The following is a 144179-nucleotide window of genomic DNA, read 5'->3' as shown; positions in this document are numbered from 1 at the left end:
ACTTTCGTCTGATCGAATGGGGCGCAGTCATGGATCATGCCATATTTTTAAACCGCTTAAGCAAGGTTGGGCTTGATGTGTCAACCGGCACTCTGAGCCCAACAATAGTCCCTACTCCAACTGGCTTCCCAAACAACCTGTCCTTCTAGATTGGCATAAGGACTCGACATTTCATTTTCTTTTAAATAAGTCCTTCCAGTTTCAGGAACAAGGACTAGAGCACAATTGGATTTGCCACATGATAAATGACAGTGAGCTTAGCCCATGAAAGGAGGTTGGCTTGTAGATGACAGATATTGGAAATTTTAGTGTGGTGGATGGAACTAATGGAGAATAAATGCGAACCTCATAGGAAAGTATAGGCTAGGTCTATGTGGGATTTTGAAAATGCAACGTTCTGCCATGCCAATCCAATCTGTAATTACACATTTTTCGTTTTATAAAGATGTCCTTACATGCTTCGAGTACCCAAGTTATCAACAGAGCCTTCCTAGTTCCCAACATGTGCCACTGAGTGGCTTTGACTCGAATTTCCCCGCTGATTTTGCAAGTTCTCATGGGCTCATCGAAGGCTCACTTGATTTGCAAGGTAATAATGAATTTAGGATGTGTAGACTCATCAGTGGGTTAATGAGGGAAGCAAAAAGCTGAAGCTAGTGAATGAGGGCAATCAGAAGAGGGTTATAAAAGGTGAAAATGAGACTTGAAAGACCAAAATCAATTGACTGAAAAGGACTGAAATTCAAAATAGCAAGAAGATAAACTTTGCATAAAACAATAACAAACATGATGAAAATATAACTAAGCTAACAGCAAAAAATAAAATGAATCCTAACCTACTCAGGAGGTAACCACCATGTGGTGGCTACTGGAAGTACCTCTTAAGATGTTGGCCATTAACAGGGAGTTTTTCGGTTTCTCCCTGTAAATTTTTCAATCTGTAGGTTCCCTGACCAATTTTTTCCTCAACTTGGAACGGGCCCAACCATAAGTGTTGGAATTTTGTGTGCTTACCTTTTGGCTCACTCAACTTGTCCCATTTCAGGACAAGCTCTCCGACTTGGTAATCTTTATCTCCTGCCAGATGGCGATCAAACCATCTCTTCATGATCATTTGGTGATTCCTGATCTTTTTTTTGGCATTATCTCTCAATTCCTCCAACTTCACCAGTTGGTTGATCCTTTTTTGAAGTAAGGTTGAAGGGGTCCCTCTCGAGGCTTGGGAGAGCTGTAGCGAGGGAAGGGTAACGTTGGGAGGCAAGATGGCTTCCTATCCATAGACGAGGAAGTATGGGGAGTTTCCTAATGCTATTTTTGGGGTAACCTTATCAGCCCAAAGGGCATTTGTTAGGGCGTTGTACCAGTTCCTCTGGTTGTCGGCGACAAATTTACGGATTATGCGGATGAGGTTTTTATTTGAGGACTCTGCAACTCCATTTCCCTGGGGGTAATAGCTTGATGCATACCTTATGCAAATTTATTTATTGATAGCAAATTTAGTCAATTTCAGTGATGAAAAGTAAGAAGCATTATCAAATATGAGAGCGTCGGGGATGCCAAACCTATTGATAGTAAATTTCTCAATAAAAGATATTATCTCGTCTTCGTTAACCTTCCGAAGCAGGATGGCTTCGGTCCATCTGGTGAAGTAGTCAGTTGCCATGAGTATATACTTATGCTGCTGTGAAGAGTTCGAAGTGATCTCACCTATGATATCTAGGCCCCATTGTTGTAACGGGCGATAGATCATAACGAGCCTGAGGGGAACGGCTGGCTTTCTTTCTCACCCTGCGGCAGTTTGACACACCCTGCATTTCGAAGTGTAGGCATGCAAGTCTCTGAACATTGTGGGCCAATAATACCCAACTATTAATATTTTGTGAGTAGTGGTCTCTATGCCATAGTGACCACCTGCTAGGCCATCGCGCATTTCTTTTAAAACATGATTAGCGTCATCCTTTTCCAAACACCTTAGCCAAACTCCATCATAATTTTTTCTATATAATATGTCATTGGCCAAATGATACTGATTAGATTTTAATTTGACCACTCTCCTTCGTGATGCATCCATGTGCTCAAGACATGATCCTCGTGTTAGATAAAAGTGTATGTCGTAATACCACGACTCAGGGACCAAAGGGACTTCCAACGTTTCACACTCACACATCAGCATTTCGTTAGTCCATCCGGGCTCCTCCCTAAATTCTACTTGCGCGTCCCGTGTGCTCTGCGCTTCTAGTTCTTCTAACACCCCTTCTTTATCTGCCAAGGCCTTTGCCACGAGCTTACACAATCCCTACCCTCGAACTATATTTGCCGACTTAATCTCGAGGTTATATTCTTGAAGAGCGGTTATCCAATTCCCTCCTTTTTTGCCCATCTCCCTCTGCACAAAGAGGGATCTTACAGTAGGGTGGGGGACGATTACTTTAGTCCTGGCCTTTAATAAATAAGGGTGGAAATGTTTCACAACTTTAAAAACTGCAAAACCTTGTTTCTCCACATCTGGGTAGTTCAGTTCTACTCCCTGAAGATTAGAGCTCATATAATAAATAGGGACTTCATCGCCATTGTCATTTTTTTGGGTGAGGATTGCGGCATATGAAACATCTGAGCTGAAAGTGTACAGGATGAATTCCTTGTCAAAATTGGGGCTAACCAACACGAGAGCTTCTGCGATGGCCTCCTTAATTCGCTGAAATGATCTCTTAGCTTCATCACTCCACCTATACATAGTGTCTTTCTTCATCATTAGCTTAATGGGACGCACTATTTCTGTGAAACTTGAAACAAATTTCCTAACAAAATTAATTTTCCCGAAAAAAGATTGCATTGCCCTTTTACTTGTGGGGGGTTGTATTCTCATGATGGTCTCTATTCTTTCAGGATCAATAATAACCCCTTTGTTAGAGAGGATATGACCCAGTATTTTCCCTTCTGTAACTGCGAAAACGCTCTTCTTGGGATTCAACGATATTCCGTACCTTCAACATCTTTCGAAAATCTATTTTAGGTGATAAATATGATCCCTTTTGTGATATGAATACACAGTAATGTCATCCATGTAAACCACTACTGATCTATTAATCAATCCTCGGAAAGCTATGTCCATAGCTCTCTGAAATGTGGCGCCCGCATTAATAAGTCCAAACGGCATTTTGTGATATGCGTAAGTGCCCCATTTAGTGTTGAAGGTTGTCTTAAGATGATCTCCATTTGCCACCAACACTTGATTATATCCCAAAAACCCATCAAATAGGGACAACATTTCAAACCCAAAAACGCATTGAAGAATGTGTTCCATAGAAGGGACAGGATAGTTATCTTTCTGCGATGCTTTGTTCAGGTTTCTGAAATCAATACATAACCTGATGTCTCCATTTTTCTTTCTTACTGGCACAAGATTGGCTACCCAGCGGGTGTGCTTGACAGGAAAAATGATTTTGGCATCCAGCATTTTGTTTAATTCTTTCTTCACCAACGGTTCCAGGCTTGGATGCATCTTGCGAAGCTTTTGTTGGTAGGGCTTGACATCCTTTTCCAAAGGAATTACATGCTGCATAATGCCGGTATCGAAGGTTTTTAAGTCGCCATATGTCCATGCAAAGATATCCTTGTACTCCTTAAACAGCTTAAAAAATGCAGCCTTTTCTTGTGGAGAGCATCCCAAGCCCAAATTAACATTTTTTGGGTCTTCTTCAGTTCCAAGGTTGACCGACTCATACTTCATGGATGAGCTATGTGTTTTGCAGTTAGTCGGCTTCTTAAATTTATCATGCAGGTCATAAAAGTGCTCCATCTTGACAACTGACTTGGGAATTATATTGGGTTGATCCTTTTCCTCATCTTCACTCCCGTTCATAAGTTTGTCATGCTCTTTTTCATCAATGACTGCATTTTTGAATGTTTTTTCACAATGCAAGAACTCAAGGATTTGCTCATCACCTTCGAACACCTGCCAATTCGAGATGTTATCAGGCACGGATGGTCTGAAAATCAATTCAACATAATATTTATTCTTGTTTAATCTAAGATCAGGCAAAAGTTTCGCAGCCATACCAGCCATCAGATCGGCATCTCGGTTTTGCCCTCGAGGTATGTATGTGATATTGAAAGAATCAAAACTGTCAATTAAGCTCCATACCTCATGTTGGTATCTTACCAGGTGTGGCGAATTGCAATGTATCCTTTTCCTTACCTGGTCCACAATTATCTGTGAGTCACCAAAAACTTTAAGATTTTTTACCTTCATATCAATGGCTTTTTTCAAGCCCTGCAGCAAGCCTTCGTATTCTACCGTGTTGTTGGTGCACGCCAACTCCAACCGAATGGCCATCAAATGTTGGTTCCAATGACAATGCTCCCAGCACCTGCACCTTCAAGGCAATTAGAGCCATTAAAGTAGAGTGTCCAAAATATAGAATCTAATGTTACATCAAATGACCTGCTCCCTACGAAATTAGTTCTGTCATCATCTACTATATTACAGGGTAGCTCATTAGTTGGATTATGGGGGAGAGCTTCCAACTGTATGTTTATTGCAGTTTCTTCAATTGTCTCTGCACGGAATTCTCCAAAACAGGTTTCCGTTGCACAAACATCGAAACTATAATTCCCAAGGATAGAGTTGGTAAACATTACAGGTTCATTGGGGTCATTTAGTTCCATCACTACATACTTCATGTATCTTTATCGATCAACTCTCAGCATATCACATTTTCCCTTCTGAGGCAATAAGAGATGGGACCAATCAGTTGAGAAATATCCATTCAAATTTGTTGACCAGTCCCTACTAAGAAGCATTCCATATGCCTCGGGTATGTTGACTACCACTATGTCAATGACTTGTGTGTACTGTGGTTTAGCAGCCATCCGAATCAGCACATCTTTCAATTCTCCAATTACTTTTACATTCGTTCTATCCAGTTGCATAATTTGAGTTCTAGTTTTCTCAGGTATTGCATGAAGTCTTTTAGCAACAACGTAAGGCATGACAGTGGATGAGGCACTGGAATCTACCAAGCAATTGTATACCTTCATGTTGAAGATTTCAAATATGATAAGGAAAGGTAGAGTCATGGATTTTGATTTCCTTCCTATCATGGTTGCACTGATATCTTGGGGGATTCGATTCATTTTTGATAGAGTGGCTTCCATGGCCGATGGCATTTGGGCTGTACTAGGGGTACTAACAGGTCTGGATGCCGACTTTTTGATTTGGCTACTTGGATTAGTGGGAGATTTGCAATTTCGTTCATTCATAGCTTTCAAAAGCAGATTTCTTTGCTGCGTTAACTTTAACAAATCGAAGTATGTGATATTAGCTCGAGATTTCTTAAGATCATCCACAATGTTGTAATCAATGTTATAAACAGGGTAGGGCAGAGTAAACATACCTGTTTTTCCATTCTTAGGTGGGAGTTTACCATTTTGAGTTGCCTTCGTTGCATTTGGAGATGTATTATCTTTCCTTGGATAGTTCATGGCTGGAATACTCTTGGAATCACCACTTCCTGTGTGGATTTCATTAGTGTGTATTTCTATTGTACTATCTTCTTCGTCATCATCGTTCCCATTTGTATAGAAATCCCATAGTACATTGACTTGAGATGCCTCGTCCAAGGGCTCTTCTACTTGGTACTCTTCCTCATCTTCTTGTTCTGGCTCCAGCTCTTCTATAGGTTCTTCTTTGGTAAGAAGCGATCCAATAAGAGCCAGCTCTTCCATATTTAAATTCCCTTGATTGGGTGGAGTAGGCAACGCAAGTTGACCATGACCACCTTCTATCTTCTTACAATAGAAAGGTTTGAAGGGTTTTCTGTTGTTATAATCTCCTCCATTCCTAGTTGTAATCTCTCCAGAATTCCTTTTCATATCGATGACTTTGTTAGTCAATTTCTTAATGATCCGATGCAAACCTTCCACATATGTGGTGTCCTTTTCTTTGATCTCAGCCACTTTGTTGTCACCCCCATTATTCTTCTTGGATGATTGAGAGGCTTTCTTTCCTTCGGTTGTATGATGACATGATGTGATACTGATCATTTCATTCTCGACTTTTACTGCTTCATCGATAGCACCTTGTAAGGTTTGTGTATTACTCCTCTTGACCCACATCGCAGTAGAGACAAGGAGAGCAGTGATGTAGATTCCATGAGCACCTCATCAGTAGGTTTAGCATTAGCTGGGATTCTATTGAATAAAGTGTTGAACCGGATGTTAAAATCCTTGACCTTTTCTTTGGCTTCCATTTTTAAATGGGATAGTTCTAAAACTAAGGTCGCAAGCGTCTTATCATCACTAAACTTGTCTAAGAAGGCCTGTTGAAAGGCGGCCCATGAGGTGATCGATCCTATTCTCAAGCTAAAGTACCAAGTGGAGGCTGCACCAATTAGAGTAAAAGGGAATAAGCGACATACTACATCTTCATCGACTACCCCCAACATGCGCACGGCTAGGAAGAAAGAGTGAATATGGTTATCAGCAGTGTCTCCCCGCTCAGGGTCGAATTTAGGCAATATTGTTTCTGCGTTCTTGGGTAAGGCATGCTACTGCCCACATACCGCTACGACATCCTGTGCAAGCCAAGGAGGAAGTGCTCCTGGAGGAGGTGGGGGTTGATTCCCACCTGGAGGGGGCAGTGGAGGCGGATTCTCACCTGGAGGGGGAACGTTAGCGATATTATGGATAGGGAGGTTCTGGTTGAAGGTTTCTTTGAGGCATTCTTTGTTAGGATTTTCCAAATCAGGCCAGGGATTACTTTTAGAGGGGGATCCTCAGGAATTTCCTCCCAAGGAGTGTCGATACTTTGCAAAGACTCTAGCACAATATCTTCAAGAGAAGGGGTTGCATATGTCTCTTTGCTTATGGGAATACCCTTAGCTTTCTTTTAGTTGTTAGATGGAAAGAGTAAAAGATCAGGAGCCGAGAGAGGGAACGAGTGTAAGCTCGAGTAAGTACTCTGACTGGTTGTTCCTGAGTGACAAGATACTTCCACAGTCTCTCTTCTTTGGGTGACCCAAACATGGGACTTAGAGGGATCTCTGTTTCTTCGAAATGAGGCTCTTCCAAATGGGTGGAATGATCCTTTTGACCTTTACGATCCATGCATTAATCTTGTTGAATCCATACGCGACATTTATAGATGAAATCATGAAAATATGTGGACAGCAATTCAGGCCCTCCTTCTAGCACCAATTTGTTGTCACATCGAATGTTCGTTGTGCCAACAAAGGGAGCCAACCTGATCACAGACCCCAATTAGATCTGCTTTTGTTTGGAGTGGCTAGTTCTAATGGGTTTTAAAGGATCCCGTAAACTGTTATAGGTGTCGAAAGATTGCTTCTTGGAGGAAGATTTCAATTAAATCAACAAAAGAAACAGCTAACCTATATGCACTAAGCTCTACCTATACTAATTCTACCTACTTGTGTTAATCTTAACTATTCTAACCTATCCTACAAGAGCATAATCAAAAGAGATTAAACATCATATATAGATTCCAAGTCTAAATGAATCAATTACTGAGTTCACCGATGAACAAGGTTGTATTTAAGCTTAATTGCAATCTAATTTCTGTATTCAAGCTTTTGTGATCCATAATGAATTAAACAAAGTCTTTCGGTAGAAATCACATGAGATAATTTTTGGCCAACGCGTTTCGAACCAACAAGTGTGGTTCATCTGGTCCTAATGATGAACCACACTTGTTGGTTCGAAATGTGTCGGCCAAAAAATTCTCTCATGCAATCTAATTATTCATACAAGAATACACATTCCTGTTTCTACAAATAAAACTTGCAACTGATGTTTAATATAGCTTCGAATTGTAGATCGCTCATGAGTTAACCATGATAACGAATTATATTCAAATAACCAAGACTAGTCATAAGCTGTCTGTTATCATTGTGCACAAAAACAAAACATATATATCCTCATGCCAGTCACAACACCCTAATTCCAAACATGAAATAAAAAGGAAAATGAATCTAAAAAAGGCTTCTTCTTGACCGCAACAGTCTTCTTTATTAGCATAATAAAATTGACCCCTCTTCTGCCCCAAAAAAAAAAAGTCCTCCTCCCATCTCTGGAGGTAACATTTATGCAGAAAAAGATTGACCCTCCATCTTCCCCCCGACATTCCACCTTCCTTCCCTTTTCAATATACAAATCAAAATATACATACATAGAACGGTAGGGGAAATCGCTGACACATCAAGATCACACTTGTTGGAGCGTTCTATTTCCTGGGGGGATTGAATGGATGTCAATGGAAAGGGGAATGACTGTGTGTCATCTCCTCATGATGAAACCTGGGACAACATCATTTTCGGAATACACTAGTAACGCTTGGAAACCCGACTGTGAACGCCTAAGGCCAGATCTTAAATAGAGTACACCTGCATATATATATTCTTTGGATCCACTTATGCATCTTTTACCTGGAGCCATTCTTGATGCTTACGCTTCCGCTCTTCGACCTCACTTGCCTTCTCTTGGTCCTCGCCTACAGAAATAATAAACATCAGCTATGCTTATTAAATATGATAGAAATGCTTAAAAACACAAAGCTTTCCCTCAATAAAACTTTTATAAAATCAAAAGGAACAAGTGTGAAAGAATCGGCCCCCGATTCAGCCAAGGTTGCGATGCGATCAAGTCGCAATTGCACATTACAGCGGATAGTCACATGCAACATCACCCCTGGTCCCGCAGATTGCGATTTCCGATTGGCTGGACCCGAAAACATATGTGTTGCACTTAATAATCTCGACGGGTCCGCCATATCACATCGTGCTTTATGTATAGATGTTGGGTTTCACTGATTGCGATTTGCGATTGGGGAGCGGACATGAAATCATATGTGTTGCGCTTAATAATCCTAGCAGGTCCGCCATATTGTGAAACACCTTATGTATGGGCCTTGGGTTCTGCCAATTGCGATTTGCAATGGAGGAGCTAACAAGCGATTGTGATAAGCGATGTAACGGCGAACTCGAAAGGATATGGACGTGGTTAATTGCATTTGGAGTTCGGGAGTTCTTCGTTTATCGGATGCATAAGAGGAAGGCACAATGTAACCGTGGAAATTGAGAGATTGTGATAGCGATAAAGGCAAGCATCGAGAAATGTATAAAGATCGAAAAAGCGCGGAAAAAGATGAGTTAAATATGCTTGCAAAGTGTTTCTATTACAAAAGTGTTATAATAGAAATAAAGGCGCGATAGAAGGTTTTGTGGGTTGAGTCCACATACGACCATAGTAAAGAGTGGGGGTTGGTTATATGTGTAGGCATAGAGCACCATGAAGGTTTATGAGGATTGAAAAAGTCTCGATGAAAGATATGAATGAAGGGCTAGACTGGGTTATAAATGAATCATGCTGCAGAGATTTATTCAGGGGGGGTCTTAACCATTAAGAGTTGAAGATTTGACTCGGCAGAGAGTTAAAATCCCTGGGATAAAAACAAATCATTCGAAGAAATGAAAGATCAAACTTCTAGGGGACCCATTCAACTTTGCCACCAAAGCAGGTTTTAATATGGTGGTGGTTGTGGCCACAACACCGACCTTGGTGAAAACTTATCGAGTCCCTCACTCATTCTTTCAGCGAAACAAACCTCTAGGATGGGAAGTGTTTCTTTGGTTTCTTGTCAATTTTTTACCCTGACCCTGATATTTTAAACCCAGTGTAAAAGGTCTTGTGTGTTAATTTTACTTCTCTACAACGTTATACGTTGAAGGTTATTATGCAGGCAATGTGTATTGTCCCGCACTTATGACCTCCATCGGCTTAGTATTGGAGGACAGGACGGAAATAAGGTGTTGGCATCCCATCTTGGGCTTTGTAGCTCGGGTCATGGTGGCTCGCAGATGTTAGCAACTCAAATACTAATGTTAACATTTGATAACACAAAAATATTTGTGTGCAAACCCTAAATATTTGTGTACAAGCCTGTTGAAGGCACAAAATGTCTGCCTCAACACTGGGGAAAACCACTCGGTCGAGACCTTAAAGCATACCATTTTCCATTTGGGATGGTGGATCCAACTGGGTTTTATGGGACCAGTTTCCCTTAATATAAAATAAGAAAATGAATGAAGTATATAGATGTGAGACTTATGATGTGATTAAAACTGAGAATAAAAAGTATTTAAATTAACTATTTATCTATATATCTATATATCCTAGGAAATCTTATCTATATATATTATTTAAGAAAATATCACATACAACATGACAATATAGATCATCAAGTTAATATGAGGTTAAAGAAATTTATGATAACTAATTTAATTAATAGTTAATTAAATTAGTTGATGAAAACATTACACATATACGATATTGTTGTTCATGCATATAACATATGATTTCATTCACACATATCAATAGTGAAAGATATATCACTGCTTACAACATATATATGATAAACATAATCAAACATCCATTTAGCTCTTAAGTAAAGGAAAAATAGACAGATAATAGTATCTGATATATTGTAACTCTACTCGTGAGGAAAACAGTATTGTTTCAGCTTTCTATTAAGATAACTTGAGTTACAGTGATGCAAACAAAATATTTCTCTCCAAAATTCAGAACCCCTTCTTCAGTCAAATGAAGGGGATTTATGGTTTTCAAATAAAATATAAATATAGCAAAGAAGCATAAAATTTTGAAGTGGTTTTAACAAACAACACTTAAAATAAAACTATAAGACAATTTTAGATTTTTTACAACAACCCAACTAAGACTATGAAGAAGACTTCCCTCCCATACGCTATTGCAGTTTGTAGATATCTTTCATAGGCTTCAATTCGGGTGGATACCATGGTTGAATGCGCATTTTACTAGTAAATATAGTGTCCTTGAGCATTCGCAACATACGAGTGGTTGTGTTAGATAAACATTTTAGAAGTAGCCATTGGCTATGAGGTTTGACTAAGAAATTCTAATTCTATCTTAGAGAGATTTTCAATCTTCTCAGCCCTTCTCTTTGACAAATCCTGCCATATATTAGTTAACAATTTCATATCGGGAAGATTCTCCTCGGGGAAATCTGAAATAAGATTTGCCTAAAAAAAATTATCAGTGATAGCTTCAATAAGGTCATTGGAGATGTCCCTTACATGAATATTGTTGCATCTATCTGTTTCGGGCGAATTTCCCATTCTCTTAAGACTGTATCTTTATGTGATTCTTCAATCCTTGGGAGGTCGGTTGATATTTAGCACTATCTTTCCATGTTATATATGTCCATCTACACCAATATTTTTACCAAAGATGAAACTCAAACGAGACTTTGGAAAATAACCTAAATAAGCTTCAAATGGAGATACTTGCATAGATGAATGGTTGGCGTGATTGTAGGCATGCTAGATCTAATGAAAATGCTAATCACAAAGTTTAGGATGCTTACCACAATATCCACAAAGGAGATGCACTATTGTTTCGTTTACCACTTTTGTCTGGCCATCAGTTTGTGGATGAAATATTGTGCTCTTCTTCAACTTGGTGTTCATGAGTTCCCATAAGCTTGACCAAAAGTTATGGAAAAATCGAGAATCTTGATTAGAAATAATAGAAGTGGGAAACCCAAAGTGAACCCATACATTTTGGATGAACATCTTTGCGATCTTTTCAGATGTAACTTGTTTCTTACAAGGCATCAACACACACATTTTGTTGAAATGGTCCATGTTGACACCTAATCCGAAACGGATGAGGTGAAGCCGGACAGTCATCTAGAAGATGAACTGATCCGTTTTGTATTTGTATAAATAAAGTGCTAGCTAATGAATAAAGATCAATCAGTGTTTTCTCTCGCTCAATGAGGAGTTACCCTGGCCTGACATGGTATCAGAGCACAGGTCCCAAATTGGTTGTAACTCCTGGTCTGTTCTGTCCTGAACGCCTCTGGCCTGACACTGCCCTCTCATGAGACTGCGCCCTCTGCTGAGGGATTCCTGACACTGCTGAGACTGCGCCCTCTGCTGAGGGATTCCTGACACTGCTGAGACTGCTGAGACATGGAGACTGCGCCCTCTGTCCGTGGTATACGTTGATGCGTTTTCGATGCTGGTAAAAAAAATCTATCTCCTTCCATTCAAACGAAACTGATGGTGCCTTCATGACTGCGTTAATGGTGTGTTTTGTGACTTCTGCACATCTGGAAAGCAACGTTTAATGTATTGAAGCCAGCGTTTAACGTATTGAAGCTGAGTTTAATGTATTGAAGCCTGCGTTTAATGTATTTGATGCTGCGTTTAATATATTGAAGTCTGCGCTGTGTTTTTTGTAAAGAACTGTGGTATCGGTTTTTTAATGGTGCGGAGTCCTTCATCCGCTAAGAAAAAAACACTGCTTATAGTATCAAAGCCTTTGTGCGTAGGCCCACGACCTGGAATGCTGTGATCTGAGAATACACCACTGACAACTGTTCGTATGTGAAGTTCCAAGCCGACTGCGTTTTTTTTGTGACTGCTTTTTTATTTGAAGCTGTGGGTATATACATGCTGTGGTCTGCGTATTTTTAGCTGTGGATATACATTTAAATGCTGTGGACTGCCTATTTTATTTGAAGCTGTGGGTATATACATTTAAATGCTGTGGACTACGTTTCCCACTTCAGTACTATAGACTGCGTTTTTTATTTGAAGTCTGACTATAGAAGCGCATGGTATAGACTGCGTTTCCCACTTCAGAACCCAAACTTTGGCCATGAGATTTGGCCTGACATGGCAGCAGAGTTTATAGTATACTTGGAGCAGAGTTTTTGTTAAACAAATACAAATGCCTGGACCATCTCAGAGTTTTATTACGCTGTCCTCTTGAACAAGTTTTTGCATTAATATATATATTGAAGTGATATATATTTGAGCGCCCTCTTTTTTCAAAACAGTGATATATGTTGAGCAGCAGTATATGTTAAACAATGATATATGTTGAGCAGTGATATATATTTGAGCGCCCTCATTTTTTTTTAAAACATAATATTATGGAAGTGATGGTGATATAAGAAATGCTCATGATATGCTGATGAAATGTTAGAAGAAGAATAAAATGCATAAGGCTATGATATAAGGATTTTTTTACAGAAGTTTGGCAGAGATATTTTTTTCAGAAGGATTTTGTTTACAGAAGTTTTTGGCAGAGATATTTTTTTTTTTACACAGAATGCATTCAATCATTTCTATGGTCGGAATAGTTCTCACTGGCAAGGAGAACTATTCTGAATGGTCCCGGATGGTAAAACATACCCTTATCTACAATGAACTGTAGAAAGGAGTGTGTGTCGGAGAAGAAGACAAAGACCCTGTGCAGCCCACATCAGACAAAGAACTCGCCATTTGGGAAAACAAGAACAGCAAAGCCTTTGCATTGATCGCAGCATCTGTAAATGAGGAAGTAAGTCGTCATATTTCATGCTATTCCACTGCCTTTGAAGCTTTACAAAAGCTTAAAGAACTCTATGATACACATTCTACACTTGAAGTTGTTCAGCTCATGATTAAACTCTTCACTCTTGAACTGAAAAATAATGATCCTCTTGCTCTTGCATCTGAAATAAAGTCTATAATGCATGATATAAAATCCACTAACGTTGAGCTGGATATCTCTCTTATTGCCTTTCTCAAAGCACTCTATCCTACCTACTCTAATTATCTTGAGTCTTTACAAGCAAATGGAAACCTTAAAGATATAACCTTTGACTCTCTTGTGAAAAAGTTTGCTGAAAGAGAGAAAGCCTTTGGAAAGAAAACAGTCCTTGAATCTTCTGAAGAGACTGTTTGCCTTGCTCACAAGGAAAAGCATCCTGCTCAAGATTCTGCAAGAGGAAGAGGTGGACGAAGGGGAAGAGGAAGATACTTCAGAGGCAGGGGGGGCAGACCTTCTCAAGCAGAAAAGTCAGATCTGCATTGCATTCGCTGCAAACGAAATGGATCACATGATGCTTCTACATGCAAGCTACCATGGGACAAGGTTGAGCAGAGAAGAAACCAGCAGAAAGGTAAAACTGATGACACAGACAAAGGTAAAGCACCTGAATCCGCTCACTATATTGAGGCACAATGTAACATTGGAGTAAATGAAGACTTGTTTAATGCTTCACTTGCTTCTTCGAAAAATGACTGGTTGCTTGATTCAGGAGCAACCTGTCATATGACTTATAGGAAAGAATTTTTTGAAGATTTCACTGACAATGTTGATGGAGCAGTATACTTTGCAGATCAGTCAAAAATCAAGCCATCAGGGCTTGGCACAATCAGGCTTAAACTGCCTGGTCTTCCAGACTTTCTTCTGGATCATGTTCTATATCTCCCACAGCTGAAGAGAAACTTGTTGTCCCTGGTCCACATCCGCCAGCAAGGTCACTCCATTCACATGTTTGATGGCAAGCTTGAGGTAAGAAAGGCATCTGACCACTCACTTGTCATGAGGGGTATAGAAGAAGAAAGACTCCTTAAACTGCAAGGAACCTCTGCTCATGCACAACATTTTTCATATGTTTCTCATCATGATGAAAGTACACTTCCATCAAGTTTATTATGGCATGCCAGATTTGGACATTTAAACTATGATAGTCTCCGCTTGTTGAAGAAAAATGGTGTTGCTGGTTTGCTTACAATTCCTAGAAAACATAAACAATGTGATGCTTACATTCTAGGAAAGCATAGCAAACAGTCTTTTCATGATTCACATTCAAGAGCACATAGGAAGCTTGAACTTATTCATTCAGATTTATGTGGTCCAATGCCTGTTCCTTCTGCAAATGGAAATAAATATATCATGACATTTATTGATGATTACACCAGAATGTGTTGGGTTTACTTATTGAAGAACAAATCTGATGCTTTTCAAACATTCAAGAATTTTCATAAATGGATTGAAAATGATGCACAATCTCATATTGGGTCTATTCGCACTGATAATGGAAAAGAATATACATCAAATGAATTTGAACACTATCTTCGCCAACATGGGATTAAACATCAAACAACTGTGCCTTATAATCCTCAACAGAATGGTGTAGCTGAAAGAATGAACAGAACAATTCTGAATATGGTACGATCCATGCTTTTCTTCAAAAATGTAAAGACAATGTTTTGGGCTGATGCTGTTCTATGTGCTGCATATATAAAGAATAGATGTCCATCTAGTGCTATAAGAAACAAGACTCCTTATGAATTGTGGTATGGACATGTTCCCTCGGTAAAACATCTCAGGATATTTGGTTCCACCTGTTATGCTTTAATACCAAAGGTACATAGAAACAAACTTGGTGCGAGAAGTCGTAAGTGTATCTTCCTGGGGTATTCAAACACATCTAAAGCATACCGCCTTTATGATGAAGTAAATAAAAAGTTTGTTTTATCTAGAGATGTCATTTTTCTTGAATCATCCAAATCTGACAGTGTTGTTGAGCGGCAACTTGATCGCTTGGATAGATTCACAAAACCGAAATCATTTCAAGAGTTTGATAATCAGATTCCACATCTTGAAGGGGGGATTCCTATACTAGATCAACATGTGGAATCTTCTTCTGAAGAACAATCTCCCCTGCATGACACTCCAACAACGGATGATGCTTTAAGTGATGTAATTGATAGAATTGGGAGACTCAATCTTGATTCAGACCCAACTCAATCAACAGAACAGCCTGGACCATCTCAGAAAGGTCCCCCAAAGTGGCTGACAAAGACACTTGAAAGTGTTCATCCTGATGAAATTGGAAAAACAGGAACCAGAAATTCAAACCGACAAGATGGAGGTGATGTAGATAATTCTAATTCACCAGTTGATATGGATGTTACTTATGATTGTGAATTGAACTTGTCTACAGATTTTGAACCAACTTTCTTCAAAGAAGCTGCTTCTCATGATGAATGGAAAGAAGCGATGCAGAAGGAGTATGATGCCCTCATAAAGAATGGCACTTGGAAGCTGGTTGATCCTCCATTTGGAACCAAACCAATTGGCTGCAAGTGGGTCTACAAGAACAAGTACAAAGCTGATGGCTCACTTGACAAGCACAAAGCTAGGCTTGTGGCAAAAGGTTTTGCACAGAAGGAAGGGGTCGATTATGAGGAAACTTTTGCTCCCACAGCAAAATGGGCCACCATCCGGACACTCTTTGCACTAGCTGCTCAGAACGGTTGGAAAGTCCATCAAATGGATGTAAAAACTGCATTCTTGAATGGAGATCTAAAAGAGAATGTTTTTATGTCCCAACCTGAAGGATTTGTTGTGAAAGGACATGAACACAAAGTATGCAAACTTGTGAAGTCCTTGTATGGCCTCAAACAAGCACCACGAGCCTGGTATGAAAAACTAACTGAGCATCTTCTGAAACTCAACTTCAAACATTTTGATCTTGATGATGCAACTTTATTTGTCAAGAAAGTTGGCAAAACAGTTGTATATCTTGTGGTATATGTAGATGATCTTTTAATGACAGGGAACAATGAAAACTATATTGCATCCATAAAGAAAGAATTAGGAAAAAAATTTGAAATGACTGATTTGGGCTATGTTCATTACTATCTTGGCATTGAAGTAACCCAACATCCAAAGTCCATATTTCTTTCTCAAAAGAAATACATTGGAGATTTGTTAAACAGATTTGGCATGACAGAGTGCAATCCCCTTTCTACTCCAATGGAACAAAACTTGAAGCTCACATCTATTGAAGGAAAAGAATTTGAGGATGCAACAAAGTATAGACAGCTTGTAGGAAGTCTCATCTACCTCACTACTACCAGACCAGACATTTCATTTGCTGTTGGAATCCTCTCCAGGTTTATGCAAAAGCCTTGTGAGGGACATTGGTCTGCTGCAAAAAGAGTTCTAAGGTACTTGAAGGGAACTCAAGACCTTGGAATCAAGTATACACAGGTGGACGACTTCAACTTGATTGGATACTCTGATTCAGACTTCGATGGAGACAAAGAAACAGGGGTATCTACTTCAGGATATACTATGAGTCTTGGATCAGGAGCTGTCTCCTGGAGATCACGCAAACAATCAGTACCAGCAGATTCCACAACAGAAGCAGAATATGTGGCAGCAGCTGAAGCAACGAAAGAAATTGTGTGGCTCAGGAAAATTCTTGAAGATTTGCAGGTAAAACAAATACAATCAACTCCACTCATGATTGATAACACATCTGCAATAAAGTTGGCCAAGAACCCAAAGTTCCATGATCGTACTAAGCACATCAATACTAAATATCATCTGATCCGACATCATGTTGAGGCCAAAACAATCCATCTTCGTCGTTGTTCCACAAACGAGCAAATTGCAAACATCTTCACCAAAGCGCTTGGAAGAGAAAAGCTTGAAAGATTCAGAATGATGCTTGGACTCACCAACATCCCTTCAGATTAAGGGGGGGAATGTTGACACCTAATCCGAAACGGATGAGGTGAAGCCGGACAGTCATCTAGAAGATGAACTGATCCGTTTTGTATTTGTATAAATAAAGTGCTAGCTAATGAATAAAGATCAATCAGTGTTTTCTCTCGCTCAATGAGGAGTTACCCTGGCCTGACAGTCCACAACAACGTAAAGATAATCATGACCTTTATTTGACATGGGTATTCCTCCTACAAAATCCATAGAAATACTTTCCCAAGGACAAGAAGGAATAGGAAGTGGAGTGTACAAACCCAATTTCCTATTTATAGGCTTTCTAGTAGCATACATGGAACATCCTCTTACATATCTTGAAACACTTTCATTCATGTGAGGCCAATAATAATACCTTTGAATTTGTGAAACTATTTTTCCTACACCAAAGTGACCAGAAATAAGAGAAGTGTGGGCTTCCCTTATGACATTGACTCTTTCACCCTGTGGAACACATAACTTTCCAAGATGATACAACAATTTGTTATGAACATGATAATCCAACTCTTCAACATGATTTCCTTGAATCAAAGTTGCATAAACATATTTAAAATTGTCATCTTGAGCATATTGTTCATTGTAACTTTCATGCATGATTAAGTTATTCTTAAGAAGGGCATATGCATTAACAATAGGCCTTGACAACATATAATCAAATTTGTTGTATATACCTTGCTTGTACCTGATTACCAAATGAAATTGTTGAAGAAACCCTATCCACCTGAAATGTCTAGCTTGTTGTAGCTTGGTTTGAGATTTTAAATATTGCAAAGGTTGATGGTCAATATGAATAATCATTTCTTTACCCTTGAAATAATGCTTCCATTTCTTCATGATTTATACCAAAGAATATAACTCTTTATCAAAAGTTAGATAGTTAATTACTACATTGGTAAAGGTTTTAGAATGACAACAAATATGCTTACCATGTTGCATCAAAATTGCTCCCATGGCATAATCACTAGCATCGGTTTGAATCTCAAATGGTTGCTTAAGATCTAGAAGTGCTAGAACTGGTGTTGTACTGATTTTCTCTTTCAATGTATCGAAGGATTTTTGTTGCTTGCCTCCCCACTGAAAGACTTGTTTCACAATTGTCAAAGCATGTAGTTTTGTTGCAATGAGTGAGAAGTTAGCCATAAATTTTCTCCACTATTGAGTAGCTCCCAAAAATATCTTAACTTATGTTACATTGTTGGGTTTAGACCAATTCACAATGACTTCAACTTTTGAGGGATCAATCTTAAATTCACCCCCTCCTACAATATGACCCAAATATACCAAAGAGGTTTTCCCAAATTCACACTTAGACATCTTCAAATACAATTTCTCTTTCTTCAATACATCTAAAACTTGTTTCACATGCTTGACATGCTCTTCATGTGTCTCACTAAAAATTGGAATATCATCTAAGTATACTATGACAAAATCATCAAGAAATGGTCTCAACACATCTTTCATAACTCTCATGAATGTTCTAGGTGCATTTCAAAGCCCAAATGGCATAACTAACCATTCAAACAAACCTTGTTTTTTCTTGAAAGCAGTCTTCCAAATATCACCTTCAACAATCCTTATCTAGTGATAATCGCTTCTCAAATCCAACTTAGTGAAATAAACATCATCCTTTAATTCATCTAGCAATCATAAATACGAGGAAGAGGATAGTGATTCTTTACCGTGATTTTTTTAAAAGCTCTAAAATCCACACACATGCGCCATGTACCATCCATCTTTGGAACCAAAACAATAGGAGACCCACAAGGTGATGTGCTACACCTGATGACCCCTTTATCAAGTAGCTCTTGAATTTGGTTCTTGATTTCTGCATTCTCCAAAACTAACATTATGTACATGCCAATTTTTGGAAGAGGTGCATCTTGTTGCAATTGAATCTCATGTTGGATTCCTAAAGTTTAGTAGGAAACCCTTTAGGTTCCTGAAACATATTGTCATAAGTGTTAGCAACTTCAACCAAATCATGCTTTTTTTTTTTAATCACACCCATGGAAAGCTTCTGCTTCAGTAGTATCTTTAGGTTTGGTCATTAACAATACAAAATTATTACTAGCATTTACAAGCCTTTCATTTGACCAACACTTACAAGAGGCAAGTTCGTCTTCTTGTGATGTGCTCTAATAATGTACTCAACCCAATATTTAAAAATATGATATTTGTTCTCATAGTGATAGATGTTGAAAATGCAACAAGATAATGGAGCTTAGTGGAAAGGAGTCGCCTTCACTAAGTGGGCCCGCAGGCTATTTTTGGCGCAAAGTCTATTTTTAGACATATGGATCATGGTCTATGAGTTGCAGGATGCTATTTGTGGATTATTGGTCATGTTGGTAAAAATAGATGGACTTCTATTTTTAGACATATGGGCGGAGTCTATTTTTAGACTGCCAGGCTAAAAATAGAACAGTCGAATATTATTAGCTCTTAATAATATTTGGACTATAAACATTATCTTATCCTCTTGGAGCACTTCAGTTCGAGCTACGGATGTGGCACACGCAACTGTCAGAAGGAAATACACTTTTCTTATGAGTCAGTTGAGCTATTGCATGATGGACTTCAATTAGAACTCAAGTGATTGAGTTTGGTGGAGTTGATTGAGGAGTTGATGGAGTTGTGTTCAGTTTGACTTGGTTAAACTAGTTGTATTTAGTCTAACTACAGAATACACTAGTGATGAGTGATGTGAATTAATTATTAATTAATTCACTAATTATTAACTCATAAAGAAACTAAAGAATACATCAGTTAACTCAGTGCATGGATAGTTCAGTGGAGACAGGTGTTAGAGGTTGAGATTGCTATCAGTTGTCACTATAGTTGTGCATGAGATCTTGCACAATCAATGGGATTGAGTAATGCCAATGAGGATTGCATGGTTCAGCCAAGGAAATACGAGTTTGCTTCAGCCATTCATCCATTCTCATGCAGGATTGCGCAGTGGAGGCAGGCAAAGCAGTGGAGGAGATTTGAACCTGTGATTGATTCAGATCTGAGCTAGTTTTGTGTGTAACAGGTGGAGATAGTACTGAGTACCTGTGAGGAGTATTGTACTATGTATTGTTACATGTTCTCAATCATTATAATATATAGATAGTGTGGGGTTTTCAGTTGTATGCTTTCCCCAGGTTACATACTGTGTTAATATGTGCATGCGATTGATGTTTCATTGTTTTTGATGCTGCAAAATTGATGATCAACGTAGAGGAGGCTATGTATTCTGCATGTATTCCGCAATAGTGTATAATCAGGATAATCTCTGTGAATAAGTGTTTAATTATTCAAAATTTCTACATGGTATCGGAGTAGAGTTGATCATCAGATCTATTATTTAGAAAGTGATTACATTTTATTTCTTCAGGGAGAGTCTGTAATCGGGCCAGGTAGCCTCTGGATTCATCCTTCTTTTGGAAGGTGAGATATCCGGTAAAATCCCATACAGTCAATCTTTGTATGAGAAATACTTTGTTCTCACGAATTTTAGATCAGAAGCGGTTGAGTTTTGAGCCAGTGGAATTCGAATTTGCAGCAGTGTTTTCTTGGTGTCAAAGTTGAAATGTCTTTCAACGGATTGCGATTTGAGTATGCTCTAGAAGGCAGCTCAAATTATATTGCATGGAAACACAGGATGGAGGTGGTGTTAGATGACAATGGGTTGAAGGATTTCATATAGGCTGAGGTCCCAAAACCTACTTGTTGGAGAGGTAAATCCCCTCTGCGGACAAAGGCGATCCCACTAGCCCAAAATGGGTCTAGCAACAATCAATCAATGCTACCATGCAAGTTCCTAGTTGCAAATTGAAAGTGGATTATGAGAACCAACCTGGAGTCCAACGCTAGTGTCGTAGAAGAGTTGATACTCCCATTCCCTTGCTCCGGCAGGTCACGATCCTCACGATCTCCGTGAATGGATACTTGCACATGCAAAGAATGAAGCGAATACAAGCATAAAATCCATTAAAGACAACTATATATCAGTCAGAAAAGATATAGATCAAACATGAACAATAAGATCGGAACCATAATGATAGTTGTTTATTAATGAATAATCAACAGAGAAAAATACAACCAAAGTTCTGACGTTGAATCTCTCCTCTGGCTGGGTGAGCAGCTATACATGTCTTGCAATAGACCTTTCTCTCTCAGACTTCTGGCAGCAAAACCTCCCTATGCTCCAAGACTCTTACTATCACTCAAGACAAGCGTTATCACTACTAGCACTATCACCACTACTCAAAAACTAGCTTGTCAAAAGCATGAGGACAGACTTTTATAGATGGAGAAGGGGAGGAAGATACAATGCATCAAGACACCCATTATAGATTGACATTATCTCCAAAAAGTTGTTGTGGATAAATGTAAGGGATAGATGATGACTCTCGACATCTAGAAGATGAGCTTTATCCTCAAAAGACTTCATGACTTGAAGGGAAAAAACATCTGGGCGCGCATTTGTTAAAAATCTTTTCCAAACTTGGTTGGCGCGGGTGTTACTCTAAGACAGAGCGCCAATGGTCGCACCTTCTTTTGAGGATCTCGTTCACTGGCGTGGGTAATACATTGTGGACCCGCACTAATGGAAAAAGGGCACTTTTCAGGGATATTTTGCAGGAGGTGTCTTCAGGGCAAATGAAGTCCATACTTAGGGGAACATAATGCAAGTGTTTTTAGGTTATGTCACTGCTCACAGGTCCCGGAATGAGTCCTCCAAAGTACGGGAAAGGGGTAACAGGGACGGTGACCAATGGTGACAAATTACTGTGTAACAGATGCCCCCTAAAGCATGAGGCTCGAGAGAGAGAGGGGTGAAATGCTTTACAAGAACACATGTAGCTGCCGCCGAGAATCTGCATCGAGAGATACAACTGATAGCTCAAGTACATGATATATGTGGTATGGTCACAGCCATCCATAAGAGAGTACATAATAATCTAGATCCATAGTATGGGCGCAGCCATCTGGTTAGGATCAATGAATCGACTCGGGTATGGTCACAGCCATCCAGTGAATGAGTCATGTAACAAGAATCACGCCTGGATTACAACAGACAAAATCCAGGGTCTTGCGCTCCATCTTGATCCGAACAAAAGTACAAGTTCAAGCATGCGAATATATGAGCTGAAGTCGAACATGCAGGAACATCGTCTGATTACCAGTCAATATTGAAAACTGTTAACAGACGCGAGAGGTACCACCAATAATGACAATGGCCCTCAAGGTACTATAGGTACAATCTACGGCGTGCGAATTAGTGATCTGGCGTCGAACACCCGTAGAATCATTCGATCGGAGGCCAATGATGAAAACCTCACGTCGAACATGAAGAACCTGCCATTGAGACATGCAGGCTCCAAGGCACCGGAAGGGAGTCTCTAGATCAGCTTCCTGGATAATGAGCTGAGGTCGACAGGAAGTGACCTTGATCGAAGGTGGGCCATGATGTTTCCCACATCAACGACACAAGACAGAGAGATAATGTTGTGAATGTGAGCTATCAGAGGGAGGTTGTTTTTCTGCAGAGGTCAACTTCTCTTGAACATATCGGCGGCACGATAGTGGAATTGGCAGTATTTGACATCAATGGATCAGAGGTCATGGTGACGAGGCAATGAGCAGATGAGAGGTCAAACAGGATTACCCAAATCCACGGAGGCAAGTGAAAAATGAGATGAGATATCCCCACCCAGACACGAAAGCAGACAAGTGCCATGTTCAAGAGCGACATACTGCCGACACGACAATAATTATGGTTCCTTTTTTCCCCCCCGCCATTTCTAGCGAGTACCCCAATTATTCTTAACAAGCTTGATGGGGATAGCATATGCTTGTGGTGTGTCATTTCGACAGAATCTGATGTCATCAGGTTTTAACGAGTCTGACAAAGGAAGAACTCGGCGTCTTTTCATGTTTAGAGAGTTTGAAAAGACAACAGAAAAGGAAACTCCAGGGGTGTCCTTTTTCGTAAAGTTGTGTCTCTTGAGCCCGAAAAAGTATAAAACAATGCTCGAAAGAACCGCCCGACCATTACGATCGAGGAGTACTTTTCATAAATAGTGATTTCGACCTGAAAAAGTAAAAAAGCGATCAAAACCACATCATTTTGTAACCATTAACGAGTCTGAAACGACAAAAACCCGGTAATCTTTTATGTTTTAACGGTTGACAAAAAGAACTTAAAACGACCGCCCTTTATTAACGTTTAACGAGTCAAGAGGAGTAACTCGGCAATCTTTTCGTCTTTAAACGGTCAGAAAAGAGCTGAAAGCGGACCTCAAAGTAACCTTTTCACATGTTTTACCGAGCTTGAAAAAGTAGAAAAAGGAGCTCGTTTCGTCGCTTGAGTTGCACCAACACCTGTTATCATACCAAAAACAGCGTAAAACCCATTTTGATATAAATATATTCAAAAATACCCAAAAAATAATATTTTTAATGTATTTTTAGGTCAAAAAATGCTATAAAATAGTGAAATGGTAAAAAACAAATTCACTTTTTACTTTTCACCTTGTGAGTTTACCATTGGAGGGTTTTGGGTGCAAACTTCAACCGTTGATTGTGATCAATCCAGGAAAGCAATCGAGCCGCCGTCTGGAGCAGGTAAGAGGTCTTGTCCTTAGCTTCATTTTCATTCCATTTTTTCAGTTTTTCATCCATAGACGGATCCCCTGCAAGGGGATTTGCAAAATTTAGGGTTGCGCCATTGGTGCGGGTTTCCCACTCGGGATCGCGCCAATGGGATTATTTTCCAAAAGGGGGCGCGACATTGGCGCGACTGTTTTGAAAACAGTCGCGCCAACCACGCGACCTAATTTTCCCGTGGATTTAACCGTTAATTTTGCAATTTTCCTTTAATTATGGTTTCACCAGTGATCTAATGATGGTATTTTCGACTTTATGGTTGCAGGGATTCGTCAAAATGGTTGTAGAATGGAGAGAAAGAGAGCATGATGCTATAGATGCTCTGGCACTAGAGGATGAAGCCTGCATGGATGCTTTGAGGGACTGCGGCTTAAAGAAGCTTTTCCTCACCTCCTATTTGCGCGCACAACCGGAGCTACTACGATTTATTGTGGATGCTTGGGACATAGAGGATCAGGTATTCCGCTTGCGAGATCAGACATTGGAGCTGGATGTTTCCGATGTCTATTTTATCACTGGGTTATCGCAGAGAGGTGCACGACCCATTTTGACTGGAAGTAGGCCTTCCGGGGAAAAGATGGGGGAGGTGATGGAACGAGTTTGTCCGGGGGCACAGTTTGGATCAAACAGTACCAAGGTAGATATCGTCACAGTTCCAGACCTAGTGCTACGGGTGATACTATTCACTATCACACGGACGGCTGGGGTACAGGCGCCCCATTAGGCCAGCAAGAATCATTTACTGCTGGCAACCGAGTGTCTCCAACCTACTCTATTTGACTGGGCCACAGCAGTGACTACAAACATCAAGAGGCAGCTTACGAAGTGTAAGCGTGGGGGCAACAAACAGTTCGGGTATGGATCCATTGTGGTATCCTTCTTCTTGGAGCGACTGCCGATTTTCCGGATTCAGGGAGGTATAGTGGCAGATCCAGTGCCACGAGAACCGAGGTTGACTCGATGGGCAGCACTCATGCCCAGAGGAGGAGGGGGCCAGCAAATGGCCTAGAGGCCCGAGTTCTTCATATGGCTTCGTCACCAAATGATCGTTATAGAGGATTGGCCCTATGCGGGCACCGATTTTACTGGAGACCCAGATCTCCCATTGCCTGCGGGAGAAGACTGGGATGAGGAGCTTGGTAAGAACTCTTTGTGTTTTTGATGTTTTTGATGTATTTAATAATTTTTTTGTAATACATGCATGTCTCTGACAACAGCTATATATATGTATGCAGATGTTGGTGCAGAGCGACCAGCTGGTCTGTCTCACATAGCACGGAGGGTACAACCCGCAGCCGACCCTCAGGTAGAGGGTGGTGTGGGTGAAGAGCTAGTACAGAACCTTGAGGGACTCACTCGAGGGATTCCAGACTATGCCAGATTGGCGGATGTGCCCTTCGCGTACCAGAGGCACACAGTGGGAGTACCAACTCGCGTCCACCGTCTGCTGAGACGTTTGGTGCGAGCGGTGACATGCTATCATGAGCATCACCGTGATTAGACGCCTAGGTTTCATTTTTGCATATTTTTGAGAGACATGTTGTCTCCGGCCATATGAGATTCGAACATGTATTAATTTTTTGGACTATGTAACGCGCACGGCGCAAACATTATGACACACATGTATATATATACATATGCCTATGGTTTATTATTGTGCTTTCATGTGCTTGCTTGTATAATGTTTTGATTACAAATTACGCAAATGTCTATCTAATACATGATTAGCCAATGCATCAGATAATGTGTTTAATTGTCATGGAATATGCTGATATGTGATAAAATCAAAGTTCCTTTCTAACAATCTCACACGTAAATACAACCTTAGAATGCGATGGTCTCTGACGGAATATTGCCCATTGAGCTGGTGGACGACAAGTTGAGAGTCCAGGTTTACTACCAATGCATGAATGCCGAGATTAATTGCTTCAGCAAGTAGCTCGATTACAACACAATATTCGGCGACATTGTTAGTGGTACGACCCAAACACACACCTTGAAAATCTATCAGCTCGCCATGAGGATCATAGATCACCCACGCCGCAGAGGACAAGTTGCGAGTACTGCGGCAGGCACCATCAGCGAAACCAACATAAGGTGCATCAGACATCTGCACAAGAAACGAACGACACAATAAGTGGCAGTTACGCCTTTAAAACTGACACACATACACACAACACACTTGCTAGAGTACATGTACGTACAAAATAAAGTGTACAAGCATCATGCATTGTACTTTTTCAAATACAGCCCGTTTCAGGGCTTCCCAAGAGGGTTCCCTTCATAATCAATTAGCTCGTAGGCCCCTTTTTGCAAAACTTTCTTGACGATGTAAGGGCCTAGCCACATAGGCTCGAGCTTTCCTTCTCCTAGCTTATCTTTTGCCTGATCGTATAGCAGGACTAAATCTCCCTCAACAAAAGAACGTGGATGTACAGTCTGATCGAAGTGAGTCTTAACTCGCTTCTTTTGCATTTCGATGGCCAAAGAGGCCAAGCGACGGGTCTCATCTAGCCGTTCCAAGTAAAGAAGGCGTTCTTCTAACGGAGTAGTGTTGGGAAGTAGCTCGACAGCCAATTTTAATGAAGGGATTTCACATTCGATTGGAAGGGTAGCCTCTAGTCCATAAACTAGTTGAAATGGAGTGAAACCAGTGGCATCCTTCACGGAGGTTCGGTAGGCCCACAAGGCAGGGAACAACATCAAATGCCAGTTAGACTTATGCATGCCAACGGTACGCTGAAGCATTGTAACCAAAATCTTATTGATAGCTTCAACTTGGCCATTGGACTGAGCGTAGTATGGAGTCGAACTATCGTGCTGTAAGCCTAGCTGGGTTGTTAATTCCGACATCATATGATTACGGAAATGCTTCCCGTGATCAGTGACGATGGCTTGAGGGACACCGAATCGCGAGATAACATGGTTGAATAAAAATTGCGCCACTGTGTGACCGTCTTCAGTTAATGTAGGCATCGCCTCGGCCCATTTAGTAAAGTAATCGACGGCAACGATAATAAACCCATGCCCCCCGGCCGAGCGAGGGTTACAGGTCATATAATCAATGCCCCATTTTGCAAAAGGGTCGACGGTGACAACAGGGTGCAATGGAGCGGGAGGCGCTCGCATCTTCCGCTGGTATATCTGGCACTCATGACAAGAGCGGATGGCAAGAATGCAATCCTTGAAGATAGAGGGCCAAAAGTAGCCAGCACGGAGGATTTTTTGGGCAGTAGCATATCCGGACATGTGACCGCCACAGGCACCAGAGTGGCAGTCATTCAAGACACGCTCAGCTTCCTCGAGAGTTAAACATCGGCGGAGAATAGAGTCGGCGCCGAGGCGATAGAGTGTATCCCCAATGATACGGTATGGTTGAGACTGATGACGAATCCTTCGCCGAGCGTCTTTGGACACACCAGGTCGAAAGGAGGAGGTCTGTAGATATATAATGATATCTCCGTACCAGGGATCGAGGGTGCTGATGAGAAATAAAGTCTCATCCGGAATTTGATCCTCTACGTGAGAGGTCGGGGAAGAAGATGGCAAAGAGCAAAGTAACTCAGCAAATACAAGGGATTTCTTGGACTTGGCAGTGGTAAATTCCAAGTCAAACTCTTGGAGGATGACAATCCACTTTGAGTACTTGCCCCCCAACAACTGGCATGACAAAATATACGTCATGGGGTTGCAATCAGAAATCACGGTGGTAGTGCGCAGCAGAATGTAGTGACAGAAGCGTTGGACAGCACAAACGACGGCTAAAGCCAACTTCTCGACATAATCATATCGAGTTTCCGTGTCTAAAAGGTTGCGGCTGAGATAATAAATAACATGCTCAATGTCATCATCGTCAGTTTGAACAAGAACCATGCCGATAGTGGTGTCGGCGGCAGCCAAATATAGAGTGTAGTCACGATAATAGTTCGAAGGACGGAGCAATGGAGCAGAAACAAGGAGACCCTTGAGACGCTCAAAGGATTCCTGAGCAATGGTATCCCAATGAAAAGGGATATCGCGCTTGAGTAATCGTGTGAAACCTTTGGCCACCTCGGCATAGTTTGGAACGAAACGTCGTAGAAAATTTGCTTTACCCTGCAAGCTTTGCAATTGCTGTAAAGAAGCAAGGGGAGGAAGATTCACTATAGCCTCGACTTTAAGGGGATCCAAACGGATGCCCTCTCGGGAGACAACAAACCCGAGAAGTCGGCTAGATTCAACGCAGAAGACACATTTGTGAGGATTAAGTCTGATTCGGTAGTATCGACAGCGAAGAAAGATCTCGCGAAGGTGAGTAGGGTGGTCTTGACGTTTGGCTGAATGAGCTGGAAGATCATCCAGGTATGGTTGTACAATTTGTCGAATGTCATGGAAAGCATAATACATTGCACATTGGAAGGTAGCACCGGCATTTTTAAGACCGAAAGGGAGCTTCTTATAGGCAAAAGTGCCCCATGGACAGATAAAGGCGGTCTTGTGTTGATCAGCGGGAGCAATATTGATCTGGTTATATCCAGAAAAACCGTCCATAAAAGAGTACATTTCACTTCCGGCACACTCGTCAATAATTTGATCAATGAATGGTGTGGGAAAATTATCTTTAGGACAGGCCCGATTTATATCACGATAATCGACACAAACACGGATTGTACCCTGTTTTTTATTCACAGGTACGATATTGGAAACCCAATCTGTGAGCGGGATAGGATAAATAAAATCAGCTTTAAGAAGCTTCTCGACTTCGGCCTTAATAGATGCAGCCTTTCGGGGGTTTACAGGGCGTAAACGTTGACGAACATGCTTAGCACCTGGGTACGTGATTATCTCATGCACCACTATGCTAGGATCAATGCCGGGCATTTCTTCATAGGACCATGCAAAGACGTCACGAAATTCGCGAAAAAGATTGGAATAAAGTTGAATCTCCTCCGGAGTACAAGTGACTCCAATGTGAAGATGTTCGACAATCCCTGGTTTCACAGAGATGTCGATGGGCTGGGTTTGCGTAATGTTCGCCATATTTCCTTCCGAGGACACTTGATAAACTTGGATAGGTGTTTGAAGGATTTGAAATGGGAGACAAGGAGCAAACCGCTCAAGGCAAGTCAGCATATCCTGAGGGGCAGGGAGAAACGAGGAACGATGGTGAGAATCATGCCAAGGAGGTTCCTCGAGAGACATAGTCTCAATAATGGCTTCGTCGGAAGGGAATGTTTCTTTTAAAGGGTCCGAAGAAGTCTCATATACAAGCCCTGAGGATGGAGCGAACGAGTGGAGAACCTTGCTCGAAGGAGCAAGTTCAGAAGAAGGAGCCGATGCAGCAATGATTTCGACATAGTTGAGTTCGGCAGGACTCAACGGCATCTGGTCGCCCCAAGAATCTACTTGGTCGGTGGAAGGGAGAATCCACGAATCAGAACAAGTAGTAATCATATTAACAGAGGCGACGTTAGGAGGGGGGAGCGGAAAAACACCCATAAGGGCGGGATCTTTGAAAAGTCCAGCTCCCAGACTCTCAGATAATATCGAGGTATGCTCCACAAAAGGGATGTTGCCTTCAGAAGAGGAAGCAAAGAATGATAGCTGGTCTACGGTAACAATCTTCCCTTGATGAGGGAAACGGATGATACGAAACAAAGATGAAGCTACAGCTTTCATCGCGTATATCTAGCTACGTCCGAGAAGGAGGTTGTAGGTAAGAGTAGCATCAACAACTTCAACTTCCATTTCGACCGTCTTCCCTTCCAAAGAGATGGGCAAACGTTGGAGTATACCATAAGGACGGGATGCTCTTCCATCAAAAGCTTCCAAGGTCGTGGGAGACTGGCTCAGCGTCGGAGATCCAATAGCTTTCCAACAGGCAACAGACATGATGCAAGTAGAAGCACCTTCATCAATGACTATACGATGAATCGTTTTGGAATCAATAATAACCTGTATAAGGAATGCGATTTGGGGAGGCAGTCTCTGCGTATGGCGTTCTAAGTCAAAAGTAATTAAATCCGAGTCGGGCGGGTCTATGCCACCGATAGCGGATAGCAAGGACTTCCTCTAAGAAGGGCAGCTCTGGAGAACTTCTAAAGCGGACATAGCCGATGGAGTCTGAGCTAATTCCTCAACGATATTGTAGTGTTGTGCAGCACGGGAATTTGGGTTGTAAGAAGATTTTCGGAGTACTCCTTTTGGAGGGGGTCGTATAGGCGTTTCAGTACTAGGTCTCTCGATGTGGAGTGGGCCTGAACTGAATGGAGGAGCACTGGAGGGGACCTCAGGCTCTTTCCCGGCAGATGACGGATAATATTTTGTTCGAGTACTGATATTGACAGGTATCGTTCCATCCATAAACACTTGAGAACCGAAGGAAGAGGGAGGTTGAGAGGGGTCAGCCACCATTTGAGTTTTTTGAGTTTGTTGTGAGGGAAAGGGTTCTTTGAGCACCGCAGGAGTCCCGGGAGCGCCTTTCAACAAACGACTAACTTCGGACCGCCTAGGGCAGTCTTTGGTATAGTGATCTTCATCACAGATAAGACAAGGATACTTGGGTTTGCGCTTGGCACCGTCCTCGGGCAGAGGTTTAGGGGCGTCCTGTTTAGGTTGATCTGGCTTATTCTTCGCTTTCCCTTTCTTCTTTCCTTTCGAGGCTTTATCTGCCGTGGTGGACTGGACGGCATTGACCTCGGAAGTAATATTCGAAGTGGGTGTTACCTGAGAAGTCTGTTCATTCAAAGCAGTTGATTTTTGCTTCCCAGGGTTCGCGGAATTTTTCTTCGAGGACGAATTAACAGAACCAATAATACCGTCAACAGTTGGTGTTGGCAGGGCTTTGGATGTTCCTGGTCTCGGGGCGTCAGGCAGATAATCATATAATGTACCTGACTAAGAATAAACCAAGTTAAGGTACTGAGCGCGCGCGATAACTTACTCTTCAGTGACACACGCCCCCATGGCAATGTCCCGAGCTATTGGAGGAATGAACGAAGTCGTAAACCAATCGGTAAGAAGTTGGTTGGGAATCCAAAATTTGATCATACGTCTACGCCGTCTCCATTCATGGATATGATCAGAGATATGCGTAGCCGTTGTCTGTCTTAAGGATGTCAGGAGGTGTGTACCCGTTTCATATCGAATGGGCAACTGAAAATGAGTGAGAAATACCATAGCCAACGAGTTGAAATCCTGAAAGGATCCGCGATTGAGCTCAATATACCACTTAGCTGCAGAGCCAGTGAGAGTCCTTTGAAAAAGGCGAAGCCGAATTGAATCATCAAGCCATGAATTGGATGAACACCATAGGTGATAAGTCATGACATGAGCTTGTGGATCTTCATTAGCTTTACCATCGAATTTTGGACAGTCACCGGGAATTTTCGTTGGAACCGAAGGCAAATATGGATTATGTAGAATAGGATCATTGGTCAGTTTGGACACATCCGGTAATTCTAAAGTCGCTAAGAAAGGTAACTGAGGATTGAAGGACATCTGGGGCTGCTGGTGGGATGGAACACTAGGGTTCCAACCAACTGGCGGTTGCCCCCAAGGGCTTGGTCCGGACGGATTTGGCCCCATAGGGTTTTGTCCGTAGGGATTTGGGTTCTGCCCCCCAGTGTTCCATGGATTACCAAACGGTCCTGCAAGAGCACCATATGGTTGCGGATAATTTTGATAAGGATTCACCTGCAGTTGTTGATAATTTTGATATGGGGCAAACAAAGGTTGCCATTGAGGTTGCTGGTAACCATATGATGGCTAGACTCCAAACTGAGTTTGAGAAACATGCCGAGTTTGATAGACTGGTTGGGATTGAACTCCAACTTGCATTTGAAGACCGGATGGGGTCGGGGTCCAGCCTGGGGCAAAAAACCGGATTGAGCAGCGCCAGAAGGATGTCCTGTAGGTTGGGCTATCTGGCCAGAAGGATGACCTTATTGATATTGAGGTTGGCCTCCCTGCCCAGAAGGTTGTACCTGCTGGGAGTGGAGTTGTCGTTGCACAGCTGAAGGTTGTCCTAACGGACCAGATGGCTGAGTGGGCTGGGCAGTTGGTTGGCCTGATTGGATTTGAGGCTGACCGACTTGCCCAGAAGGCTGACTATACTGGACGGTGTGCTGACCATGTGGTTGAGCAGCTTGTCCAGATATTGGACCATACTGGACATTAGATTGGTTTGGGTTAACATATGATTGACCAACTTGTCCAGTAGGATAACCTTGCTGGATACCAGGTTGGGCTTGTTGAACAGAAGATTGACCTGAGTTACCAAAAGGTTGAACATAAGAGGGGAAAAACGGACTACCAGAGGCGAAAGGGTTTCCCTGGAAGGATTGCCCTTGTTGGTCTTGATGAGGTGGTCTTTGGGGTTGCGCAAACGATACTTGGCCACCATGAAAAGAGGTGGAGCCCTAATCAATTGACAACGGAATTGAAATCTCAACAATCGGTTGAGACGGCAAAAGGCTACCAAGATGTGGTAAATACTAATCGTATGGCCCCTCTGCTGGGACGTTTGACGTGGGATCAAAGACTCTGAATAAAGAAGCCGAAGGACGACTGAAAATAGGAGTCGAAGAAGCTACACATACCGTTGGAGCGGTTGTGATTGAGGTAACAGACGTACTGCGACTTTGTGGAGTAAAAGGCTCCGTGGTGGGAAAAGCGAGTTGTGACCAAATAGAACTCGTGAAAGGAGTTCCAGATGACATAACATCCCTTAATGCTTTATAGCCTGGAGGTAGTCCCCCAGTAGTAGGAGTGCTACTAACAAGTGTAGGTTCCGTTGCGGTGGGAATTTCACTGCTCGTCGCAACGGATTCTTTAGTCGAAGTAGGGGATACGTCCTCCATGTCGGAGGAAAAAGGCGGGACTGAAACACGAGGAGAAGTGTATTCCCAAAAAGAGATACCGTCCTCAGAAGGTTCCCAAACAGGGTTCCAATGAAACTCGTAAGTCTCGTCGCCTGGAGCACGAGAATTAATCGGTTGTATACTCGAAACAACAGGAAGAATTTCACTCACAACCGGTATCTCGGCAAAGGAAGAAGACGAAATTGGTAATTCCGCCAAGATGAAACTTCACGCAAAATCCTAGGGAATCTAACGAGACAAAACCCTACTCAAACTAGCGTAAACAAGATCTAGCCGGATAAATGTGTATCGTGGCCGGATAAATGTGTATCGTGGCCGAATAAATTTTAAGACAAAGGAACTGAACTTGACCTTTTCATGTTTTAAGAGTTGAGAAAAGGACAAAAATATGACTCTAGTCTCCTTCGAATGTTTAATGAGCACGAAGTGACAAGACGCTCACTGGCATCTTTTCTTTTAAGGAGTCCGAAAAGGATCAAAAGTGACTACTCTGGAGACTCTAGGCAAAGGGTTTACCAAACAATCCGTAAAACTGCTTATACACCTTGGCAATCAGATGAAAACCAAGGACTTCCCGTACGGCACTCAATCTTCCCGAATGATGTGTTCAGTGCATTACGGCTTGTAAGGCGGCAGACACGACTTCCTGTGGATAAAGGATGATAACCTAGTGGGGTCTCCCCTATATACGCGACGGTACGTGGGAGCTCAAGTCCGTGCTAGACCACTATCGAGTCACAAAAGGAGGAATCACCCAACCGTAATGTGAAACAACAGTGACTAGGTTTAACGACGCCGGAACACGTCTCTAGCCTAGACCTCTAGAATGTATGCGTTAGGTTCCAATGCGTTGTTAGATTCATTCGGTTTATTTTACAGTTGATCTTCAATTAGGTTTCAGTTTTTAGGTCCTACCGTATGTGATCTCTCAGAATTTCCTAAATGCAAACTATATGCCAAAATATATCATTCCGTTCAATGAATGCTAACTACAGAAGAGTTGAGATCTTTCAAACAAACAAAATGATCATCAAACAATCAACAAAGATCCTAATGCAGCTAATAGCAATAAATGAAACTTTTTTTTTTCCTTTTCTTTTTTAAAAGTGACTAATTGCCAATAACAATAAATGCTAACTAATATAATGCAAAAAGATCATTTGTTTTTTTTCTTTTAAAATGGCACAATGCACTTAAAGAAATCTTGAGAGATGTTAACAAGTGTAAACAGACAAATTTCACTCAATGCAAATAGAACCAAGTCTGAAACACCAAGACAAACTGTCAAAACAAGGAGAATCACAAAGACCTCAATGAACCATGTGATCTAAGCTCAAACGAAGTCAAGCAAAATGCAAATGAGCTAGAGGTGAATTGCTCGAAGCACAGAATAATAAGTTTTGACAACCACTAGACAAGTGCGGAAAACAACCAAAAAGTCGACTGGACAATCAAAGAACCAAAAACTCCCTCGGAAGGCTCGATATACAAAGCCACTAGATGCTCTAGGGCTGGGATATAAGATCGATGGAAATAGGCAAACACCCGAAGGATAAAGGTAAAAAACCAGTCAAACAGAGTTCTGACACACTCCAGTAGCTGAAAAGGATGTAAAAAGACAGAAATCTGAGTTTAAAAAGCTTCCAACAAACAAACTGGCAAAGTTCACAGGACTGGCGCGACTGTCAGCCTGTAACTAGCGCTATTAAGGAATTAGCGCGAGTTGCTTTTGTGCAACATGCGCCAACTGGCGCGACTGTCAGGCAGAAAAACGCGCTAATAAAGTTTGCTGGCCTAAAAAATAAATCAAGCAGTCCAGGGTCTGGTCGACAGCATTCAGACAGATCAAACAGCAAGAAACAACTTAAAGACTAACCCAGAAAGCTTATTTACGCAAGCAAGCAAGAGAGAACCAAAATGCAAGACAAACTCCAAGCTGTTTGGTTCATAAACCAAACCGGAGATTGACTGAAGTGGCGTTGATCTACTTCGCTAATGCAAAGCAATAGCGTTTCGAAGGCTGCCTGGCCGTACTTCAGGCTCTGTCCAAGGTTTATGAATCAAACAACAAATAGCTTCTCCCCAGTGGAGTCGCCAAATTGTTGGAGAGGTAAATCCCCTCTGCGGACAGAGGCGATCCCACTAGCCCAAAATGGGTCTAGCAACAATCAATCAACGCTACCATGCAAGTTCCTAGTTGCAAATTGAAAGTGGATTATGAGAACCAACCTGGAGTCCAACGCTAGTGTCGTAGAAGAGTTGATACTCCCGTTCCCTTGCTCCGGCAGGTCACGATCCTCACGATCTCCGCGAATGGATACCTGCACATGCAAAGAACGAAGCGAATACAAGCATAAAATCCACTAAATACAACTATATATCAGTCAGAAAAGATATAGATCAAACATGAACAATAAGATCGAAGCCATAATGATAGTCGTTTATTAATGAATAATCAACAGAGAAAAATACAACCAAAGTTCTGACGTTGAATCTCTCCTCTGGCTGGGTGAGCAGCTATATATGTCTTCCAATAGACCTTTCTCTCTCAGACTTCTGGCAGCAAAACCTCCCTATGCTCCAAGACTCTTACTATCACTCAAGACAAGCGTTATCACTACTAGCACTATCACCACTACTCAAAAACTAGCTTGTCAAATGCATGAGGACAGACTTTTATAGATGGAGAAGGGGAGGAAGATACAATTCATCAAGACACTCATTATAGATTGACATTATCTCCAAAAAGCCGCTGTGGATAAATGTAAGGGATAGATGATGACTCTCGACATCTAGAAGATGAGCTTTATCCTCAAAAGACTTCATGACTTGAAGGGAAAAAACATCTGGGCGCGCGTTTGTTAAAAATCTTTTCCAAACTTGGTTGGCGCGGGTGTTACTCTAAGACAGAGCGCCAATGGTCGCACCTTCTTTTGAGGATCTCGTTCACTGGCGCGGGTAATACATTGTGGACCCGCGCTAATGGACAAAGGGCACTTTTCAGGGATATTTTGCAGGAGGTGTCTTCAGGGCACATGAAGTCCATACTTAGGGGAACATAATGCAAGTGTTTTTAGGTTATGTCACTGCTCACAAGTCCCGGAATGAGTCCTCCAAAGTACGGGAAAGGGGTAACAGGGACGGTGACCAATGGTGACAAATTACTGTGTAACACTACTGATGCTGCTGAAGCTATGGCTTGGCAAAAGAAGACAGCAAAGTGTCGAGGGATTCTGTTGGAGGGCGTGAAGGATCACATTGTATCCAGCCTGCATGGAAAGGCTTCTCCATACTTGATTTGGAAAGCGTTGACAGATTTATTCCAAAGCAAGAGCGACCAGAGGAAGTTGGCACTCAAGGATAAACTCAAAAACATTAAGTGTGAGAATGGAGACAGTATGCCCCAGTATCTCACAAAGTTCACCCAATGCCGGGATGAGCTGGGAAGTGTGGGGGTGACTGTCGAAGATGAGGACTTGGTGAGCTTGGCTCTCCTTGGTCTTCCGAAGAGTTGGCATTCCTCTCAGGACTCCGTCAATGGTCGGGAGAAATTGCCAGGATGGGAGAGACTTTTATCAGATCTTGTGCAAGAGGAGATCAGGCGGAATACCAGCGACAAATCTTCATCAAAGGCATCTGATGAAGAAAATTACGCTTTGGCTGCCAAAGCAAAGAAGGGGAAGGAGAAGGGTTCTCTTTCCGAATCCAATTCTTCCAATGATGGGAAGAAGGTTGACAAATCGAAAGTGTGATGCTTTCATTGTCATGAGGTGGGCCATTATGCTGCAAATTGTCCACGGAGGAAATCCAAGAAGGGATCTAGGGAAGGATCTAAAGGTGAGGCACTTGCTTCACAGTTTGAGTTGGATTTCACACTCTTTGCATGCATGGTTTCATCCATGGTGGGAGTGGTTGGTTTCTTGACAATGGAGCTTCTTTCCACATGACCGGAGTTTGTTCAGTACTTTGGAGGAGAAAGATCTCCATATACTCATAGCGATGGGTAATGAGGAGAAGTATAGTGTCTCAGGTGTAGGCATGGTTATTTTTTAGAGGGAGCATGGAGCTCGCCTTACCTTGACCGATGTCAAGTATGTACCAGGACTGGAGAGAAACTTGGTGTCGATCGCAATGCTGGAAGATGGAGGCTATGATGTAGTCTTCAGTAAGGGAAAGGTTTTCCTTAGACACATCATCACTAGACAAGTGAAGCAGATTAGTTCATGGATCAAGAACCTGTATGCTCTTGAGGTTCAAGATGCATGCAAAGCCTTGAGCAGCGAGGCAACTGATGGAGACTTGGTGGTTAAGAGGGAGCATATATTACCTCTCAACATGCAGAGCCAGAAGAAGTCTCACATGACTGTGGAGGAGCCATGATTGGTGCAGCAGCTTCAGGAGGTTGTGGAGCAGCCACAACAAGGGAAGCTGAGAGGAGATCGAGTAGAGACATCTACTCATGCAGAGACCTCCAGTAGGGGGAAACTTCGAGCCAAGTGGGCTGAGGGATCACATGCAGCCATACCTCCAGGTAGGAGGTGGGGCGATATAGAGTGATCGTCCCAAGGAGGAGGGGCAGGATCCTTGAGGTACCCAACCTCTTGGATGAGACCTTGCTACGGGAGCCCCGATGTGGAGTAGCAGGAACTGACTGATTAGGTAGAGACAGATGCGGGTGGAGCGGCAGAGAGAGCGACAGTGTAGGGAATCCCAGGACAGCACATAGCTAGCAGGGTGCAACAATGCGAGAGGCACAAGTGTTTTGCACAGTTCTAGGTGGCATAGAGAAGTGTGCAATGGTGCGAGATGCATGGAGATGTTGTAGTATCGCAGATGTCAGAGAGGGAGCACTTGTCAGCAGCAGGTAGAGCTTCAGCATCAGAGTATGTTCCTAGCCCAACAGATTGGTCAATTGGGAGTGTTTTTGTTCTAAGTGTTGTTGGAGCAAGTGGACCAGGCAAATGTGTTGCATGTAGAACATTCAGAGTTGCAGGATAAGGGTTGCAGATAATCCATATCTTGTTGAGAGGGAGTGTGGAAAATGCAACAAGATGATGGAGCTTAGTGGAAAGGAGTCACCTTCACTAAGTGGGCCCGTAGGCTATTTTTGGCGCAAAGTCTATTTTTAGACATATGGATCATGTTCTATGAGTTGCAGGATGCTATTTGTGGATGATTGGTCATGTTGGTAAAAATAGATGGACTTCTATTTTTAGACATATGGGCGGAGTCTATTTTTAGACTGCCAGGCTAAAAATAGAACAATCGAATATTATTAGCTCTTAATAATATTGGGACTATAAACATTATCTTATCCTCTTGGAGCACTTCAGTTCGAGCTATGGATGTGGCACATGCAACTGTCAGAAGGAAATACACTTTTCTTATGAGTCAGTTGAGCTATTGCATGATGGACTTCAGTTGGAACTCAAGTGATTGAGTTTGGTGGAGTTGATTGAGGAGTTGATGGAGTTGTGTTCAGTTTGACTTAGTTAAACTAGTTGTATTTAGTCTAACTGCAGAATACACTAGTGATGAGTGATGTGAATTAATTATTAATAATTCACTAATTATTAACTCATAAAGCAACTAAAGAATACATCAGTTAACTCAGTGCATGGATAGTTCATTGGAGACAGGTGTTAGAGGTTGAGATTGCTATCAGTTGTGACTATAGTTTTGCATGAGATCTTGCACAATCAATGGAAATGAGTGATTCCAATGAAGATTGCGTAGTTCAGCCAAGGAAATACGAGTTTGCTTCAGCCATTCATCCATTCTCATGCAGGATTGTGTAGTAGAGGTAGGCAAAGCAGTGGAGGAGATTTGAGCCTGTGATTGATTCAGATCTGAGCTAGTTTTGTGTGTAACAGGTGGAGATAGTATTGAGTACTTGTGAGGAGTATTGTACTATGTATTGTTACATGTTCTCAATCATTATAATATACAGATAGTGTGGGGTTTTCAGCTATGCTTTCCCCGGGTTACATACTGTGTTAATGTGTGCATGCGATTGATGTTTCATTGTTTTTGATGCTGCAAAATTGATGATCAACGTAGAGGAGGTTATGTATTATGCATGTATTCCGCAATAGTGTATAATCGGGATAACCTCTATGAATAAGTGTTTAATTATTCAAATTTTCTACAATAGAATATGGCTTTTTAGTCATACAAGTATGAACTCCCTAAAATAATTCCACATATGTCAAGTGGTACAACATCAAACTCTACCTCATCAACAAAGTTTGCAGTGATTGTGATTAAAGTTTATATTTTCTTGTCACTTTCAATTTGGAATTTTCACATACCCAACCCAAAGTGTGAGATTTAGGATGAGGTGTAGTTTCTAAGTTTAGTTTCTTGACAATAAGTTTAGAAATCAAATTGACTTGGGATCCACTATCAAACAAGGTATCAACTTATGTATGTTTTGAAATGACCCCAATATGAAAAAACTCAATTCTTTCTTTATCATTTTGAGACTCAATAGGCTTACTAGAAGAACTAGTACTTGCAATAGAAGCTTTACCTTTCATTCTCGTAGTTGTTATTTTGGTCTCATCACCTAAATCATATCCTAGATCTTATTGAGTTGTTATAGCAGTCTTTTGTTTCCCCTTGTTATTATACTTCTTTCGTCTCATTTATGGATGTAATTTCCAACAATGGTCTTCATCGTAGGATTCTTTTGAACAATTTTTATAGGTAAGTTTCTCTCCCTCTTTCTTAACTATAGCATTATTTTTGCCTTTTCCTTTAAACTTTCCCTTTCCTTTGACTCCAGATTTGGAGGGCTTCTTGTTAATCTCTTGAGGAACATTCTTGTCTCTTGCTTCTAAATCAGTTGCATGAACACATAACTCATCTAGATTTGTGGGATTAAGCATTAGTATAGTATGCCTCAAATAACTATGTAATCCACTTATGTATTTAAGGAGAGTGTCTAGTGAAGATAAATTAACACCCAATATTAAGGCTCTTATTCTAAATTCTTGTGTGTAACTTTGGACTCTCTGACCTTTATCTTGTCTAGAATTTTTCCAATCCATGATTGCTTTTTACATATAAGCTAATGGATTAAATTGCCTTCTTAATGCAGCGATAAAATCATTCCATGAAGAGATAATTTTAACACTTTTCTTCAAATCTTCTTGAGTTTTGGCCTCCAATCGGATGAGAGCTGCACTTTTCAAATGAAGAGAATCAAACTAGATTTTTGTAGCATCATCCTTAATCCTTTGAATCCTGCAAGAGACTTCAATTTGACGAACCAAATTATCCAACTTTTTAGCCTTTATTTCTCCATCGTACATAGGAAATTCAAACTTGACATCAAGCTTAAGGAAAGGAGACTTAGCATGTCCTTTTGGAGAACTAAGAGGAGTATGTGTAGGTGTTGAACAAGGTGAATAAGGAGGTGGGGATGGAGGTGAATACGTGGGTAAAGGAGGAGGTGGAGGTGGAGGCTTACTCCCATCAGGACTAAAGGAGTATGATGGGTATGAGGTGAGGTTTCCTTTGGGCTTACAACACAAGGAGAACCTAAAGAATAAGGAGCTTTATTAATCTCTGAGAGTTTTTCTTCACTGCTAGTATTAGATGCTATACTCTCAACATGTATTTGTTCTATTACAAGCCTTTTTTGAAGAGATATAGAAGATTGTTTAGGTTTACTGAGCCTGATGCTCCTTTCTATGATACCTTTCTCTCTTTGATGATTTTTTCAGGGTCAGGTATTGGGTCAGCTTGTAGCTTCTGAGGGTTTCTCCGAGTATGCCTCACAAACTGAGCCAGAACTATGAAGTGGAGTTGCCAAGAGGTTCGGCCTCCAGTAGAGTCGCCAGATAGATGATTACAACCAAAAAAAGTGCCCATACTTTATCTATCATCAAAGCTGGATCTATGTCGTTTCCCAGGGAAGTTAAGCTTCAGTTCTCTCCCCAACAGCGACACCAATTATGTTATCACTCCAAGAAACTCTCCTAGGTTGTAGCTCGGAGATGCCTGGTAACGTATAATCTTCAATATTGTTCTTTGAACTATTGGAATAAATGATGGTTTGGATCGAGTTAGATAACCATTTCAGCTCTGTTTTCACTCAACGCATGCATGAACACTCTCACCAATACAAGGCTTTAAACCACTAATACTCAATAAATTATAAATTCAATGGATAGATGGAGAATACTGACTATACTAACAGATTGCATATATAAACTACATCAATGGCTAGCTACAGGCAGCAAAAGAGAATATTGATTGTACTGGCAAATGCATATATGACCACATATGGATGGCTAGTTACAGGCAGTAAAGAAGCTTGCAAACCTAATATATCAAAGCAGTGATAAGATGACAATTATCTAGCCTTAGACACAAAGAGAACATGAACAAATTGTTCAAGTGCAAGCATAGAACAACAAAGAGAATGGAAATTGAACATATAATGCCAAAAGAAGCTTATATTGCTAAAATGAAGATGAGAGGTTTGAATGAACAGAGGAGGAATAATATCCAAGAGTTGAACCTTTATTACATCTTTGTTTCAGCTATTTATAGCCTATTTACAATGCTCCTGGGCTCTCTAGAAGGCTCGGAGTCTAAATCTGCCTTTGTGGACTTGAAAATATCTATATTTCACTTCTGAAACCCATTGGGTCCGCCCTTGTCGCTATCGCAAGTTGCATTTGCCTTATTCCCTGTGTATTTCGTTAAACACAAAAATACATGAAATTCATTGAAAAATGGCTTTCCCTAGACCTGAAATATTATATAATATCATTCCCGAACCCTTTCGGGTCCAGGCTGTATCGCTATTAGCGTTGTCATGTGTTCCTTTGTATTTCGTTTAAACAACGAAATACATTAAAATACATTAAAAGTTGGGCTTTCCGCGGACTTGAAATATGATACAATATTGTTTATAACCCCGTCGGGTCCGGTTATCGGGTCGCTGTCACATATATGTAAAGGCCCCGCCCCTTGGTCAGCGCCAATGCGATATTGCGATGCGATCTGATCGCAATCACATATCGCTCCTGCCCCAGGCCGTTTGTAAGCGCTCCATGCTATCTCCAATAGCGATCGCCGATCGCAATTGCCATTTCCCTTGGGCCCGCGCCGATTTCCGCCGATTGCCTGTGCTGATGCGACCCACCGATCAGATCTGGACCATTGATTGGCCAGATCTGACGACTGTTGTGCTTTCTCATTTTAAGCCTGCGACACATGGTTTTTCACTAATTTTTCAGTGTTTTGGCCTCCCGATAGTGTTCTTCCTCCCCTTTAAGGGCTTTCCTCCTGCGCTAGTTCTGATTTTTGAATGATCTTTAAGCAAATGCTGAAGATTTCAAGGCCATTAATGGATCCATTGGCATGTTTTTAAGCAAATTTGGAGACTTTTAGAGCCTATATGGATCGATTTGTGGGCCTTTTGCCAGCAAAGCTAACAGTGACAACTATGCAAGCAAAATGCAGTCATAGAAAAGGGTGTGTGTTATTTGCAATACACATTTCTAGTGACAAAGGTAATGAAGTTGAGGATGCAGATGTTTTGAGCAGGTGCCCAGTTCTACAATAGTTTCCGGATGTATTTCCTAAGGACATTTTAGAGTTGCCACCTCACAGGGAGATAGATTTTTCTATTGAGTTGGTGCCAGGGGTAGCTCCGACACCAAAAGCACCTTATAGGATGAGTACACCTTAGTTGGTAGAGTTGAAGCTACAGTTAAAGGAAATGTTGGACAAGGGATACATTAGGCTAAGTGTATCACCTTGGGGCGCACCAATATTATTTGTGAAGAAGAAAGATTATACTCTTAGATTATGCATTGGCTACAGACAATTGAACAAAGTGATCATCATGAACATGTATTCGTTGCCAAGGATTGATGGCTTGTTCGATCAATTGAAGGGAGCATCATTGTTCTCGAAGATTGATCTGAGATCCAAATATCAGTAGGTATGCATCAAAGAGGAAGATATTTACAAGACAACTTTCTGGACTAGGTATGGGCATTATAGGTTTGTTTTAATTCCATTTGTCTTAACTAATGCTCTAGCTACATTTATGTGCTTAATGAATAGTGAGTTGTGTCTGTATTTGGATAAGTTTGTTATTGTGTTCATTGATGACATATTGGTATGCCGAGCATTTAGCAGCAATGTTGAGGTTGTTGAGAGAGCATCAGTTGTGTGTTAAGATCAATAAGTGTAGCCTCTTTTAGACTGAGGTACATTACTTGGGACATGTTGTCTCGAAGGAGGGCATCGCAGTAGATCCAGAAAAGATAAGGGCCATCATGGAGTGGGTAGCTCCTAAGAATGTGGATGAGGTGAGAACTTTCATGGGTTTGGCAGGCTATTATCCTATTATGTCGTTGCAAAGGAAAGATAAGAAGTTTGAATGGAAAGAGGAGTGTGAGGCTAGTTTTGAGCAGCTTAAGCAATTGTTGACACACCAATGTTAAAGATTGCATATCCGAACAAAGAGTTTATAGTATGCACAAATGCTTGCAAGAAAGGACTTGTTGGAGTCCTTATGTAGGATGGACATGTGGTATGCTATAAGTCGCAAAAACTAAATGAGAATGAGCAGAATTACCCCACATATGATCTTGAGTTGGTAGCGATTATACATGCGTTGAAGATGTGGAGACACTATCTTCTAGGCAGGGGGTTTACATTGATGAGTGATCACAATGGTTTGCGTTATCTATTTGACCAATTGAATCTGAATGGTAAGCAGGCTTGGTGGTTGGCTACGATCAGTGTGTTTGATTTTGAGATCAGGTACATCAAAGGCAAAGAGAACAGAGTGGAAAATGTTATTAGCATGCAGGTACAAGTAACCCACTTAGCAACTATGAGCTCCTATGGGACAGAATTACAAGATAGGTTATTGCAGGCAGGTCAGCAGGATGTCAGATATATGGAAATTATGCACAGGTTGCAGCAGAGCACAAGTACATGTACATGTGATAGTACAAGTACAATTAGTGGTACAGGTACAGGTGCAGGTGCACATGATATGGACTATTGCCTTACAGCAGATGGATTGGTTAGGTTCAAAGATAGGATATATGTGTTATAAAATAGTGAGATCAAGAAGGTGATCTTAAGGGAGTTTCATATGAAACCATATTCGGGTCACCCAGGTTATCAGAAGACACTGACAGTAGTGAAGATATTTTATTATTGGCTAAAACTGAAGAGGGATGTAGCAAAGTTTGTGGCTAGGTGTTTTGATTGTTAGCGTGTGAAGGCAAATTGTAAACATCCAACTGGACTGCTACAACGAATTGAGATTCCAAAATGGAAATTGGAGGTCATTTCAATGGACTTCATTATAGGCTTGCCGAGGACAGTGAGACAACACGATTCCATCATGGTTATTGTGGACAAGTTGACAAAGGTTACACACTTCATTCCAATGAAGTCTACATTCTCAGCTAGTGATGTAGCGAAGGTATTCATCAAAGATGTGGTCAGGTTGTATGGTGTTCCAAAGAAGATTGTGTCAGACAGAGATATAAAGTTCACTTCCAAATTTTGGAAGGAGTTGTTTGCAGGTTTGGGCACAAAGTTGGCCTTCAGTAGAACTTATCATCCGCTGATAGATGGACAGACAGAAAGGGTCAATGGGATATTGGGGGACATGTTGAGGATGTATGTGATGCATCAGTAGTGAAAGTGGGAAGAGTACCTTCTACTAGTAGAGTTCGCTTACAACAATGGGTATCAGGAATCTTTGAAGATGAGTCTGCTCAAGGCATTGTATGGGCGAAGTTGCAATACTCCTATTAGTTGGAGTGATCCATTTAACATGGTGTTGATTGGAACAAACATGTTGGTAGACATGGAACAAGAAATGCAGGTGATCAAGAAGAATTTGAAAGCAGCACAAGATAGGCAGAAGAGTTATGCAAATCAGAACAGGTTGTTCAAGGAGTTCTAGGTTGGGGAACAAGTGTACTTGCGCATAAAACCGAAGAAGAGATCCTTATGGATTGGATCATGTGGCAAGCTAACACCATGATTTTGTGGACCCTTTAGTATCATTGAGAGGATTGGGCCAGTAGCCTATTGACCTACACTACCTCCAACAGTGAAAGTCCATGATTTTTTCCATTTGTCATTACTTAAGAAGTATGTTAAAGATGTTGATCATGCGATTGACTGGCTTGTATTACAGGTGGAACCAGATGGAGAATGCTAGCCGGAGCCTCTATGTATACCGCAGAAAAAGGTGCTCATGCTCTGGAACCGAGCAATAGAGCAAGTTAAAGTGCAGTGGAAGCACTTTGGGCTTGATGAAGCTACATGGGAGATGGCGGATCAGATGCAAGCTATGTATCCGTCCTTGTTTGCTGGTTGAGGCAAAGTAGTTTTGGTATATGTCTTGGTATATGTTTTGGCATATGTTTTGGTGATGTTTGGTATATGTACATATGTATATAGATGTAAATACGACCATGAGATATGTTATAAAGCTCCAATAAGTGGTATGTGTGTCATGTAATTATGATGTTATGTTTTCATATTGGTTTGCTTCTCGGCAGGTTGATCACTGTAAATACTGCATCGAGCTAAGTTATAAAGCTCCATTGATAATATATTTTCTTACAACACTTTTGTGGTTATAGGTGTTGTTGAACACCAAGAACGGTGTTCCCCCAAGGGGGAGGGTTCTGTAATAGCCCTAGTGAAAATTCCATGTAATAAAAATTAATAAAGGTAAAATAATATCCATGTTTAATGAGACACTTATTCCAAGTTGAATGTTGGGCAAGACATCCTAGTGTGGGTGTTCATTTGGTTATTAATGGCTAAGGAAATTGACAAAGGCAATGACTAAGGCTTTGGAAAGGTAAAATGACATTTTTGGCACATTTATTTATGAAAATAAGGAAAATTAGGAGAAAAGTGAGGTGAAAGGTCATAGGTTGCATGTGAGGAGGAAAATGAAGGAAAATAATGGAAAATTAAGAAAATAGAGGCCTCATTCATAAAAAGGCTTCCAAGGATCAGTTGGTAACCTTTTGTCAGTTCAGTTTTGGAGCTCTCTCATTATTCTCTCTCTCTCATACTCTTGGATACTTGATTTTTCTTGGAGCACTCTTGGAGGGTGTGGCAGACCTGGATTTTTGGAGCAAGAAGGTAAAGAAAGAGCAAGAAAGCGCAAGAGGACATTGTTGATTCAAATTATACTTATATAATTTGTCAATGTGAATTTTCAACCCAGGGAGGTAAACTGGTGAGGTGCCATGCAAAGTATATGCAAGCTGACTACCTTGAGTGCGATATCGTTACAAGAAAACAACTAATGTCCCTTTTTGAATCAACAATGTTGCAGCAAAGCCATTGAGTAGTATATAACACTCCTCTTTATAGCACTGTTGACTTGTTGATTATTGATCAGAAAGAAGGTGAAGGATCACTCAACAACTAATCATGCATGCTTCTGTTCTTGCAAAAGTGTTGTTATAGCAATAGTCATGAAGGGTATATAACAGCCCTTGACAACTTATTTTGCTAACAATCATGCAAGAAAGAGATAAATAAAAACAATCATACAGTAATCGTGAAATCAGAATAGTGTTGGCCAACAAATGAAATCATCAATCTACACTATCACAATCCAACACAGAGTAATGGCTACAGGGAATACAGAAAGGTTACATTAGCTGTTGCAAGAAATCTACTGCACATTGAAATCAAAAATCATTATAACTATATTACAAGAAATGGTTTGTTACATAAACGAAAAGGAAATCGTATCATTCACACACTGTTATTACAAAGAAAAGTAAACACATTAATAAACAAGACAGAAATTATACATACATTTAATATACACCAGAGCTGTGAGTGAAGGGGGCCCTCCTTCACTCACAACTCCTTCAAACACGAAAGAGTTTCTTACAGCAGAATGTCAAACATCAACGATATACTTTCTTATAAAATAAAAGTCGATACATAAAGAGACTAAGTGTTGGGACAGTCACACTTCGTCTCCTAATAGCATCTGATACTGTCTAACTTTTCAAAAGCAAATGAAATTGTGTTTATACAATTTCCCGCAACCATATTAGGCTGGAAATAACAAATGTAATCTCAACCTCTAACTGATTAATCCCTAAGATCGAATCTACAACAAAACAAAATAGTAATTTTTAGGCATACAACCATCATCATAACATAATGTTCTTTGTTTAGTCTAATTCATGACTGCAAGCATGAATTTAGACTATTTGGTTATATGGCTGTCGCTGTAGTCCGAAATTAGTGGAGTTTCTACAAGAATTAGAGTATCTGCTGGATCCCGAAATTCCTGCAAGATTCTCGGAGGTAGATGCCATCTACAGGATTTGCGGCTATTGAAATCTGCAAGAAATTCCAAGTCATGTTAGAACAAAAAAAGAAAAAAGATAAAAGCACAAACAGTTAGGAGGAGACTCGAATGCAGGTAAAAATGACATTTAAATATGTTTCGTCATACCTTTAAGCCTCGATACCCTGTTTAGCCAAAAAACAGAAAATATGGAGGGCTAGGTATAATAAGATGGAAAAAAGGTGTCAAAATGGGGAAATAGGGTAGGATATTATCAGCAAAAAGATGGTAATCTCTGAACTCAACATCTCCCCCAAGCCAAGATTCTTGCATGTCCCTTATGCAAGCAAAAACAGTACTTCTAAGAAATCAAATTTTGTCTTGTGCTGCAGCCAATTGATCAAGTGGGTGGTCTGTCTCTGCTAGAACCTGCTTCTTATATTCATTAATTTCCTGTCGCAGCTATTCGATTTCCTTTTGCATTCTGAGGCTACTTTCCCTAAGGGTTGCATTTTCTGCCCTCAAAACCCTTTCTGACACAGTCAGTTCAACGATAGTCTCTTCCAACATTGTTTGCGATGGCTTCTTTGGTGAAATTCTCTCCTCATGGGTATGCCCCTGTGATGATCGGGGCGAATTTGCTCCTTCTTGTGGCAGAGCAGCCACGTTCTGGCTTTCCTGCAGAGAAGGGGCAGGAAAAGATACAACTTCCTTCTTATCACTGGTAGCAGGTTTTACCGATTCTTCCTTTCTCTCCTTGCTGCAGGATTTTTCAAGCTTCCCGCTCTCGGCTTTCTCGGAACTTTTGGCAGTAGACTGAGCGGCTTGGCTCCTAGTATAGCGTTTAGAAGGGGTTACAGGTCCTTTTTTCTGGGAGCTAAAACCGGAAGTCTCCCCAGTCACAACGACCTCATCGTCGTCGTCTTCTTCTATCTCCTCGTCCTAGCCTTCCTCATCTTCCTAGAATTCTGCTTCATCATCCTGGGCTATATCCTCGTCATCTTGAGCTTCATTCCCAGATTCATGATCCTGGGTTTCCTCCTCTGTGGGTTCAATTTCTTCCTCTATTGACTTAGATACAGAAGCCTTTTTCCCGGACCTCTTCTGGTCATGCTCTTTTTCAGCCAACTCAAAGGCAGACGTTTTCTTTGTCGCCTTATCCTTAGCTTTTTCAATTTGTTCTGTCAGCTCGGGCACAGTTGCCTTCTTTGCCGATCTCTTTTCGCGATCCTTTCCTTCGGTAAATTTAAACACATTGATTTTTTGTCTTTGAGGTTTCTGCGAGTTTCATGATTATGTAGAATTTCTTCCGGATACATCGCATTAAGTTTCTTTATAATCGACGTTTCGAACCAGCAACGATGGTTCATCTTCAGGATGTGAAAGATTGTTGAAAGACTGATATGATTTTTCCAAATATATAGAGATGTATGTTTAGCCAACAGATATTAGGATTTGTTAATTACAATTTTAATTGTTTTATTATATTTTGATTGTATTTGTGAAATTTGGGGTTTTTAAAATTGTGACCGAATTAATTTAATTATTATTATTATTATTTTAAGGTTATGGTTATATTAACTGTATTTGTATTAAACATTTTTGTATTTTAATTATATTTATTTTGATTAACATTGGTTTTCCTGGCTGACCTTTTCAAGGGTTTTTCGTCAATTTCCTTCTCCAGGTCCTGAACCCGTCGTTTTCTCCCTGAGGATTTCTCCTTTTGAACTTCTTCAGGTTCCCGTGGCTAACTCCCCTTCTTCACTTTTCCTACAGATTTTTCTTTGTTAGCTTCCAACAAATCGGGGTCTGTAAATCCGTTTTCCTAGAGGAAGGCCTCCCAAGTTTTGGAATGCTTCTGCAGGACTTCCAACACAATGATTTTCACCAAATCGTGGTGATAAAGGTTCTCTTCAATATTAGAAGCCCTATCTTGTGCAGCCATAGACATCTTAATTAGAGACATTTTTAGAAAATAAGGTAGGTTAATGGGGTTGTCTCGGAACTGTCCAAGGAGCCGCATGTGGAACAAAAATACCAGGCCGAAGCGGCCTTCACATGTAACATATTTTTGTAAGAAGAAAACGAGTCGTCGATACTTACACTTCAGTAAATCCGGTGAGATGCCTTTGCCCCAACTCAAGTTTAATGGGTCTTCCTTCAGGAATGGCGTGCATCTTTCTTTGCCAAACCGACGATTCTTGAACCATCTCTCGCCATCCCGCAGAAGCCCACAAGCCTTCGATACCAATTCTTCTGTTAATCAGAAATGCAGGTCCCCAACCTACACTTGGTCTCTTTTAAGATTCAAGGCAAAGGCCTTCGTCACCTTGGCATTATGGCCACAGAATTTCTGAAAAAATGGTAGCCATCCTACCTTCTCGAACTTCTTTTTTCTCTTTGGCCGAGAATCCAATAGTTCAGAACCCTGTGGTTCGTATCTGATGGGAGCTCGCAGCCTAGACATTTTCTTTTTGGAAGCTTTCTTCTTTGCCATAGCACAGTTGAAAAGAAATCAGGGTAAAAGTTTTTTAACAGGGACGTTGATTGTAGGGATACTCGGAGTGTTATGTAAGGATTTGGCAGCGAGGAGAGGATTTTGGGGAATAGGTCGTGATCATGATAGAAATCATGATCCGACCTTGTAAAGCGGGTTTAGAAAGTGCAGGAATTGATGGCCGAGTGAGCTGGCAGGTAAGTTCTAAGGAGGTGGTGACATCTGGCTACAGGAAATATCGAAACTTTAATCGTTATACGAAACAAATTTAAAATACCATCATACCTTACCTCAAGGCCTCCTTTACCGTTGTACTTTACCCTTTCTCTATTTTAATGATACCGCCCGTGCTGACATTGCCTGTCCCTCTGATGTTATCGACTTTATCTCATGAACGATGCTAATGATTACTTCGTGATGCTCCTATCCTGAGATGATTTCCCAGTAGTGTGCTGGTTGACATACTCTGAAATGATGAAATTCGACCATTAATTAAAGGTTTTAACTGTTTTATTATTCCATGAAAATAACTCGTCTGATGACTGTGCTGTAGGAATTTAGAATGACTGTAGCCACAAGCTACAACTGCTGGGTGCTGCAAGTATTGAAATTGGTCCTGCAGGAATTTGGAACAACCGTGACCAAAAAAATTTTGAACTGCAATCTTGAGACACTTCTACAAAAATAAATATTCTTCAGGAACTGTGACACTGGAGATCTTGCAGATATTCAGAACAGCTATAACATGCACTACAGTTGTTAAGATATGCTATCACCGTTGAGTTCTGTATGAATACTGAATCTACAGAAACTGTGACTGTGATCATTTTCTGAAATTTTGTAGGAGTTCTAAGACTGAATCTTGTAAGAGCCGTTTTCTTTCCCATCCATTATGTATAGTCCTTTGCACATGAATAAAGATGTCGATGTCGAATGTGCAAAGTGCTCGTTGGATTACCAGTCGTTAAGGTAAACTGTTAACCCCTGTAGGATCCAGTGGTAAAGAAGCAATGATGATTCCCCATTACCACTGGCGAGATAACCTGTCATTGAGGCATACAAGTTTCAAGGCATCACAAAGCTCTGATCCTGAACCCAGATAATTTGTTGATGTCGATGGGCCAGAATTGTTGGAAGGAAGGCCTTAAGAAATCCCACATCAGTCCAACACGAGCAAATCATAGATTAATTTTCGAAAAAAAATAGATTTATTACAATGATCCCAAGGGATCTACTGTCCGGTGGTTTTAACGAGCCCGGGACAGTCCATGCTCGCCAGATTTCAATTTTAGAGAGTCTGAAATACTGAAAAAGAAAACTCCAAGGGGGCTCCTTTTCCGTAAGTAGTCCATTGGGCCTAGAAAAAGGAATAAACCTATACCCAATAGACATTCCTCTCATGGTTTATTGAGCACGAGAAAGAACAGAGTAAGCTCATTGCCTCAGCAGAAAATTAGGAAGAGGTAGTGATAGGAAGAATACCTTCCTTAACCATTTCTAACTCTTTCTTCCTTGTAATTTCCTTCACAAATTCCTCCTTGGATTGGGGTTTCTGATATAACTTGAGTCTATGTCCATTCACCAAGAAGGTAACATTCTCATCATCAATAGTCTTAATTCTAATAGATCCATTGTCAAAAGCCTTCTCAACTTCATAGGGACCCAGCCAATGTGTATTAAATTTCCCTTTAAAATTCTTAAATTTAGAATCATACAACAATGCCCAGTCACCTTCTTTGAACTGCTTCTTTTTAATGTACCTGTCATGCCATTTAGCTCTTTGCTGCTGGATCAGATCTGTCTGCTGGAAAGCATCCTGCTTGATTTCGTCTGGTTCATTGATGTTGGGTCCCTATAATACTAGTGATTACCCCATTGCTATTGTAGTTGTATCCCTTATTAATATTTTTGTGCCCCTATTGTCCCCATATTGTTATTATTGTGCCCCATAGAATCCCTCTATTGTTATTTTTGTGGCTTTATATTATTATTGTTAGGTCGGCTGGGTTATATTGTGACTCCTTAGACTCCTATATATAGAAAGGAGGTTTTGTCATTTGAATCATCCAAGAAATGTTTATTTATGTAATGTAAAGGAGATTGCCCCCTCGAAGAGGCTGAATTCTAAGGTGTTGATCTCTCTTTTCTATCTTTTTCTTGAGCTGGTTTCATAACATTTGGTATCAGAGCTTTCGATTCTAGGGTTTCGCTGCTCCAAACAGGTCATCGTGGAAATTTCGCTATAACTTGTCTTCTGCGACGTTTCAGAAGATAAAAAAAAAACCCATTTGAGAAGAAATCGCACTGAATCTCGGATCCGAATTTTAGATCTTTTCGCGCTATATTTGGAGGATATGATCTAAGGAAGTTGGTCTTTTTACAGACTCCTGAATTACATTCCAAACAGGTGACCTGGGGAAAATTGTCATAACTTTCTCTCTGAGCATCGGATTGAAATTTCGTAAGAAGTTACAGAAAGAGGACAACTGTAGTTTCTTGTATAAATTTTTCAGAGCCAAAGGTCGAAACAGTGACTCGTGGCATGTCGTACAAGTACACTCTACTGAACTAGTCTACAATCAGGTCATCTTGGGAAATTGTGCATAACTCTTCCTTGGAGAATCCAATTTGGATCAGACTGGTGGCATTGGAAAGAGGACATAGAGGGCTACTAGAGGTCGCAATTTCAGTACTGAATGATCCAAAATTACAGAGATACATCTGGTTCAATATCAAGCTTCTAGAAAGTGAAAAAAGGTGTGTAGTTTTTTTTTTAATTTTTGCATAAGCTTGGTTTGAAAAATTAGTTTGAATCGGTAATTGATGCCCCGAGGAGAGAAAATGCAAACACCTAGTAAGCAACATGAAAGCTCTAGCATGACCCATGAAGAAGAGGAAGAAATGCAACATGATATATCAAAATTACGAGACCAAGTGCAACAAATGTCACTTGCACAATAAGCAACAGAATCTAAGATGGATGGTTTAAGGAAATATGTAGAAGCTAAGACAGATGGTTTAAAGAAAGGTGTAGAAGCTAAGATGGATTGTTTAAAGAAAGGCGTAGAAGCTAAGATGGATGGCATGGAAGCTAAGATGAATGGAATGGACGCTAAAATTGATGGCATGGATGATAAGATAATCAGCTCTAACGGTATGACAAAGCTTCTAAACAAGGAACAAATAGGTGTAATTACACAATTATTTTCACTAGATGTTTCCAAGTGGGAATCATTTATTTCTCTAGATCTCCAAAAAGTCTTGGACAATCATTCCAAGGCACTTGAGACTCCCAAAGGTGTCCCACCTATTTTTGATCATGATCATGCTATTCATCTGATCCCAGGAAGTGTTCCTCCAAACATCAGACCGTACAGATATCCCTATGCCCAAAAGAGTGAAATTGAACGTATGGTTGCAGAAATGCTTGAGGTTGGTATAATTTAACCGAGTCAAAGTTCTTTCTCTGCTCCAGTAGTATTGGTGCACAAGAAGGATGGATCATGGCGCATGTGTCCGGATTATAGGGAGCTCAACAAGCTCACTATTAAAGATAAGTTTCCCATTCCTGTCATTGATGAATTACTGGATGAATTGCATGGATCAATTTACTTCACCAAGTTGGATCTTCATTCAGGATATCATCAAATCAGAATGAAGACTGAAGACATTCCGAAAACAACATTTAGAACTCATGAGGGTCATTATGAATTTTTGGTCATGCCTTTTGGCCTTACCAATGCACCTTCAACATTTCAAGGTTTGATGAATTCCATTTTCAAACCATTCCTTAGAAAATTTGTGTTAGTATTTTTTGATGATATACTAATCTACAACAAGTCTTGGAAGGATCATGTTAAACATGTTGACAGGGTGCTACAACTATTGTAGGAGAAACAATTATATGCAAAAAGATCCAAATGTTTCTTTGGAGTACAAGAGGTGGAATATCCGAGTCATATTGTATCTCATGGAGTTAAGGTAGACCCTAGCAAAATTAAAGCCATTAAGGAATGGAAAATCCCCACATCCATAAAGCATCTGCGAGGATTTCTCCGGTTGACAGGGTATTATCGCAAGTTTGTTAAGAATTATGGGAGAATAGCAGCACCTCTAACAACATTATTGAAGAAAGATGCATTTTCATGGACTCCAGAAGCAACAAAGGCCTTCAAGCATCTTAAAGAGGCAATGTGCCAAGCACCAATCTTAGCTACACCAGACTTCACAAAAACCTTTATTGTGGAATGTGATGCTTCAGGAAATGGAATTGGTGTTGTTTTAATGCAAGATGAAAGACCCATTGCTTTTGAAAGTCGTCCAATCAAGGGAAAGTTTTTACACAAAGCTATTTATGAGAAGGAAATGTTGGAAATACTCCATGCACTTAAAAAATGGCGACCCTACCTAATGGGAGGACACTTCAAGGTAAAAACGGATCATGATAGCCTTAAATACTTTTTAGAACAAAGATTATCCTCTGAAGAGCAACAAAAGTGGGTCACAAAGATGTTGGGTTATGACTTTGAAATCATCTACAAAAAAGGGAAGCAAAATGTGGTGGTAGATGCACTCTCAAGAAAGGATGAGGATGTGGAAGCATTGTTGTGTGCCATTTCTATTATCCAACCTGATTGGATAAACGAAGCAAGGGAGGAATGGAAGAATGACGAAGAAGTGTGGGCACTTATTCGAAAGTTACACCAAGACTCCAGTACGTCTGATACATTTAGCTGGCAAAATGATTCGTTATGGTACAAAGATCGCTTATACCTCTGTAAGAATTCCCAGCTAAAACAAAAGATTCTTATGGAATTGCACACTTCTCCCTTAGGAGGGCACTCAGGATTTTTAAAAACTTACCACAGGGTTAAAAGGAATTTTTTTGGGAGGGCCTTAAATTAGATATTCAAAAGTTTGTGGCGAAATGTTTGGTTTGCCAACAAAATAAAGTTGAAACAATTAAGACATTGGGTCTATTACAACCTTTATCCATTCCAAGCCAACGTTGGGAGGAGGTTTCAATGGATTTTATCACAGGTTTACCCAAGTCTGAGGGAAAGAGTGTCATCATGGTGGTAGTTGACAGACTTACCAAGTATGCACACTTTTGTGCATTATCACATCCATTTAAAGCCAGTACAGTTTCTACTGCATTTATGGAAACAATTCAAAAGCTACATGGAAACCCAAAGATTATTGTAAGTGACAGAGATCCCATTTTCACTGGAAATTTTTGGACAGAATTATTTTCTTGTCTTGGTACTCAGTTAGCTCATAGCTCATCTTATCATCCTCAATCTGATGGGCAAACTGAGATAGTAAACAAATGTTTGGAAGGATATCTTCGTTGCTTTGTATCTGATAAACAGACACAATGGGTCAAATGGTTGCCTCTGGCTGAATGGTGGTATAACAATTCCTTCCATACAACAACAAAAATGACCCCATTTATGGCACTTTATGGATATCAGCCACCATCCATCACATCATATTTAAGAGAAAATTCTAAAGTTCAAACAGTGGAACATCACATCGAACATCAACAACAAGTCCTCCAACTCTTAAAGGATAACCTCGTGTTGGCACAGAATAGAATGAAACAACAAGCAGATCAACATCGCAGCGAAAGAAGTTTTGATGTAGGTGATTGGGTATTCCTACGGCTACAACCATATAAGCAAAAGTCCCTCGAGCAAGCTAAGAAGGATATTAAATTATCACCAAAGTATTATGGTTCGTACAAGGTGTTGCAAAAGATTGGTACTATGGCATACAAAATGGAGCTTCCTGCAGCTTCTCGATTGCACCTAGTTTTCCATGTTTCATGTTTAAAGAAGGTTATAGACAACAAGCTCCCAGTTCAAACAATATTGCCAGAACTTTATGAGGAAGGAAAAATTATATTGGAACCAGAAGCAGTCACAGAAACAAGAACTCGATAGTTACGAAATCGATCAATTTCGGAGTATCTTATCAAGTGGAAGAACTTATCCGCTGAAGATTCCACATGGGAGGATGAGAATTTTATACAGAAGCATCCAGAACTACTCAAGCGTTGAGGACAACACTTTTTTGAAGGAGAGGGGCATGTTGGGTCCCTATAATACTAGTGATTACGCCATTACTATTGTAGTTGTATCCCTTATTAATATTGTTGTGCCCCTATATTGTTATTATTGTGCCCCATAGAATCCCTCAATTGTTATTTTTGTGGCTTTATATTATTATTGTTAGGTCGACTGGGTTATATTGTGACTCCTTAGACTCCTATATATAGAAAGGAGGTTTTTTCATTTGAATCATCCAAGAATTGTTCATTTATGTAATGTAAAGGAGGTTTCCCCCTCGAAGAGGCTAAATTCTAAGGTGTTGATCTCTCTTTTCTATCTTTTTCTTGAGTAGGTTTCATAACAATTGAGCTGCAGGATTCTCTGTTGTTGTGCTTCATCAAGATTCATCCCCAATCTTGATGCCATTTTGAAAGTTTTAATCTGAAATTCGATGGGCAGTAGAACCTGTTTCCCATACACCAGTTCATACGGAGAAAAACTAGTAGTTCCTTTCCATGTAACCCGGTAAGCCCACAAGGCTTCAAGAAGTCTATCAGACCAATCCTTCTTGTGTAGCTGAACTGTTTTAGTAAGGATTGTCTCCAGCACCTTGTTGGTTGATTCCACCTACCCATTGGCCTGTGGATGGTAAGGAGTGGACTTCCGGTGAATAATCCGATACTTTTGTACAATTTCCTGCATCAGTTTGGACACAAACTGGGCACCTTGATCAGTAACTATTTCCTGCGGTACCCCAAATCTAACAAAAATATCAGAAAAAAGGAATTTTGTTACTGATTTCTCCGTTGCTCTAGGCAGCGCTTTTGCCTCCACCCACTTTGTCACATAATCAGTGCAAACCAAAATGTACTTCTTACCTTTGGATGGGGGATTTATGGGGCCTACAAAATCAAGAGCCTACCTCTCAAGTGGTTCTATAAGGACTTGTGGCTGCAAAGGTATTTTGTTTGATTTCACAGGCCGCCCTATCCGTTGGCAGCTATCACACTTCTGAACATACTCCTTTGCATCTTTGAAGAGGTTCGGCCAGTAGTAACCTGAGCGAAGGATCTTATAAGTTGTTCGCTTGTCTGCAAAATGTCCCCCGCATGGTTCATCATGGCAAGCTCTTAAGATGTCGTAGATCTCATCTTCTCTGACACACCTGTGAATAATCAAATCAGCTCCGGTGACAAAAAGATCTCCCTTAATCCAAGAATAATCAACACTTTTCCTAATAATCCTTTTCTTATGATTGGGTGAAAAGTGGGGAGGAAACTTTCCTGTAGCAAGATAATTAGCCATGTCTGCAAACCAAGGCATTTTAATAGATATGGCAAACAAATTTTCGTCTAGAAAGTCATCATCAATAGGAACATCCTCACCTGTATGGTTGAGCCTAGACAAGAAATCAACTACCTGATTTTCCTTTCCTGGCCTGTCCACGACCGTGATGTCAAATTCCTGCAGCAACAACAACCACCTAGTAATCCTGCCATTAGTAACAGGTTTGTTCATAAGATAACGAATGGCAGAATGATCTGTATGCACAAAGACTTTATAACGGTGATGTAGTGTCTAAATTTATTAATAGCGTAAACTACAACAAGAAATTCTTTCTCAGTTACCGTGTAATTCAGTTCTGCAGGAGTTAAGTTTTTACTGATAAAATAAATATCATGGGTTACAGGATCCTCCTTTTGACCCAAAACTGCTCCTATGGCTGAATCAGAGGCATCAGTGGAAATGTGGAAAGGCAACTTCCAATCTGGGCCTCTCAAGACAGGTGCTGAAGAAAGCTTTTCTTTGAGCTTATCGAATGTGACTTGACACTCATCATTCCAATGAAATTCAGATTCTTTTGTTAGCAATTTAAATAATGGAGAGGCTACTTTTGTAAAATTTTCAACAAACCTTCTGTAGTAGCCTGCATGCCCAAGAAAACTGCGGACCCCTTTTTGATTGGTTGGTGGGGGTAGTTTCACAATAACCTCTATTTTTGCTAGATCAACCTTGATTCCTGCAGCAGAAACATGATGGCCTAAAACAATACCTTCAGTCATAATCATAAAGCATTTCTCATTGCTCAATGAGAGGTTAGTCTCTCTACATCTCTACAAAACTTTCTCAAGATTTTGTAAAGCTTCTTCAAACGTATCACCCATAACTGTAAAATCATCCATATACACTTCTACGCAATCATGCAAAAGATCAGAAAAAATACCTAGGACAACCCTCTGAAATGTGGTTGGTGCGTTACATAGACCAAATGGTAAAACTTTATATGCATAGGTACCCCAGGGACATGTGAATGTAGTCTTCTCTTGGTCTTCTGGAGCTATCCTAATCTGATTATACCCGCTGAACCCATCCAGGAAGGAAAAATACTTTTTCCCTGCTAAAGTGTCCAATACTTGGTCTATAAAAGGTAAAGGGAAATGGTCTTTTAATGTAGCTTTGTTTAGTTCCCTATAATCTACGCACACTTGCCATTTTCCATTCTTCTTAGGGACGATAACTAGTGGGGACACCCACTGACTATCAGAAATAGGATAGATAAACCCTACATTCAACAATTTCTGCAATTCTTCTTTTACAATTTCTCTTAATGCGGGGTTCATTCTTCTTTGTGGTTGTCTTACTGGCCTAGCATTTTCTTCTATGTAAATGTGATGAATGCATGTGTTAGGGTGAATGCCTCTCATATCAGTGTATTCCCATGCAAATGTGTCTGCAAAATTTCTTAATGTTTGAATTAGCTGTTTTCCCTGTTTAGGAGTCAAGGCAGAATTGACGTTCAGGAATTTTGTAGGAAAAGTTTCTACCACCTTACTCCCCCATTCAGTCATTGAATATGCAGGAAACACAGATAAGAGGGTTGAATGTAATTTTGAAACTGAACTATGTTCATAACAATTCTGCAGATCATTAATGACATCTAAACTATGATTAGGCTGACTGTCTAACTGCTACAGGAAATCAGGATTAGAGATACAACAATTTATCAAATCTTCTGAATTTTCTTTGAGGCTCATAGCTTGGGCTATTGTTAAAACTGGTAAAGCGCCTTCCGAATCATGTTCTTCCTCTTCAACCCATTGTGTATTTTCTGTTTTCGAGAGAGGTTTAGCAGGGGGATATAAGTTAATATGTTTTGTCTCAGCCCCATGGGTGATAGTCATGTTTCCAGACCTACACCCTATGTAGGCATTGGTCGTGGCTAACCAAGGCCTCCCCAAAATCAATGGATGCCCTCCCAAGCTGGTTTTTGGTTGAAGAACGTAAAAGTCTATAGGATATTCCTAGGAATCCAAGGAAATGACAATGTCTTCTAAGACACCCTTTGGTTTTACCTTAGACCTATCTACTAATTCTAACATGGTAGGGGTAGGTAGTAAATCAAAGGATCCTATATGGGACAAGGTCTCCATGGTTATAACGTTGATGGCTGCACCTAAATCAATTAAAGTGTTTTTTATAGGATAGTCGTTATTAAAAGTGGATGCCCTCCCAAGCTGGTTTTTGGTTGAAGAACGTAAAAGTCTACAAGATATTACTAGGAATCCAAGGAAATGACAATGTCTTCTAAGACACCCTTTGGTTTACCCTAGACCTATCTACTAATTCTAACATGGTAGGGGTAGGTAGTAAATCAAAGGATCCTATATGGGACAAGGTCTCCATGGTTATAACGTTGATGGCTGCACCTAAATCAATTAAAGTGTTTTTGATAGGATAGTCGTTAATAAAGGTGGTCACTATAGGGATTCCTGGATCTGCATACTTTTCTGTAGCAAATCCGGCAGACATTAAGCTTGACAATTTTCCTCCCACTTGAATAGTTGAAGGTCCTTTTTTGGGTCTTCCTGGTTTCTTGGTGCATAACTCCCTTACTATTTTGGCATAAATTGGGATGTCTTTGATTGCCTGAAGCAGTGGAATTTTAATGCATACATTTCTTAATTCAACTGCCAGATCAAATTCTGGCTGTTTTATTTTAATTTCTGTTTCCAGCCTTTCTGGAAAAGGGGGCTGGACTATATGAGATGAGGAGGGTTCTTTTAGTTGGATTGGTTCAGGTGTAGTTTCCTCTTCTGATGTATCTAGGGTATCTTCCCCTACAATTTCCTCAATTCTGTTAGGCTGATTCACCATTCTTCCTAACCTGAGATTAATTTCCTGCAGCTGTGCAGGTAGTTCCTGTAACTATACAAGTTGCTCCTGTAACACAGGAACAAACATTTCCTGCAGAGACGCAGGAAATCCCTGTAGAACAGGAACAGAAACTTCCTGCAGTGGCTGGGGTGTAATACAATAGGTAGGGAAGATGGGATAATTGACCAGTCTGATGTTGTGAGTGGATCAGACGGTTTTATTGTTGGGGTTAGACACTGGCTGGGCAGGAATTTGTGTAGGGCGAGGTTGGTTTGGTGGGGCAGGTAATTGGAGTGGTTGTTGTGGTTGTACAACTTGCTGATGTGTGGGCTGTGAATAAAAGTTTTGGTTTGGGAAATTCTGTGTTACAAGATAAGAAAATTTTCCTTGCCAAGGCTATTGAGGGGGCCAAGTCTGCCAAGGCATTGGAATATTCCACGTTTGATTTTGAGCATAAGGAAATTGAAAATTGGATTGTGACATACCTGGAGGACGTGGCTGCCAAGGTCTTTGAGGGTTCATTGCGTAAAGTGCATTGATAGCTCCTTGATCTGCCATGTATGCTGCTTTGAGTTGAGGTAAGGATGGACATTGATCAGTGGAATGCTCAGCTTCACAAAGTTGACAGATTTCAATGCTATCAGCAGGGCATTCTCACAGCACATGTTTCTTCCTGCATTTGGGGCAGAATACTGCCATGGCTTTCTCCAGTGCCTCGTGCTTTTCCTGTTTACTCTTAGTTTCCAAAACATCTAAACATGAAGACAAAGTACTAAGAATATCAGTTTTAAGATTTTCAAATAAGTTACTCATTTCAGACCTGGTCAATCCAGTTCCTGCAACGGTTTAACAAGTTTAGAAGGAATGTCTCTTGGTCCTCCTCCCACCTTGGAATTTCCTCTCGAATATCTTTTGCAAAGTTCACACACATCATCGTAACTCAACTTTGATATGTCTCCTGCACCCATCAAGTTTAAAACCTCCAGATATTCAGTTCTAATTGCCCTAAGCAAGATGGTCCTCTTGGTTTCTTTATCCAGCTGATTCATATTAGTTCTTTGCAGATTATATTGAAACCTTTCTACCAAGTCCTCAAGACTCTCCCCTTCCTTCTGAGTCATTCCAAAGATTTCTTCCCTAAGATCTCTAGTCTTGCAGTAGTCTTGATATTTTCTCAAGAACACCTTCTTCATTTCATCCCAGGTCGTGATAGAATTTGACCTTAGTCCCATGAACCATCTGAGAGCTGCATCCTTCAACGTAGCAGGGAACAACTTCAGTTTCTGGGCATTTGAGGAGTAGTCATAGCTTCTACACAACACATCGAACTCGAATAAAAAGGCGTTTGGATCTTCACTTGAAGCACCTCGAAAATTAGGCAAGGCTGAAGGAGGGATGTTTTTCATCTGGGTTACTCCACCTGTCTCTATGATGGGGAACTCAAATGTGACCAGCTTCTCCTCCTTCTCATCAAAGCCTCCATTGGTATTACCGGTTCCTTCTTCGTGAGCCATCTTAGTCCAAGAAAAGGTGGGACCGTTGAAGACTACAGATCCTGCAGAGTCGAGGTTATGGAGTTCTGGTTCTTTGACAGGGTTCTTAAGGAATTCCTCTTCTGGCTGACCGCTGAGCAAAGATGTGGTTTTCCTTGAAAGGGGGAAGTCTAGATGGGCAGCAACAGAAGATTCTCCAACCAAAGGTTCTGTTGTAGATGTATCAGCTTGCTCAGGACTGCAGACCTCTGGTTCAGATTCTTCCTCCTTTACTGCCTTGTTTCTTGCAGACTTCTTTTTCCTTGCTAGTGTATTAGTAAGTGGAGTGGTGCTCACACCACCACGAAAAAATATGAAAGATGTTGGGCCCTATTCATCTATTATTCAAACAAAACAAAACTAAAAAAAAGCTTACCAACAATCAGGACACGGCTTTGGCGAGTGGCTGACCTCTTGGGTGCGTAGGCTTTGCCTTGCGTCTTTGCACTTCGACTCCCCCAGTCCTGAAAAACCAAACTGTAAAAAAAAACTGACTTAAAGCACTTTCAGTATCATCCCTTAGCACCTCCCCGGCAACGACGCCAAAATGTTGAGTCAAATTATACTTGTATAATTTGTCAATATGAATTGTCAACCCAGGGAGGTAAACTGGTGAGGTGCCATGCAAAGAATATGCAAGCTAACTACCTTGAGTGCAATATTGTTACAGGAAAACAACTAATGTCCCTTTATGAATCAACAATGTTGCAGCAAAGCCATTGAGCAATATATAACACTCCTCTTTATAACGTTGTTGACTTGCTGATTATTGATTATAAAGAAGGTGAAGGATCACTTAACAACTAATCATGCATGCTTTTGTTCTTGCAAAAGTGTTGTTACAACAATAGTCATGAAGGGTATATAACAACCCTTGACAACTTATTTTGCTGACAATCATGCAAGAAAGAGATAAATAAAAACAATCATACAATAATCATGAAATCAGAATAGTGTTGGCCAACAAATGAAATCATCAATCTACACTATCACAATCCAACACAGAGTAATGGTTGCAAGGAATATAGAAAGGTTACATTAGCTGTTGCAGGAAATCTACTGCACATTGAAATCGAAAATCATTATAACTATATTACAGGAAATGGTTTGTTACATAAACGAAAAGGAAATCGTATCATTCACACACTGTTATTACAAAGAAAAGTAAACACATTAATAAACAGGACATAAATTATACATACATTTAATATACACCAGAGCTGTGAGTGAAGGGGGCCCTCCTTCACTCACAACTCCTTCAAACATGAAAGAGTTGCTTACAGCAGAATGCCGAACATCAACGATATACTTTCTTATAAAATAAAAGTCGATACATAAAGAGACTGAGTGTTGGGACAGTCACACTTTGTCTCCTGATAGCGTCTGATACTGTCTAACTTTTCAAAAGCAAATGAGACTGTGTTTATACAATTTCCCGCAACCATATTAGGCTGGAAATAACAAATGTAATCTCAGCCTCTAACTGATTAATCCCTAAGATCAAATCTACAACAAAACAAAATAGTAATTTTTAGGCATATAGCCATCATCATAACATAATGTTCTTTGTTTAGTCTAATTCATGACTGCAAGCATGAATTTAGACTATTTGGTTATATGGTTGTAGCTGTAGTCCGAAATTAGCGGAGGCTCTACGGGAATTAGAGTATCTGTTGGATCCCAGAATTCCTGCAGGATTCTCGGAGGTAGACACCATCTGCAGGATTTGCGGACATCGTCTGCAGGATTTGCGACTATTGAAATCTGCAAGAAATTCCGAGTCATGTTAGAACAAAAAAAGATAAAAGATAAAAGCACAAACAGTTAGGAGGAGACTTGAATGCAGGTAAAAATGACATTTAAAGATGTTTCGTCATACCTTTAAGCCTTGATACCCTATTTAGCCAAAAACGGAAAATATGGAGGGCTAGGTATAATAAGATGGAAAAAAGGTGTAAAATTGGGGAAATATGGTAGGATATTATCAGAAAAAAGATGGTAATCTCTGAACTCAACAGACATCAGGATCATCAACTACAACAAATTTTGCTTGCAGGTACCGAATTGCATGCATTTTTTCCTCACTAGTTTTGGCATGCATGGCATATACATGTGATTTGTTGGTTGTGATTTGTCATTGACATGAAGGATGGCCGAGATTGATAGTAGATTACCTAGCCTTTCCATTTCCTAGATAACCATGGAGATTGTAGGTCTATTTCATTGTTTTGTTTTGGTTGGTTCTCATGTTTCCTTAACTTAGGTTGAGTTACTAGTTCCTAGAGCCTTGGTTGGAAAAACACTCTGGAGCCCTGTACCAGCTTGGGTTGAGTTACTGGTCTCATAGCCTTGGTTGGACAAACGCTCTAGAGCCCTCAGTGGGTTGAGTTACTAGTCCTAGAGCCTTGGTTGGACAAACGCTCTAGAGCTCGGTAAAAGTTGTGGGTTGAGTTACTGGTCTTGGAGCCTTGGTTGGAAGAAACACTCTTGAGCCCTGGAAGGCTTAGATAGAGACCAATCTGAAGATGGTTTTATGATGTTCGACTTCGAGGTGGAATCACTATTTAATGGGTTGAGGTGGTTGGCCTCTGGAAGCCCTAGATGGTTTTGGATTATGTGTTCTCTGAGATCCCACATTCATGCTTGGAATATGGCACGGGGGTGAATGACTAAAGAGAGATTTGGCTCAGCGATTCTACGGTAGTGTGGAACGTGGAAGTCCCATCCCAGGTTTGGATTTTGCATCATCAATATGAGGTTATTTCTCCTTGTATTTCTATGAGTATTATACTGGTTTATATGTGGATCACATGCTTGTGATTTCATTGGCATTTCTACTGCTATTATGCTAGTTATGTATGTGTTTTATGACAATAGCTATGTATGGCTCTCCTCATGTTTTTACTTCTAAATGAATGACCAATGTATTTATGACCTAATGGATGAAATGCTAGTTGATTTGTTGAGGCATCAATGTTTCTTAGCGATTCTCAGTAAGTATGGGACCCCTATGCTCATATATGTTATTTACACTTGTAGATTACATATTTGTGATATGTTTGACAAAATGCCTGTCATGGCTAGTAGGGGTCAAATCAAGGTCTTACTCAAGTTATTGCATTTGTACTGTCATTTCCTTGTTAATTTACTGTTATGAAGATGTCATTTAATTATGGGCAGTGACCTAGGCTCTAGGCCTAAAAAACTGGCTCAAATCTCGGGGATGTTGGCACAACACTGTGCAAAAAAGTCCCTGTACGCTGGCTTGCAGGTTTGTGAGAGCGTCCAGAGGTCCCTGGACGCTGGCATGCCCATAGCATGAGAGCTTCTAGAGGTCAAGTGGTCCAAAAGCTTAGTGTGACCAAGGGGTTGGTTTGCATAAAGGTTGGATTGGTTCCTGAGGGTCCTAATGCTGACGTTGAATGTCTGTATGGCGTGTTTCCGTTGGTTCCACTTCCTTAATCTGACTTAGGAGGTCGAATCATATCATAGTGGCCTCTCGTCGCATGACCAGCCGGGGTAGATGTGGGAGGAGGGTGTTACATCTACCAAGTAATAAAACATTGTGTGGACGCATTAAGGTCTACCCGTGAAGACAAGTACACTCATAACCATGGTTAATTTACATAAAAAGTACATTGAGTTAAATAAATAATTTTTGTATGTATTATTTGGTAAAACAAAATCATAACCTAATTCAAGACCAACAATTACTATGTTTATCCATATTTTGGCAACGTAAATTCCTCATGTTTGGCATGGGGTCAATCATCTCAAGGATTCCCAAGTGGAGCTATCAAAAGGAAGGAAGGTAGGATGGAGCTTTTATGATGCAAGTGCATTTAACTTAGGTCAATCGTTTACTAGAGGAGTTAGTTTGTAAAGTAGGATTTAATTAATTAATGCATTTTTTAATAGCTTTAGGAGATAATGATAATTCTTGTAAATAAGAGAAGATTTAAGAGTATTGTGGAAGGTTTGAGAGGATTATGGATTAGTTATCTCTTATCTAGGGATAAGGGATTAGATGAGAGATTTTATGGATTATGAGAGATATTTTGCGAGTTTGTTGAGGCTCTAGAACCTATTTTGCCAGACAATGTGCAATATTTTTTTTATTTGGAGTGACAAGGTTGTAATTCTGGGGGTTTGAAAAGTCATTTTGTCAAAGTTTGTGTTGTAATAAAAGGGTGAATTTTTGGTTGTACCCGATACCTGAGGTCCATTAATTAAGAGTTGATGTCAAAAGTCTAGGGTCAAAAATAAATTTAGAGTCATAAGTCAAAAGTGCATTGAAGTTTGAGTCTTTGAATGCAATGGGTGCATGATCGACAGAGGCTGACACCCAAAAAGTCTGGTCATTATGAAGACAATTTGAAAGAGACGCTGTAGTTGTTGCAACAAAAGGGAGCAAAGCGCAAAGGGGTGCTTAGAAATAAGGTTCAATTGAAGCGAACCATTGTCAAGTTCAGAGGAGATAACTTGCTAAAGTGATTCAATTGCAGGTTATAATGAACAAGGTGAAGTTCACGAAAGGAGAAGAAAATGAAGATGCAAATTCCAGAGAAAGGCCACGATGATGCCATAACAATTGGCATTGGTGATGACGAGAAAGAGATTGTTGAATTAAAGGCATGACTTGATGTGTTGCTAGAGCTATTACAAAGACAGAGACACAGATGGGTAATAAAGAGAACAATTAAATGGCCAATTAAACAACTAATGGAAAAAAGACTAAAGCACAAACTGAAAGTTTTAGAAGCAAAGAAACTCCAGAAAAAAACATACATTTGTGAACCAGAGTAAGGATCATTGCTTGGACACAACAACGATGAAATGAACATGGGTTTGATTCCGACAGACAACGCTACAGATTGTTCATAAGACCAGCATGAAGTCCTGAAGACAAATTCATCTATCAAACCTCATGTTTTTAAATCTAACCATTGGTGTGTGGATGTAGGGTATGTTGCTGAACAACAAATTGATACATAAATGAAGCAAGTTGTTGATAAATTGGAAAATGATGGGCCAAATGTCAACATGAGAGATATTGCATCAGAACTAAAGTTCTTAGAAGAATGGTTGGAAAATCCAAAGCTAGAGTGTGATGCAAAGGAAATTATGATGGAATACAACATGCCTTCAAATCGACAAATCTGGCGCAACAGAAGCATAGAGATCGACAACAAAGTTCAGCAAACAAACAATAATGTGCAGCCAAAAGACAAGTTAGATATCAAAATTGAAGAGATGAAGAAGCTAATGTTGAAAAGATATCAGAAGATGTCCATTGAACAAAGAAAAGCAAGGGTAACAACACAATACATCTGACTTCACAAGTATTCATCAACAAAAAGAGAGGACAACTACATCATAAAGTTTGGAAGCCTGAAAGACGAAAGAAGAGAACCACAAAACATCAACAATATGACAAAGTAATTAATCAACGACATACCAAAGTTTGGGATCCAGGCAGAGCTTTATCATCTATTGAAGATTAATGGTCGGGAGACCAAGATTTTCTTCTACACAAGGAGTTTGATGCAGGTGCATCTAACCTATGTCAATCATTTACTAGAGGAGTTAGTTTGTAAAGTAGGATTTAATTAATTAATGTATTTTTTTAAATAGTTTTAAGAGAGAATGATAATTCTTGTAAATATGAGAAGTTTTACGAGTATTGTGGAAAGTTTGAGAGGATTATGGATTAGTTAGCTCTTATCTAGGGATAAGGGATTAGATTAGAGTTTTTATTGGTTATGAGAGATATTTTGGGAGTTTGTTGAGGTTCTAGAACTTATTTTGGTTCATATCCATTTGTATAAATTTTGGTGAGGCTATGAGGCATGTAAGAGATAGGTAAATGTGAGTGAGTATGAGGAGTGAGAGGCCAAGCATGAGGCCAATAGTTATCATGTAAATATTTTATTTATTAAATTAATGTTGAATATTTTATGTGCATACTTGGTGTGTGGATTTCAGTTCAATTTGGTGTTGTGTGTGATAATTATTAATGTGCAGACATTATGGTTAGACCTGCATCATTTTATAGTCATATAAGCTTACTCCAAGACATTGCAATGCATCCTTGGGAAAAACAAAATCCTAGTCTAATCTTGGAACAATTCATTTATGTGCTTATCCATATTTGTTTTAGTAAAATCACTCATATCCAACATGAAAACAATCTCACAAAATATATCATCCTCGAGATCTCAAGTAGAACTATAAAAAGTAAGGAAACTAGGATAACTATTTAATAGTTGTAAAAACTACTCCAATGCACTATAAGATAGACATATTCCTTTATTTTTATTCACATAGACATATACAAACCACACAGAAAGGAGGGAACAATGGAGCAATCAAAACCAATCAACTCAAAATCAACAAACCATTCTCACTACCTTTGTTAACGCCCTTGTTGGTGTAAGGATTATGAAACACAAAGGAGGGAGGGGATTGTGGACCAACAAACTAAATCACCTCACAATCTATTAATAACTATACTAACCACATAGAAAGGAGGAACAATGGAGCAATCAAACTCATTCAACTCAAAACCAATAAATAATTCATCACCTCTATTGATGCCCTTGTTGGTGTAAGGATTATGAATCACAAAGGAGGGAGGTGAGGATGGATCAAACTAACTTAATCACTGTACAATCCATCAATCATTATATTAGATCAAAATGAGTGTGTGGCTCGCGGAAAATACATTATCATAAGTCTAAGTCTTTCACACTGATCTTTCCTATCCAAAAAAAAAAAACATTATTCACACAGATAAAAAAGGAGTTTTTGGAGGTGAATACCTTCCAATAGAGCCCCATAATAAAGCAAAATTTATAGTATAAACACTCCTAGTTTATGATTTAACTTGATGCTTTACGAATTATCATTAGAACTATTACTAAGTAATGAAGGACGATTTTAATTGGCCATTAACCATCAATTCACCAAATTTCAAATTGCATCCTTAGCATATCCATCCACTTCCTTATTATTATCTCATAGCATGTTCTTATAACTCATAATTGAGATATCTTTTGTTGCCTTCTTCAGACATTTTAAGAGATTATCCAATAACTAATCTTTTGGAGTTGAATCTTTAATCATGTGCTGAATGATAATATGAGAGTCCCCCAACACAATGAGAGAGGAAATCTGATTTTTGTTAGCAAGGAGGATGCCTTGTAGTAAGCCGCATATTTCTCCCTCATTATTTATTATTTTTCCTAAACGCCATGAGTAATCTACGACTTTTTTTTTTCATTGAAGTCATAGATAATCACTCCCCATCTTATAACCCCTAAAATTACAAATATTAATAATTAACATTACAATCTCCTCGTAAGATGACTAAAATGTCATTCTTTCCACTTGATTTCAAATCGCACGAAAGACATCTTTAACTCTATGTGATAAGACTAAAGGACTAAACTCCCCACCCTACATCATTATAAAAAAAATTAATAATAAAATAACTAGCAATTGTCCCAAAAGGTACAAATAGAGGCCGATAGGATTATTAAATTGGAATTGTTGAATTTTTTTAGGAGAGATATTGGTTCAATCAGCCTGGTCGCCTACACTGCCACAGCTCTTCCCGGTAAACCCTGACAACGATTCTGCTTTTGTGAAAAATTAAAATTTGCACCAGTAAACGTCACACATATACCTATACAACTGGATTGTTGATTGATATCTTTGGACGTTGAATAATTTAAGGTAAATCTATTCGCTATTACGCATTTGTGAAAAAATGAAAATTTGCACCAGTAAGCATCACAAATATATACAGTTGGATTGTTGATTCATACCTTTGGACATGCTCGATTAATGAATAATTTAGGGTATAATCTATTACGTAAACAAAGGATCAAAGGGGGAATTGGTGGGGTTTGTGTACTGGATCAAGCCTCTGAGATTCATGGGAGAAACGAAGGAAGAATCCCCGCCCAAAACCTCCTCTGCAATCATCCACTGTACCCTCTCGGTTGGATGAAATTTGTCCCAGTAAACATATTCATTGGGATCCTTGCAGATTGAGCACCCTGGATCCAACCCACAGCCTACATGGCCATTGTATGGACCATCTCCACAGAAAACTTGTTGACCCACCCCGTACCTCCTAGTCTTCGTCATCCAAAATGAGGTCTAATCTGCAGCACCCTAGGCCGATGGCCTAGGCTGCCCTGGTTCGAGTCCTCCTGCCGACAGAACCCTCATCGCTCTCTTTTTCACATCCCCCCTCAAGTGAGAAAGGATTTATAACCCTATATAATCTTATTAATGAATATTATTATATATAATATTATATTAATATTAAGGTTTAATCCTATTCATATTACGAAAAATAATTTAAGAGAGTCATAAACTAAGCAATATGGGGATTAACAAAAAAATTTAATTAATTAATCTATAAATAAATAAAAATATTTTTTTAGGAAGAAAGCGCAGGAATCTAGCATCTGTTGATACTCCAGCCATCATCTCTATTTAAATTAACAAGTCTTTTTTTTTCAATTTCTAAGGCCTCTCTAAATTTACGATAATGAAAATGGTCAATCCTCACAATGACCTTAGCCTCTTCAATGGAGATGTGATGATTGGTTTTTTCTGCATGCTCTACCAAAGCGGAGGAGTGAGACCTTCCATGCCTGATGTCAGCAACATGTTCACAAATCCTTTGGTTAATGGATTGACCGGTCTCACCAATATAAGGAGCTCGACAAGAACAGGGAATGATATAAACACCCTTCTAATCCTTGGGGTTAATCAGGACCTTAACAAAATGAAGAGAACTTCATATAGTGTTAAGAGGTCTAAAAGAAGAATGAATCTCATGCTTCCTCAAGATCCTAGCAATTTTATCTGTGGTCCCTTGAATAAAGGGAAGATGAACACTGGAAGACCAATCCTTGGGGTCAATCTTACTCTTAGGACCCATTTCAGCATTTTGAAAAGCCTTAAGACCTTGAGACCTACTATAACCATTCTTATTAAAAACTTCCAGAAGGTCAATTTTCTCATCTTCAAGGTGATTTTCGTCATAAACTTGCAACGCCCACCGAAGTAGCTAAGGTGTTGAGAACGCCTATCTTTTGAGCAGGAAAATGATGGGAGCTAGCATGGAATTAAATTGAATTTAATTATTTTAGAGAGATGTTACAATGTTTAACATTTTGACTTAGTCAAATTAAAATTAAAATATAAAATATAAAATTTTCCAACCCATGGTTTTTCCTTATCATATTTTTAATTTATGGTTTTTTTCCCATGGTATTTTTCTCTAATGTGAGTTATTTAAAGGTTAATATTTAAACTAATCTAAATTCATTTTAACTCTACATCTACCAAATGCCAAAAAAAATCAAATCTCTTTTCACTCTTAAAAAATCAATACCTCAAAAAAAAATCCCTCTTAACACATAATAAACTTACAACTAAAAATAAATCTAAACTAATTTTTAAATTTTAAATTTTAAATTTATATTTCAATTAAATTATAAAAATAAATTAATAATACATTGCATTTAAAAAATAAAAATCCTCAAAAATCTTTGCTTTTCTGAGCTTTTTTCTTTCCATCTTTGATTTTTATGATCTTTTTCGTGCTTTCTTGATTTTTTTTGCATAGAATCTTTTTTGAGCTTTTGTGCTTTCTTGACTTTCCATGCTTTCTTGATTTTCCATTGTTTTGTTTTCTGGTTCAGATCGACGGTTGAAAGTGTTTCATCTGATCTAACGGATCAAAATAAAAGTGTTGACGAAAAGTTGATGCATAGGAAAGGCCTATCGGCCTAATGAAAGTGTTTCATCTGATCTAACGGATCAAAATAAAAGTGTTGACGAAAAGTTGATGCATAGGAAAGGCCTATCGGCCTAAATATCGGCCTAAATATTAAATTAATAATTAATAAAATTATGGTAAAAGAGTTTTTTCTTATTAAAATAAAAATTCCATTCAACACACCGAATTAAGAAACTCCACACAACGGGAAAACTGGTACACCACAACCCACCCAACTATCCATCGCTTTTAGGAATCGGGCCGAAAAGATTCAGAAGTTCTCCATATTGAAATATCAATGGTCAACCTCTTAGACGTGCTCTAGTCAGCTATAACATTTCACGATAAAGTGACGACTATTCGCACAAGTGAAGGGAGACGGAGAAAACCCCGTGTAAACCCTGTTTTCTGTAACAATGGCTCCGACTATCCGACTGTTTACATTATCAATACTATTTCTGTTCCCCATTTTTTCACTTGGGTTTTCTCCCGAGAGTCCGACGGATCGGCACATTCTCGTGCTCGTGGACGATCTAGCCATCAAGTCATCTCATTCAATTTTCTTCAAGACACTCACAGATCGCGGTTTCGATCTCGACTTCAAGCTCGCACATGATCCCAAGCTCGCGCTCCAGAGATACGGCCAGTACTTGTATGATGGACTCATTCTCTTTGCCCCTTCTGTTGACAGTAAGTTCTGCCATTCGCAGTTTAATCGTTCATTAGTGTGTATCTAGTGCATTTTGATCTTGATTAAGGCCCATGTAGGGTTTACCTTTTATATTCTGAGGGTTATGTTTAATTGCAAGCACATGCAGATCTGGGGGGCTCATTGGATTTGTCTGCAATTTTGGACTTTGTTGACTCCGGCCATGATTTGATTCTTGCTGCTGACACTACCAGCTCTGATCTCATTCGTGATATCGCTGCTGACTGCGGGGTTGATTTTGATGAAGTGAGTCCATGAACTTTGTCCTTAAAAGACATAATTTAAGTTGGTTCGGATAATTTATAGTAGTGATTTTATAGCACAATATTAGTGGGTTTGAATAGATATTATGGCAGCTAAGTCGAAGTTTTAGCTCAGTTTGTTAACAGAACATCATTTACAAAAGAATGAAACAAAAAAATAGTGGGTTTGATCAATTCCTTGTGGGGATGTTTGCAAATAAGTCGTTCCGGTTTCAAATACGCTTGGCTTGACAAAGATGGTTCTGTTTCTATCTTGATCTGCTGTATTCTTCGACTGGCTTAATCTGATGGTTATTTTATCTTTTGGGGTTGGATGCAATTCAGGACCTGGGTGCTTTGGTTATTGATCACACTAGCTATGCTGTTTCGAAAACTGACAGTGATCATACTTTGATTGTGAGTGACGATGTAATCGATTCCAAGGTTATTTTGGGAGAGAAAAAGCTCGAGGTGAGTACTGCAGTTCGTAGCTTTTTTGGGGTTATGCAAGGTTAGAATGACAAAAATGCTTTCTAGTGCCATAATTGTTTAGACGAGTATGACTGTTTGATGACATTCACATGGCATCTATGAAAAATAAAGGTTTTTGAAATTGTGTTTATATTAAGTTCAGAATTGTCATGCATCATTACCTGAACTGTATCTTTAGTGCATTAACAACTAAAATTTCACCAGTCTCTCTACTTTTAATGTTGCCTGCATTACCTTATTAATGTTTAGATGATTTTCTGAACTTGCTACTTGATTTAACTTTTGCTTCAAAGCCAGTGAGATTTTGAGTAGTAGTCTATTGGCTCTATGAAAATGATCTTATTGCAGTCAAATTTTTTGGTTTGATATATCATACACTTGTTTCTTCTTATTAATGCGAAAAAAATTGTATTCGTAAAAGTTTTTCAGTTAAGAAGTTCAGAAAATAGCAGAGGAGAAATTAGGCGACATTTTGTTCCAATACTAAAGTTTCTCTGCTAAAGGCAAATCTTGTGGAGTGGAATTATGAAATCATGATGTCTGCAAGTTAGTTTACATGGTGAACTTGGAGAGTTTGGAAGGCCTTAATGGAAATATTAACATGTGTGTTTTACTTGGTGACAATATGGCCAATTAGCCTAGGAAAGGCAGGTTCATATTGGTTGATGTTTTTTTTTTGGTTTGTTGTTGTTATATTTGGGTTTGGTTTGTTTTGTTATGTTGGAAAACTGGTTTCAATCAATGAATCAAAAAGCAAAACCCTCTTTTAAGTTGTTACTTGTGTGGTGCGAGTATAGGATCTGTGGAGTGATGGTTTTGGAACAGCAACTATTGGTAAGAACAATCATCAGTTAAATCTCAACATCCCAGGTAATGTTGCATGGGTGTTACATGTGGATGTGGTTACAAGAGCAGCTGCAGGAAGTGAGAGCTTCGAAAATGACGGGAGTAGGTGTACAACCGTTTTCCTTTGTGCAGGGGATTGTTGTGATAGAGATGTGAAAGTTAAGGGTGTGCTCCCTTGCAACCCTGTTTCTACCTATAGAGATAGAAGGAAAAATACAAATTTGGAACCTGCAACTCGGTTCCCTTAGAATGAATTTAGCCTAGATAAAACGACCTCAAGGAAATGTGCTTCCGGATGAAATTGACCTGAAGAATTCGGCCTCCAGCATTCGTCTGTGCTCTCCAACAACTTGATCTGTGCCCTACCACTAATGTGCACTAGAAAAACCCCAACACTCCAACAACTCGGCCTCCTTTAGATAAATACAATCTCCCTTTGGCAACTTGGCCCTCTTAGATTCGCCCCAATGCATTCTCACTTCTCCTTCTCTGTTCACTGGTCCTTTGAGCCACTTGTACTGCAGAGAAATTCACTTTCTCTTTGTGATGACTTGCTCACACAACTTCTGCTCTTCCTCTCGTGTCTTCACCTCCTTGCTAGGCTCCCTTTATAATCTTCATTGTGTCCAAATCCCTAACCCCAATCTCCCTTCTAGAACCATCTTGGAGATCAACGATTGACATTATTTCTAAGTCACTTAAATAAATAAGTTATTTATCCTTAGAAAATAACCAAATAGTCCACAATAAATAATATACTTTAATTATTGTACTTTTCCTAAGTTAGACTTAGGAAAGAAGACATAAATCACTAGTAGAGGCAAATAATGTCTTCCACATGCTAAGATACCAAGTTGATGTAGAAGACCTTTCAAAGCTACTATTCACATCAACACTCCCTCCTTGCAAGGAAGGGATTCTCCACCACCCCCAACTTATCTCGGTACTTCACAAAATTTTCCCTCATTAGAGGTTTAGTCAGTACATCTACTACCCACTCCTTTGTAGAAATGTACTGCAATCTCATAACACCCCTCTATACCCTATCTCTGATGAAGTGATATTTGATCTCGATATGCTTGGACCGATCATGAAACATAGGATTCTCAGAGAGCTTAATGCAACTCTAATTATCATAATATATCACTGTTGGCCCCATATGCAAATCAAATAATCCAACAAGCATCTTGTGAAGCCACACTGCCTCACAACTCGCCATAGTCGTTGCCATGTACTCTGCCTCTGCAAAACTGAGTGCCATTGACTGATGCTTTTTGTTGAACCATGAGATCATGGCTGATCCCAAGTTGAAACAACATTCAGATGTGGATTTTCTGTCCACCACATTTCCTGTCCAATTAGAATCTGTGTACCCCTGCAACTCCACCCCGCCAACTCTGACATATCACAGTCCAAAGTCTTCTGTTCCCTGCAGTTGTCTCAGCACATGCTTCGTTACCACCCAATAAATCTATTTCGGCTACACCATGAACTGGCTGAGTGTGTTCACAGCAAACACATATCCGACCTAGTGTTAGCCAGATACATCAAAGAACCTATTAGCTGCTTGTACAGTGTGGGATCCACCAATTCACCCTCAGGACCACTCAACTTCTTCAGGTTAATGATCATAGGTGTAGACATAGGCCTGCACTCCTCCATCTTGAATCTCCTCAAGATCTCCACTGCATACTTACCCTACCCAAGGAAAATCTCTCCTAGATGTTGCCACCTCCAATCTCAAAAAGCAATGCATCAAGTTGATGTTCTTCATGTCGAACTTTAAAGCAGGATCCTCCTTGCATATCCCTATGAGCTTCCCCGATCTTGTCAAGAAGAGACCGTCCACATATAATAACAAGATGAGCGGTTCATCATCAACGAGTACAAAGTAGAAGTTGGGATTTGTCTCACTCTTGGTGAAGCCCAAACCAAGAAGATATCCATCAATCCTAGCATACCATGCGCGCAAAGCCTACTTCAGCCCATAAAGGGCTGTCTTCAACCTACATACATGGGAATCTCTCCCATATACCTCAAAACCTTGAGGCTGTTGAATATACACCTCCTACTTAATAACCTTGTTGAGGAAAGTAGTCTTCACATCCATCTGGTGTATCCTCCACTCCACCTTTGAAGCAATGGACATAATTGCTCTAATAGATGCATATCTGGCGACAGGTGCGAATGTCTCCTCATAGCCCACTCTTGGCACGAACCTCGCATTTATATTTCTCAATGCTGCCATCAACTATATGTTTGATCTTGTAGATCCATCGAGAAGTGACCATAGACTTCCCCTCTAGTCTCGACTATATCCAAAACATCATTGCTCATGATGGAGTTATACTCCTCTATCGTGGCATCTCTCCAGACTTGCTCGCTTATAGCCTCCTCAAAAGTGGAAGGCTCATACTCGCTAACGCTACAGTGCCAAATAACTGGAATATTTGGTCGGTGGTTAGCTTTGTCTAAAAGTTCTACTAGGAACCTCCACATGCTCCTCAACATCTCTCAATGTTTGTTTGGCCCATCTCGGCCCCCTGGTAGAGCTCGAAGGAATATCCATCTCATCCTCCGAATCTGCTGGCCGTGTCCCTACTGGTGTTGTTGGTACCTGCTAAGTATTAGGAGCTTCTCGCCCCTTCTCCTCTACCACTGTTGACTCCCTTGCATGAGATATCTTAAGTGTCTTGTCCTCATCAAATTTGTCATCCTGAATCAAGATCACCTTTCTCTGTCCTGGAAGGTAGACTCGGTAGGCCTTTGAGACCTCACTGTAGCTAACAAACACGCCCCTCAGATAAGGGCTCCAACCTAGTCCTCTTCTCTGTAGGCACATGGACATAAGTTGGACTATTGAATATGCACAAATGACTGACATCCAGTTTCACTCTTGTAAACAACGCCTTAGGAGTCACAAACTCCAAAACCCTATGAAGACTCTTGCTTCTGCACATACACCATTGTATTGTAGGCATTCGCCCACAAGAACATAGGCAACTCCTGATCATAGATCATTGCCCTCGTTGCCTCCATTATGGTCCTATTTGTCCTCGTGACAACCCCATTCTGCTGAGGGTTGTAAGGTACTATGAGCTACTTCTTGATTCTTGCTTCCCTGCAAAAATCCAGGAACTCATTGGAGGTAAAATCACCCCCATTATCTGATCTCAACACCTTAATATTCCTCCATTTTTTGGTTCTCCACAAGAGCCTTGAACTCTTGAAATTGAGGAAGACCTCATCCTTGGTCTTCAAGAATTAGATCCAAGTCTTCATGGAATAATCATCTACGAACGTTGCAAAATTTAAGGAACTTGTGATTGACGTCACAGACATAAGACCACAAATATCCGAATGTACCAAGTCTAACACACCCTTTGACTTGATCTCACTGTGAGGATATGCAATTTGGCTTACTTGCCAAGCGTATACTCTTTGCACACTCCATCCTGGTCCACCCGAATCTCTGGAAAACTAGTAACCATCCTCTGCACCATCGGAAGAGCTTTGTAGTGTAGGTGCCCCATCCTCCTATGCCAAATCTCACTCTGGCAGTCACTCTCATATATGAGAGCCTTCATCGGTTGTCCTCACAACAAATAAAGATCCTTCTCTCTCCTACCAATCACATGCTTCTTGCTGAAATTGGTCCCCTTTGGTCCAACATCCACTTCACATCTCATAAAGCTGATCTCTAGTCCTTTGGAGTCCGTCTTCCATGGTCGAAACTGAAAGGATATTTTTCTCCTACCTTGGAACATATAATACCTTGTTCACCTCCATGATGCCACTTGAACCCATTTGAAACTCGATATTCCTAGTGCCCTTGACTGCATACTTGGCCTTGTCACCACACACCACATTTACATCTTTGTGCCCCCTGATCACATTGGTGAAGATTTCCCGAGATCTCATTATATGACAAGATGCTCCACTGTCCACAAACTAGACACCTCTCGTGATAGTTCCAGAAAGTCAAGATACTAGGGAGAAGTTTTTCTCGAACTTCTCCGCCAACTTCTGCATCTGTGTATTAGCTATTGTAAGAGTCTTGCCACTACCCTTCTTTTTGTTACGACACTGATTGGTAAAATGTTCAAACTTATAACAAGCAAAGCATTTAACTTTGTTCATGTCCTTTTCCTTGTTTTGTGAAGATGCTCCTCCACCTTGGTTTTGCTTGGCCTTTGCTTTGCCCTTTTTCGCTTGTGCAGCAAGAGCAACTTCATCTTTCTCCTCATCGCCCTTTCATTGTCCTCTAGTCAAGGAATTTTCCTAGATCTCCTTTTGGGTGAAGTCATCCCATAACCAACTCCAATCAGGAAGTTGTTGACGAGCAAGAATCCCATCCACAAAAGTGGGCCACTGCTTCGCACACCCCTTCAGAGCAACTTTGACCAGCTCTGAATCATGCACAGTTTCCCCAACAACTGCAAGCTCATCACGAGCCTGCTGGACTCTCGTGAGATAAGATGTCACAGTCTCAGATCTGTTCATTTTAATACTATTCAACTTCTCTTTCAACACCATTTTCTTGTTCTCGTTTGTACTTTGATAAAGATCGGTTAGAGCTAACCACATCTGTCTTTCAGTGTCCTTCCTTGATATGTGGGGGATTATATGATCTCTCACACCATCTAGAATTATGCAACTCACTTTCATATCTTTCACCCTATGCTCGGCTGCAAGATTCAGATCTGAAGGAACCTGCACGTCTCTGCTCACTAAATCCCATAGACCATTTGACTTTAGAATCTAGTAATTTGCTCCTTCTAGGGGTTGAAATTTGATACCCCATCCAACCTGTCTTCGTATCTCAAACTGAACAATGATGCCATCTCCACAAATCAACCGCAACCACAAAACCCAACTGCAAAATTTAAGAAATAATTCTGTTGTTGCAAAAAGGAAAACTTGCTGCTGCAAACCCTTGTGATCTCAGATCTCTCTTTCAGAGTCTTCTAGACTGCTTTGATACCATGTTAAATTTCTAATACCAACCAAATTTATTTTCTCATGGCAAATTAATTTATCCCCAACAATTTATTTATTTACCCACATAAACATTGATTTACCGAAAAATAAAATCATTGGTATTTTTAACTTCTAGAATTAAAAATATGCAGCGGAAATAAACCAGAGAGATCAATCACACATTGCAAAATTAATTATTCCATGACAATTCTCCAACATTTCATTATCTGGAAAATTTATGTGTTTTTTGACCCACAAAGATACAAGGAAAAATACAAATCTGGAACTTGCAACTCGGCTCCCTCAGACTGATTTCAGCCTAGATAAATTGGCCTCTATAAAATCTGCCTTCGGATGAAATTGGCATGAAGAACTCGACCTCTAGCAACTCGATTTTTGCCCTGCCAGTAATGTGCATTGGAAAAACCCTAGCACTTGAGTAACTCGGCCTACTTTAGATAAATACATTCTCCCTCCAGCAACTCGGCCCTGCATTTCCTCCTACTTGACCCTCCTGGATTCGCCCCAATCCATTTGCACTTCTCCTTCTCTGTGCACTGGTACACTGAGCCACTCACATTACAAAGAAAATCACTCTCTCTTCCTGATGACTTGCTCACACAACTTGTGCTCTTCGTCTTGTGCCTTCACCTTCTCGCTAGGCTCCCTTTATAATCTTCATTGAGTCCAAATCTCTAACCCCAATCTCCCTTCTAGAACCATCTTGGAGATCAACATCTGAGATTATTTTTAAGTCACTTGAATAATTAAATTATTTATCCTTAGAAAATAACCCAATTGTCCACAATAATTAATTTACTCTAATTATTGTACTTTTCCTAAGTTATACTTACGAAAGAAGACAAATCATTAGCAGAGACAAATAATGTCTTCCACATGCTAAGGCACCATGCCGATGCAAAAGACCTTCCAATGCTCTACTACTCAAATCAACATCCTCATTATGTGATGTCGGGAACAAAACCTTGCCATGCAAAAATTCCATTATACTACTAGTAAGATGCAGTTTACAGCTCAATGGTTTCTTTACTAAACACCAATGCTGCTACAGAGGTGGTATTTTGTACACTTTGACCATAATTATGAGATTTATGACATCTTTTTGTTTATGAATCCACGTACACTAAATTACCATTTGAAGATGTTACCTAGGGTAAACCCAGGTCAATAACTCATCAACAATTGGCTCACTAAGAGGAAACATATCACAAAGTGGGATTTGAACCTGGTTGGTGAGGATAAGAAGTTTTCCTCGCAACTACTCGAGGTACACCCAATTGGCAACTTTGGCAGTTACTTATCTTGATGTTTTAACCTTATGACCTTTGGAGACTTAAAAGAGATTTGAGATATATTTATTACTAGGAGGGTTCATCAAGGGTGTTGTTACAATGTAATACGATAATCATTCTTTATTACAAGATAGTTAGAACAATGCATGAGTTGGAGGCATACTTTTAGGAGCATACTTAGGTTTTGAGGAACTTTTGTCTGGTTTATGACTTGGTAAACATCTATCCATCTGGATCCTGGTAAACATCCATAATGATTTAGAGACACAATTATGGGCGTGATATTGACATGCAGTTTTGTTGTCTTAGAAATTGTACATATAAATGGTGCTTTTATAATCAGATTTTCAGTCAAAGTAGAAACAAAAGTCTTTTAAATTATTCACTGGAATGAATGTGCACTATTGCTATTTTACTTAACAGTCAACTAACCCTATATTAAATGCACTAAAATAAGCATACCCTCATTGAAGGCTATTTTTAATTTTTTAGCCTCAATGAATGCGCAGTATTGAGTTTTTCTAGTCTTGATAAATAAGCATTTGTGCTCCTTATTGATGTTTTGCCTCACGAGTTAGATCTGTTGAATTGCTTGGCAACAATGGGATTTGTGTTTGTATTTACTGTCTAAATACCTTGGTTTATAGATTGTGAAGCAATTCTCTTTACCAATTTCTTATTTTTATAGATGTTGACAATTTTCTTAAAGATTTTTAAGCTAAAAGTTCATAAGACAAATGTTCCAAGATGTGATCATTCCTGTTTTATATGACTGTGCCTATTAGAATTGATGATATGACGTTCTTTGATTGGGTTTACTTTTAACTTAAAGGTACTGGATTGGGTTCAGGTCTGCCTCCTTTTATATTCTTCCCACTTTCAATAGAATGCTTGCTAAGTTTTGTATTATCTCTTTTCTGGGGCTTATTTATGCTTTGTATCTAAAGATTTCAAGCAGAATTGTATCATAGGATATGTTGGTTTGGCTATCGGCTTAATTTGTTAGTTTCCTTTCAGGCTCCCGTGCTTTTCCGAGGGATTGCTCATTCTTTAAATCCTGCAAACAGCCTGGTGAGTTTATCTAAGGAACCTTTACTGAAATTATTTTTCTCTAGCAGCCAGTCAATACTCATTTGGTGAAAAATCACGACTGGATGTTTTCAATTTTGCTTTTATCCCTCCATTCAAAGGCTATACAGGAGTAACTTCTGTCTTGTATTTGTGCAGGTGCTGAAAGTGCTATCTGCTTCACCTGCTGCATACTCTGCAAATCCCAAAGCTGATCTATCTAGTCCTCCAGCACTGATAGGATCTTCTATTTCCTTGGTGTCAGTTGTGCAGGTATGCCTGTTTGATAAATTTGAGGCATTATATGACTACAGCAATTAAGGTGAGGCCCTTTTTTAGCAATAACTGTAAATATTTTGCATTGAAAATCTGTGATTGGCATCACAGCAGTATGGCATTAGTACAAAAATGTTTTCAAGCTGAGCCATATCTACCTCAGGCTTAGAATCTAAGATTGACAGCTGATAATTGCGCCGAGAGGCATTCTACAGCCCAGTATGGGAGAGATGTTGTCACATAAATTTATATTTAAAAATAGTAAAATAATACTTTAAATTAACAAATAAAAATAGTAATAACAAAAGAAATTAATGTCGGCCATAAGTATAATACTTCAATTTGCACCTTAATTTTACGTATCTTTATATAGGGATATAAAATAACCAAAAAAAATTAAAATATTTTACCTTTTAGTATGAGGAAGAAATGTAATTTATTCACTACTTAATATGGAGATAAGTAAAAAGCAATTAATTTACTTTTTAGTATGAGGAAGAAATGTAATTTCTTCACTATTTAGTATGGAGATGACAGGAAATAATATTATTGATATTACATGGTGTGTAATTCATTCTACATTTACTTTACATGTGATATTTAAACAAGAATATGTTAATAACAAAAAATATTTTACTGTCCAGTGTCAACTATAAGTAAAATATTTCAATGTCCATATTAAATAACATGATTTTATATCTATTTTATATAGAGGAAAATAAAGTAATTTAAATTAAAAATTTCCTTATATTTTTTCTTTCTATTAATAGCTGCTTTCTAATTCAATGTATGAGGGATATTTGTAATATGGACTTGATATGTAATATTTTTAGAAAATATTAATAAGAAAAATAAATAAATGTATGCATACAGGGAAAAAAATATAAGGGGCATGTTTTAACATTTTAATGTGGAGAACATGAATTATAAATAAAATATTTTAATGTGAACTACGAGTGATCAAATCTCTTTTCACTTTAAAAGATGTTTGAATCTCAAGAGATTTGATCCCTCTGGGTGCTTGGTAGATACATAGTTAAGATGGATCTAGGCTGGTTATAGGTAATTAAATTACATATTCGGCAGGTATATATTCACCAGAACACTCCTAAGACTAGACAAAACTTAACCTCCATAGTCAACCATCTTTACTAATTAGAGTATTCCTCCATGAGAATCATCTCTGAACCAGGTGGTGGCAAAACTACATTCAAATCAAGGACCACAAAATTTTCTCGCCAGAACACCCCTAAGACTAGACAAAACTTAACCTCCATAGCCAACCATCTTTACTAATTAGAGTATTCCTCCATGAGAACCACCTCTGAACCAGTTGGTGGCAAAACGACATTCAAATCAAGGACCACAAAATTTACTTTATTGACTGATTACCGGAGGGGAGTTACTGGTGTTGATGCTGCTCTGTTTTGTGCTGAAGCTTCTCCATCTAACACCTGAGAGGATTTATCTCCTCCTCTACTTTCTGCAGCATCAGTCAGTGATCCACTAGGAGTTCCATAGTCGCAGTCAAATTCGTGGCCAGTTGGTTGTATCTAATTTGCAATTTGAGGATCTCCTCCTACATTGCAGCTAATTCTTTCTTCCCCATTGCTCCAAAGGTGCCAACTTCCTTCTCCAATCTGAAACAGGCTTGCTGTGTTTATCACCTATCTGGTGGCCTGGGATACTTAATGCCCAATTCAGTGTCAGACACCCAAGAGAGGGAAATATCCAACTTCAAGCTGCTGATTTCCCCCTGTGACGTGCTGAATCTCAATGTAAAGTTTGTGTCAGTCTCAAACTTTTTGAAAGGAAGGAGCTGATGAACTGTGCCATCAAAGTGGCCTACCTCTACGACCCCACTGCCACTGCTCAGACCAAAGAATTTTGTTCCCAATGCATTACTAAACTTCCAGAATATCCAGCAAATGTGCACAGAGTAACATAAAAGGATCCACAACATTAACCATCAATTCCACCTCTGAGTCGCCTCCATAACTCCAGCCATCACATCTTTTTCCACTCTGAACTGTGATTTACATTGCATCATTTCACACAATGGAGCGAGACCTTCCACCATACAAAATTCAACATAAACAATCATACTTCAAAGTATGATCTGTTGTAAAACACAACTTCATGATGTAATCTTCAATCCAAATCTGATGCTTTTTCCGCTGCATCTGGGAGGTACCTTAGGACATGGACATAATAGAGTTTGGTGAACAATTGACACTTACCAGTAATTGTGCAGTTGATTGTTCCTTTGTTCCACAAATCCTCTTTCCAACCTAGTAGAAATTTCACATTTAATCTCTATGCAATTTATTTCTAATCATAAGCATATGGGTGGTAGAGCGTACACTATCACAGTTGCAACAATTACAAATTGTTAACTAACAGTTTTAACCACATGGTCACAACTTACCAGACAACCGGTATGATCATCCATGAAGACAATGCATTCTTTACTGAGTGTACTATTGTAGGGCCTTTTAATGATGGCACACGAGGAAACATTGTGCATGCAATAAATCAAGATCAAGAAACAAGATGGTCTAGGACTCAGGAGATGGGCATTTGTAAGTCCCACTTGTTTAAGACTCGAGTACTTGGTTGGTCGGTGCCGCATGACAGACTGACAGTCTAGCAGTAAAGGATTGACCACATTGTATGGGCCTACAAATGGATGTGTGTGGTTTGTTAAAATGCTGAAACAGTCAACTATTAAACATGGAATTGCAAGGCTGCTAAAATGTTCGAGACCTAGATTGCTACTGAGAGCAACAACCAGTCTCTCCTACAGGTCATAGTTTGGGACAAATGGATGATCCAGTAGGTTGGTAAGACTATGTGAGGGACATCATTTGATTGACAGACATCTCTTTCTTAAGGGGGTGATGCTTTTAAGTTTTAACTTTAAAGTCGTCAGACAAGTAGTTCTCTCTACTTGGAAGAAATATTTGCATTTAGATCAGATTCCAGATCTCAGTCAGGACTGACATTTTTAAGAAAGATGTAGAATCTAGATACTGTTCAAGTTGGAGCCAATGTAAATATGCTAGTTCTCCTTCATGTGCAGGCAAAGGCATGTTGTCTGACTGCTCTTTGGTTCATGGAAGTGACTCGTTTCCCTCTGGGATGTGATGCTCTTTCCCTCTTTGATGCGATGCTTTTGATGTACATGTATGTTTTGTTACTTGTACTGTAACCTATGCAAAATTTTAAAAAAAAAGCCACATAATCATAATTGTACCATTTATAAATGCTTTTGCATGATCACAGATTTACAATCTTAATTAGAACATCAAAACTAGACCAGCGAGTGAACCAAACCAGCAAGCAATTGGACAAAATAATCACAAAGCAGCAAAATAAATGGGCAAAATGTCCAAGTAGTTACTAACTCTTGACTGGATGATGGATAACAGAAAGGGGTAATACTCCAATGACTGGACAGCAAGGAATGAAAGTACATAGTCAGTTCAGCAAACTGACAACTGAATGAATAAGTTTCAGTATTCTCATGTCATAGCTTGATGAATGACATTGACTGTGGATTTCCATCCACATGCGTGTATTTTAATTTTTAATTATTATTAGTGTATGGTCCATTAGGACCTTACAGATACATAGTAATTCGGTCAAAAACATGTTGGGTTAAGGATCAAGCATATGGTGGTTTGTTGAAAATGTAGCAAGCAAGGCCTTCTGGCTTGTGACTTAGCCAGTGAAGATCTCGAATTGTCCTCATGAGTTGGACTTCAGTTAGGATGAGTTATTTCCGGTCTACCAGAATAATCATTAAGTTAGCATATGTAGAGGTGGAGCTTTAGTTAAGTGGAGTCTTCATCAGTTTGACTACATAGTACAGACTGAGGTGGCAGTTAGCAGTTCAGTTAGAGCGAGTTATTCTCCAGTGTTGATTTGAGACATAACAAGTTAATACTTCAAGTGTTAATTGGAGTAAGGACGAGAAGAACTCAGTGAACTCAAAGCGTTGTTTGCAGCAAGGACGAGAAGAACTCAGTGAAGCGTTGTTTGGAGCAAGGATGAGAAGAACTCTCAGTTAGTTCTCAATCAGAAATCGAGTTCTAAATTTGGACTGGGTCTCCTTGCATGTTCGAATTGGGCCTATAAAGAGGAGGACGCAGGCACAAGGAAATTCAATTGTTTTATGCACAAAGGTTTGTGACAAGACAAAGCTCACGAGTTTGTGAGAGAGACTTGATTGTGGAGAGTGCAGGAATTGTGTCCTAAGAAATAGGAGGCACAAGTGCGTTGGGATTTAGGAGCTGGTTGTGCGCAGAGAAGAGGAGTTGGATCCTAAGAAAGAGGAGGCAGGAACTGTGCAAGGATATAGGGGTTTTCCCTATAAAATAGGAGGCACAAGTGCGTTGGGATATAGGAGCTGGTTGTGCACAGAGAAGAGGAGTTGGATCCTAAGAAATAGGAGGCAGGAAGTGTGCAAGGATATAGGGATTTTCCCTATAAAATAGGAGGCACAAGTGTGTTGGGATTTAGGAGTAGGGGCCTGCTGTGCGCTAGGAAATAGGGACTTAGTGTGCAAGGATTTAGGAGGCTTCTAGTGCGTAGAAGAGAGAAGGTTTTGCAGAGCAAGTCAATGAGGCAGCAGAAGAAGAATTGTGTGCTAGAGGGTCGAGATCAATCAGGATCTAGGCCAACCAAGATCAATTGTATTAGCTGAGATTTGTGAGAAGTAGAATGCTTTCTCAAGAGAGACAGATTGCTTTTTAATAGATACAATTGCTCAAGAACAATCAATAAAATATCCACATCAAGCAAGCAGGTTTTCCATGCTGGGTTTCCTGAGAAAAATAAGTGTGTCAATTGCATGATGTGTTTTTATCTCTGTGTATTTATTTCTCTGCTTATGAATTGTTAAGTCTTTGTATCTTGGTGAAAGTAAACTAGATTTTAGTTTTCAGGTATTCATCTAAGTAGTTGCAGAGTTTCATGGAAATTTAACATGGTTATCATTAGTTGATGATAGGGATCTTGTGAATATTTGTTTTAGGTTTGGCTTCTACAACTAGTATATTTATACCTTTACCTATAGGAAATAATAAGATGGAGTGCTAAGTGCTTGCTATGATATTGTTGCTTCAGATAGTGCCATGGAATGGTCAAATTCTGGTGATCATGGAATATATTAATTGGATTTGCTGATTAATCTCTTGTTCCATGATTCATAACAGAAGTCAATAAAGCTGATGGATTGGTTGCTGAAATGTTCTAAGGGATATGTATGATGCTGAATTGCAAGCCATCTTGAAAATTAAGTAATGGCAGTATTGGGACTTTAACAATTGAGACATTTTTGTGGGCAACCATAGATAAAGCATAATAGAAATCCACAAGAAGATTCATATGATGGAATTGGCTAATTCATTTGTTGGAGGTTTTCACCCCTCCATAAGTGTGTTTGTCTCCATAGCAATGCATAATCGTGTTTGTCTCCATAGCAATGCATAATCTTGTTTTGACTTGATTCCCTTTATTTCGTTAGGAAGACAGTTTAGTTGTAATAAGTGGAATATTGGAGCAATACACAAGTTTGAATGCAAGTCAGATAGTTTCTTTTTAGAAAATACAAGAAGCTTTCCTAGGAGGAGAGGTTTTCCTAGAAGTAACGGGTATTAATATGAATACAAAATTTTCTTCCTTTTTATTTGCACGGTCTCAGTGTGTTCAGAAACATCCACTACTACAAGGTGAGAAGAACATGAAGAACTGTGAGAGACTCAAAGATACAAAATAAAAAGGCCTTCTTGCTCCAAAACTTGCATGTATAAGTTTTTATAAACACCAGGCTAGCAGTAAGAGGCATCCAGAGAACATTACGTAACTAGATAATAAAAGAGTCATTATCAACCACTGAAACCAACTTCCTATTTACTTCTGTTTCTTTCAACCATTTTACAGCATCCACGACACATATAGTATTCTGGAAACATTCCTTGCCTGGGTAGATTGGCTAATTCCTTTGTTGGTGGTCTGCATCTCTCCATAAGTATGTTTGTCTCCATGGTAATGCATAATCTTTTTTCTTTTCTACTTGATTCACATCATTGTGTTAGCAAGTCAATATTGGACCAATATACAAGTTTGAATGTAAGTCAAATAGCACTTTCTTTGTAGAAAGTACATGTGAGTTGTGACAATCGTATTTTGGTCCTTCTATGTGGATTATTTGGAGAATTCACCATTATGATTTTTGATATTGCCCAATGCATGTAGCTTGTATATGGGAATACAATATAGAGTGATTGCCTGTATTGGAAAAGGAGTTAGAAACTATGGGAAGAAAATGATGCCACAATGAATGGAACAAGCTTTCATTTTTTTCTTCCAGGTAATGAGTATTTACATGGATAAACAATTGGCTGTGTCTTTGTTTGTACAACCTCAATGCAAAGCATCTAACACTAGAAGATGAGAAGAACATCAAGAACTATGATCCATTCTTGCTCCAAGTTTTTTTGTTGAGAGTTTAAATGAGGGCCTGATCCATTGGAATTAATCACAATCTTTCTCAAGTTGAATGGAAAGATTGAATGACAAGATTGCATGGCATTCTATTTTGAATCCCCATGCATCAATGGGAATGATGAGAGTATTGGACTTTGAATCTTTGAGGAGGAAATTAAGGAGAGAGCTCTTCGTGACAAGAGTTGACTTTAGGTGTAAAGATTGCCAAAAAATAACCATGTGAATGTAAGAGGAGTGACATTTAGGGGGAAGGGAACTAGGCCTTGAGCTCCCCTATTCCACACAATTCTAGCTGTCATGGGATTGCAGCCTTGCATGGCCATTCCATTTCCTTCATTAAACCCATAACCAATTTTTGGGTTCTAGTGTGCCTTTATTGGCCATTTCATAAATTTTTGAAGTTGAGATGCCTCTTGACTTGAAAGGAGGGAGACATTGTGAAATGCTTTTAGTAGTAGGACCATGCTTTGGAAGATGTGAGCTGACAATAATGGTAAAGTTTCCTATAGGTAGAATGTTTCCATGAGTTTCCTTTGGTATGCTCGATCCCTTAGTATGTAGCGAAGGGCTTGGTTTCCTTATTTGTAGCAAGGCTAAGTCCATATGGATAACGGTCATAACAACTCCCCTCACACCTGCCACCTCTTCTAGAAGGAGAGATGCTATAGCCTATAACTTGCATCATTTGCTTCAGTATTGCATCTAGTATGTACATACCTACATGTGGAAGTAAGGACTCATAGGCTAACTGAGGAGTCCACAAGCATGTTTTAGCCCACATGTACATGCATTTGTTTGCCTATTTTGAGATTCATTAACTATGGTTTGAATCCAAATTTAATATCTGGGCACCATCACTGCTAGAATTCTTGCTAAAGGAAAGTCCTAACCTAACAGGAGAGCCTAGGAGCAACTAGCACTCTCAAACAAATATTGGATGTCCTTGATAATAGGAGAGTTTAGGTAGTCATAAGTTGAAATTTCCATGACCTTATGCACTGGAAGTATCTTTCAAGTTCTTGGATCAAGGGAAGAGTGCCCTGAGAAGATGTTCATATGGAATATCTTCTAGGCAAAGGTTCATTATGTGGAGTTGCTATATAAGCTTATCCAAAGCCTCATTAAATAATGAATCCAAGAATTCAAGTGGACTTTCTCCTCAAGAACAACACCAAAAATGTCACTGCTTGAACTCTCTCCTAAAGGAAAATCCTCACCTAATGGGAGAGCCTACGAGCATTTACAGGCAAGCCACCCATTGTCACCTTAGTGGACTTACCTCTCAATCTAAGGCTAATAAAATGGTTCTGAAACTAAGGGCAGATTCTCTAAGTCAAATCTAGCTAGGGTCATTGTATATTTCAAGGGAGTATTTCAATTTTCCTATGAACCTAGCACCTGGCAATTCATTGGCCTATTAGATTATTGATCTACTGAATGCAAGCACTGCTAGATTCTTAACTTAATTAGTGAAAGCAAATTTCATATTAACTGATCTCAATCACAATGACACAGATATATTCTATACACAATCAACGACTCTTCTTTAAGATTCAAAACTTACTTGGGCTCCCGTCTTGGGATAATGGTCTGACTGAAGAAAATACAGACTACAATGTTTTGGATCTGATCCAGTAGATCAAGCCCTAGATTGGTCTTGGATCTCCTTGTTTGATTTGGATATCAAATGCTCCCCTTTTGCACTTCCTCAGACTCGACACACTAGAGTATCACACTCCTCATTGAGATGCCTCTCTCAATGTCTTGTGTTGTTGTATGGTGTGTCTTCTCCTCTCCTTAGCCTTGCTTTTATAACTTTACATTGAACTAAATCCCTAACCCTAATTTCCAAAGTGATTGATGATTGAGATTAGATCTCGCTTCACTTTAAGAGTTGAGATTAAAACATAATCATTAAAATAACTATTTCACTTTTCTTAAGTTACTTTAGATCAGTGTTACTTGGGAGCGGGAGCGGGAGCGGGAGCGACCATTTTCAGAAGCTCCCGGTTTGGGAGCGAATCCCGGAGCGATTTTTTAAAAATATATATATTTTTTATATTTTTTAATTTTTGATACATATATGTCAACAAAAACATGTAGAATGATGAAATAGACATAAAAAACATAAAAAAACATAAATTGATCATTGAACCATATCACATCAATCATCTAGAAATTATAATCGTCATCAACCTTAGTAAAATAATAAATTAAAATAACATTCAATTCAATAACATTTATCATCATTGATCACCAAAGTAACAAGTTGTACTTGTAAGCCAAGTTTAACCATTACAAGAAGTAATATCGAAGATATTTCTAAGTCCTAACTTCTAACTGTTAACATGATATGAAATGTTAAAAATTTATAAAATGAAACATGAATAATGAGATGAAATGAAACAACTTTAGTCTTTCACAAAGCATCATATTCATAATTCACAATCATTACCAATGAGTTATAATTGCCAAGGCCCAACTTCAAACTTCAAATTTTCATTGTCACAGTGATATAATGTTTACAAAAAATATCATAATGTCATAATGATATGAAAGAGTCAAGAGTCAAGAGTCAAGGACTCAAAACTCAACACTGAACAGTTATGAAAACTAAAGTGACAAGTCTAATAGAAACTAAAAAAGACAAGTAAACTGTAAATCTACAAGTGGCCCTTGCCACGAGAGTCTCCAGGAGTATAAGTAGGTCTTGGCGGTCTTCTAGGAGTCTCCCTCCCAGACCGACGACCAGAACTAGAGCCTCCACGCGAGGGTGTCGATGGAGGTGGCGACAGCAATGGAACAAGACTCGGGCCCCGAGAACTGCTACTGGATGGTGGAGGTGGAGGTGGCATGGCTGCTGCAGCTGCTTCAGCTTCATCCCGTACAAGCTCATCTTCTAGTTCTTCCATATGTACAATGCCATCCTCTAAATTGTCGTCCTCAGGGTGACTGTCCCAAATTTTATATGTGGGATCTTCATTAGCCCGATCACAGTAATGGCTCAACAACCTCAAATTGTAGTGCACATAAACCAAGCTTTCTGCTCGGTTTTCGTTGAGCCTGTTTCTTTTCACATTATGTATATAACTGTAGGTGCTCCAACACCTCTCTGCAGAAGAAGAATTTACAACCTGTGCAAGAACTTTCAATGCCAATTTTCGCAAAAGTCCGTCGCCGCCATATGTTTCCCACCATGTGAGAGAATCAAATTTATCTTTGTCGTCCATTGCATGGAAGTTACCATACAAACCACTGCCAGTGAAGTATCTGCCTATTTCAAGGCGCACAGCTGCACATTCCTCCCTGTCAGGCACCAACTTTTCTAATGCATCCAGATATCCTTTAGTTACCTCTCGATCTAAATGGGGTTTGGTCCTAACACCACCCCCTGCTGCAGGTTTGCCCAACCAAGAATCTGAGTAGTATTTTGGCGTAAGGATATACGCCAAGCAATGTAGTGGAAGGTTAAGCTTTTTCCACCGTTCACACACACAATCGTGAATCAGATTGTACAAGTCGGGATCTCTGTTATTAACAATGTCTTTTATTTCCCCCAACATGGTATCCATTTGCTCATACACCTCGCCAATCACTGGTTTGTCTGTATCTGCAAACCGAATCATGTTATAAATTGGCTTGGTGAAATCCAATACCTGTCTCACAGCTGTCCAAAACTGCCCATCAAGAGCGGCCTCCTCCACCGTTTCAAAACCTGCAATGTCAGCTACATTTGTAGCCCTTTCCTTTAACACCTGCCAATTTGGACTTGATACCATGCTAGCTAAACCCTCTCTTACCTTCAAAAGGCGCCTGAAGGTGAGGTAATAGCTACCAAATCTAGTCCTCGCAATCTTCAACAACTCCAATCTCGAGTGACTGCGGAAAAGGCCATGGGTATTGCTATGATTTGTAATAAATTTTATCATTTTTTTTCCTCTCTTGTACAAATCCCCAATCCATTGGTATTGTTCATTTTTGTTTTTGACAATATCATGCAACAGAAGGTTCAATGTGTGAACCAAACATCCAGACCAAAATATGTTCGGGTATCTATCCTCAATAATTGCTCCCGCTGCCTTACAATTAGGAGCATTATCAGTGATGACTTGGATGACATTGTATGGGCCAATACGCTCAATTGTTTCAAGCAATGCTTCTGCAATGTTGATAGCGGTCTTGAACTTGTCTGAGTAATCATGTGCAGCTAGAAAAATGGGACCACTTCGGGACACAGCAAGAACACTTATCAATGGCTTGCCTTTTACATTTGTCCATCCATTAGATACAATGGACACCCCATTGTCAGTCCAAGAACTTGTCATTTTATTCAAAGAATGTGATATTTTTGCTTTTTCATGATCAAGGCCAACTGTTCTTGCCTTGTCATACCCAGGGCTCTTGTATCCTTTAGGGGCATCATTTATGGCAGAAACCATTTCGTGCCAATAAGGTGAGCGTAGAACATTGAATGGTATCCCATTTGCATAGAGGAACTTGTAAATTTTTGAATCCACATCATTCCTACACCCCTCATCAAGGAAATCTGATATGGTTCTACGGCGTAAAGATGATGACCCTGAGCCTCCATGTCCATATCCACTGCCTTGGGAGGATGCTGAAGGAGTTCTTTGTGAGCTTGGTTCAAAGAAACCCCTTGATCTTTTTGCTTTGTATTGGGCGTCCTCCTCTTCCTTTATGTATTTGGCTCTATCAACTGTTGACACCGCGTCGCAAGTTCTGATTCCTATTTGTTTCTCTCCATCCCATGCCCTTTTCCCGCAAAGGTGTCTTCTCAAACGGGTGTATGAGCCTGTGAAATCAGTGTTGCAATGGGGGCAATGAAATTTAGTGGTTCCACCCCCTCTCCCTGTTTCAGGCCTCTGAACATATTTCCACAATGGAGTTTGGTCTTGTTTAGTTTTTTGACCCTCATGTTCACCCTCCACATCCTCCTGAGTCCTCACTGGGGTTTTCACCTATTTGACTTCCTTCGGCTTCTTCATCCACCTCTTCAGTTTCAGGCCCCCTCCGTTTCCTACTCTCCACCACCATAATAACCAGAAAGGGGACCAGGAAGAGGAAAATGCCAATAAAAATGCTCAGGTCCATCGTGTTTGATGTTTGTAGGGTTTGAGTCTTGAATCTGCAAATTAATTTAGTTTATTGGGATTAATTCATTTAATTTATTAATTTAATTTAAATTAATGATCTTTAAACTCAAACAGGTAAATGAAACTAACCAAATTAACTACCTAACCAGCTAAACTAACTAAATGATTAAGTTACTTACCTCTGCAAGCTTGCTCCTCGCTCCTCGGCACTTGCTCCTCGCTCCTCAGCTCTGGCTCCTTGCTCCTTGCTCCTTTGCTCTCAAACTCAACCTCAATCTCATTAGAATGATTTTGTTTTGGCCCATTGGGCTTATAAATCCAAAAAAATTTGTTTAATTTTTTGTTTTTTTCTGGTCCGCGGATTTTTTTTCCGCCGAATCGCTCCCGGAAATTTAAAATTCGCTCCCGTAGCGTTTTTTAATGCCCGGGAGCGATCAGGGAGCGATCGCTCCCCGATCGCTCCCGGGCATTAAAAAGCGCTCCGGGAGCGCGGGAGCGATCGCTCCCTGAAGCGCTCCCTCACAGACCAGGGAGCGCAAATTTTTTTACGGGAGCGCGCTCCCGAAAATCGCTCCCGTCTGGGAGCGATTTGGGGAGCGCGCTCCCGACCCGCTCCCACCCGGAGCGCGCTTCGGGAGCGGGTTCGTAGGGGGGGGGGGCGCTCCCCCGCATCACTGCTTTAGATCAATTAGCCATCATAATAATTATGTGCTTTCCTAAGTCAAAATTTAGGCTAAGTTACAAAAGCAACTTGTTCACACTAGAGAAAATATCCTAAGGAGATTTGTGGGTGACTTTTGCATGCCTAGACATTTAGGGCTGCGTAGAAGTACTTGCATCAGCTATAAACATCAACGCTCCCTCTTATTGAGGGAGGTACTTCTGTCCCCTGTATTGACTCCAATCCTGGAATTGCATTCGCTGCTCCCTTTGAAATGGAAGCCTTCCTTGCCACCTGGTGTGGAAACATCCTTGAAGTCTTGCTCCTCTTGTTTTTTTAGTAGAAGCCTCCTGCTCCTAAACATCCTGTAAGGTCATCTCATACCAAGAGACCTTCTTGACAGACTTTGAGGAATCTGTTGATTGTTGCTCCCCGTATGATCTTAAATGTTGAATCCCTCTGAGTTGCTCATCCTTCGGAGCTTCTTTCTCCTTGTTCTTTGTCATTGCTCTGCTTCTTGTTGTTGCTCAAATAGGCTAGCCCTTTAGCCCATACAAATTGCTCTATTCAACTCCTATGATATGTCCCTTGTCAGAGCTAGATCCGCTAGGTTTGATTAGTGCCTGTCCATCCTAGAACTCTACACAAAACCCCTTCTTTTCTATCATATAGACTGAGAGAAAACTTGGATTGAGTTTTGGTACCCACAACACTTCACTTCTAGCTTGACTCTTGACTTAAGCTAGAATATCACCATTCCAACCCCCTTCACTGCATGTTTGGAATCATTACCAAACTCTACATGTGGTTTTGAGTCCCACTCTGTCAGGGTGTCAAACAACTCACATGCCCCTGCCATAGGTCATGTGGCTCCATTGTGTAGCAACCATGTACCCAATTACCCACTAGTAAAGTTCCTGCAGTAAGGTAGGAAACAAGTGTGAACTCAATTTCAAACTTCTTGGCAAATCCTCCCGAGCTTCTGCCAAACACAACTATAGTTGACTGTGTTGAAAAGTGTAACTAGGTTCAGTATTCATAATGTCCATTGTAATCATGATTCTATATATTTGTTGAAATGAGAAAAATAAATTTATTATTATCATTGTTGATGCATGGGTTTCAATTTATTTGTAGGTCAAGCATCCATTGAGTGCTTCTAGGTTTGTCATAGAATTATGAAGTCAAAAGAGTCATTGTCATAAATGTAAGACCCCTTTGGGCATGTTGTATCTTGTAAAGAATTTTCTTTGTAAAGTCAAAAATGTCATAAAGACCCTCCAAGACCTAGTCAAACAAGCAACAAGTCGACTTACATGAAAGAGCAAGTCGGCCTCATGAAGGGCTATTCCACCACCTTGTGAAGCCTATATGTAAGAGACTTTAACCTCAAGGAAGAGAAAGAGAGCCAAGAAGAGGAGGACTAAAGGAATGAAATCTTTGAATATTGTTTTTGGGCTATCTTCTCCTCACATGTGCGAAGATTAGGGCAACCTTACTACAACAAAGTCAAAGTTGCAGAAGAAACTGTTAGAAAGTCGAAATTACAAAATAATAGAGAGTTGAAATTACAGAAGAAACTATTGGGAAATTGAAGTTGCAAAAAAATTGTTGGGGAAGGTCAAAGTTGCTAGAAGTTGCTGGAAGGTCGAAGTTGCTAGGCAAGTCGAGTTGCTGGAAAGTTGCTAGTCAAGTCGAAGTTGCTGCCAGGGAAAATTTTAAGGATGGAAATTTATCTTAAGTTTAGAAGCATTGGCGAATCTTACTAGTCCCTAATATGCAAATTGCAAAATGTTTGGGGATATTTTTTGTAAAAATACTTAGATCTATAATAATTTTATAATATTCTATATATAATTTTGGCAATTTTTTAGGTAAAATAATATTATACTATAAAATTTGGGCGAATAACTTTTAGAAAAAACTGGAAATTGGTGAATCTTTTTTTGGAAAAAGCATGGAAAATTAGTCCACTTGTGAATATTAGCCCCTAAAATTTTCCCTGGTTGCTACAGAAGCTGCTAGAGAAGTTGTTGGGATCGAAATTGATGGAAAGAGAAGCTCATCAAAGGAAGGTTTGACTAGGTCTTGGAGGGGTCTTTGACAAGGGTCTTAGGTCTTAGAATTCGTCATTTGAAGTTCTAGAAGAAGAGAACAATTCTTGTGGGTTTTCCTCTCAAGAGGAGAGGTTTTGGCCTTGGCTAACAACCTACATTTTGTGTCTCCTTGTCGCATTGCTCTTCATTTTTTGGTAGCTATTTGATGATAGAGAACACTAATAATAATTAAGTGAAAGATGAAGCTAATCAAGTTTAAGTAAAAACACATCACAAGTAGTTATCAAAGTAAGAGAAATCAACTAATCTAGCCGCCCCGAGATTTATCAACATGGCATCAGAGCTAAGGTGACAACAAGAAGAAGAAAAGGCAACATGAATATCATCGAATTAAAGAAGGATATACAAGGGTCGAGGTCAAGGAGATCATATCATCTACACATCATCTTGAAGGAACCAACTCATGGAAGAAGAAGAAGACCTCAAAAACCCTACCTCCATTCGAAGAAGGACTCTACATTTGAAGCACCTTGGGAAGCCTCCACATTCTACAATCATCATCCAAGGAAGCAAGAAGAAGCATTCATCATCAAACAAATCAAGGTGATCTTTATCACATTGAAGCAAAGATCACATCTCAAACATCCTTGAAGAAGATCATCAAGGAAGCAACATCATCAAGAAGGCATCAAGTTGAAGATATCATCTTCAAAAGAAGCATCTTCACTTGACAAGTAAGTATCTTTATATTTATGTCTGAATCTACTATCAAAATGACTTCATTTTGCAAGGAAAGCAACAAACTAGTTGGGTCATCAAATTTCCTTGCATGGAAGAAGAGGATAGATTTGATCCTCATAGAGAATGAAGTTTTTGGACATGTTAAGGGTTCAATCTCCAAACCATCACAAGAGGAAGCTCAAGCACTATCGAAGTATATGAAAGGGGAAATAAGGGCTCAAAGAATCCTCATAGAATCAATCAAGGATTCCCTCATCCCTTATGTAGCAAAGTTGGAGAAATCAAAAGAAATCTATGATAAGTTGGTAGAATTATTTTCCGTAAGCACTGCAGGAGAAGTTATATCTTTGAGAACTGAGCTATACAAGATGAAGGTATCAAAGGAAGAAGGGGTAGCCTCATACCTTATGAGGGTATCACAAATAAGAGATTAACTACAAGAATTGGGAGAAATAATGTTCGATAAAGAAGTGACCATTGTTGTGCTCAATGCACATACATGATGAATGGGGCAACTTTGTATCAAGTATCTATGGAAAGAAGGAAGCCACTTCATTTAGTGAACTCTGGTCATTATGTAAGATTGAAGAAACTAGGTTGAAGGCAAAGAGCGATGTTGGGTCAAATGAACAAGTTCAAGCATATGCTGCCATGGCCAAGAGAAGAGGAAAGTTTGGAAAATTTGATCGTCAGAAAAAGAAGATCGATATGTCAAAGATTCAATGTTATGAGTGTAATGAATATGGACACTTTAAAAGGAATTGTCCTAATCTTAAGAAGGACAACAAGAAAAGAAAAGAAATAAATGAAGCCCATGCCACCGAAGAAGTGGAAGAACCTGAAAAGAAGAAGACAAAGGAGGAGGTGAAAGACCTCTACTATGACTAAAATATACTTGAGTTCTTTTTAGTTTTGTAGAAGATAATAATCATGATGGGAAGCATTGAAATAAAGATGACATTGTCATAGAAGCTTGGAAGGATAGCTAAAGTAAAAGTCTACATGGTTGTAGTAGTCATCATGATAGAAAGAAAGTAGCTCATGGCATCTCCATTGGAAGCATATTAGGACAACTGAAGTAGCAATATATATGGTTGGAAGAAAGTCATCTAGCATGATAGAAGATAAAGAAATAATCATACATCATCATCATTAGAAAGGAGCATTTGCAGAATAGGGATCATTAAGATCCTCCACTAGAATCTTTATAAGAAGGTTCACCTCTACTTGGAAGAAGCAAGTGTCTCGTTGATAGTCTATGGTCCACCTTGTGTGGGATCCTCTGGTAAGGTATGATGACGAAGATGTGCAACATGTTGAAGTTGTTTGAAGTAATTTCATCTTCATAAAGAAAAGGAAGCTGCTAGAAGGAAGTCTAGATGACCAAAAGAAGGAAAAGGTATGTATATATTTGATAGATAAAGTCATGTCATCATATAGAGGCAGATATCATAGTTGAATGATCTATCTCATGAGCATGATTGAAGATGAAGGATCTCTTCCACTGGAATGATGCATGAAGGAATGTAGATAATGTGCCTTGAACTCTTCTACATAATGATAAGATGAAATCAATGTATTATGACCTCATACGGAATATGAGGTGGTTGACAATCATGGTTACTATGTTGAAAGAACCATGTAAAGAAGATCATGAGAAAGCAATATGTGAAGAAGAAAGAAGAGTTCTTGGAAAGATGCATCTATAAGATAAGAAAAGTGATCAACATTTGATAACTAGAAGGATTAACTTATGACATTTCCATGGAGAAGGTATGAATACCTTGACAAAGTCTATAAAGAAAGGAGGCCCTTGACATTGAATGCCTTGGAGATGGATTTATACATGTATAGGATGTTGATGTTGCATGAAGCTGATGTCATGACAAAAGGCCATCATAAAGAGATAACTTCGATTTGATGCTTATTTTGATTTTTGAAATCATTTGGTTGGGTTGAAACAGGGCTATCGAAAGAGAGTTGTAGAATTTACCTACAATTAGTACTCATGAGAATGGATGGAAAATCTTGAAAGAAACATGACTTGGAAGAGGTAGTTGTATGAAGAAAACCCAGATGTGGACTAGAAGATCACTTTCCGATGAAAAGAAGAATGACATGCCTATTGGTTCAACACTATGGTTTGTTGAAGGGAAAGTGATGGAGAAGATGGCTGATGCCCTATGATAAAGTGATGATGAAGAAGACTCCATGATGAAGAAAGATGAAATTCATGACATGATGCAGAAAGAGGAACCCTACAAGCAGCTGATAGTACTGTGATCTCCACCAAAGCGCAGATATGTGCTGTTGGAAACAAGTCCTTAGTTAAGAGGGAGCTTGAGTATATTCCTTGTATAGAAATGAGTATGTCCTCCCTAGTTGAGAGGGAGAGATATGCACATTATTCTTGTCTTCATGTTATGAAGAAAGAATGGAGGATTGGGTAAGCATCTAGTTTTTGATACTCTTTGAGGATGTGGTAGGGCATCCAATAGGTAAGAGTAGTCGAAGAGGAATTGTCTTAGAAGGACATACCTTATGTACATTCGAATGGGGTATGTGCCTTAAGAGACAATGATGATGGTGTGTATCAGTCATTGTTTCACTAGCATTTTGTTTTGATCTTGTGGAGAGATAGAGTTTTTAGTCAAGGCCTTGCTATGTGACAATGTTGGTTGGTATGATGAGATGCAATGAGATAAGCTGAAATAATAGCTTAGGAGATGGCTTACCAATCTGACTCTTCTTATGATAATTCTTCAGTTTGAGAATGCCCAAATACATGTATGGATTATGAATACCTCCCTAGTTAAGAGGAACTGTTGAAAAGTGTAACTAGGTTCGGTCTTCATAATATCTATTGTAATCATGATTTTATGTATTTGATGAAAAGAGAAAAATAATTTTATTATTGTCATTCCTAATGCATGGGTTTCATGCTCAAGGTAAATTTATTTGTAGGTCAAATACCCATTGAGTGCTTCTAGGTTTGTCATAGAATTATGAAGTCAAAAGAGTCATTGTCATACATGTAAGACCCCTTTGGGCATGTTGTATCTTGTAAAGAATTTTTTTTGTAAAGTCAAAAATTTCATAAAGACCCTCCAAGACCTAGTTAAATAAGCAACAACGAGACAACCTACATGAAAGAGCAAGTCGGCCTCATGAAGGGTTATTTGACCACCTTGTGAAGCCTATATATAAGAGACTTCCATCGCACTTGAAGACCACTTCTTCACCACACAAGAAATTCGATCAAGGAAGAGAAAGAGAGTGAAGAAGAGGAGGACTAAAGGAACGAATTCTTTGAATATTGTTTTTGGGCTATCCTCTCCTCACATGTGTGAATATTAGGGCAACCTTACTACAACAAAGTCAAAGCTGCAGAAGAAACTATTGGGAAGTCGAAATTGCAGAAGAAACTGCTGGGAAATCGAAGTTGTAGAAGAAATTGTTGGGGAAGGTCAAAGTTGTCGAAGTTGCTGGGCAAGTCGAATTTGCTGGGCAAGTTGAATTTGCTAGGCAAGTTGAGTTGTTGGAAAGTTGTTGGGCAAGTCGAGTTGTAGGAAGGTTGCTGGACAAGTTGAAGTTGCTAGGCAAGTTGAAGTTGCTGTAGAGGTTGCTAGAGAAGTTGCTGGGGTCGAAATTGATGGAAAGAGAAGCTCATTAAAGGAAGGTTTGACTTGGTCTTGGAGGGGTCTTTGACAAGGGTCTTAGGTCTTGGAATTCGTCATTTGAAGTTCTATATGAAGAGAAGAGTTCTTGTGGGTTTTCTTCTCAAGAGGAGAGGTTTTGGCCCTGTAGCCTACATTTTGTGTCTTCTTGTCGCATTGATCTTCAATGTTTGGTAGCTGTTTGATGATAGAAAACACTAATAATAATTAAGTGAAAGAAGAAGCTAATCAAGTTGAAGTAAAAACACATCACAAACAGAAAGTAAGAGAAATCACCTAATTTAGTTGCCCCTAGATTTCTCAACAGACTGCGTGCCCTTTCCCACCATCTTACTCTCTAGACACTAGGAGGCACAGTGTCTCGTCTTATGAGGTTTTTAGGTTTTGACGTTGACTCCTCACCCCTGCTACTCGAACCTTTGCACCTTGTTGCCCGATTAGCAAGAGCAATGTTATCATCATGCCAACTCTTTTATTGTCCTCCACATAATGATTTCTTTGAGATCTCCTTTTGAGGGAAGTCATCCCACATCCTGCTGCAATTTGGTAGTTTCTCTCGTGCTAAAACACCTGTCACAAAGGTCATTGTCTTGTGAGCCTGCTTAGGGCCATTCTTACAAGCTCCTCATCTAGCACGACTACCCCAACAAATCCAAGCTCATTTCAAAGTTGCAGAATCCTAGTGAGGTATCATGTCATTGTATCTGATTTAGTCATCTTGGTGTTCATGAACTTTTCCCTCAACACCATTTTTTGATTCTAATTATCACTTTGATATAGGTTCATTAGAGTGGTCCACATCGCATGGGCACTAGTCTTTCTTGGTATGTAAGGGATCACATGATCCTTCACACCATCCATGATGATACATCTAGTTTCCACATCTCTCAAATTGTGGGCTACTAGAGCTGTAGCATCTGAAGGAACTGTAACCTAGGTTTGTACAAAATACCATAGGCAGTTTTCCATGAGAACCTTCAACCAACACTATTCTTTCCTTCCATGGACTTAAATTGTAAGTGTTGTCTAACCTCTCCTCGAACCTCAGACTGGTCGCTGCCACTTCAAAATTGAAAAATCAATTGCAAAATCTTGGCTATCACACCTTGATTGGTATGGTCTCCCTCGAGCCTCTGAGGGTTGGCCTTTGCCAAATACACTGGGTCTTGATTACACTTTTCACTCTCACATTTGATTTGCCCTTATAGGTCCCTCTGCCCGCAATTGTCCACCTATCACTACGGTCCCATCTACAGCCTTTAACACCCTGATGTAGCTCTCACATACTGTAGGTGGCACCCAATGCTGAATTATTGCATCTCTACCAACACAATGTTGGCTCCTTGGTCCGTGCCTTTGGTTGCTGATGCCACACCAATGCCTCAACCTATTTGTTTGCTCTGTGATCGCTTTAACCTATACTGGCGCTGAACCATGCCGGTCGGTTTCTATTGTGCGAGTCCCTTTGCAGCCTTGCCCAACCACTTTCTTTTATAACAATTTACATGACTAACCCTCTGTCCTATGATAGTTCTTTGTTGTGGTAATTGTTCTTAGTAGCTCCAACCCTTTTCTCCTTGCCTCACACTCTTGTTGGCACCTACAGACGACGACACTCCTTTGTGACTTGATCCAGCCTTCTCAGTTGCCCTTGTCTTGGCCCAACCCTTTGTACAACCTGGTGTTGTAGGAACAATCCCCCCTTCCCTCCCTACGATTAAGAGGTTGGAATGGTGAACCATGCATATCAGTGCCTAAACTGCGAACTTGAAATCGAAATTGTGCTTTGCATAAAAAATCACGCTTCTTGGACTTGTGGGAATCGTCATAGTTTTGTGCATGATTTTGCACGATGAACCATAGTGTTAGAACACTTCCCACACAGTTTTGAGGGAAGACACACAATTTTGTTGAGGGCCTTTTTTATTTTTTCTCATCTGTGGTTTAAGTGGGGCCGAAGATGAGTTTAGGGAAAGGGGGGATGATGTTAAAAGCCATGTTCCCCCTCTTATCCTCATTTTGCATCTTTGGCTTGAGCTTGGAGAAGAGACATTGGAGAAGAAAGGAGATAGCAAGCTTTTGAGATTAGAGCTGTGAGAGGTTGTAGGAGAGAGCAAAGGAGAGCTTGGAGGAGCTTGGAGAAGTGAAGAAGGGTTGCTAGCTACTTCATCAACTTCTTAAGAGTTAAGTGCAAACACCAACTCCTTCATTTTCTTTTCATCCTTGTTTGTGTTTTGTCTCCTCCTCTCCTACTTTTTCCCATTCCTTCTTCCTCATTTTATTGTAGGTTGCCCATCTAGGCTTTGAGAAAAATTATGTTCTTTTGGCTTATCATTCCTTTATTGGTTTTCATGGTGTTGGTGGAGGGGTACAATCAGAGGGAAGAAATGGAAGAAGAGAATTGTGATCATGCTCATAGTGACCTAATGTATGATGAGGAGGAAGGGTTTGAAGGGGAAGGGGATGAAGGGGACACTAAAATGCAAGGGGGAAAGCTTCATTGACAATTTGTGACAGAACTTGAGGGGGAAAGAAGTGGTGGAACCTTCAAATTTATATGTCCTCATGATTGTCATGGTGGAAAACCTTATAGCAATTCATATGCTTGTGTGAGGAGGCATCTTTGTGGGGTAATGGAGAATGATGAAAATAAGGGTGCCATAGGGATCTCACTTTGCCCTAAGTTATTAATGGAACAAATGCAAAAGTACATCAAAATAGAGGAGGCTGCACAAAAAAGACAAAGTAAGAAACAAAAACTTCATTCCAATGCAAGTCCAACCTCTAGATTTGGTGGTCACAATTCAACTCCTCTTGGTACTTATGGAACAATTTCTTGAATATTGGTTGGAGGGATGATGTGGATGCAAAAGAGGTTTGGTTTCTTTATGATTGCGGTAAACCATTCAGTGTGCTTTGCTCTCCCTACTGGCATGATTTGGTTAAGGCCATTAATGAAGCCCCAAAAGGATACAAGAACCCCAACTATGAGAAAGTTAGAACTTTGTTATTAGACATAGAAACAACAAAAAGTCATAAAGATTTTACGCGATTTACGACATAGAAACAACAACATACATGGCGGTACTATTCCACATCTACAATGTTTGGCAATATGGGTGCTCTCGCAGGTGGTGAAAATTTCTTCTGCAAAGAGTGGTTGGAGCACCTATAGTTTCATCCATGGTGTCAAAAGAAATAGGTTAAATGTAAATTGCGCAGAGAGCTTGGTTTATGTTCATTACAACTTGTATTTGTTGTCCCATTACTGTGAGTAAGCAATGATAAATAAAGACTTGAACGTTTGGGACAAAAATCCAAAGGGGGACAATTTGGAGGATGGAGTGTTGTATTTAGTTATGCAGTGGCATGGCCCATATGTTCAAGTCTTCAACAACAATAATAGGGGCTTCATCTCCAGTTCCACAGCGACTGCATGGAGGCTCACATAGCGTTGTGGTGGTGTGAGGAGAGATTAGTAGATAGATTTATAGTTCAATATTTTTTTTTTGTTATAGCCTATAGATGACAAATCAGAGTCTTAGACTTTAGTGTTGTGAATTTGAACTTTTTGGTCTTCCTACTTCAGTGTATAGATGGTGTTGGCCAAATGTCTTTTTTGTAAACATTACTATTTGGTCATGTTGGCAGTTGCTAACTTGCTAGATAAGTTATCTGAATGTTTTAACTTCTATATGCTTAAAAATTTGATGTTTGTTTGTAATTGCTAGAATCTAGATGGTTGATGGTTGAATAATTAATCATTTTTGTACTATAGATGCCATATTTGTTTAATTTATGTACAAATATGCATTTTTTGTATCTTTTGCAATTAATTTGGTATTTTGGTTTTTTTTTGAATACAAGTGCAAAATAACACTCGAATAATTAATCATTGTTGTACTATAGATGCCATAGTTGTTTAATTTATGTACAAATATGCATTTTTTTTATCTTTTGCAATTAATTTGGTATTTTGGTTTTTTTTTTTAATATAAGTGCAAAATATAACACACACACACACCTGCGCTTTGTTTTTTGTTTGTTTACTTTTCTTTTTATATTTTGGTTTTGTTTTGTTTTGGTTTTATTATTTATCTGGAAAATCACACTTCCATTGCTTCGCTTCCAAAAAACATCCCCGCTTTGTCACCACATCATGCAACATTGGTCCAGCCCCATCGTGACCCGTTGCCGCTATCTGACTTTGCTCCCTCTACAGTGATTTGATTGATCTTACCCCCTGTAGTCATAACCTGTTTGATTTGTTGATCTTGCCCCTATAGTTGCAACCCATTTGATCGATCAATCTTGGCCCCTATAGTGGCTTCCCATTCAATCGACCTTGATGGTTGATGGCTAAGTGGGTTTGACACCTCACTTAGGCTGTCAGCTCTACCCCTTTTTATTTTAATTTTCTTTATAAGCAACAATTTTTTTGAATTTTGGGCACTCCTCCCCCCTTACGCAACATTTTTTTTAATAAATTGTGTCCATACAATGGTATGGGTTTGTGCAACTGATTTCTGGCACTATAAAAAATTAAAATCTGCCTCGTACGATTGTGGCCGAACCTAGCCTCAACAATCCTATACGAATCTATCTTTTGCGTGATTAAGAGATTTGTTTTTAGAGTTTTTTTTGCTTTGATACCATGTTAGTTTTCTTGCGAACCTAGCACTTGAAAACTCATTGACCAAGCATATTATAGATCTATTGAATGAAAGCACGACTAGATTCTTAACTTAATTAGTGGAAGCAAATTTCACATTAACCAATCTCAATCACGAGGACACAAATATATTCTGCCCAATCAATAGCTTTTCATTAAGATTCAGAAATTAGTTGGGCTCTCGTCCTAGGATAATGGTCCAACTGAAAAAAATACTGATTACAATGCTTTGGATCTGATCCAATCGATCAGGCCCGAGATTGGTCCTCAATCTCCTTGGTTGACCTGGATCTCCAACACTTCCCTTTTTTCACTTCGTGAGACTCGGGACACTAGAGTATCACACTCCTCATTGAGATGCATTTCTCAATGTCTTGTGCTGTTGTATGGTGTGTCTTCTCTTCTCTTTAGCCTTGCTTTTATAAGTTTACATTGAGCTAAATCCCTAACCCTAATCTCCAAAGTGATTGATGGTTGAGATTAGATCTTTTGTCACTTGAGATCAAGGGCTAAGATTCATTAAAGTAATTATTTCTCTTTTTCTAACTTTAGCTCAATTAGCCAACATAATAATTATCTGCCTTCCTACGCCAAGACTCAGGCTAAGTTACAAAAGCAACTTCTTCACACTATAGCAAGTATCTTAAGGAGATCTGTGGGCAACTCTTGGACGCATAGACACAACTTAGGCTTGTGTAGAAGTACCTGCCCAAACTACAAACATCAACAAAGTGCTCCTAACTTGGATTTCACAAAGTCTGGGTACTGCAAAGCACAAGATAAGCTCAAGTGTGCAAGCATTTTATTGAATCACCAAGTATATTTAACTTTGTGTGTTGTGATTAGCTGTTGTGCTTGTGTGAATGTTCTCAACTCGGTGTTCAATGATATTTACCATGTGAGGCATTCAAATGAATTTAGATTGGTTGAAAGCACAATTAACATTCAAAAGACCATGTCATTTTGTTCATTCTAAGGCATGCATGAGATGTAAGCCACAAATTTATTTTGAGTTGTATTGTTAAGACAGTCTTGTCCTCAACCTATATGTAAGAATGCTTTTTAAAGATCTGAATATCAATTAGGGGAATCTCTTCAAGAGTTCCATGTGGAGATGCCTATTCAGGTTGTTCAAAAGTCACTATTGTAGAGTCTCAATTTCTAGAGTAGTTCACAAGATGTTTCTAGAATTACCACAGAAATAGTGCAGTAGAAATTGAGCCAATAATCACAACCATTTACCAACAAAATGATGCCCCAATGCCGAGGTCTTAATGTTCACAAACCAGAATTGAATCAACTTCAAAGTGATGCTGTGAGCCAAGTTATGTTGTTCAGTAATGAGCTTTTGGTGCATTTCTTATTGATGATAACTTTTTATGAGGTTCTGTGTGAAGATCGATCAAGAAACCTGAGAGATACATCATTTAAATGAGTATTCTGTTCAAATCATTTAAACGTGAACAACATCATCATAAAGTACACTAACCACATGATTTTAAAGCAGTTGAGACATGTTTTTCATTGTTTCGTCTAAAAACATCTTTCTTTTGTTTGCAATGTCTTGACCCTATCTAAGCAATAACATGTTTGGTTATTTTTGCCCTTTTATATATTGTTGCCTTTCCTAATTATAAAGTAAAGATCCTTCATTAATTACAGTTTTGTTTTATAACCTAATTTTAGTACTGCATGCGTAATTTCCTTGCAGGCAAGAAATAATGCTCGGGTTCTTATTTCTGGATCCCTTGATTTATTTAGCAACAAGTATGTATCATGGTTTATGCCCCGATTTAGATGCTCAAGACTTTATTCTGCTCTAGTTAGATTGGGATTCTATACATGATACTGATGTTTAGCTTTCACAGGTTTTTCAAATCCCCTGTTAAAAAGTTTGGCAGTTCAGTTGAGTAAGTATTTTGGTTTCTTCATTCTACTATATTGTTCATCTGTTTTATTAGATTTGTTGTGGTGCCTGTAACTGCTGGAATTCACTAGTAAAAATTTATATTTATGTTTATCAATGTTGCTTTTGGTTTTCTTTTTCTTTTAATCTCTTTTCAACTGATGTACTATGGAATGTGTTGTTACATGTGTCAAGATAGATATCATATGTCGGAAGTTGTTGCAATTATCTTTAGATGCTTTGCAGGAGTTATTTAAACTTTATGTCGTGCCAGGATACATTTAGGAAGAGAAGGCTGTTAAAAGCAGTGAAAAGGAAAGAGAAGGGGTCTATTTTAAAGGTCTGTAATAGGTATGGAGGGAGCAACGTGCTTGATGCAAATGAATTACCGATTCACATGAGATTTTTATCAAGGAGGGCAATAACTTAGGGTGTTGTAGCTGAGAATCAAGTCTTACCAAAGGATGCTACAAGGAATTAGAATAAAGTTTGTGCATTTTTGAGCTTCAATAATATTATTCGGACTCCAGATTGCACTGAACTGAATATTTGAGCACCGCCCTAAAACTTGTTTGGCATGGTGAATGGCTTAATCTGAATACACATACAAATACAGCTTAACATTGAAAATTGGCAGTTGATATGTATTACCATTGTCATAGTCATGCCATTATGTTGTATCAAGTGTCTTAAAAAACAGCTGAATTGGAACTGAAACCAGCCAGTTTGACCCTCATTTCTGATGGACCAATGCTTGAACTGGTTCAGTGATTGGTTCTGTACTGAACAGATCAGTTTGGTATGAAGCTGGTTAGAGCGGCTGGTTCAACCGGTTCCAATCTGAACTGACCTGGGCCTTCTGATTGCTAAAACTGGAAAACATAAATAATTATACAGCTGAAATACCTAACTCACCTAAACCCTGAGAAAGGACACCCCCAAACTCTTACCATCACACCTCTGTCATTGATCTTTTCTGAGAATATGGTGTCTGTGGAGTTTTGGTGATTCAGGGTGCGCTTAAGGTAATTTGGCATTTTGTTTGTAGGCTGCTTGTGTTGGATTTGCCATTTTGCTATATTCACCCTTCCATGATACATACATGAGCAAACGTTGCATATTTAGTGTCTAATGATTTTGATTTATGTTGACATACAAGGATGTGTATTTTTTTAATTAAAATTTTCACATATATTTAGTGAATCAGTTCAGGAACGAGTTTGTCAGCTGGTTCAGACTGGTTTTTGGCAATGTTGATAACATCACCGATTTTTTGGTTATGTGCCATTGTGTTTTTTTTGGCCGGCCGATTTATCAGCCAGAAAAAATGACCACAACCTAAAAAATCATTGAGCTGGCGGAATCCATTAGGATTTAAACGATTTTGGGTTTTCTTTTTTTCCCATTTGTGTTTCTTGGTTGTTGGAGAAGGAGGGCTTGTGGTCATCAACGCTCATAGTGGAGATAGCTAAACAACTATCATCGTCACCATCAAGGATTTTTTAGTAGAGGAAGGGTTCAATTTCATTTGTCAACTGATGTTGAATTTTCCATTCACAGGTATGTAAAAATGCACGATGTTAAGACTGTTTTTCTCATATATTTATGCATGCCTGCTTCCCTCTTTGCTCGCCTCTTTTCTTAACTACATTTGGTGTAAGGCCATGGCTTTGTACTGCTACAGGCAGGGTTGTCAAGCAACCTGTTGACCACTACGTGTCAATGACCATAGCAGTACACCCCTTTTTTTCGAAAAAGGGATAGTGCCTGATTGATGTGTTCGTGTCGTCCAGCTATCATCATCAGCTTGATCATCATCTTATAATGTAAACCCAGTCTGCATGTGTATAATGTAAATAATCTCAGCAGATTTGTGTCGTGCATGTAATTACCTAGGTAAACCTACTTTTCTGGTGACGATCTACATTCTGGGAGGTTTTTTGTCTCATTGATCCATTCTTGGATGGTCGGTAGAGTTTTCCTTCAGCCTTACCCCCAAAGCCAAAATGGATTTTGTCACTGGGATCTTAGGGGAGTCTTAGTGTTTTAGATCGAGTCTATGTAAAAGTCATTTGGAAATAATCCTAACTATTTGATTAGGTTATTTTATTACACATTGTTTGATTTGCTAGATTATATGTGTCGCAGAATTGGGTAGTCTGTGAAGGTCTTTTGCAAATGGGTTTTCCCCCTTGAGATGAAAAAAATGTGAAAATCATGATGTAAAGTGTCTTGAGGGCTGGAAAAATAATTTATCCCCCCATAGGTTAATTAATTAAATTTTCTGGTAAAAAATTAATTAAAATGCTAAGCCAGAAATTTAATTAATTCTAAGTCCTAGGTAAATTTAAATTCTTCGAAGGCAAAATTCGTTGGTCCTTTAAAATTAAATTTTAAGAGGTCCCGGGACTAAGGTAAATTGATTATTTCGCTAAATTTTAAGCCTTTGGTCCCTGGGGTTAAGTCAAAGTCAAAATTTTGAGGAAATTAATTCAAAAATTTAATTTTTGAATTAATTAAAATGCATTAAATTAAAAAATTCGAATTTCCTCAAGAATTTAAAATTTCGATAGATGAGATTAAAAGAAATTTTGATTCTCATCAACGGTCGAGATTGCTTTGACGAGGATCACTTGAACTAGCCGTTGGAGGATTTATCTTTAAATAGGAGGTCATTTGTCAGTCAATTCATAGGATCTTTGGATTGTGTGCTAAGCGAAAAACTCTCTTGTAATTTTTTTATGAACAATAAAGAAAGACTTTGGGGTTAGTTTCTGTTGGTGTTACTCTTCGTGGAAATACTGTAAGATGTGTCATTTTCATGCATAGATTTCTTTTTAGCCATTGATGATAACTTTTTGAAGAGTGATTTGAGTACATGTATCTTGCTCAGTGACTGAGGTTTGAATGATAATTTAAGTTTTGAATATAATAGCAGGTATTTCTATTTATCTGAATTTCATTATTGTTTTCTCACCTTATGTTGATGGTTGAATTGAGTTTTGCAGGAAAGTCTTGATTTTTTAGATCATCGGGCATTTGGGGAAGTTCTTGGTTGAACCAACCAACTCCTGATCCGTGTTTTCTAAAGAGCCCAGCTTAATTTGATCCCAGGCTTATCATAAGATTTTTTTATGGGTGATGCATGAAGGGTTTTGAGCTCAGTTCCTCTTCTAAAATTCAAAAAGTTTAATTTTTTCAGTGCTAAATCGATAGATCTGGCTTTTGAGAGCCTTAGATTATCAGATCTGGCTTTTGAGAGCCTTAGATTATCAGATCTGGGAGCGGAGTTGGACTCACACTCCCTAGATCTGATAGATTTGCCATTCATGTACATAGATCTGTAATTATTTTTGGTTTTTTGACTTGGGTTTTTCTGGGTTTTTGTATATATCATTTGGGTGTTTTATTGTTGTCTTGCAGATGCAGATCTGAAAAGGAAAACTATGCAGAATCCAGATCTAGACCCTGGAGGGTAAGGTCTGGATCTCTGAGGTTCATCAACATCATTTTGCAGGAATTTTATTCAAAAGAATTTTGCAGTCCAGGGTTTCAAATTTTTTTTTGTTATTTATTTGTTTTCTTATCTGGAAGATTTTTTTAGGATTTCACCAACAAAATTTTAAACAGAAGTATAACATTTTGATCAAGGTTTTATGGAAATTTCTGGGGTTTTCTGGATACCATCTTTTTGAGTTTATCATTTTGCTAGTTGGGTTTTCGTCTTGTTGCAAAATTTCGAATTTTTTTTCACAGGACCCTCGCTGCCCTCCTCAGCGCTGCCCACATCAAGCACTGTCATCTTTTATCCCAAAGCTCTTCCTACAGCCCTCTCCAGATCCTCAAACCCTTGCTGGCAACCATAACCGCATTTCAAAATCTCTTCCATCCTCACGCAGTCCCTCAACTCGCATCCTTCTACCTGCACGCTACCACCCTGCTTGCAGTCCCTTCTTCCTCACGCTTTTCCAACCCATTAATCCGCAGTCACTCCTCAAAAAACCCCGTCCAACATTTCTCATCCTCACGCAGTCCTTTTTGCTCCGTCGATTTGCTAGTAGTAGCTTTCCTCCACACAATCTCTTTTCCCCGTGGCTCCTTTCATACCCTCGCTATCCATCCACACAAACCTACAAATCTTGCTGCACCGTCCTCCAATCCTTCCGCAACCACCAATCTCCATTCCGCTGTTAGAGTACCTCACCAACTCCCTTGGCCTCCTATCTACGTCTATTCTTAACCCTTAAATGCTCCATTCCGTTGTCCAGATCCACACACATTCCCTAACGCTGCTTGCCCTCCTCGCGTTTTGCTCTAGCCATCTAACAAATTCGTCCTACCCTTGGCCCTCGTACCTCGCTGCTCCACATGTTGCCTCTACCTTCGTATCCCCTCGTTGCTTTGTTGAACTGCTCTCCAAAACCTCGCTGTCAAACCTGCATAACACAACAACAAGCATTCGATTTATTTTATTTGTTATGTATGCGTACGATTAGGGTTAGAGTAGGTATTTTTTTTTTAATTTCATCTGGTTTTCGACTTAGATTAGGCCCCTTTTAATTTTTAAATTCGACTTTATTTTTTATTTTTGTTTGATTCATTAAAAATTAAAAGTTAAAAAAATTTTCGATTTTGGTTTTCACTTTTATCTTGGTTGGCTTTCATTTCAATTTTATTTTATTTTATTTTAAAAAAATTAAAAATTCCTAAAATTTTAAGAAGCTAAAAATCTAAAAAAAAAAATCCAAAACAATTAAAAAATTCTAACCTAAAGTTCCTTAGTATTATTTGGTGATTAAATGCATTTTTTATATTTCTCTATGGTCAAGATGCTATAAATGTTTTAAATTATATTGGCTGTAGGAGAAAGTTAAATGTTCTAGATTTGGGCCATTAAATGAAAATTATTTTAAATCTAGAATATTTTGCATATTGCATCTTTGGGCGTTTATATTGATCATTCATGATTGTCACTATTTGTTGCATATTGGAAAGTTGTCTTGGATAACTTGTTTTCTTACTTAATTTGCGGTTAATTGAACATAAAGGCACTGATTGTCACTATTTGTCGCATATTGGAAAGTTGTCCTGGATAACTTGTTTTCTTACTTAATTTGCGGTTAATTGAACATAAAGGCATTGGTCTATAATTGTTTCTATCTCATGGTCGTGTATTCGTTACATTAGTGTTTAATCTATTCATCTGAGTTAATCGAGATTCATTTAAATTCATTAAGTTGTCCAGCATTAAAATCTCCTAGAGCCTGTGTTTAACAGGTTACCCCCATCCATTCATCTTAGGGACTACCCTCCTTGACTTGCCTAGGAGAGAGTCTAAATGGAGTGAGTAAGGATCAAGAGTGACAACCTTTACTTTGAGCGTTGTCGCGGTGCCTAGACACTCTGTGCAACAACACAACCCATGACCTTTTCCCGTAGAAGGGGGAGAGCACGTTGATGTAAGATAGCTAATTGCTAGTTTTGTTTCTTTTGTCATTGTACGTCTACCTTATGATGATGAGATACATTTATATATGTTATGTGATGTTATTCTTTTTTTTTTTACGTGGTTCATGGACCCTGAGATCGTTGACCAGATTCCCCTGAAGGGATCACTTCATGCAGGCTCAACCATGGAGCCTGACCTCGAGAGTGTTGAGAGAATTGAACCTGTGACCTCCCAATAGCAAAGGTGCTTTAATGATGGGGACTCAACAAATTGAGCTAACCCTCGAGGCTATATTTGATGTTATTTTATATTGGTTCTCCACTTTTGAGTCCTTGATTGGACAACTATCAGGATTCAGGGTTGGGACTCACCATGAATTGTGGCACATTCCCAATTATGTAACTCAAATCTATTATTGTAGTGGTGAGGTAGATCAAACAGTACACCAATCTGCCTATATAAAGTTGCATTCACTGGCCTCCAATTTTCACGAGTTGATAACCTCACTCCCATTTCAATAGGGGTTGCCACTATCATGCAACCCTCCACATTGAATGTATATTAGTATTTCTTTTGCAGGGAGTTACAAATTTGGTCTGAGACAAAATTGTGCTACCATCCATCTTTGCCTTAATTCCAATCCTAATTATGAAGTATGCCCAAATCCACGAGTTGAAAGAATTTGTGCTGCTCACCATTTATTGCCTTGGTGATTTTACATCTAATGATTATATCATCTTAATACAACATCACAATCACAATATCATCAACATGTTCTTTTTAAGGGGGGGTGGGGGTGCAAGTGTTTATGAATAATTTTTTATCTAATGGACTTCTCTTGAACCTGTTTGTCCCAAAATTCTCATCTATATTTGCTTACGCCATGTTAAGACTATTTGAGTTTATATAGTGCCATTTTTCTACTTACCAACAAGATGCTCTTTCTTTTTAGGACACAGCCTTGTGGCTGTTGTATATATGCTTAATCTTCAAAATCTTTGTTTAGAAAGGCACATTAAACATCCATTTGGTGAATTGTCCACTTGAATTGAACCGGCATTGCTAATGTTAGTTTAACGGTGTTTATTTTCCTTACAGATGCAAGTTTTCACCATAATCAATACCTTCCTTTTGTGCAAAATCTTTTGCCACTGACCTTGCCTCATGCTTGTAAACTAAGCCATTTACTTTATACCTTGTCCCATAGACTCAACCGCAACTAATTGCACTTTAACTTTAGGCAATTTTATGAGTTCTATTTTTCTAAACATAATTGTATTTTACGTCAATGGTTGTCCCATTCCTCTCTTCCATCTGCTTCTTGTATATGTCGAATGGAATCATTTGACATGGATAGCCCAATAATTGCCAATGCTTCCTTCCCCTTCCTATCAAATACTTATTATTCCCCATAAGCTTCTCTGGGTCGTATTTTTTTTGCCACAGGAAATATCATATAGATTCATGACTACCCGGGTATTATAGATTTTAAGTTCTGGATGGGATTTTTTTTTTCATTATTTTTATATGCATTGTTTGTGGAAAAATAATGCTTTGATCACCTCAAACCATTAAAAATATTTTACCAAAAGAACCCAACAAAAATGCTCAAAAATTCACTGAAGAACCTTCGAATAATTAATGTTTGCTTAAGATGTTTGAAAGAAAAGAAACCAGTACACAATAAGAGTATTTGTGTGTAGATTTGTGTAGAAGAGTAAGTAGGTAAATGTGTTATTGACAAATTATAAAAATGGTGCTTACAATTCTTCATGACAGTGTGCCTATATAGGCATTGACTGGCCATGAAGATAGGTGGTCACATCTTTTGACCAATGTCCCTTCATAATTAATGGGACATTAATTAATTACATTAGTTAATTATTATTATTAATATTTGATATTCAATGTTTATTTATTAATTGATGTTTGTCATGAATATTTTGTTCATAACATTGCCACCCCCTTAAAGATGCTTTGTCCTCAAAGCATAATCAAAAGGGTTTCTGCTAGTTGAACATTGTTGCCATGGAGTGGCATCTTTATCTTGATTGATGTAGTCTACACGAGTACTTGTACCTTCCTTGAAGTTGGGAGTGTTAACACCATATAATTTATAATGTCGTCTTTGCCAGTTAAACTCAATGAATTGTTCTTCAAGGTTTGTCATATAGCTTCCTAGTTGTATTAACCACTCTGTAGCTAGAACTACGTCCATTTCTTTGAGTGGTAGGGCAAATAGATCTATTTGTAGCTCCAGTTCTTGTATTTGGATTCAAGCCTTGTAGTTATCACATTCTCCTATTTCCTTGAACTTTTGCCCAGTGGCGACAGACATGGTCAGGTCCTTGATTGGGCATATACAAAGATCAAGTTGTTTAACAGGATCGATGTTTATACCATTGTGAGTACTACCAGAATCTACAAGTATATTGACATCTCTGCCTCTTATGAGCCCCTTGAACTTTAGGGTTTTAGGCTATGAAACCGGATTCGTCCAAAACCCTGGACGAATCCCGAATCGGACGAATCGGACACGATTCTGTCCTGACACGTGTCACTCTGCACGGATTCGTCGTGTCATCTTGGGGCACGTCGTGTCCAGGGCGTGTTCGAAAAAGGGAAAACGTGTCACGAAATTTGAGAACGAGTCCTGGTTTCCGGTTAGTTTTTCGGGCTGCTGCTAGGTTAAAAAGCGCTGTTGTGTCTCCCATTTGACCGCAATTGCAAAGGAAACACTGAAACAACGATTTGGCAAACCCGATTCACCAGTTGCAGCGAGGAGGACCGCATTGCAGGTTAGTTTGCAATTCACTGTTTTCGTTTTCAGTTGTGTACAGCCGCCAGCATGAATACCACCAAGCCGGCAAGCCCACGATTAATCTCTTACTAAGTTACTGGTATATATATATATATATATATATAATTATATACCAAGTTGGTGAAGATTAGAACGAGCAGACATCAATGTATAACAACCTTGCAAACAGCCCATGAAAAAAAAGCATGAAACATAAAACAGGTAAATGGTTGAGGTAGGAAATATGAAAGTAAAGCAAATGCTAAAGAGAAACAAAGGGAAATGTGACAATGCATCCTGAACAGATTTTGATGGATATGTCTGGCCCATATCAGTCATTACAGGAGCTAAAAGGAAGAGACCATAGAGATAGGATAATGCTACAAAGGATGCAAGATAATCAACAAGTTGAAACTAACAGAATTCGGGCATTGAAGCGGGCCATCAAAAACAGTTTCCATGAGAATCTGTAGTGGATGGATTGAAATCAAATATCAATAAGAAGATAACATGCGAGACAACAGATAAAAATGCATATCAGAAGTTAAAGAATCTGAGCAGATACTATCCTTTGAGTAAGCAGGGCAAAACAATAACTTCTGCCAATTAACTAGAAGTTAATGAATTTGAACAGATACAAAACTTTGGGTAAGTGGGTCAAAGCAATAACTTCTGCCAATTGACTAGATTAAACCATAAATGAGTCTCGGTAGAAAAAATTTCAGGCACCCATCTGCAACTCAATAAATATTGGCAACTTTTATATTGAAATTATGTGATTAATGGTTAACAAATTTGGCACCCTCATGTTCCATACAGAAATATATGAAGGACATCAGACATGCAAGCTAAGCAAGATTTTGCTTGCACACAAATCTAGATAAACCAACATACATTACCTGAAGAAGCTTCAGATTGTTGAGAAATCAATATAAATTAAAATTTGTATAAGAAATATGCTAATATCTAATTTTTAATGTATATATATATATATATATTTAAATATATTATAAATTTATATATATATATATTTTTTTAATAAAATAATATATAACATGTCCTAACGTGTCCTGTTCCGGGGGTCAGCGTGTCCCGAATCCGACACCACGAATCCCGAATCCTACGTGTCCCGAATCCCCGTGTCAGGTGACTTAGGTTTTAGGACATAATCTCCTCCTCATGTTTGTTGGTGGTGTAGTAAGCTTAATGATCCTTCTTGGAGATTGGTTTCTCTTCTTTTGAAGATGTGGTGGAACATATTTTGTAGTTGCTTCTTGTTCTTGATCTTTGGGAGAGTTACTATTTTCATCATAGTTTTTCTAGTCACATGAGATTGCAGCTAATGATGGTTGCTTAGAATTTGAGTCTTCACTGTGTGACAATGATTCCTTCATCGCGTTCCTGCACTTCAACTTGCTTCCCATTTACCATTTTATAGTAGCGCAAGGATGTGTTTTCACATTTATGTCTTGGCGTCCAGTTTTCTCCACATTTGGGACAATTATTTTTCCTTTTTGTTTTTTGTTTTTTGTTTTTGTTTTCTTCCGACTCATTTCTTGAAGTATATAACTTCTTGTTAAGGTATCTTCCTTGAATGATGACATTCTAAACTTATGTTTTCTTTCGATAATTATTGCTGCATGTCTAGCTTCTTCAATGGTCTTGGGTTTATATAGTTTTAATTCTTCTCGAATGTACTCTTTAAGCCCACATCTATACATTTTTAGTAGTTCCTCGTCTGAGAACCCTCTTTGTCTTATAGCTAATACTTCCCACTCGTGGGTATATTCGCTTACAGATCCTTTTTGCTTGAGGTGAACGATTTTTCCGTAAACTTCGTGTTCTTCTTCGTTATGGAACCTTTTGAGCAAGGCATCTACAAAATTTTTCCAGTCAAACGAACGAGCCTCACATCTGTTGGATCACCATAGGAACCAATCACATGCTTCAACTTCCACGTTGTTAGATGTGGTCATGACCTTCTCTTGTTCACCTATTGGCCGGTTTGCTCTGAAGATGGCGTCCATTTTATTTACTTACACAATGGCGCCCTTATGGTCCTTACCATCGTACTTAGGTAATTTCCTTTTAATTCTGTGCTAGTATTTTTTGGAAAATTTTGTATAGTACTAACTTCCTTGGAACTGTATATGTGATATTCGTGGGACTTCGCGCATCGACGAGAATTCATGACTTTGAAACACTTCGCCTTTTGGAGTCTTGGGACTTTGTGGTGACTCTTGTGTGCTTAAGGGATTAAAGGGTGGATTGACTCCTTCCATAAACTGGCTCATCACGTTCTCTATTTTATTGATATTAATTGCAATCTGGTCTTGAGTGCTAATTATCCTCTTGTTTTTTTCCGAATTCCTCCTACTTCCTTTCGACATTGTCAAGGCACTGGCGCATTCTATCGATTTCCTCTTGGGTTTTTATTTACTTATTTTTAATTAAATAATTATAATTAGTATATAATAGTTATAATTAGATTAATTATAATTTATAACTATGATTTGTGTAATGAACGGACGTCGAGTGAAGGAGTAATGAATCGACAGATGGATGGTGGTATCGGATGACTTTTTGGTTTGCAACGATAACACAGGCCGCAACTGGACAATGTGAAAAGATGGTGGTCGGGAGGTGTCAGGCTTGTCGGTTAGTGATAAACAACGTTGGGTAGAGGGTAACAACGAAGGAGGGCTTGTGATTGAACAAGGAGCAGGGTGCAAACCAGGAAATGGTTGTGGGGTGGGGGGGTGAAGGCACGAGTCAGTTGTGGATGGTTGAAGCAATGTTAATGAAGTTTCGACCAACGAAGGGAGACACAGTTGGAATGAGAGCACCATGGACAGGGAGCAACGTGGACCGATGGTTGATTGCGGACAGGGTACGGGGATGACAACATGAATACAAGGAGCGAGAGGCAAGGTGTTGACTAGATTGGGGTGCGGCTTTGGATAGGGAACACACATAGTAGCGTACGAATTCGCTGGAGTGATGAATAACTCGAAGATTGCATCATAACATTAATTGGGTCTGATACCACTAAAACAGAGGAAACCAGTACACAATAAGAGCATTTGTGTAGTAGAGTAAATAGGTAAATGTGTTATTGATAAAATATAAAAATGGGGCTTACAATTCTTTGTGGCGATGTGCCTATATAGGCATTGACTGGCCACGAAGATAGGTGGTCACATCTTTTGACCAATGTCCCTTCATAATTAATGGGACATTAATTAATTATTATTATTAATATTTGTTATTTAATGTTTGTTTATTAATTGATGTTTGTCATGAATATTTTATTCATAACAATGTTAAACCTATCCCTTCTTAAATATTATCCTCGGGCACTAAAACCCTCTTTAGAAAGTCATTTTTTAAAATAATTTGAAGGTTTACCCTTTTTAAATGGCCTTCTTTTGACTTTTAAAAGGATGTCATTCCTATATTATTTCTAGCCAAAGAAATAGTAGATGCACAAAAGAACCCAAGAAATAATTTTCGAAAAGAACACAAAAAAATGTTTAGCAATTACATAGGAACCTTGGAACAATTTACTTTTGCTTAAGAAGTTAGACCAATTCTTCTTAGAAATTGCCGCCTGGCACTAAAGCCCCTCTTTAGAAAGTTATGTTTTGAAATAATTTAAAAATTTACCCTTTAAATGGTCCACATTTGACTTTTAAAAGGGTAACATTCCTTTATTGTTTCTAACCAAAGAATAAAGAATGACTAATTATAGATGCACAAGAGATTTTTTTTAATAAAAGGTTCCTTTGACTTTAATGGAACAATATTACATCACGTTTGTACAAAGAAATGAGCCGCAAATGAAATCATCACAAACAATAACATAGCTCAAAGTCAAGTTGGCAAATTACCAAAATGAACATGAGTGTCAAGTGTCGATAGACAAAGTATAAGAAAATAAGAAGTCCATGAAGCAACAATATATGGCTGTATGATTGAGCATAAACACATACATTAACTTGTGACGGGAACTGAATGTTGGGTGATAGATCGTCATGTTCCTTGGAGGGGTTGGCTTTATTGTTTTCAAATTGCAAGAACCAACCCTGAGAATATGTCACTTTGTTGGGTTGGTGAGGGAGACCAATTGTGTCTTTGCACATGCCTCTCTCTAACACATGACCAAACCATTGGGTTATCTACCCTTTACTCCAGAATAGGCCAATTGATCATGGGAAATGCTTAATGGTACCTTGTTCAAGTTGCAGGGGGCCTTGCATGCGTCTCTCTAGTTGAGGAAGAAAAATTCTAAGAGGTGGTAACGGGGGGAGGAGATTCCACATACATCATTTTGATGGTGGAATCCTTTCAATGCAACAAAATTTGTTGATGCTTATATGCTTGGAACACATTTATCTATCTATTTCGCAAATACAATATAACAACGGCTAGCCTAACCAAAGTAATTATTAAATGTACAATCCTTCTAAACATTCCTTGTTTTAGCTTTGATTGTTATTTCAAATCATGACAAGTTTTCCCTACTTAATCATGCTTTTTACCATGGTTGTCATGTCATGCATGTGACCATATTTCTCCTTTCCATGGTATAAGTAAATAAATATGTGGTAGTATGCATGCCCAAGAATAGTATAGCTTGGTGACTACCACATGCTACGTGTTCATGCAAATGGTTTCTTGGAGGTTCTCGCATTAGATCCTCCCTTGTGTTGGTCACGAGGTTGGTTCTCAAAGGTGTCTTAACTTCTCTAGTTGATTACACTCTCCCCAGAGCGCCTACCTTCGTTTGGATTTCCCTTGATGCGCTGAGCCATCTCTTGTTGACTAGACAAGCACTAAACTAGGTCATTAGAGAAGATATCTGCAAATTGTACACTCAAGTCACATGGACCTCACCTTCGACGAGCTTGTGCTTGAAGATGTCCTTCTACCTAGAGCACTTTTTGGAGTTGCGTGATGGCATCATATCTTTCCCACCTTATATGCACATGCATTAGATGTGCTCACTCAAGATCCCTTTGGGTTAGCTTTGAGTTGGCTCCCATCAACTCCAGATAGATGCATATCACCATATAACTTATCTAATAGGATCTACTAGGTGTGCCACCTTTAGGATTTGGAGATGGAGATGCACCTTTTTTTTAGTGTCCCTTACTGTGAGATCAATGGACACTATCATTGCATTTATAGGGACTCAAGGTGATGCCTCTCTACTTGATTTCAGTATCAAGACCAAAGATGCTTCTTCCTCTTCATCAGGAAAATCTTTTGTCACAAATCTCAACTCCTGCATGCCATGCCTCGCACTGGGATGGCTAGAATGATCATCATATTCTTCCCTATTGATCTGTCAGATCAAAGCAAGAAACAATAGGCAGATTTCGAGAGTGCACCAAACAGTAGATGGTGAGACCCCGGGTTTCTCCTTGGCCTCCCCTTTAGGGATGTCAACAGTTTATTGAGATTGGCTCATTGGTATCAGTTCTTACATTAGGCCACACATTCTCAAGGTGATAAAGAGATGAGTTGTAGATAGTCTAAAAGTAACTCTCACCTATCAGATTGCCTCCTAGTCCTAGAGGAGTAACCAGAGATCCATTCAGAGTTTCCTTCTTCCTAGCTGAGGTGACAAGAAAATCCATCGCTCATACACGCCCCTTCGGATCACATGGTCGAACCCCTCGATGGTTCCAAAGTACTTCAACAACGAGCCAATGCCCTGTTCACCCCCGTCACCCTCGAGTCCTTGACTATTAGACTTAGGAGATCTTGACATCATCACCCTCATTGCTCTCTCTCTTTCTCTTTCTCCCTCTCTCTCTCTCTTTCTCTCTCTCTCTCTTGACAAGTTCTTGAGTTGCTAAACTCACTTGGTATTTTGTAACACTATACCTTTATTGCGGTTTCATACATTTAAATTTTATACATATGTTTTGATGTTATATCTATGTAGATTTCTTTCTTTATATTATTTTTGACATTTTTAGGAGTTGCACTTGCACACCCACATTGTATTCATATTGGTTGTACTCTTCAGTCCCATTAACCTATTTTTGTGGTCATTCGTGGGACATTAATATAATTATCGTATCTTATCAGGTGAGGAATTTTAATGTGCCAAGATGCACTTTTGAATTAGTAGAAAAGTATGAAGTAGGAGAGAGGACTTTTTTGCAAGTACATTTGATGAAGGATCTGAGGTAGTTTATGAAAGTTAGAAAACTTCAAAACTTCTCACATGTGTCCAATGATTATGAGAGGAGATTATTGTTTCCCAAACTAGCCATGGTTCATCATTGCTTAAATAAAGATGACATATTATTTATAAGACCACCTATTTACAAAGCGAACCATGGCATACTCATATGAAGTATATAGGTAATTGTGGCAAGAATGGGAGAAACTGAAAATTATATATTCAAACATCATGGAAAAGTTAGGATTAAAATGTAAAATAGCAAAATATGAAGAAAACAAGTAGAAATTACAAAAGAATCAAAGATATGATGAAGAAATTCGATAAGAATTTATTAAAGAAAGATGATGAAATTTCTTGCCTGGGGAATCATAATCCAAGCTTGCTTGCACAAATTAATAAGTGAAGGAATGAGAAGAAGATGCAACAAAAAATCAAGAAACAACTTAGAAAGAAACATTATAGATCCAATTGAATCAACAACACTTGTAGAAATCGGGTTATAAAATATAGATAGGGGAATTCTCGACTGTTGCTAATGGAGAATTAGCTATTGTCAATAAAGTCAATCCATTCATTAACAAAACAACACTTGTATGCCCAGTTACAATAGAAGATTCATCCATTTCCCCCAGTGAAGTTGTATCTCAGCTCAAGGTTGTTGACACGACAGTGAATAATGAAGTAACATCAATTCCTTATTCTTGTATATTGGAAGGAATTTTAAATATATGTCATAATGAACAATCACACCAACATCTCTTGAAACAAAATTCAGTCTAGGTTCCTAAATATCAAGATGCCAATTTGACTTGTTTCCAAAGGCATGCTAAAAGTTGTGAGAATCAGTTTAGAATGAGTACCCATTCCCAGTGCAACGATTATGTTTAGAACTTAAAAAATATAATTGTCTTGTATCCTCAACCAACTCAACATTAGTGAAGAAAGTGCAAGTTGAAATGAAGGCATACTTTTTTCTTAACTATGCTCCGAGGACAAAGCATCCTTTAAGAGGGAGGACTGTAATGTACATAAATATACGTTATATACAAATACAATGCTAATAATAATGACAACACTTATGTTCATTCTTGTAATTAGTGAATGATGTTTATACCATGATGAGGGGTCTTGGAAAGCATCACATACATTATTCCCATTAAACACTCACAAATGAATAGGTAGTAGATAAGATAAATCATGATTTTGCATTCTATTAACAAGATATACATATTAATACATTGTTTTCCGACCCTTGGTTTTCATATTCCAAGTGGTCTCTTGGACTCTACTGACTCTTCATATTCCACACCAAAACCCTTGGCAAATTAGGTGTTCAACATTTCGCCCCTTAGTTCGAAGGGGTGTAAATGAGTCCAAGAAGAGAGTTGAAATACAAAATTGCAAAAATTTCATGGCAACAATTGGCTGGCTATATTCTCGGAAATGATGGTATAAGGTGGGAGAACTTGAGGTCTCAACCGGTGGTGGTTTAAGGTTGACCACCAACACTGGGACACTTAGTGCAGTTCCTAGAATAGTTCCAAATTTGGCTAGTTATAAAAGAAATTGACTTATTAAAGCATGGGTTTCATGCTTAGGTCAATGGTTAATAGGTCAAAGCCTCCATTGCAGGCTTCTAGGGTTTGTGTCAAGAGTCCTTGCCCTTGTCATTATGTAACAAACCCTTCTTGGGATTTATTATTCAAGAAATAGATTTATTTTTATGTAAAATAGATCTTATAAGCCTCCTCTACCAAGTCAACCTCAAAGAAGGGCAAGTCTGCCCTCATCAAGGGAATTCGACCTCGCAGATTCACTGTATAAAGGCAACAAATCGACCTCATTCATTTGGAGCATAGTCACAAAAGTTGGATCCGCAATTGCTGGAAGCAGAAAATGGTGCGAAATTCAAGGAAGAGGAAGGAAAACCCTAGCTAAGAAGAAGGATGTCTTTGTCAACCAAAAGAAGTCGAATTTTCTCTCTCCTTGTCTCACATGTGCAAAGATGTTGGGTTGCTAGAAGGGCCAAAATGGCAGTACTGTAGTTGGGCCGAATTTTTGGAGTAGCTGCGCTGAAATTCTAGATTGTTGTTGGGCTGCAATTGTTGGACTATAAGAGACCACTGAAGTTTGCTGAGTAGTATTGGAAGGCTGACTTGGTGGAGGAGGAAGGTCTTTTGGTAAGGTCTAAGGTCTTGGTCTATCTCATTTTTTATTAGTGGAAGAGTTTGACTGGGTTTTCCCTTAGAGAGAGGTTCTATTCCTGGCTGAGCACCTACATTTGGTGTCGTTGATCTTCATGTTTTGATTTGATGAAAGGAAGATAAAAGAAGAACATAAAAGATAATAAGAATAGAAGAATATCACAAGTAATTATCAACACAAGAAAATATTTCTGATTTTCTAACATGATATTAGAGCTAAGGTGAAGAAGGAAAGAAAAAGGTAGCTTGAATATCTACTGAAAGAGCCAAAGGATAAGGATCATATAAGAAGAGGAAGTTCTACTATATCAAGAAAAGAAGACATGACAATGAAGTCTGAAAACAAGCTAGAAGGAGCCTCCAACTACAGGGCATGGAAAAAGAGGATAGATCTTATTCTTGCTATGCATAAAGTTTTGAATCTTGTTCAAGGAAAAGTTAATAAACCTACAGATGATGTAGGAAAAGAGAAATTCAGGGAAACTGACATCTTGGCAGTGAACCTGATGGTAGGAGTAAAGGACAATCTAATCCCATACATATCCTTCTAAATCTACTATTCTAAGTTTTGTAATGTTTTATGTTTTGATTTTCATAGATCTAATATGTCTTGTTAGAAATTATTGAAGTTGTTTTGATAAGTTGTAGGTATCCCTTAGAAAGATTGGATTAAGAGGGAGCATTCAACATTGTACCCAAGCATAAGTATATTGTTCTATGTTTCATCTTTCATGTTTGGTTTCCTCCCCACATCGAGATTTATTTGTATTGTATACTCAACCTTTTTCTTTATATTTTCATTGGTAGGAAAGCTTGCATGATACACAAAGGTGGTGGAGGAGACTTCAAAGGAAAGACTTGAATCATGAAAGAAGTTATGTTGTAAAGGAAGCCCTTCAAGAATTAATGTCCTACAAGGTTTGTTAAAGAACAGTGCAAGGTATGTCTTAGACTACAAGCTTTGTTACAAGGTTCTCTTCATAGAAAATGTATGATCATTCTCTTTTGAAACTTGCTTTACATTACTGACATTTTATGTCTAGGGTTTTCAATCATAGAGATTCTTGTTGGGATTGAATCTACCCCTTTTATACTATCTCTTGTCATTTGTTTATGAAACCCTAACCTTTAGGGTTCACTGTAAAACCCTAGCCTCCTGATGCTGAGGGTACGCAAATGTTAATAATGAAACGCTAGTCTACTTAGGGTTTGTTGATCAAGTCTAAAACATATGATGAAATCTTATTAGTTTGAAGTTTAGGGTTTTAATAATGTCATGATAAAAACCCTAGTTCTTTTCGCTTTACTATTAATGTCTAGATTATATAATGAAGCCCTAGATTTTTAGGGTTTATGAGCATAACCCTTGTAATAACTAAAGTTAGATCCTAGGAATGAAACCTTAGGTGTATATTCGTCCATATGATTGAAACCCTATCTTGGTCAAAATTGTTGTATACCTAACTTCGATGTATTGATGTTTGCATTAGGGTTTACTAATAAATCATAGAAAGAAATTGAGATAAGAAAATAACAATGAAGCCGTAGAGATGAAATGTTGGTATGCTAACTCGAGTATTGATATTCATGTTGTAGTTCTTGAATTCTAGGGTTTGTAACAAAACCCTAGTAGAGATTGATATTCTATGGCATGATAATGAAACCGTAGAAGTATATTGTTTTTCAATTATTGATATGATGATAAAATGTAGGGTTTGCAACAAACCCTAGTAGAGCTTGTGCTAAAATTGGCAACTAGGGCCAAACTCCATGTGGGTCATCTTATTTATGGCAGTTGATATTTTTCTTGGATTCCTCTTGTTGAGAGGTGTAGGATTGATCTAACGATCATCCGATTTCGACATATATTCATGGAGATATGAGTTTATTTGTATTTCTTTACAATTTGTCAAGGTCGGCTAGCAAGTAAAATAGTGTTGCACACCCCCACCTAAACCTCAACGTGGCATATAAGTAGAGGAGACCTTGAGGCATTATCACACTCATCTCATCTCCACATCTCTTCTCTCTCCTAGTCTCTTGGGTATGCATAGGAGGAAGAAGACTCTCTCATGTGGGAAGAAGAAAGAGGATGCAGTTAGGGCAACAGCTATGACGTGGGTGCAGGAGGACGCAGGAAGGTACAACAACATTGTTTTGGGTGCTAGAGGACTACGTTGACCAACGTATAGGCTCCCTTGACTGCGGATTTGTGTGGGGAGTCTCTCTCTTGCTAGCCGCAGTTCAAATCAACCTTGTTGATCTCTGTTTGACAATTGTTTTGGGACAACGTTGACTGGTTAGCGCTGATTGCAGAAGCTGATATATTGACTGTTGTTTTGACCATGTTTTGAGGACTGTTTTGGGCTGCTATTTATTGCTGTTGAAGGCTGAGTTCTCCTCGGTTGTCTTGAGGACATTTGGAGCTGATTGATCAGCCTTGCCATTGCTATTCAAGGGTTTCATTACTGTTGTTGTAAATCACAGATTTGTGATATTGTGCTATCTCTCTCTCTGCTGAATTATTGAAGAATATAGAAGAATTGATCAAAGGGTTTCCCCGCATTGGGGTTTGTCCTTGGCTGGTGCCACATCTTGTGTCTCTTGTCTTGGCTTGTCTTTTGTTGTTTACATTTATGTTCTATATGCATTTTACTATCATGTTGATGTGATTACATACTGGAAATTGATATTGGGCTAATAAGAAGAATTGAAGTAAACTGCTCTTAAGCATAGAACATATCATAATTTAACATGGTATCAGAGTTGAGGTGAAGACAAAGCCCAAGCAAGAGCAAGAGCAATCACCGAAGTCAGTTAGAAAAAGTCAAAAGGCTTCATGGGTTCCTCATCACACCTCCTTGCTGAAGACAAGCTTCGTGAGAAGTCTGACTATCGCGGATGGAAGATGTCTCTTGATTTGACTTTGGAAGAGCAGGAAGTGTTAGACTATGTGAGGGGCAGAATTACAGAGCCTCCATCAAATGCACCGGTTGCTACAAGGAACAAATACACTAAGGGTGAAGTCAAAGCAAAGAAGATCATCCGAGACTCAATTGACAAGCATTTGGTGGCCTACATTTCCGAGTTGAACACCTCCAAGGAGATCTACGATAGACTGGTAAGCTTGTTTAAAGTTAGTGATGCAAATCAAGTTTTGTTCCTCAAAAATAAGCTGAAGGATATTAAGAAGGGCAAGGATGAGGATATTCAATCCTACTTCTTAAGGATCACTGAGATCAAGAATGATCTCCTATCAATTGGAGAAGTCATTTTTGACAGGGAACTAACTATCACTACTCTTGGAGGGCTCCCATCCGAATGGTATGTATTTAGAACCACTCTTCTCAACAATGATCGAATTCCGGGATTTAAAGAATTGATGGCGAGATGCATTCAAGAAGAGACAAGGATGGTGGAGCAAGAAATGCCTTCAAGCAAAGGCAATGCCATTGCTTTCTCCTCTCATGCCAAAAGGATAAATAATTCTGGGTCTAAAGGTCACTTCAAAGGAAAGACCGGATCGAAAGGTGGAAGGAAGGGAAGATGCTTTGTTTGCAATAAATTTGGCCACTATGCGAGGGAGTGTCCAAATAGAAAGGACACATCACATGACGATGATCAAAATCACTCCCAGGGCAACTCCAACCACAATCAAAGGAATGGCAGGTTCAATGGCAAAGGAAAGAGGAATGCGGGAAATCAAGGAAGTGGTCAACCCTCCAAGAAAGCAAGGAACTCCAGGTATGAATCAAATGTTGTTAACAATAAGCAAGATGAATATTATCTGATATTGGCCCTCTCCACTACCTCTCCTCTGGACTCGTTGGGCAATTGGCTTATTGATAGTGGTGCCTCAAGGCACTTCACTGGTTACAAGGAAGCTCTCTCTAATTTGATAGAGGAGGAGACAAACTTGGGGATTATTTTTGGAGACAATTCCACCTATCCAGCAAAGGGTGTAGGGAATGTTACTCTTCAATTAAATCAGGGTAACACAATTCATTTGCAAGAAGTCTTATATGTACCTAATCTCAAGAAGAACCTAGTGTCCATTTCGGCAATGGAAGACAAAGGCTACAAGGTGGCCTTCATTGATGGCAAGGTATGTGTGTGGAAAAACAATTTTAAAGATGCTTTCACTCTTGGGTTTCGAGTTGACTCTTTATATCAAGTTGGAGGAAGTCTGTTGGGAGTCATGTCTTGCGACACATCTCTTCAGTCTGAACTATGGCACCAGAGGTTTGCCCACCTTCATTATAAGGCTCTACTCGATGTGAGACAAATGGTGACAGGGATGCCCGAGTTCAAAATAGAGCATGAAGGTGTATGTCCAGGATGTGTCGAAGGAAAGCTCAAAAGGGGACCATTCCCCTCTAGCCATAGCAAGACCTCTGACATTTTGTAGTTGGTTCACTCCGACATATCTGGTATGATGCCTGTGAACTCTTTGGGAGGATATCAATATTATCTCACTTTTATAGATGATTATTCTCGCAAGACTTGGAGAATCAAATTGAGAAGAGGATCAAGATCTTAAGAACTGATAATGGGACTAAGTATGAATCCAATGAGTTCCATGACTTTTGCAAAGAAGCTGGCATTAAGAGGGAGACCACAACACCATAGACTCCTGAGCAGAATGGTGTGGTAGAGAGGAAGAATCGTACAATTATGGAAGTTGTTTGTGCCATGCTCCATGATCAAAGGCTTCCCAAGTTTCTATGGAACGAAGTTGCGAACACCGCCGTATATGTTCAAAACCAATGCCCTCATCAAGCGTTGGATTCCAAGACTCCCAAAGAAATGTTCACTAGTAAGAAACTTGATATCTCTCATTTTAGAACTTTTGGAAGTCCTGTATATTTTCATGTGCCGAAAGAGAAAAGAAGCAAATTGGGTGCATTTGGAAAGAAGGGAATCTTTGTGGGCTATAGTGAACATTCTAAGGGCTATAGAATCTATGTCGCTGGTCAAAGGGAAGTTGAGATAAGTCATGATGTCACCTTTGACGAAGATATGGCTCTTATCAAGGTTGACAATCTTCCTATTCTAAGGAAAGATAAAGAAGTTGACACTAGGAAGCTAGATGAGAAGGAAGATGAGACGATGCCCGATGTAGAAGAACCCATGGGTCCTATTGATCCCCCTTCGCAAGAGCCTTCCTCTTCTAGGAAGAGGCCCTCATGGCTTAGGGGGACTCTTGAAGATGCCGAGAGACATATTGCACCCAAAGGGACTTTCTGTGGAAGTAAGAAGCCAACCAAGTATCAAGGATACTTGACCATTATGAGCACCATCATTCAAAATGAGCCTTCATTGTTCGAAGAAGCTGTGAAGCATCAAGTATGGAAGGATGCCATGAATGAGGAATATGAGTCCATCGTGAAGAATGATGTTTGGGATGTGGTCCCCAAACCTTAGGAAAAAAACAGTGGTCACCTCAAAGTGGCTTTACAAAATCAAGCATGGAGCTGATGGAAGTGCTAAAAAGTACAAGGCTCGTTTTGTTGCTCGAGGCTTCTCTCAAAGGGAAGGTGTAGATTATGATGAGATTTTTGCACCAATTGCCCGATACACCACCATCCGCTCAATCATAGCCCTTGCCACTTCGCAAGGATGGAATCTACATCAAATGGATGTCAAGACCATGTTATTGCATGGTTCGATTAAAGAAGAAGTCTATGTGGAACAACCCGAGGGGTTTGAGATTTATAATCGAGAATCTCACATATGCAGGTTAAAGAAATCCCTCTATGGGCTGAAGCAAGCACCCCGAGCTTGGTATGAGAGGATCGATAGCTACTTGATGAAGTTGGGATTCACTAAGAGTGAAGTTGAGGATGATAAGCCTCTCATACTGGTGTTCTATGTTAACGACTTCTTTCTGACAGGTGTAGACCCTCTCATTCACAAATGTAAGAGGGAGTTGGCTTCCGAATTTGAGATGAAGGACCTAGGACTGATGCACTATTTCCTAGGGCTAGAGGTCTGGGAAAAGCCAAGAAAAATATTCCTATCTCAAGGAAAATACATGTTGAAGATTTTGGAGAGATTTTGTATGGTGGATTGCAAGCCCGTGACTTACCCCGATGGAGCTTAACTTCAAGTAGTTATGCGGTAGTGTTTCCAGACCTTTATTGGGTAATGCTTTTGAGTATCATCAACTCATAGGAGCATTGAAGTTCTTGGTGAAATCCCGTCCAAATATATGTTTAGCAGTCAACACGTTGAGCCAATATATGGTTGAGCCTCATCACTCACATTGGATTGGTGCCAAGAATCTTCTGAGATATCCTCGAGGCACAATCACTGATGGGTTGAGATACACGGCTAGAGATGTGAGGCTACATGGATATTTTGATGTTGATTGGGCAAGCAGTGTGGTAGACCGAAAGAGCACTTTCGGGTGCCATTTCTCTTTGGGTTTTGCCTCGATATCCTGGATGAGCAGGAAACAGAAGTTGATGGCTTTGAGCACCATTGAGGCAGAGTACATTGCCGCAAGTATGGCCTCCTGTGAGGCTGTCTGGTTGAGGAAGCTCTTCAGTGAGCTGTTTGGACATGCGTTGGATACTACCATGATCCTCTGCGACAACCAGAGTGGGATTCATTTATCTGAGAATCCCGTATATCATGATCACTCCAAGCGCATTGATATCAAGTACCACTTTATTCGGGATATGGTATAGCGGGGAGAAATAAGGCTCCATCATATTGGGACAGATGAGCAGGTCGTTGACATTTTGACGAAGCCCCTGGGAAAGGTCAAATTATTGACTTTCCGAGAACGACTAGGAGTCGTTGAGAGACCCTCTTATGAGGGTCCTGTATGACGCATACATTGAGCTCTGGGAGCTCCAAGGGGCTTATCCTACTTCTTGGAGCGACGAGTGACCAGAGGGTGACTCACCCTTCCCTAGTGGTGCGCTATGTGCAGGGTGGATGATTCAACTTTCCCCCGTAATACCCAATGTTTTAAAACTCCGACTTGGACTCGGTATCGACTCGGTCAACTTGATTTCAATAACTCGGTCGTTGTAAAAAATACATTAAATATTTGTTTTTTTAATAAAAAACATAATTTTAAAGATTTTTATTCATGTTTCCAAACATGGAGGTAGCTATAACATCTAATGGCATGAGGTAATTAATCTATAAAGGAACATACTGAAGTTCCATATGCAGAAGATTCTGGTCATATATTTATTATTCACTCAAGAGTCAAGAGGACAAGATATTAGAAATTAAGAGGTAGTGTCATATGTGTATTTCCCATATCCTTTAACCAATGATAGAAGTAGATGGTTGAAAGCAGGTAATAAACAAGGGTGTAAATAACCTATGCTTATTTCATAGAAAGGATCAGGTATGAGTGAAAACCCCATCATAAATAGGGCTAGGTATAATTAATCTTATCTGTGTTGGAGAAGGTTCTAGAGACTTGTCTGATTACTGGAACAAACGATAATATCTAGGTTGAAAACTTGAATCTCATAGTAGACTGTATATTAAAATATAAATTGTGTCTCAATCTTGAAAGAATAAAGGCTGTAGATGTAGTTCTCTTTAGGTATATGACTGTCAAGTGTCCACCTCATTCCACAACTAGTGAGAACCAAATTTGATTCGTTTCATAACTTAAGAGTCAAAGTCTGGTTGAAGATTGAATTAGGAACTAATAGCACATTAAGTTGGGACTTGGAGAAGTAATGAAATGCAAAAAGCAAAGACGACAACCTGAAGGACCCCTTTGAAACAGTTAACGGGCCGCAGTTTCCAACCCGGCTGAGTAGGCGCGGGCTCGGTCGAGCTGACCGAGTTATTATCGAGCTGGCCAAGTTGTTAGACAACCTGGCCTGCCAAACCGTTTCATAGGACGGGTTGCTGGGGGAGGCTCTGGTTCGGACCAACTCGGCCGAGTCGGTTCCAAGCCGACCGTTTCTAAAAATAGTGGTAATACTTCGTGGCGACATGTAGGTAGGATAAGTGGTTCATCCTTCTCTTGCCAAGACATCCTACCCAAGTCTGGGACTCATGGGAAGTACCTCTCATCTGGCCAATGAGTAGGGAAATGAGGATAGGGACCATAGTAGTACCGATGGACACATTGTGTATCTACTGTACTCCCTATGCTAGGATGACATTGATCTAGGATCAATTGGAGCTGACTATGGGTAGGATGTCTTGCCAAGACATCCTACCCAAGTCTGGGACTCATGGGAAGTACCTCTCATCTGGCCAATGAGTAGGGAAATGAGGATAGGGACCATAGTAGTACCGATGGACACATTGTGTATCTACTGTACTCCCTATGCTAGGATGACATTGATCTGGGATCAATTGGAACTGACTTCGGGTCAATAAGAGTGATATAACTCACTTTCTTTTGGAACTGACTTTGGGTCAGTAAGAGTGGTATGACACACTCTCCTCTCTTCTCAGCTTTTGGAAAACACCTATATTTGATTTAGTTGCCACAAGTGGTATGACACAACTCTACTCTCTTCTAAGCTTTTGGAAAACACCTATACTCTCTTTCCATGCTTTTTTAGATTATGCATGCATGAGAAGATGGGATGATTTTGAAAAATTTCCCATTAGATTTTATTCCTATGTTGCATGAAACACTGGACCTGAGCCCGTTTTTGGGCAGAAACGATACGAAAACGTGTTTGGTACGGCTTGGAAACGCGTTTTAGGCCATACTACCACGTTTCATGTAGGGGAAACATGGCCCAATACAATTTGAAACACTTTTGTAGGTCATACAACCACATTTCAGCAATAAAGTGTTTTTTTCTTTTTATCAGTTTTTTTATTTTATTTTTCGTTTGATTTTTTAATTTTTGCTCCCTACTAATTTAGGAGTGATAGAGGGAGCTATTGAAGACTGGAAACGATTTTTTTGAGTGGGACAACCTAATGTTCAAGACTATAGCCCTAGTGTTGATATGCAGTTCATGGTAATGTTAAATTCGTAAAGTAAAAGTGACATGATCTTTCATGTCACTTTACTTAAATTATTAACATTACCATGAAATGACTCAAGATGTTCGAGAGTGGTTTTGCTCTCATTAGATTTCATATGGAGAAAGTAGAAAATTAGATCTCACTCAAAATCCAGCAGACTTATCATTTTTTCAGGATTTCAGGATGTGGGGGATTGTAATGTTTCCATTGGATTTTGCCATGTACTAGGGTATGGAACTTGTATTTAATCAAGAGAACCAAGCCCTCTATGTAGGGGAGACTCCCAATAATGAAGAGCACGTAGGGTACTAGGGTATGGAACTTGTATACAATCAAGAGCACTAAGACCATTCGACTATGCAGGAGGAGACTCCCAATAAAGCACAAGACAAGAAATTAGAAGTTTCTCGTGGTTGATTTTGGATATCGCTATTTTCATTATGTGATCATTCATGAGTAATTGTGATGTAAATTTAGAGACTTATAGTTTATGAATTGACATTATGACAATTTAATCATAATGTATCATGTATGCTTTATGATTGCACATATTTTTTAAATGTCCATATATATATATATATATTTCGTTTCCCCGTTTCCAAAATTTTGGGGGGTCACATTTCGTACCCATTTCGGAAACTCGTACTTATTTCCCCGTATCTTGCAACTTAGTTTTATTCATTTGATATTTGCATAGAAATATATATTTGAATTTATAGTACAAAATTTGTTGCAAAATCGGACAACTGAGGACAAGAATTATTCGCCATCCAAAATAGGGCAACCAAAAACCTAAATAACAGGACACATCACTTTGGGGCCCTGTGTTTGTATCGTGCGTGTCAAACATGTGACACACTAGCACGTGTCCTAAAATTGACCCATGCCAAACATTTGCCCCATACATGCCTTAGATGTGTCGGGCAACTAGGCACAAAAAGGATGTGTTTCCTGATATGGACTTGGACAACAGTGTTGAGTTGGCAGTAGCCAATTTGGATCTTAATGTACTAGTGCTGAAATTGTCTCTTTTGATGGAGTTGATACTCAAGGAGTCATTTTCCACACCACCAGATTGGCACAAACGCAGTTAAATACTTGGCAAATTCATATTTATTATTATTAAAAGATAGAAGATGATTACAATTTGTGGGAGTTCCTTGGCTTTATACCGCCCTGGGTGCCTCTTGGTGAATGGGCATGATCTTTGATCATGCCCTTTGCCTAATAACTACTTAACTAACTAATTTTTATATAACATTGCCTTCCTCCCAAAAAATGCTTTGTCCTCAAAGCATACGTAATGACGGATGTTGTTGACGAAATGCTTCAGTCTCCCAAGAAGCTTCTTCTTCTGGTAAGTCCTTCCACTTGATCAAGTATTCCTTGATTACACGAGATCGAAGCTTCTTTTCTCTAGTGGATATGATACCTTCTGGTTCTAAAATGACCCTTCCTTCATCATCTAAGGATGGAAGCGTTGTTTGTGCTGATTGATGGTCGCCTAGTGCCCTTTTAAGGCAGGATACATGGAAGACGTTGTGAACACGACTTTTATCCGGAAGGCTTAAACTATATGCAACTTGGCTGATCTTTTTGTTGATTTGGTATGGTCCATAGAACTTTGGTGCCAATTTATTTTTTCCTTTTTGTTTCAAGGACAACTGTTTGTATGGCTGGAGTTTGACAAATACCCATACTCCAACTTCAAATTCTCTTTCGGTTAGCTTGTTGCTTCATACATTTTCTTGCATTATTTAAATTTTCTTTTAGGGTTTGGATGATTTTTTGGGTTTCTTCTAGTTGGTTTTTAACCGCTGGTAGATTTGTCTGGGCCATAGCTAGATCCTTCCATTTTGGAGGTTCGTACCCATACAAAACTTGGAATGGAGTCATTTTTGCTAACGTATGATAAGTAGAATTATACCACCATTCAGCGAGATGCAACCACTGAGCCCACTTATTTTGTTTTTCTGTAGCATAATAACGTAGGTAGGCTTCCAAACATTTATTGACAACCTCTGTTTGTCCATCTGTTTGAGGCTGGTAAGCGGAACTCATATTTAGGTAGGTTCCTATATGGTTGAACAATTCTTTCCAAAAATGACCCTTAAATTTGGCATCTCTATCACTCACAATAACTTTCGGAAAACCTTGTAATTTATAAATATTTTTTCAGAATATCTCAACGATTTGTTTAGTTGAGTCTGATTTCTTCATTGCAATAAAGTGAGCATATTTGGTGAGTCTGTCGACTACTACGAAAATCTTATCCTTGCCTTCAGATACAGGTAATCCCTCAATAAAGTCCATTGATATTTCTTCCCATTTCTGATTTGGAATGTTTAAGGGATGAAGTAATCCAGGTGTCATAATATTTTCACTTTTATTTCTTTGACATGTGTCACATTCTGCTACATATTTCTGAATATCGCGACTCATCCCCTTCCAAAAGAATGATTGACATGCATTGTAGTAAGTTTTAAAGAATCCTACATGTCCGACTGACAGTGAATCATGTGACTCCTTGAGTATCTTGGATTTAAACTTGGAGTTTGAATTCAGATAGATTCTTCCTTTGTACCATAGAATGTCGTTCTTCCATTCAAATTTTGAGTTGTCTGGAAGGTTATTGATTATCGCAATTATTTTTGGATCCTTAGCATACTCACTTCAAATCTCATTAAGCCATTCAGGAACAACAACCGAGACTGCAAGTAGTGCTGGTTCTTCGTCCTTCCTAGACAGGGCATTTGCTACTACATTGTCTTTTCCCCTTTTATGTAGTATCTCCATGTCAAAGGCGACAATTTTTTCAATCCATTTTTGTTGTTCTTCGGAAAGTGTTTTTTGTTGAAGGATGTGCTAGAGTCTGTTATGGTTTGTTCGAATGGAGAACTTACTTCGCAAAAGATATTGTCTCCACTTAGCCAATGTGTGCATAATAGCCGGCATTTCCTTGTTGTATGTGGACTTAAGACGTTCTCTTTTATTGAGCTTCTTGCTTTCAAAAGCTATTGGATGCCCTTCTTGCATTAACACTGTGCCTATACCGAATCCAGAAGCATCACACTCGATGATAAATGGTTTAGAGAAATCTGGAGTTGCCAATACCGGGGCATTAGACATAACTTCCTTTAGTTCTTCAAAACACCTTCCTGCTTCCTCATTCCATTGAAATGAATTCTTCTTTAAAAGGTTTGTTAGAGGTGCAGTTATATGTGCATAGTTTTTAATAAATCTTCGGTAATATCCAGTCAATCCTAAGAACCCTCTTAGCTTGGATATATTCACTAGTTTTGATTTTATTAGGGTCCACTTTTACTCCTTCATGGGATATTATGTGTCCGAGATATTCTACTTCTTCCTTCCCAAAGGTGCTTTTGGATTTCTTGGCGTAGAACTGATTCTCTTTCAGTAGTGTAAGAACTTTACCCAGATGTTGTAGGTGCTCCTTCCAAGTTTTACTGTAAATTCAAATATCATGAAAGAATACTAATGCAAACTTCCTAAGATATGGACGGAATAACTCGTTCATAGTGGCTTGGAATGTTGTTGGTGCATTGGTTAACCCAAAGGGCATTACTTTAAATTCATAGTGACCTTCGTGTGTTCGAAACACCGTTTTTGTTATGTCTTCCAACTTGATTATGATTTGGTAATAGCCTGACCTTAAGTCCAATTTTGGGAAGTATTTTGCGCCATGTAGTCCATCCAACATTTCGTCGATAAAGGGAATTGGGAATTTGTTTTTAATTGTTACTTTGTTTAATCCTCTATAGTCAATGCATAGCCTGAATGATCCATCCTTCTTCCTTACCAATACCACTGGAGCAACATACACTCTTACTTTTCGAGATGATCCCACATTTTAAAAGGTCTTGGATTAATCTCTCAATTTCGGTCTTTTGGTGATGTGGATATCGATACGGCTTGATGTTGATGGGGTCTGATCCTGCTTTGACTTCTATTGTATGCTCGATTTCCCTATTAGGAGGCATTTTCATGGGCAGGTCTTGGAATACCTTTTCATGCTTTTGAATTAGCTCTTGTACTTCTAGTGACTCTTCGTTGATCATGTTTGCAGATAACATTTCTAACTGGTGACATTGTACTACATAAGCTAGTGCTCCTTTCCGAATCATCTTCATCATTTGGGATGACGACACGATTTGATTCTCTGGTGCTTGGAATCCATATAACTTGTACCTCTGCCCTTCCCAGTTAAAGCTTATGAACTACTCTTGATGGTTGGCAGAGTAAGTGCCTAGGGTTCGTAGCCATTGGATACCTAAGACCACATCTACTCCTCCTAATGGTACAATGAAGAACGAGGATTCTAAATTAAAGTCTTGAATCTGCAATTTGACCTTATGGCATTTCCCTACCTTTTCAATCTTCTTACGTCGGCTACCATCCCCTTCATATTGGGCAAGGGGAATGAGAAAATGTTGAGTCTCTTTGCCATGGTTGCATCTAAAAAATTGTGGGTGCTACCAAAGTCGATGAGAACCACTACGTTGTTCTTCTTTATATGTCCTTTCAATTTTAGAGTTTGGGGTTGTGATATACCTGTCATAGTTGATAGTGACACTTGTGGAATACTTCCATCATCTAATTCTGGAGAGAATTCTGGGGCATCTTCTATTCCTTCTATGTCTTATTCGTCACTATTTGAATCATTAGTTGCTTCACAGTTAGATAGGTTCTTTGATTCTTTTCCTTTAGCACACCTATGTTTAGGGTCCCACTTCTCGCCACAATGTTTGCATTTGCCTTCTTTTATCCTTTGCATTTCCACATTAGATTTTTCGCCTTCCCGAAGATGTGGTGGAACATATCTTGTATTATTTGTATTCACAGACTAGGGCATTCTTCATCTCGAATATACTTTTTCCGGTTTTGACCACAATATCTGTTCAAATTTCTTTTCAACAACTTTTGCTTTTTGTCTTGCTACTTCTATTGACGTAATGTCATGAAGCTCAAGTTCTACTCGTAGATGAGTTTTTAAGTCCGGAGATGTACGATTGAATTAGTCAAGATTCTGATAAACCAGGTACTCGTGTTGCTAAGGTCTCCCATTTTCGAGTGTACTCATCCACATTTCCTTTTTGTTGCAATCTGATGAGTGTTGAAAAGAACTCGTCTTCCTTTACACCTTGGAATCTTTTAAAGAATGCATCCTTAAATTTTGTCCAACTGATAGTGATTGTTGTCTTCTTCCACTACATATACCAATTATATGCTTCGCCTTCCATTTTCATGGAAGCGTGTCTAATCTATTTTATTATCATTGTCAATATTGTAAATCTTGAAATATTCTTTTGCTTTATTCAGCCACGCAACATTGCATTGAACTTCTGTAGATGTTTGTGATGTACATAAATTTGTGCTTATGCTTAGGGATAGAGATTGCTGGTATCTGATTGATTGCTAGGGGAAAACTCTGATGCTCACAACCTAAAGATATGCTAAGAATTTCGAAAGTTTTCTCAGAAATTTAAGCAGAGCCAGAACTGCAATATAATTGATTGTGCTAGTCTGGTAAGTTTGTCATAGAATTTATGTATGACAAAACATGCTGTCTGCTATCAGAGAACAGTGTGTATGAGTAAAGCAGCTTATTTGTTTCCTTGCCTTGGTGTTGTTGATTGATGTAGACAGTCATACACAAACCAATGTATCAATGCAAGTTTCTGTTGGGAATGGTAGCAGTTGTGACGCCATGATTCCACAACAAATGCTTCTGGGGTGAAAGTATATCCATACCCTTAGCAAGCTAGGTGAAATGGCCTAAATGAGAAACCTCTTAAAACCATGCTTTTTAAATCTCCATATGTACACTAGTTACCTACACTGATGTTTCTGCCTCAGGGTATGGTTGCCCATTATTTAGAAATATAAACTCGACCTTGTCCTTGTAGATAATTGATATATCATTTCTTGCCAGAGTGTTTGGTTTCAATATTACGGTTGATAAACTTATATCTTTATGACAATTGAATCAGAAATGTATGATGATGTTTGAATTTTAGCAGCATATCGTTTATAATAATTAATTCCATAATTGTTTCTGGGTGGTCTAAGGATTACGGTTATTTTCCTAAAAGATGGGCAGCTTGCAGTCTACTTGGAATTTAGAAGATTAGCTTTCTGTTATGCAGAATTTGATTTTTCAGTTTTATCTATACAGGCATGCAAAAAGTGGCAATGAGCAGTTTGTGTCTGAATTAAGCAAGTGGGTTTTCCATGAAAGGGGTCATCTTAAGGTGGGTTCACAGGTTTATTATTTCAAATTTAGCAATGATGTTTGATAAGACAAAAATACAGATATTTTTTGGCCTTCAATGTATGATCTATCTCTCTGAGTCTTATATTTGAAAATTTCAACTGCAGGCTGTAAATGTTCAGCATCATAAAGTTGGGGAGACTTTTGAACCTGCTATGTATCGAATCACTGATCAACTGGTTGGTATAAAACCTTGTATGCAAATATATACATTGATTTATGCCAAAGTTTCAATCCTTTGAGCATATTACTCTTGAGAATTAGTGTTTGAGGCTGTCTTCGTGGAATAGAATTTTAAAGGTTTACATTCTTGCACAGGAATACTCCGTTGAAATTTATGAATGGACTGGAAAGGATTGGAAGCCTTACATTGCAGATGACGTGCAAGTGCAGTTTTACATGATGAGTCCTTATGTTCTGAAGACGTTGTCACATGACAATGAAGTATGGATTAATTATAGGCTATCTTTAGGAAAATGTACAATTGTAGAATAGATAGACAAGTCTTGTTACAGCTAGGAAATTCCTTCACGTTGCTGCAACGATTGTCAGTCTGGTGGTTGTTGATTTTAGGCAATTTTTTGGAACAACCTTCTGATCATGTTAAGTCTTTCTTGTGTCAGGGATTATATTCTGTTTCGTTCCAAGTTCCTGACGTTTATGGTGTTTTCCAATTTAAAATTGAGTATCAAAGGGTTGGTTACACAAGTCTCTCTCTGAGCAAGCAGGTATTGTCATAGCTAAAATTTCAATAATGCAAATAAGCAAAGTAGGAAATTGAATTACAAATGATATTTTTAAGGAACATGTCTGTAAGTTGTGAAAATGTTTAGTGATGTGTGTGTTTCTTATCCACAACCATAGAGACAGCTCTAGATTATAATTATCAAGTCTCTTTCTGCCTTTCTGTGTCTTTGACTTGTGGATTGCAGAAAAGCAGACTAGGCTGTAAAAAGGATATTTATAATCTTATCATGATCACATGTCCTGACACCCTTAGAACAACTCACCTACTTGTGACTCAATAATGCAAATAAGAAAAGTAGGAATTATAATTACAAATGATATTTTTAAGCAACATGTCTGTAAGTTGTGAAAATATTTAGCGATCTCTGTGTTTCTTATCCACAACCATAGAGACAGTACTAGATTATAATTTACAACTATCAAGTCTCCTGCCTTTCCGTCTTTGACTCGTAGATTCCAGAAAAGCAGATCTTTTCATGATCACATGTCTTGACACCATTAGAACAACTCACCTACTTCTGACTACAAATCAACTTGTCCATTTATACAATGAATGACAAATTGATGTGGTCAAAGTGGTTTAATCCACAGTTTCTTTAAATTATGAATTTAACTGACAACTAATTAACATCTTATTGTCAGATGTAACCCTTAATTCTTCTTTTTGTCTTGAGATGACTTTCATAGAACAATCTTTACAGTTGCTTCAGACACAATTGTTGTGACGTAAACATTTCCTTTTTCAATGAAAATCTCAACACATTGAAAGGATGAGTATTGCCTAAACATGCTACTTTGGCCTTAATTTTTTAGGCTTTTACGCATAAACAGAGTTCCGATTGCAATGCATAAACAGTCTTTATCTCGACCATGTGTAGTGGTTGGTCAAGCTTTATATCTTACAAAATCTAGGTGGACTCTCTATGTATCACTCAGTATGCCCTATTAGAGGTGTTGAAACATATATAGCTCAATTGGAGACATTCTTTGTGTATGTCAGCCAGTTTATGATGAGAAAATATTGAGGAATTGCTTAGTTTGCCTATTGTCTTCATAGTATATACATACCATTTTGGAGTGTTGCAGACCCAACAAAGGGGTCTTTTTGTTAGAAAAATGATTAAATATTGTTATTTTGAAAACTTGTTATTTGGGAACATTACTTGGTGCTGGCCTCAATTATATTTCTTTCATCATATATGAATTAAAAAATGCTCTAACTGGTTCTACTTTTGGTTATTGTACAGATTCCTGTAAGGCCTTTCAGGCACAACGAATATGAAAGGTTCATTAAAGCTGCCTATCCATATTATGGAGGTGCATTTTCCATGGTATGCAATCACTTTTAAACTTCTCTGCAGTTATTTTTGTTTGTCTTTCAGGTCAAAGTCCATATGCTACTTTTGTTAATTTGGCTTTTTTCATGTGGACAATAGATTGTATTTATATTACTTACAGTTCATGGCATGATGGTTAAATGGTTGTTGTTCTCAACTTTTTGCAGATGACAGGTTTCTTTATTTTTGGTTTGTTCTTCTTATATCATAAATAAAGCAAGGTGATAGAAAGGGCTCTGTACTAGAATGCGGGTTACTGGTAAAAGAAGCATAGAGAGTTATGAGGAGGATGTTGAGCAACATTATAATTCTTAATGTTGGACCATAGGCTAAACTGGCCATTGCTTTTATATGTATCATCTAAATTTTCCCTAGATGAATTTTCTGTTCAGTGTAATTTGAATTTCCTCCAATTCTGGGACAAGCTGAATCTGCTTGAGAAATGAAATTTTGGCAGGATAGTATTCTATTTGATCTCATGTATGATTACATTTTCATTTGTGAAAATTCATCTGCTTGAAAGCAAGATTTGACCTTTCGTCTAATCTTTATAGATGTTTAGGTGCTTCCAGACAAGGGTGTCAATGCACTTTACAACCACACATTATCAGCTGTATGTATGTATAAAAATTATTGGAATATTAAATATAAGCAAAAGCAACACCCACAATGATGGCGGCTCACAGTTCCCAAGACTCTTAGTACTTAAAAGTGACAACCGACATCTAGGTAGAAGGAAACCTTTACAAATAATCATGCTTTTTTTATCTCATCATTCCCAAGAAATCCGTCTTTTTGGGAGACCTTTTCTGTCAACTGATAAAAGGAGTGCAATAAAGAACACTTCTATGTCTGGCCAATATTCCCATATTAACTACATGACCTAGTCCACAAAACCTAGACGACATTTAACTTGCATATTTTCTAAATTGATTCACTTGACTGTAATACTCAGAAGTAGTGCACGGTTTTATGTGGACTTTGCTATGCCCCTCATGCCAATATGCCCTCTATAGATTGAGTCCACCTGCTTGCACCATTTACATTTATTAGCTCCTCTTTTACCACTACAACACCAGATAGTGTTTTTAACTTTTTGGCACTGACTTATACTCACTCATGGGCCGTTGACCACCCTTGCCTAATGCCATTCTCTGATCCTTTTCAGAAACTATTCTCCTAGTATATACTTATCGGGGCATAGAAGCTAAGAGCTTATTCTTATTTAGTTAAAGTGGTCTGCTTGCACACAATCATGCACTTCCACCCTGATTATTGGGAACAATGCTATGAGGCTTATACTCCAATTTTTTTTAATCTAATTCTTGAGAATCAGTTATTCACCTTTCAGTAGTAGCCAGTGGATGGGTGGAACATTCTCGTCTGCCATTTCTCTAACGCTCACAAAATACCTACTGATTACAGTTAACAGACTGTTTACCGGCACCTTCAGTAATTTTTGCAACCCAGGTTTCACTTTACCAGACATGGTAAGGATATACTGCAGTTATAATGACAGTTATTCCTCAGAAATAGTGAGAGGTCATGATTATCTCAATAATGAGAAATGATTTTTGAACAGGCACGTCTCTGACATTCGTTGGAATATATGGTTGGAATATATGTTGAGGTAATATGTGATCCAATGCATGAAGCCATATCCCGTTATCCTTGCCATTTGTGTTCTTACAAACCATGGAAGTGTTCTCAGTGGTACGATTGCTTCATAGATCATCTCACCTCTCAAAATGTCAAACCAGATTGCCTACATTCTATCCTCCATCCGTTTAGTTGGAAAGGTCAATTCACACTTCAATAAATTTAGATAAAGTCAATATTATAATTTTGTTATAGTTTTCCATGAGGTGGTCTGCTATAATTTACTGTTGAGTTGATAGAAAGTTTATTTGGAACATGCACAGCTTTGATGATATATGAAAGAACCTTGCAAGGTTCTTTAAGAATTTTATTACAATTCATTTTTAATTTTTCGGTTGTAAATAACCATCTGTTAAAGGAGGGAGGGGCCTACCTCGTTAGAATACCTCGTTAGAATATAGGGTGTGTTTCATGTAATCAAGTCATGTTTATAGAAGTGGCTAATAAAATGATAGATGCTATTCACATAAAGAAGTTAATTACTGGTAACCCAACTATCTAGTGATTAACGTAGAAGGAAATCAATCACATCCTATCAATGATCCCATTGTAATAAAAAACATGTCTTTTACACGAGTCTTTGTCCAATCATGTTTATAAGCTTTCCATGTGTTTTACATTAGTCTTTGGCCAATCATGTTTATAATAAAAACATGTCTTTTTACACGAGTCTTTGTCCAATTATGTTTATAAGCTTTCCTGTATATTTAGAGAGGTAATACCAAAGGTAACATGGTATTAGAGGGGTATTAAAATCTTGGACTGTAAATTTTGTAGTGCATCTTGGAATGTACGATAATGAGAAAGTACGATCGATTTGATTTTGGATGATTTTTTATTTTTCATTATTTTGGTTGAAAAGGTTTCTTTCAATATTTGTGGGGGGAATGTTTTATTATTAAGAAAAATAAATCAAAGACACTTTTTGTCAGTGTCAATCAAACAGGAAAAAATTGTTGCCACTTAAAGAAACCGACACAACAATTTAAATAAGGCTACCATTAACCCCCCAGAGGCAGCTTAATTGGTGATGACAGTGTTATGAAGTATGATGTAAACTGTGAGATCCAAGGTTCAACCCCCCCCCTCCAAAATAAACCATGTCTGCAAAAAGGGCGTATGTAGTCAGTTAGAGGTTATAGCAGTGGTGGTTGGAATCAACCTCGTGTCACGAGTATGAAACCAGATCAATTGCTGATTCTCTTAGAACCACCATTAGAAATACAAACTACATTGAAACAAAAACATTTTTTATCAAGATGAGGTCAATTTTTAGTATTTCATGATCTTCTTTGATTATTCAGAAACTCTAGGAGAAAGGAGACAATTTTAGTTTTGATGAAACAAAGAGGACAAATATAAACAATTTTATTTTATTTATATTCTTTTAAGAAAGTTCATATAAAGCACAGCGTAAGGTTCTTTTAATAAATTTTTTTTTTCAGGAACACAAAACAATAGAAAGAAGAGTATATTTTTTTTCAAAGATTTGAATTTTAGGCTTTCCAAAGAAATATACATAGTTAAATATTTACAAATTCAAATTCAAGTGGGATGATGTATGAAATCTAAACTCAAGCAGATATTATTGTTTCATGATTTTAATTTTCCTTAGCATCATTTTTATGTTTTTCAAGAAGTTTATGGTTATTCCAAATCACGGGTTTCAATATTATTTCTCGCAAATTTAATTTGGGATGCATAAACTTTGTAACCAGAATATTATCTTTGAGAACTAGGCAAGCACTTTATAAATGACTAATAAAATGATAGTTAATACTAATTAAATAACACAGTTACATAATTGATAAGACAACTACCTAGCCATCAACACGAAAAAGAATCAATCAAAATCAATCCTATTCTACCAAATGACTTCATTGTAATGAAAACATATCTTTTACACGAGTTCAATGAATTTATTTTTAATCATGTTTTGCAAATTTTCTTG

At 39.0% G+C, this 144179-nt stretch overlaps 1 protein-coding gene across 1 annotated transcript; it reads left to right on the top strand.

Moving 5' to 3' along the window:
• The first annotated feature begins 71511 nt into the window (after positions 1 to 71511).
• On the top strand, positions 71512 to 141107 carry DGL1 (dolichyl-diphosphooligosaccharide-protein glycosyltransferase 48kDa subunit family protein). Its single transcript, XM_089438344.1, has 13 exons — positions 71512 to 71991; positions 72120 to 72256; positions 72598 to 72723; positions 80901 to 80954; positions 81111 to 81224; positions 106374 to 106429; positions 106531 to 106572; positions 138390 to 138465; positions 138593 to 138664; positions 138804 to 138929; positions 139109 to 139213; positions 140480 to 140563; positions 140737 to 141107. Exons 1-13 carry the CDS (start codon positions 71718 to 71720, stop codon positions 140782 to 140784), a joined length of 1314 nt encoding a protein of 437 aa, XP_089294470.1. The 5' UTR covers positions 71512 to 71717; the 3' UTR covers positions 140785 to 141107.
• The last annotated feature ends 3072 nt before the right edge of the window (positions 141108 to 144179 follow it).

The sequence above is a fragment of the Pinus tabuliformis genome, chromosome 9, assembly GCF_031772625.1.
Source record: "Pinus tabuliformis cultivar Carrire ecotype Pingquan chromosome 9, CPIR1, whole genome shotgun sequence".
Lineage (NCBI taxonomy): Eukaryota > Viridiplantae > Streptophyta > Pinopsida > Pinales > Pinaceae > Pinus > Pinus tabuliformis.
The sequence above is the reverse complement of the archived record's forward strand: the minus strand, read 5'-3'. Positions and strand labels throughout refer to the sequence as shown.

What these genes read in the sequence shown, in the direction of transcription:
- DGL1 (XM_089438344.1), top strand. Translation starts at nt 71,718, where the DNA reads ATGGCTCCGACTATCCGACTGTTTACATTATCAATACTATTTCTGTTC. An exon ending in GCGGGGTTGATTTTGATGAA is followed by an intron (nt 72,257 to 72,597) that starts GTGAGTCCATGA and finishes GATGCAATTCAG; the next exon opens with GACCTGGGTGCTTTGGTTAT. An exon ending in ATCGAATCACTGATCAACTG is followed by an intron (nt 138,665 to 138,803) that starts GTTGGTATAAAA and finishes ATTCTTGCACAG; the next exon opens with GAATACTCCGTTGAAATTTA.